The following is a 144,179-nucleotide window of genomic DNA, read 5'->3' as shown; positions in this document are numbered from 1 at the left end:
TTGTTAGCACTGAATTGTAAAGGTTGCTTTAATTTATCCCTAGAACTGTAATCAAAGTGCTTGTTAGCACTGAATTGTAAAGATTGCTTTAATTTATCCCTAGAACTGTAATCAAAGTGCTTGTTAGCACTGAATTGTAAAGATTGCTTTAATTTATCCTAGAACTGTAATCAAAGTGCTTGTTAGCACTGAATTGTAAAGATTGCTTTAATTTATCCCTAGAACTGTAATCAAAGTGCTTGTTAGCACTGAATTGTAAAGATTGCTTTAATTTATCCCTAGAACTGTAATCAAAGTGCTTGTTAGCACTGAATTGTAAAGATTGCTTTTATTTATCCCTAGAACTGTAATCAAAGTGCTTGTTAGCACTGAATTGTAAAGATTGCTTTAATTTATCCCTAGAACTGTAATCAAAGTGCTTGTTAGCACTGAATTGTAAAGATTGCTTTAATTTATCCCTAGAACTGTAATCAAAGTGCTTGTTAGCACTGAATTGTAAAGATTGCTTTAATTTAACCCTAGAACTGTAATCAAAGTGCTTGTTAGCACTGAATTGTAAAGATTGCTTTAATTTATCCCTAGAACTGTAATCAAAGTGCTTGTTAGCACTGAATTGTAAAGATTGCTTTAATTTATCCCTAGAACTGTAATCAAAGTGCTTGTTAGCACTGAATTGTAAAGATTGCTTTAATTTATCCCTAGAACTGTAATCAAAGTGCTTGTTAGCACTGAATTGTAAAGATTGCTTTAATTTATCCCTAGAACTGTAATCAAAGTGCTTGTTAGCACTGAATTGTAAAGATTGCTTTAATTTATCCCTAGAACTGTAATCAAAGTGCTTGTTAGCACTGAATTGTAAAGATTGCTTTAATTTATCCCTAGAACTGTAATCAAAGTGCTTGTTAGCACTGAATTGTAAAGATTGCTTTAATTTATCCCTAGAACAGTAATCAAAGTGCTTGTTAGCACTGAATTGTAAAGATTGCTTTAATTTATCCCTAGAACTGTAATCAAAGTGCTTGTTAGCACTGAATTGTAAAGATTGCTTTAATTTATCCCTAGAACAGTAATCAAAGTGCTTGTTAGCACTGAATTGTAAAGATTGCTTTAATTTATCCCTAGAACTGTAATCAAAGTGCTTGTTAGCACTGAATTGTAAAGATTGCTTTAATTTATCCCTAGAACTGTAATCAAAGTGCTTGTTAGCACTGAATTGTAAAGATTGCTTTAATTTATCCCTAGAACTGTAATCAAAGTGCTTGTTAGCACTGAATTGTAAAGATTGCTTTAATTTAACCCTAGAACTGTAATCAATGTGCTTGTTAGCACTGAATTGTAAAGATTGCTTTAATTTATCCCTAGAACTGTAATCAAAGTGCTTGTTAGCACTGAATTGTAAAGATTGCTTTAATTTATCCCTAGAACTGTAATCAAAGTGCTTGTTAGCACTGAATTGTAAAGATTGCTTTAATTTATCCCTAGAACTGTAATCAAAGTGCTTGTTAGCACTGAATTGTAAAGATTGCTTTAATTTAACCCTAGAACTGTAATCAAAGTGCTTGTTAGCACTGAATTGTAAAGATTGCTTTAATTTATCCCTAGAACTGTAATCAAAGTGCTTGTTAGCACTGAATTGTAAAGATTGCTTTAATTTATCCCTAGAACATTAATCAAAGTGCTTGTTAGCACTGAATTGTAAAGATTGCTTTAATTTAACCCTAGAACTGTAATCAAAGTGCTTGTTAGCACTGAATTGTAAAGATTGCTTTAATTTATCCCTAGAACTGTAATCAAAGTGCTTGTTAGCACTGAATTGTAAAGATTGCTTTAATTTATCCCTAGAACTGTAATCAAAGTGCTTGTTAGCACTGAATTGTAAAGATTGCTTTAATTTATCCCTAGAACTGTAATCAAAGTGCTTGTTAGCACTGAATTGTAAAGATTGCTTTAATTTATCCCTAGAACTGTAATCAAAGTGCTTGTTAGCACTGAATTGTAAAGATTGCTTTAATTTATCCCTAGAACAGTAATCAAAGTGCTTCTTAGCACTGAATGGTAAAGATTGCTTTAATTTATCCCTAGAACTGTAATCAAAGTGCTTCTTAGCACTGAATGGTAAAGATTGCTTTAATTTATCCCTAGAACTGTAATCAAAGTGCTTGTTAGCACTGAATGGTAAAGATTGCTTTAATTTATCCCTAGAACTGTAATCAAAGTGCTTGTTAGCACTGAATGGTAAAGATTGCTTTAATTTATCCCTAGAACTGTAATCAAAGTGCTTGTTAGCACTGAATGGTAAAGATTGCTTTAATTTATCCCTAGAACTGTAATCAAAGTGCTTGTTAGCACTGAATGGTAAAGATTGCTTTAATTTAACCCTAGAACTGTAATCAAAGTGCTTGTTAGCACTGAATTGTAAAGATTGCTTTAATTTATCCCTAGAACTGTAATCGAAGTGCTTGTTAGCACTGAATTGTAAAGATTGCTTTAATTTAACCCTAGAACTGTAATCAAAGTGCTTGTTAGCACTGAATTGTAAAGATTGCTTTAATTTAACCCTAGAACTGTAATCAAAGTGCTTGTTAGCACTGAATTGTAAAGATTGCTTTAATTTAACCCTAGAACTGTAATCAAAGTGCTTGTTAGCACTGAATTGTAAAGATTGCTTTAATTTAACCCTAGAACTGTAATCAAAGTGCTTGTTAGCACTGAATTGTAAAGATTGCTTTAATTTAACCCTAGAACTGTAATCAAAGTGCTTGTTAGCACTGAATTGTAAAGATTGCTTTAATTTATCCCTAGAACTGTAATCAAAGTGCTTGTTAGCACTGAATTGTAAAGATTGCTTTAATTTAACCCTAGAACTGTAATCAAAGTGCTTGTTAGCACTGAATTGTAAAGATTGCTTTAATTTATCCCTAGAACTGTAATCAAAGTGCTTGTTAGCACTGAATTGTAAAGATTGCTTTAATTTATCCCTAGAACTGTAATCAAAGTGCTTGTTAGCACTGAATTGTAAAGATTGCTTTAATTTATCCCTAGAACTGTAATCAAAGTGCTTGTTAGCACTGAATTGTAAAGATTGCTTTAATTTATCCCTAGAACTGTAATCAAAGTGCTTGTTAGCACTGAATTGTAAAGATTGCTTTAATTTATCCCTAGAACTGTAATCAAAGTGCTTGTTAGCACTGAATTGTAAAGATTGCTTTAATTTATCCCTAGAACTGTAATCAAAGTGCTTGTTAGCACTGAATTGTAAAGATTGCTTTAATTTAACCCTAGAACTGTAATCAAAGTGCTTGTTAGCACTGAATTGTAAAGATTGCTTTAATTTAACCCTAAAACTGTAATCAAAGTGCTTGAATTGTAAAGATTGCTTTAATTTATCCCTAGAACTGTAATCAAAGTGCTTGTTAGCACTGAATTGTAAAGATTGGTTTAATTTAACCCTAGAACTGTAATCAAAGTGCTTGTTAGCACTGAATTGTAAAGATTGCTTTAATTTAACCCTAGAACTGTAATCAAAGTGCTTGTTAGCACTGAATTGTAAAGATTGCTTTAATTTAACCCTAGAACTGTAATCAAAGTGCTTGTTAGCACTGAATTGTAAAGATTGCTTTAATTTAACCCTAGAACTGTAATCAAAGTGCTTGTTAGCACTGAATTGTAAAGATTGCTTTAATTTAACCCTAGAACTGTAATCAAAGTGCTTGTTAGCACTGAATTGTAAAGATTGCTTTAATTTAACCCTAGAACTGTAATCAAAGTGCTTGTTAGCACTGAATTGTAAAGATTGCTTTAATTTATCCCTAGAACTGTAATCAAAGTGCTTGTTAGCACTGAATTGTAAAGATTGCTTTAATTTAACCCTAGAACTGTAATCAAAGTGCTTGTTAGCACTGAATGGTAAAGATTGCTTTAATTTAACCCTAAAACTGTAATCAAAGTGCTTGAATTGTAAAGATTGCTTTAATTTATCCCTAGAACTGTAATCAAAGTGCTTGTTAGCACTGAATTGTAAAGATTGCTTTAATTTAACCCTAGAACTGTAATCAAAGTGCTTGTTAGCACTGAATTGTAAAGATTGCTTTAATTTATCCCTAGAACTGTAATCAAAGTGCTTGTTAGCACTGAATTGTAAAGATTGCTTTAATTTATCCCTAGAACTGTAATCAAAGTGCTTGTTAGCACTGAATTGTAAAGATTGCTTTAATTTAACCCTAGAACTGTAATCAAAGTGCTTGTTAGCACTGAATTGTAAAGATTGCTTTAATTTATCCCTAGAACTGTAATCAAAGTGCTTGTTAGCACTGAATTGTAAAGATTGCTTTAATTTATCTCTAGAACTGTAATCAAAGTGCTTGTTAGCACTGAATTGTAAAGATTGCTTTAATTTAACCCTAGAACTGTAATCAAAGTGCTTGTTAGCACTGATTTGTAAAGATTGCTTTAATTTAACCCTAGAACAGTAATCAAAGTGCTTGTTAGCACTGAATAGTAAAGATTGCTTTAATTTAACCCTAGAACTGTAATCAAAGTGCTTGTTAGCACTGAATTGTAAAGATTGCTTTAATTTATCCCTAGAACTGTAATCAAAGTGCTTGTTAGCACTGAATTGTAAAGATTGCTTTAATTTATCCCTAGAACTGTAATCAAAGTGCTTGTTAGCACTGAATTGTAAAGATTGCTTTAATTTATCCCTAGAACAGTAATCAAAGTGCTTGTTAGCACTGAATTGTAAAGATTGCTTTAATTTATCCGTAGAACTGTAATCAAAGTGCTTGTTAGCACTGAATTGTAAAGATTGCTTTAATTTATCCCTAGAACAGTAATCAAAGTGCTTGTTAGCACTGAATTGTAAAGATTGCTTTAATTTATCCCTAGAACTGTAATCAAAGTGCTTGTTAGCACTGAATTGTAAAGATTGCTTTAATTTATCCCTAGAACTGTAATCAAAGTGCTTGTTAGCACTGAATTGTAAAGATTGCTTTAATTTATCCCTAGAACTGTAATCAAAGTGCTTGTTAGCACTGAATTGTAAAGATTGCTTTAATTTAACCCTAGAACTGTAATCAAAGTGCTTGTTAGCACTGAATTGTAAAGATTGCTTTAATTTAACCCTAGAACAGTAATCAAAGTGCTTGTTAGCACTGAATAGTAAAGGTTGCTTTAATTTAACCCTAGAACTGTAATCAAAGTGCTTGTTAGCACTGAATTGTAAAGGTTGCTTTAATTTATCCCTAGAACTGTAATCAAAGTGCTTGTTAGCACTGAATTGTAAAGATTGCTTTAATTTATCCCTAGAACTGTAATCAAAGTGCTTGTTAGCACTGAATTGTAAAGATTGCTTTAATTTATCCCTAGAACTGTAATCAAAGTGCTTGTTAGCACTGAATTGTAAAGATTGCTTTTATTTATCCCTAGAACTGTAATCAAAGTGCTTGTTAGCACTGAATTGTAAAGATTGCTTTAATTTATCCCTAGAACTGTAATCAAAGTGCTTGTTAGCACTGAATTGTAAAGATTGCTTTAATTTATCCCTAGAACTGTAATCAAAGTGCTTGTTAGCACTGAATTGTAAAGATTGCTTTAATTTAACCCTAGAACTGTAATCAAAGTGCTTGTTAGCACTGAATTGTAAAGATTGCTTTAATTTATCCCTAGAACTGTAATCAAAGTGCTTGTTAGCACTGAATTGTAAAGATTGCTTTAATTTATCCCTAGAACTGTAATCAAAGTGCTTGTTAGCACTGAATTGTAAAGATTGCTTTAATTTATCCCTAGAACTGTAATCAAAGTGCTTGTTAGCACTGAATTGTAAAGATTGCTTTAATTTATCCCTAGAACTGTAATCAAAGTGCTTGTTAGCACTGAATTGTAAAGATTGCTTTAATTTATCCCTAGAACTGTAATCAAAGTGCTTGTTAGCACTGAATTGTAAAGATTGCTTTAATTTATCCCTAGAACTGTAATCAAAGTGCTTGTTAGCACTGAATTGTAAAGATTGCTTTAATTTATCCCTAGAACTGTAATCAAAGTGCTTGTTAGCACTGAATTGTAAAGATTGCTTTAATTTATCCCTAGAACAGTAATCAAAGTGCTTGTTAGCACTGAATTGTAAAGATTGCTTTAATTTATCCCTAGAACTGTAATCAAAGTGCTTGTTAGCACTGAATTGTAAAGATTGCTTTAATTTATCCCTAGAACAGTAATCAAAGTGCTTGTTAGCACTGAATTGTAAAGATTGCTTTAATTTATCCCTAGAACTGTAATCAAAGTGCTTGTTAGCACTGAATTGTAAAGATTGCTTTAATTTATCCCTAGAACTGTAATCAAAGTGCTTGTTAGCACTGAATTGTAAAGATTGCTTTAATTTATCCCTAGAACTGTAATCAAAGTGCTTGTTAGCACTGAATTGTAAAGATTGCTTTAATTTAACCCTAGAACTGTAATCAATGTGCTTGTTAGCACTGAATTGTAAAGATTGCTTTAATTTATCCCTAGAACTGTAATCAAAGTGCTTGTTAGCACTGAATTGTAAAGATTGCTTTAATTTATCCCTAGAACTGTAATCAAAGTGCTTGTTAGCACTGAATTGTAAAGATTGCTTTAATTTATCCCTAGAACTGTAATCAAAGTGCTTGTTAGCACTGAATTGTAAAGATTGCTTTAATTTAACCCTAGAACTGTAATCAAAGTGCTTGTTAGCACTGAATTGTAAAGATTGCTTTAATTTATCCCTAGAACTGTAATCAAAGTGCTTGTTAGCACTGAATTGTAAAGATTGCTTTAATTTATCCCTAGAACATTAATCAAAGTGCTTGTTAGCACTGAATTGTAAAGATTGCTTTAATTTAACCCTAGAACTGTAATCAAAGTGCTTGTTAGCACTGAATTGTAAAGATTGCTTTAATTTATCCCTAGAACTGTAATCAAAGTGCTTGTTAGCACTGAATTGTAAAGATTGCTTTAATTTATCCCTAGAACTGTAATCAAAGTGCTTGTTAGCACTGAATTGTAAAGATTGCTTTAATTTATCCCTAGAACTGTAATCAAAGTGCTTGTTAGCACTGAATTGTAAAGATTGCTTTAATTTATCCCTAGAACTGGGTCAACATTTTTAATTAATTCTCCATAGGCGACAATGGTAACGTTTTCCTCCATTGCTCAGTCCATATCGTTTACTTGAACATGTAGGATGGCTCATATCGAAGCTGATACATTTATACATGTTTGGTTAAATTTTCGGGGTGGCAAGTGAGATTACTTTTTTCGCAAATTGCTGGACCCCGGAAGATGGTGAAAAATGTCACTCTCCACATGAAATAATCCCAAAATTCTGATCATAAAACTCAATAAAAAAATTGTCCTTTCTAATAATTTATTTCAGGTCAAATCTACATATTTCTTTTCTCATCACATCAGCTCTATAAAACAGTTCTTATTGTTCATTTATGTCCATTTTTAAAATCACAGCATCCACAATTGTATCGCGGACTAATATTGTTTTTTAATTACGTCATCTGAGTTCCTCATCTCAAGGTCTATTAGGGACCCTGACCCATATTAGATCAGCAAATGTCAGATTCCATTTGTATTGCAGAATGAATTTCTTCGGTACACCTTTTCGAACAATTCTGTGAAGTTTTTTTCCGCATCTGAAATAAAATAAGTTAATTTTTAGTATTTTTAAGTAAGCATGCTTATTACTGTTCCTTATATCTTTTAGTAGAAAAAAAGCACAAAATCCATATGTTATCAATTCACAATTTAGACATTGATTAAGACTCTTCATAGCTTAAAGTGCCATTTAACAAACCTTCATTACCTAATTGACTTTATAAAAATCATCATGTTTAGATGATGAATCATGAAAATATTGTGTTTTTTACTGTAAATAAGGTAGATTTAAGGATTTTTTCACTCAGAAAATAATGTTTTTGATATTTATTTCTTTCATAGAAGGAATAGAACATTTTTATTTTTTAATAACTGTTAAGATCATTCACAGACAATTCTAAAACAGGTTTTAGTTTTAAAATCCATCAAGTAATAACCATTTTAGAGTTCTTTTTGTGTGAGTGTTCAAATAGGGAAAAATGGTGCTTTTCTTTAGTGAAGATAACATTGTGACGTCATCGCTTTTGTGACGTCATGACTTTATGATGTCATAATTTAGAATAATACAAACATAACAGAGTGTGTATTTATTCAATAATGAAAGGGAAAAGGAAAAGAAACCAATATAAGGTTGGTAACCAAGCCCATCTATTGCGTTGTGTATCCCTAACAACAGATCAAGGTTGTAGTGTTATTAATGGTGTTGCTCCATCTACAGCTCCATCTACACAGGTTTTAAAAAATTTATCTATGCAAGTTTTACTTGCACCACCTAAACTTAAATTTTCTAATTCCACTACAGATTTGACTCCTAAAAACACCACAGAATCTGTCTGGTTACCCCGCCTTACAGAAAAGGAATTTAAGCTGTACTCAAAAGAGAGTTACGATAAAAAATCTTATGTAGCTCCCCAAACTGAAAAATGTGCGACTACAGTCAAATTACTCAGACCGCATAAATTGTCAGATGATTATTTAGATGAATATTTAGAGGAGAAAAGTACTGAAAATAGAACAGTAGATAGAGATCTTAATATTTTAATGATCAATAGTCTTATAATATGTCATTTAAATAAAAGTCCAAAGTGTGTTGTTCCACATTTTGAACTGGTACAAGAGACTCAATGGGGTCTTGGTTGGATTTGGAAAATGAAGTGTACCAAGTGTAAATTTATTTCAGAAAAATATAAACTATTTAGAGAAATTGACACAGGACGTGCTGGTCGCAAGAGTGCTACAATTAACTATGGGTTTCAGACTGGCGTGATAAACTGTTATATTGGTAATGATAGCGCGCGACTACTTTTAACTAGTTCATGTATTCCTCCTATGTCAAAAGGAACAATGCAGAGAATAACAAATACTGTTTGTGACAAGGTTGTAAAACTTGCGGAAAATGAAACCGAACAAGTGGTTGAGAGTTTCAGAAAGAGAAATGAAACCTTAGGGTTAAATAAAAATAGTCCTGTAAAATTACAAATGGATGGTACCTATCAGAGTGTGCATATAAAAAGTAGGCATAAAATGGGACAAAATGCATCACAAGTCATTGGTATTGCCTGTGAAAATGAAACTGACAATCATGATATCATTGGTTTTCACCTTGTAAACAAACTTTGCTGGGTTGGTGCATGGTTACGCGGTAAAGGTTATGACATTGAATGTCCTAATCACGAGTACTGCACATCAAATACAAATAGGTATGATCCTTTGAGTGAGAAGGATCTTGGGTATGAAATAGGTAAAAAAATTGCTAAACTTGATTTACTTGTGGACTATTGTACTACTAATGGGGATGCAAAAAGTGTACAAGGTCTACAAGAAGCAATGCAGGAAATATTTGACCCTTTATGGTCAGTAAATAGACTGGCAGATACTATTCACCGGGGTCAAAGTCAGTTCCGTGAGGTATTGCGAGCAAAATTTAGTGTCGGTATGTTCCCTGGAGCTACAAAGGCCCAGAGGAATGATATTAAAATAGCTTTTGCCAATGATTTAAAATTACGTTCACATGGTATAATGAAATGTTTATTTGCAAAATATAATGGTGACCGACAACAAATTTCAAAATGTTTGCCACGCATTGTTAAGTTTGTTGTGAATTGTTATAGTGGTAATTGTAGCGATACGTGTAGATGGAGCATAACACTATGTAATGGTGGTATAAAAACTAGTTGGTGGTACAAATCTATTAACCTTAGCAGTCATGGTTTACAAAATGGGTCTTTGAAACCAAATAAGACTGACAAATTATTAATAGAATCATTGTTAGAAATGAAACTGTCTCAGACCGCATTAAATCAGATGCAATTTTTCAGCAATACAAATAAGTGTGAGTCCGTCAATAGGACAATTTCTACATACCTACCGAAGAATAAGAATTTTTCTCGCAATGCCTTAGGCCGTGCATCTGCAGCAGTCTTGAAAGTCAATAATAAACGGGATGTTGCATTGGCTAAGACCCTAAAAGCTGTAGGTTGTGGTCTGGGTAGAAAGTCTCGTGCTGTAGTGGCTCTGAAAAAAATACGTAAACGTGAAATATATGATTGTGCATATCAAAAAAGTTTACGTGTCAAATTAAACAGGTTAAAAGCTCGTAAAAAACAGGCTATCGATTTCTTGTTAAACAAGAGAGTGCGAAACAGGTTGATTAGTGGATATAAAAAACATCAGTTAGAACCAAAGCTATGTCAGAATTCAAGTCCGAAAGAATTCGTTCCACAGCCAGGTTGTAGTTCATGGCCAGATTAACATTTATATTAAAAGGTTACACAATATGGTTTTCTTTCAGCCTTTCAGGAAGCATATGTAGTTATTTATGTATTTACAGAGAATACTAAACATCTTATATTATATTAAAACAAACACTTTTCAGGAATATATGAGCATGATATGAGTTAGTTGTGGTTTTTTTTAAATTAAAAAGTTTGTTTATTTTAAGTTTGTTATGAAAATGGGATAATGGTCCAAGACACTGAAATAAACCTTGTATCAGACAAAAAGACCACTTCATATCTCCCAATGCATGCATGCATGCATGCATCCAGCCACAGTACATGCATTTATTGGAAAACACATACCTTGAAACAAAATTATAAACAAAATAAAACCATGTAAAATGAATGTTACAACATTAGGTCATTCACAGTTTGCCTTTGTAACTCGATGTCATATTTGGATTTTTTCCTTTCTGTAATTTTTTCTTTTGTTTTTTGTTAACTTATTTAATTAATGACTGTCATACTTTGTTCATTGATTTGTCTCTATGTTTCACTTTCATTAAGTTCTCTACCGCATGTTTACTTCCTGTGATCACCTGTTGATTGAATGACCCAGTTTTCTGACACAGTAATGAAACCATCAAGAGTTACTCCCCTTGCACTGTAAAAATTAGTAAACACTGGCGAAAAAACACATAAATGTTTGACTGAGCTTATAATCTTGCATAAACATGTTTGCCATGTTTGTTTCAGTGTCTTGGGGGTATGAGGGTGGGCTTTTTTCCCATTTTTGTTTTTTACTTGTGTTACAAACTTGTATTTTCAGAGATGATTAATGTGGAGGTAAAATGTGCAAGGTGCATATGTTTACTACAAAATCATAACAAACCACAATTTCAGATTCAGCATGCAGTTAGTATAGTTTGTGCCATGCACAATATGTGTGGTGCATTGGTGTGCAGCTACACATATTTTTCTTTCATTGTTAATCTCCCGAGGTTCTAAAACAATATGGTCTGTATTCACACACAATGCATTATGACAAAGGTGTGAAGCATCTAAATTTTTGGCTAAATCAGTAGATTTCAATTGCAAAATTTTTGCTAAACGTGCAACATTCATTTTAGTACGTTTGGCATTTGGGTATGTGACATTGATCATCCCTAGTATATAATTATTTCTCCTCTGAGTGGCCCCAGTCCAAATAATGCATGCCCCATTTTCTGCCTCTTCACTGTTTATAAGTATAAAATTGGTATATTTTTGATAAAAATCTAAATTATTGGTAGCCATTTTGTATTCTTTTTAATCAAATAGCACTAAAAGAGTGTAACTGACCTCGATTTCAGCAGCTCCCATCCGAAATTGTGATCATTGAACCATGAAACACTCCAACACCTTTGAAATAATAGTTCACAATTTGGGTCAACATTTTTAATTAATTCTCCATAGGCGACAATGGTAACGTTTTCCTCCATTGCTCAGTCCATATCGTTTACTTGAACATGTAGGATGGCTCATATCGAAGCTGATACATTTATACATGTTTGGTTAAATTTTCGGGGTGGCAAGTGAGATTACTTTTTTCGCAAATTGCTGGACCCCGGAAGATGGTGAAAAATGTCACTCTCCACATGAAATAATCCCAAAATTCTGATCATAAAACTCAATAAAAAAATTGTCCTTTCTAATAATTTATTTCAGGTCAAATCTACATATTTCTTTTCTCATCACATCAGCTCTATAAAACAGTTCTTATTGTTCAGTTATGTCCATTTTTAAAATCACAGCATCCACAATTGTATCGCGGACTAATATTGTTTTTTAATTACGTCATCTGAGTTCCTCATCTCAAGGTCTATTAGGGACCCTGACCCAACTGTAATCAAAGTGCTTGTTAGCACTGAATTGTAAAGATTGCTTTAATTTATCCCTAGAACTGTAATCAAAGTGCTTGTTAGCACTGAATTGTAAAGATTGCTTTAATTTATCCCTAGAACTGTAATCAAAGTGCTTGTTAGCACTGAATTGTAAAGATTGCTTTAATTTATCCCTAGAACTGTAATCAAAGTGCTTGTTAGCACTGAATTGTAAAGATTGCTTTAATTTATCCCTAGAACTGTAATCAAAGTGCTTGTTAGCACTGAATTGTAAAGATTGCTTTAATTTATCCCTAGAACTGGGTCAACATTTTTAATTAATTCTCCATAGGCGACAATGGTAACGTTTTCCTCCATTGCTCAGTCCATATCGTTTACTTGAACATGTAGGATGGCTCATATCGAAGCTGATACATTTATACATGTTTGGTTAAATTTTCGGGGTGGCAAGTGAGATTACTTTTTTCGCAAATTGCTGGACCCCGGAAGATGGTGAAAAATGTCACTCTCCACATGAAATAATCCCAAAATTCTGATCATAAAACTCAATAAAAAAATTGTCCTTTCTAATAATTTATTTCAGGTCAAATCTACATATTTCTTTTCTCATCACATCAGCTCTATAAAACAGTTCTTATTGTTCATTTATGTCCATTTTTAAAATCACAGCATCCACAATTGTATCGCGGACTAATATTGTTTTTTAATTACGTCATCTGAGTTCCTCATCTCAAGGTCTATTAGGGACCCTGACCCATATTAGATCAGCAAATGTCAGATTCCATTTGTATTGCAGAATGAATTTCTTCGGTACACCTTTTCGAACAATTCTGTGAAGTTTTTTTCCGCATCTGAAATAAAATAAGTTAATTTTTAGTATTTTTAAGTAAGCATGCTTATTACTGTTCCTTATATCTTTTAGTAGAAAAAAAGCACAAAATCCATATGTTATCAATTCACAATTTAGACATTGATTAAGACTCTTCATAGCTTAAAGTGCCATTTAACAAACCTTCATTACCTAATTGACTTTATAAAAATCATCATGTTTAGATGATGAATCATGAAAATATTGTGTTTTTTACTGTAAATAAGGTAGATTTAAGGATTTTTTCACTCAGAAAATAATGTTTTTGATATTTATTTCTTTCATAGAAGGAATAGAACATTTTTATTTTTTAATAACTGTTAAGATCATTCACAGACAATTCTAAAACAGGTTTTAGTTTTAAAATCCATCAAGTAATAACCATTTTAGAGTTCTTTTTGTGTGAGTGTTCAAATAGGGAAAAATGGTGCTTTTCTTTAGTGAAGATAACATTGTGACGTCATCGCTTTTGTGACGTCATGACTTTATGATGTCATAATTTAGAATAATACAAACATAACAGAGTGTGTATTTATTCAATAATGAAAGGGAAAAGGAAAAGAAACCAATATAAGGTTGGTAACCAAGCCCATCTATTGCGTTGTGTATCCCTAACAACAGATCAAGGTTGTAGTGTTATTAATGGTGTTGCTCCATCTACAGCTCCATCTACACAGGTTTTAAAAAATTTATCTATGCAAGTTTTACTTGCACCACCTAAACTTAAATTTTCTAATTCCACTACAGATTTGACTCCTAAAAACACCACAGAATCTGTCTGGTTACCCCGCCTTACAGAAAAGGAATTTAAGCTGTACTCAAAAGAGAGTTACGATAAAAAATCTTATGTAGCTCCCCAAACTGAAAAATGTGCGACTACAGTCAAATTACTCAGACCGCATAAATTGTCAGATGATTATTTAGATGAATATTTAGAGGAGAAAAGTACTGAAAATAGAACAGTAGATAGAGATCTTAATATTTTAATGATCAATAGTCTTATAATATGTCATTTAAATAAAAGTCCAAAGTGTGTTGTTCCACATTTTGAACTGGTACAAGAGACTCAATGGGGTCTTGGTTGGATTTGGAAAATGAAGTGTACCAAGTGTAAATTTATTTCAGAAAAATATAAACTATTTAGAGAAATTGACACAGGACGTGCTGGTCGCAAGAGTGCTACAATTAACTATGGGTTTCAGACTGGCGTGATAAACTGTTATATTGGTAATGATAGCGCGCGACTACTTTTAACTAGTTCATGTATTCCTCCTATGTCAAAAGGAACAATGCAGAGAATAACAAATACTGTTTGTGACAAGGTTGTAAAACTTGCGGAAAATGAAACCGAACAAGTGGTTGAGAGTTTCAGAAAGAGAAATGAAACCTTAGGGTTAAATAAAAATAGTCCTGTAAAATTACAAATGGATGGTACCTATCAGAGTGTGCATATAAAAAGTAGGCATAAAATGGGACAAAATGCATCACAAGTCATTGGTATTGCCTGTGAAAATGAAACTGACAATCATGATATCATTGGTTTTCACCTTGTAAACAAACTTTGCTGGGTTGGTGCATGGTTACGCGGTAAAGGTTATGACATTGAATGTCCTAATCACGAGTACTGCACATCAAATACAAATAGGTATGATCCTTTGAGTGAGAAGGATCTTGGGTATGAAATAGGTAAAAAAATTGCTAAACTTGATTTACTTGTGGACTATTGTACTACTAATGGGGATGCAAAAAGTGTACAAGGTCTACAAGAAGCAATGCAGGAAATATTTGACCCTTTATGGTCAGTAAATAGACTGGCAGATACTATTCACCGGGGTCAAAGTCAGTTCCGTGAGGTATTGCGAGCAAAATTTAGTGTCGGTATGTTCCCTGGAGCTACAAAGGCCCAGAGGAATGATATTAAAATAGCTTTTGCCAATGATTTAAAATTACGTTCACATGGTATAATGAAATGTTTATTTGCAAAATATAATGGTGACCGACAACAAATTTCAAAATGTTTGCCACGCATTGTTAAGTTTGTTGTGAATTGTTATAGTGGTAATTGTAGCGATACGTGTAGATGGAGCATAACACTATGTAATGGTGGTATAAAAACTAGTTGGTGGTACAAATCTATTAACCTTAGCAGTCATGGTTTACAAAATGGGTCTTTGAAACCAAATAAGACTGACAAATTATTAATAGAATCATTGTTAGAAATGAAACTGTCTCAGACCGCATTAAATCAGATGCAATTTTTCAGCAATACAAATAAGTGTGAGTCCGTCAATAGGACAATTTCTACATACCTACCGAAGAATAAGAATTTTTCTCGCAATGCCTTAGGCCGTGCATCTGCAGCAGTCTTGAAAGTCAATAATAAACGGGATGTTGCATTGGCTAAGACCCTAAAAGCTGTAGGTTGTGGTCTGGGTAGAAAGTCTCGTGCTGTAGTGGCTCTGAAAAAAATACGTAAACGTGAAATATATGATTGTGCATATCAAAAAAGTTTACGTGTCAAATTAAACAGGTTAAAAGCTCGTAAAAAACAGGCTATCGATTTCTTGTTAAACAAGAGAGTGCGAAACAGGTTGATTAGTGGATATAAAAAAACATCAGTTAGAACCAAAGCTATGTCAGAATTCAAGTCCGAAAGAATTCGTTCCACAGCCAGGTTGTAGTTCATGGCCAGATTAACATTTATATTAAAAGGTTACACAATATGGTTTTCTTTCAGCCTTTCAGGAAGCATATGTAGTTATTTATGTATTTACAGAGAATACTAAACATCTTATATTATATTAAAACAAACACTTTTCAGGAATATATGAGCATGATATGAGTTAGTTGTGGTTTTTTTTAAATTAAAAAGTTTGTTTATTTTAAGTTTGTTATGAAAATGGGATAATGGTCCAAGACACTGAAATAAACCTTGTATCAGACAAAAAGACCACTTCATATCTCCCAATGCATGCATGCATGCATGCATCCAGCCACAGTACATGCATTTATTGGAAAACACATACCTTGAAACAAAATTATAAACAAAATAAAACCATGTAAAATGAATGTTACAACATTAGGTCATTCACAGTTTGCCTTTGTAACTCGATGTCATATTTGGATTTTTTCCTTTCTGTAATTTTTTCTTTTGTTTTTTGTTAACTTATTTAATTAATGACTGTCATACTTTGTTCATTGATTTGTCTCTATGTTTCACTTTCATTAAGTTCTCTACCGCATGTTTACTTCCTGTGATCACCTGTTGATTGAATGACCCAGTTTTCTGACACAGTAATGAAACCATCAAGAGTTACTCCCCTTGCACTGTAAAAATTAGTAAACACTGGCGAAAAAACACATAAATGTTTGACTGAGCTTATAATCTTGCATAAACATGTTTGCCATGTTTGTTTCAGTGTCTTGGGGGTATGAGGGTGGGCTTTTTTCCCATTTTTGTTTTTTACTTGTGTTAAAAACTTGTATTTTCAGAGATGATTAATGTGGAGGTAAAATGTGCAAGGTGCATATGTTTACTACAAAATCATAACAAACCACAATTTCAGATTCAGCATGCAGTTAGTATAGTTTGTGCCATGCACAATATGTGTGGTGCATTGGTGTGCAGCTACACATATTTTTCTTTCATTGTTAATCTCCCGAGGTTCTAAAACAATATGGTCTGTATTCACACACAATGCATTATGACAAAGGTGTGAAGCATCTAAATTTTTGGCTAAATCAGTAGATTTCAATTGCAAAATTTTTGCTAAACGTGCAACATTCATTTTAGTACGTTTGGCATTTGGGTATGTGACATTGATCATCCCTAGTATATAATTATTTCTCCTCTGAGTGGCCCCAGTCCAAATAATGCATGCCCCATTTTCTGCCTCTTCACTGTTTATAAGTATAAAATTGGTATATTTTTGATAAAAATCTAAATTATTGGTAGCCATTTTGTATTCTTTTTAATCAAATAGCACTAAAAGAGTGTAACTGACCTCGATTTCAGCAGCTCCCATCCGAAATTGTGATCATTGAACCATGAAACACTCCAACACCTTTGAAATAATAGTTCACAATTTGGGTCAACATTTTTAATTAATTCTCCATAGGCGACAATGGTAACGTTTTCCGCCATTGCTCAGTCCATATCGTTTACTTGAACATGTAGGATGGCTCATATCGAAGCTGATACATTTATACATGTTTGGTTAAATTTTCGGGGTGGCAAGTGAGATTACTTTTTTCGCAAATTGCTGGACCCCGGAAGATGGTGAAAAATGTCACTCTCCACATGAAATAATCCCAAAATTCTGATCATAAAACTCAATAAAAAAATTGTCCTTTCTAATAATTTATTTCAGGTCAAATCTACATATTTCTTTTCTCATCACATCAGCTCTATAAAACAGTTCTTATTGTTCAGTTATGTCCATTTTTAAAATCACAGCATCCACAATTGTATCGCGGACTAATATTGTTTTTTAATTACGTCATCTGAGTTCCTCATCTCAAGGTCTATTAGGGACCCTGACCCAACTGTAATCAAAGTGCTTGTTAGCACTGAATTGTAAAGATTGCTTTAATTTATCCCTAGAACTGTAATCAAAGTGCTTGTTAGCACTGAATTGTAAAGATTGCTTTAATTTATCCCTAGAACTGTAATCAAAGTGCTTGTTAGCACTGAATTGTAAAGATTGCTTTAATTTATCCCTAGAACTGTAATCAAAGTGCTTGTTAGCACTGAATTGTAAAGATTGCTTTAATTTATCCCTAGAACTGTAACCAAAGTGCTTGTTAGCACTGAATTGTAAAGATTGCTTTAATTTATCCCTAGAACTGTAATCAAAGTGCTTGTTAGCACTGAATTGTAAAGATTGCTTTAATTTATCCCTAGAACTGTAATCAAAGTGCTTGTTAGCACTGAATTGTAAAGATTGCTTTAAAAGAGGGACGAAAGATACCAAAGGGACAGTCAAACTCATAAATCTAAAACAAACTGACAACGCCATGGCTAAAAATAAAAAAGACAAACAGAAAAACAATAGTACACACGACACAACATAATTTATCCCTAGAACTGGGTCAACATTTTTAATTAATTCTCCATAGGCGACAATGGTAACGTTTTCCTCCATTGCTCAGTCCATATCGTTTACTTGAACATGTAGGATGGCTCATATCGAAGCTGATACATTTATACATGTTTGGTTAAATTTTCGGGGTGGCAAGTGAGATTACTTTTTTCGCAAATTGCTGGACCCCGGAAGATGGTGAAAAATGTCACTCTCCACATGAAATAATCCCAAAATTCTGATCATAAAACTCAATAAAAAAATTGTCCTTTCTAATAATTTATTTCAGGTCAAATCTACATATTTCTTTTCTCATCACATCAGCTCTATAAAACAGTTCTTATTGTTCAGTTATGTCCATTTTTAAAATCACAGCATCCACAATTGTATCGCGGACTAATATTGTTTTTTAATTACGTCATCTGAGTTCCTCATCTCAAGGTCTATTAGGGACCCTGACCCAACTGTAATCAAAGTGCTTGTTAGCACTGAATTGTAAAGATTGCTTTAATTTATCCCTAGAACTGTAATCAAAGTGCTTGTTAGCACTGAATTGTAAAGATTGCTTTAATTTATCCCTAGAACTGTAATCAAAGTGCTTGTTAGCACTGAATTGTAAAGATTGCTTTAATTTATCCCTAGAACTGTAATCAAAGTGCTTGTTAGCACTGAATTGTAAAGATTGCTTTAATTTATCCCTAGAACTGTAACCAAAGTGCTTGTTAGCACTGAATTGTAAAGATTGCTTTAATTTATCCCTAGAACTGTAATCAAAGTGCTTGTTAGCACTGAATTGTAAAGATTGCTTTAATTTATCCCTAGAACTGTAATCAAAGTGCTTGTTAGCACTGAATTGTAAAGATTGCTTTAATTTATCCCTAGAACTGGGTCAACATTTTTAATTAATTCTCCATAGGCGACAATGGTAACGTTTTCCTCCATTGCTCAGTCCATATCGTTTACTTGAACATGTAGGATGGCTCATATCGAAGCTGATACATTTATACATGTTTGGTTAAATTTTCGGGGTGGCAAGTGAGATTACTTTTTTCGCAAATTGCTGGACCCCGGAAGATGGTGAAAAATGTCACTCTCCACATGAAATAATCCCAAAATTCTGATCATAAAACTCAATAAAAAAATTGTCCTTTCTAATAATTTATTTCAGGTCAAATCTACATATTTCTTTTCTCATCACATCAGCTCTATAAAACAGTTCTTATTGTTCATTTATGTCCATTTTTAAAATCACAGCATCCACAATTGTATCGCGGACTAATATTGTTTTTTAATTACGTCATCTGAGTTCCTCATCTCAAGGTCTATTAGGGACCCTGACCCATATTAGATCAGCAAATGTCAGATTCCATTTGTATTGCAGAATGAATTTCTTCGGTACACCTTTTCGAACAATTCTGTGAAGTTTTTTTCCGCATCTGAAATAAAATAAGTTAATTTTTAGTATTTTTAAGTAAGCATGCTTATTACTGTTCCTTATATCTTTTAGTAGAAAAAAAGCACAAAATCCATATGTTATCAATTCACAATTTAGACATTGATTAAGACTCTTCATAGCTTAAAGTGCCATTTAACAAACCTTCATTACCTAATTGACTTTATAAAAATCATCATGTTTAGATGATGAATCATGAAAATATTGTGTTTTTTACTGTAAATAAGGTAGATTTAAGGATTTTTTCACTCAGAAAATAATGTTTTTGATATTTATTTCTTTCATAGAAGGAATAGAACATTTTTATTTTTTAATAACTGTTAAGATCATTCACAGACAATTCTAAAACAGGTTTTAGTTTTAAAATCCATCAAGTAATAACCATTTTAGAGTTCTTTTTGTGTGAGTGTTCAAATAGGGAAAAATGGTGCTTTTCTTTAGTGAAGATAACATTGTGACGTCATCGCTTTTGTGACGTCATGACTTTATGATGTCATAATTTAGAATAATACAAACATAACAGAGTGTGTATTTATTCAATAATGAAAGGGAAAAGGAAAAGAAACCAATATAAGGTTGGTAACCAAGCCCATCTATTGCGTTGTGTATCCCTAACAACAGATCAAGGTTGTAGTGTTATTAATGGTGTTGCTCCATCTACAGCTCCATCTACACAGGTTTTAAAAAATTTATCTATGCAAGTTTTACTTGCACCACCTAAACTTAAATTTTCTAATTCCACTACAGATTTGACTCCTAAAAACACCACAGAATCTGTCTGGTTACCCCGCCTTACAGAAAAGGAATTTAAGCTGTACTCAAAAGAGAGTTACGATAAAAAATCTTATGTAGCTCCCCAAACTGAAAAATGTGCGACTACAGTCAAATTACTCAGACCGCATAAATTGTCAGATGATTATTTAGATGAATATTTAGAGGAGAAAAGTACTGAAAATAGAACAGTAGATAGAGATCTTAATATTTTAATGATCAATAGTCTTATAATATGTCATTTAAATAAAAGTCCAAAGTGTGTTGTTCCACATTTTGAACTGGTACAAGAGACTCAATGGGGTCTTGGTTGGATTTGGAAAATGAAGTGTACCAAGTGTAAATTTATTTCAGAAAAATATAAACTATTTAGAGAAATTGACACAGGACGTGCTGGTCGCAAGAGTGCTACAATTAACTATGGGTTTCAGACTGGCGTGATAAACTGTTATATTGGTAATGATAGCGCGCGACTACTTTTAACTAGTTCATGTATTCCTCCTATGTCAAAAGGAACAATGCAGAGAATAACAAATACTGTTTGTGACAAGGTTGTAAAACTTGCGGAAAATGAAACCGAACAAGTGGTTGAGAGTTTCAGAAAGAGAAATGAAACCTTAGGGTTAAATAAAAATAGTCCTGTAAAATTACAAATGGATGGTACCTATCAGAGTGTGCATATAAAAAGTAGGCATAAAATGGGACAAAATGCATCACAAGTCATTGGTATTGCCTGTGAAAATGAAACTGACAATCATGATATCATTGGTTTTCACCTTGTAAACAAACTTTGCTGGGTTGGTGCATGGTTACGCGGTAAAGGTTATGACATTGAATGTCCTAATCACGAGTACTGCACATCAAATACAAATAGGTATGATCCTTTGAGTGAGAAGGATCTTGGGTATGAAATAGGTAAAAAAATTGCTAAACTTGATTTACTTGTGGACTATTGTACTACTAATGGGGATGCAAAAAGTGTACAAGGTCTACAAGAAGCAATGCAGGAAATATTTGACCCTTTATGGTCAGTAAATAGACTGGCAGATACTATTCACCGGGGTCAAAGTCAGTTCCGTGAGGTATTGCGAGCAAAATTTAGTGTCGGTATGTTCCCTGGAGCTACAAAGGCCCAGAGGAATGATATCAAAATAGCTTTTGCCAATGATTTAAAATTACGTTCACATGGTATAATGAAATGTTTATTTGCAAAATATAATGGTGACCGACAACAAATTTCAAAATGTTTGCCACGCATTGTTAAGTTTGTTGTGAATTGTTATAGTGGTAATTGTAGCGATACGTGTAGATGGAGCATAACACTATGTAATGGTGGTATAAAAACTAGTTGGTGGTACAAATCTATTAACCTTAGCAGTCATGGTTTACAAAATGGGTCTTTGAAACCAAATAAGACTGACAAATTATTAATAGAATCATTGTTAGAAATGAAACTGTCTCAGACCGCATTAAATCAGATGCAATTTTTCAGCAATACAAATAAGTGTGAGTCCGTCAATAGGACAATTTCTACATACCTACCGAAGAATAAGAATTTTTCTCGCAATGCCTTAGGCCGTGCATCTGCAGCAGTCTTGAAAGTCAATAATAAACGGGATGTTGCATTGGCTAAGACCCTAAAAGCTGTAGGTTGTGGTCTGGGTAGAAAGTCTCGTGCTGTAGTGGCTCTGAAAAAAATACGTAAACGTGAAATATATGATTGTGCATATCAAAAAAGTTTACGTGTCAAATTAAACAGGTTAAAAGCTCGTAAAAAACAGGCTATCGATTTCTTGTTAAACAAGAGAGTGCGAAACAGGTTGATTAGTGGATATAAAAAACATCAGTTAGAACCAAAGCTATGTCAGAATTCAAGTCCGAAAGAATTCGTTCCACAGCCAGGTTGTAGTTCATGGCCAGATTAACATTTATATTAAAAGGTTACACAATATGGTTTTCTTTCAGCCTTTCAGGAAGCATATGTAGTTATTTATGTATTTACAGAGAATACTAAACATCTTATATTATATTAAAACAAACACTTTTCAGGAATATATGAGCATGATATGAGTTAGTTGTGGTTTTTTTTAAATTAAAAAGTTTGTTTATTTTAAGTTTGTTATGAAAATGGGATAATGGTCCAAGACACTGAAATAAACCTTGTATCAGACAAAAAGACCACTTCATATCTCCCAATGCATGCATGCATGCATGCATCCAGCCACAGTACATGCATTTATTGGAAAACACATACCTTGAAACAAAATTATAAACAAAATAAAACCATGTAAAATGAATGTTACAACATTAGGTCATTCACAGTTTGCCTTTGTAACTCGATGTCATATTTGGATTTTTTCCTTTCTGTAATTTTTTCTTTTGTTTTTTGTTAACTTATTTAATTAATGACTGTCATACTTTGTTCATTGATTTGTCTCTATGTTTCACTTTCATTAAGTTCTCTACCGCATGTTTACTTCCTGTGATCACCTGTTGATTGAATGACCCAGTTTTCTGACACAGTAATGAAACCATCAAGAGTTACTCCCCTTGCACTGTAAAAATTAGTAAACACTGGCGAAAAAACACATAAATGTTTGACTGAGCTTATAATCTTGCATAAACATGTTTGCCATGTTTGTTTCAGTGTCTTGGGGGTATGAGGGTGGGCTTTTTTCCCATTTTTGTTTTTTACTTGTGTTAAAAACTTGTATTTTCAGAGATGATTAATGTGGAGGTAAAATGTGCAAGGTGCATATGTTTACTACAAAATCATAACAAACCACAATTTCAGATTCAGCATGCAGTTAGTATAGTTTGTGCCATGCACAATATGTGTGGTGCATTGGTGTGCAGCTACACATATTTTTCTTTCATTGTTAATCTCCCGAGGTTCTAAAACAATATGGTCTGTATTCACACACAATGCATTATGACAAAGGTGTGAAGCATCTAAATTTTTGGCTAAATCAGTAGATTTCAATTGCAAAATTTTTGCTAAACGTGCAACATTCATTTTAGTACGTTTGGCATTTGGGTATGTGACATTGATCATCCCTAGTATATAATTATTTCTCCTCTGAGTGGCCCCAGTCCAAATAATGCATGCCCCATTTTCTGCCTCTTCACTGTTTATAAGTATAAAATTGGTATATTTTTGATAAAAATCTAAATTATTGGTAGCCATTTTGTATTCTTTTTAATCAAATAGCACTAAAAGAGTGTAACTGACCTCGATTTCAGCAGCTCCCATCCGAAATTGTGATCATTGAACCATGAAACACTCCAACACCTTTGAAATAATAGTTCACAATTTGGGTCAACATTTTTAATTAATTCTCCATAGGCGACAATGGTAACGTTTTCCTCCATTGCTCAGTCCATATCGTTTACTTGAACATGTAGGATGGCTCATATCGAAGCTGATACATTTATACATGTTTGGTTAAATTTTCGGGGTGGCAAGTGAGATTACTTTTTTCGCAAATTGCTGGACCCCGGAAGATGGTGAAAAATGTCACTCTCCACATGAAATAATCCCAAAATTCTGATCATAAAACTCAATAAAAAAATTGTCCTTTCTAATAATTTATTTCAGGTCAAATCTACATATTTCTTTTCTCATCACATCAGCTCTATAAAACAGTTCTTATTGTTCAGTTATGTCCATTTTTAAAATCACAGCATCCACAATTGTATCGCGGACTAATATTGTTTTTTAATTACGTCATCTGAGTTCCTCATCTCAAGGTCTATTAGGGACCCTGACCCAACTGTAATCAAAGTGCTTGTTAGCACTGAATTGTAAAGATTGCTTTAATTTATCCCTAGAACTGTAATCAAAGTGCTTGTTAGCACTGAATTGTAAAGATTGCTTTAATTTATCCCTAGAACTGTAATCAAAGTGCTTGTTAGCACTGAATTGTAAAGATTGCTTTAATTTATCCCTAGAACTGTAATCAAAGTGCTTGTTAGCACTGAATTGTAAAGATTGCTTTAATTTATCCCTAGAACTGTAATCAAAGTGCTTGTTAGCACTGAATTGTAAAGATTGCTTTAATTTATCCCTAGAACTGTAATCAAAGTGCTTGTTAGCACTGAATTGTAAAGATTGCTTTAATTTAACCCTAGAACTGTAATCAAAGTGCTTGTTAGCACTGAATTGTAAAGATTGCTTTAATTTATCCCTAGAACTGTAATCAAAGTGCTTGTTAGCCCTGAATTGTAAAGATTGCTTTAATTTATCCCTAGAACTGTAATCAAAGTGCTTGTTAGCACTGAATTGTAAAGATTGCTTTAATTTATCCCTAGAACTGTAATCAAAGTGCTTGTTAGCACTGAATTGTAAAGATTGCTTTAATTTATCCCTAGAACTGTAATCAAAGTGCTTGTTAGCACTGAATTGTAAAGATTGCTTTAATTTATCCCTAGAACTGTAATCAAAGTGCTTGTTAGCACTGAATTGTAAAGATTGCTTTAATTTAACCCTAGAACTGTAATCAAAGTGCTTGTTAGCACTGAATTGTAAAGATTGCTTTAACTTATCCCTAGAACTGTAATCAAAGTGCTTGTTAGCACTGAATTGTAAAGATTGCTTTAATTTATCCCTAGAACTGTAATCAAAGTGCTTGTTAGCACTGAATTGTAAAGATTGCTTTAATTTATCCCTAGAACTGTAATCAAAGTGCTTGTTAGCACTGAATTGTAAAGATTGCTTTAATTTAACCCTAGAACTGTAATCAAAGTGCTTGTTAGCACTGAATTGTAAAGATTGCTTTAATTTATCCCTAGAACTGTAATCAAAGTGCTTGTTAGCACTGAATTGTAAAGATTGCTTTAATTTATCCCTAGAACTGTAATCAAAGTGCTTGTTAGCACTGAATTGTAAAGATTGCTTTAATTTATCCCTAGAACTGTAATCAAAGTGCTTGTTAGCACTGAATTGTAAAGATTGCTTTAATTTATCCCTAGAACTGTAATCAAAGTGCTTGTTAGCACTGAATTGTAAAGATTGCTTTAATTTATCCCTAGAACTGTAATCAAAGTGCTTGTTAGCACTGAATTGTAAAGATTGCTTTAATTTATCCCTAGAACTGTAATCAAAGTGCTTGTTAGCACTGAATTGTAAAGATTGCTTTAATTTAACCCTAGAACTGTAATCAAAGTGCTTGTTAGCACTGAATTGTAAAGATTGCTTTAATTTATCCCTAGAACTGTAATCAAAGTGCTTGTTAGCACTGAATTGTAAAGATTGCTTTAATTTAACCCTAGAACTGTAATCAAAGTGCTTGTTAGCACTGAATTGTAAAGATTGCTTTAATTGATCCATAGAACTGTAATCAAAGTGCTTGTTAGCACTGAATTGTAAAGATTGCTTTAATTTATCCCTAGAACTGTAATCAAAGTGCTTGTTAGCACTGAATTGTAAAGATTGCTTTAATTGATCCATAGAACTGTAATCAAAGTGCTTGTTAGCACTGAATTGTAAAGATTGCTTTAATTTATCCCTAGAACTGTAATCAAAGTGCTTGTTTGCACTGAATTGTAAAGATTGCTTTAATTTATCAGTAGGAAGTAAAATTGAATATTGCATTGTATAAAGCATTGGTTTTAGTTGATTCAACTACCATTATGCACAAAGAAAGACCAACTCAAATTTTCAAAGAAGACTTAAAAATATTTTTAGAAATGAAGTGTTAATATTGCTTTAATTTATCAGTGGAAGGCAAAATTAAACATTGCATTGTATAAAGCATTGATTGTAATTGATTCAACTATAATCATGGATAAAGGATGATAACTCCAATTTTAAGAATTACTTGATATTTAGAAAAATTAGAGAACTGAAACTAAAAAAATTACATTGTTTTCCATTTATAAAGGGGCATAACTCGTGAATGGTAAAAATGGTCCCACCAAAATTTAAACTTGATCTGTATTTTGTGGTAATAAGCATTGTGTTTAAGTTTCATAACATTTGATTGAGGCAAACTTAAGTTAAAGAACGGAAACCAATTTACGTAAACTTAAAATTTGTCATTTTTCCATTGATAAAGGGGCATAACTCTAGAACGGTTAGAGCGACGCTATCAAAGTAAACTTGATCTGTATTTTGTGGTAATAAGCATTGTGTATAAGTTTTATAACATTTGGTTGAGGCAAACTTAAGTTAAAGAACGGAAACCAATTTACGTAAGGACGTACGTACAGACGGACAAGGGTAAAACTTAATGCCCCCTGCGCTACGGCGGGGGCGTAAACAATGTATACTGAGAGATTGTGTTGGACAACTCATAATGTATTTTCTGAGATATAGTCATGTTCTTTAATTCAAAGTGGTTTTTTTTTTATTAAAACATGGGGGAAGTTGCCCAAAGCTTACAAGACATTTTGTAACGGCCTTATGTAGGTTAAGATATACAGTAACGCTATATATATGTATGATCAAGGATATATAACTACTACAATGCAGTATACGTCCTTGGAATCATGCAGAGACTGGGTATGGAAAAACAGTCGACATGTCAGGGCCTTTTACATCTGACTATGTGGTATGGGTTTTTATCATTGTTGACAATAGTAACATGACCTATATATTTAAAAAAAGAAGATGCGATATGATTGCCAATGAGACAATTCTCCTCAAGACACATGGCCAAATGACACAGAAATTAACAACTATAGGTCACCGTACGGCCTTCAACAATGAGCGAAGCCCATACTGTATAGTCAGCTATAAAAGGCACCGAAATGACAAATGTAAAACAATTCAAACGAAAAAACTAACAGCCTAATTTATCATGTTTATGTTCAAAAAATGAACGAAAAACAAATATGTAACACATCAACAAACAACAACCAAAAAAAGGGGTAAAAACAAGCACTTTTGTAGTTTACAGACAATAACTTGTGTTTCAGTGTAAGGATCTCTCTTAAATTGTACTACAAGGTTCCATACTACCAAGAAAAAGGCTTGGATTGAGTTTGGGGTAATTTCTCCAAGGTGGGGGGGGGGGGGGGGGGGGGGGGGGTTATTATGTTTTATTCAAAAGTTTCAAAAAGAATTTTTTAAATGCACAGTATTGCACAATAGATTTTTTAGAACTTTGACCACATTTATTTTGTGTCAGAAACCTATATTATGTCAAAAATTTGATCACAATCAAAATTCAGACAGTATCAAGCTTGAATATCGTGTCCAAATTTGCCCCAACTAGTCCATGTATTCAGGGTACGACCTCTACGGTCGTATCAGCGAAGCATTTCATTATAGTATAGAATTAACATAGGCAAAAAACAGTTCAATTGATGCATATTTTTTGTAGTGGAGATTGGAGTTTCATTAGATAAGGGCAAATTATATTTCTTTACAAAGTAAAAATTACTAATCCTGAATCATCTGTGGTTTGAAAAACAAATGTATTTGTCTTATAAGCAGATGTATGAATAATTTTGATATGAACTAGGATTATTTTGACCATTTTTTATTTACTGACTTCTTTTATTTCATTCTTTAATTTTTCAGTAGTGCCTCAACGGTTCATGATGGTCACGGTGTCACAAAATCGATTGGAGGTGTTGCAGTAAATTATTATTTCAAAGTTTTATGCCATATCTATCCTATTAAACGAGAAGACCTCATTTTGTGTGTCGCTTCTCTTCCTTCCACAATAAATTAATCATCATGACTCTGTGTTGTTTAGGTAACATGCATAGTCGCATTTTTCATCCATTCTTATGATTATTCAGATTGAGTTATTTTGGGAGAAAAACGACAAAACAGGTGTCCGGATATTGTTTCCGTTATCAGACTGACTTTTAGTCATAGATAAGACTTCCGGTTTAAACATACACAAGAACAACCAATCGTAATTATGATAGATTACAAAAATAAAAAATAAATAAGCCAATCAGAGCGGTCTCCATATCATGGGTTTTAGATCACAAGAACCACAACTATCATACGTCCTTATAGTAGGGTGCCCAATCAACAAATTTTATCGATTTGCCTTCACGGAATAACACACGGCTATATTTTATATCGTTGGAAAGAGGAGAACAAGCCTCGTCGAAATAGCGTTGTCGTCGTTGTCTGCCGTGGTCACGTTTTTTTTTTAATCAGGATCAAAAGTCAAAGCAAAAAATCAAGAAAAATGCAGTCACATTTAGATAGCTTGTTTCTCCTACATATATGCGTTTTGAGCAAAATAAAAACAACCAATTTATAGAAAAATATCTTTTGTATCTACATTTAGAACTTATTTTATATTTTTATCGCCAAAAATGACTTAAGATTGACTTTTTTCATAGGGTGCAAATTTTTTATTTTCAAATAGCTGTTAAATAACAGTACTAGTGACCTTGACCTATTTCAATTTCTAAATTTGATTTTTTTGTATTGAGTTCGGTACAAGTACGATCTAAAGATGTTTTTAGATCTTAACTTTAATCATTTGTCGAAGAAAAAAAATGTGATTTTCACGTCTTTTGATAGTAAGGTGTTCGTCAATTTCTAGGTAAAAATCAAATTTCTGTTATTGGGTGTTAAAGATTATATATAAATGATTTGTTTCGAAATTAACATCGAATTTGGTTGAATTTAAAGAACTGTGTATAGCTTTGCTTTACAGAAGTAAAAATTACTGCAAACAGAGAAAAAGGGGGAGGGGTAAAAGTTTTGAAAACAAAACATGTATTAGAAACAGGTAAAACACCCTATCATACATATACAGATGACTAAATGAGCAACAATTGGCTATAATGATCACAAGTATTCCACAAATATAATAAGGGAGAGGGTTATTCTACAAGCAATTGCAAACAAAATAGGCGTGAGAAACCAAAGGCACATTATAAACTTATAAACTGAAGACAAGCAGACTTCAGCATGGCAAAAACACGAAAAAGAAAAACAAATGCAAATAGAAAATTATGATCGAGGCTAGTATTACCTACACTACATTCTATGGTCTCCTGTAGATCCCCGGCCAACGTCAAAGAACATATAGCAGGTTTATTTATTATTATTTTTTTACATATCTTTCCCCACTAGATAGATTATTACTTTATTTCCCACGATTTCAAAATTGAGTAGATGTTTTATTTATTGTTTAGAAAATATTATGGACTGCGTTATTTTCATTCGATAGCAAACAATGATTTATAAGACACATACAGAAAAATGAAATCTATATACATCGTCATCTTCGTCGTCATCAATGTTTCTAACTACAACCACACGAGTATTTACATTTTGACATATGTCATTTGCCTGACAAGGGCATACATCTATACATGATATATTTTGTTCGAAGCAAATGCAACCCTTTGAAAACACAGAATTCCACTTACAAGTAGAAACTAAATCTTGCAGAAATTCGGATGACATATGACTTTCGAGATAGAAAGGAACAAGTCATTGCCCATTCTGAAGAGGAGAATGTTAATGTAGTTCTTCTATATGGGAAGACATCAAATTTACGTCTGGAGTGAAACTCTTATTACATATTGTTTAAAAGTAGATTCACAAGGAGGAAGTTTGACAAGGGAGAAATTTAAATTGTAGCCAATTTTACGCTCACATTGTTTAGGTCACAGTGATCTGTTTTTAGTTTTGACTTGAGATCATTCAAACTGACAACAAGATCTCGATTTCCATCTATAGGTTCAGCGATGTCACAATTAGAAAGGTTTGACAAATCGGTAAAATCATCTGGGGTGTCCTTCAAGACTAAAAAACAGTGCGCTTACTGATCCTAAACATGTAACAGCATGGTAGAAAGTTACAGATGACAAACCCGAGACTTTTACATATTTCGTGGACAGGTATACAGTAGTTGTCGTTTGTTTATATAATTTATACGTGTTTCTTGTTCCTCGCTTTTTTATATCGATTATACCGTTGGTTTTAACGTTTGAATGGTTTTACACTAGTAATTTTGGGGCCCTTTATAGCTTGTTGTTCGGTGTGAGCCAAGGCTCCGTGTTTAAGGCCGTACATTGACCTATATTGGTTTACTTTTTTAAATTGTTATTTGGATGGAGAGTTGTCTCATTGGCACTCACACCACACCTTCCTACATCTATATAGATACGAAAATCTTGTATACAAGTTATAGTGTCTGTTTGAAACCATAGCTCATGTGTATGCTGCATGGAGTGGATGTTAGGAACGCATAAGATTAGAACATCTGTATCTTGTGACTTTGTTATTATCCTACCCTTGATTCCTTTCACACCTATATCTTTGTCTACATGAATAGCATGCATGTGTAAAATCATGCGAGTATCTACGTAATCGGGCGTACAAAATAATTCTTAAAACCTAAATACTCTTTCTGAGCTGATTTAGGGTCCTTGGAAGTTCTAGCTAGAATAATTATGACCTCCTCGTGTATCATAGTAACTGTTGATCTATCATGATGCTAAACAATCGATTCCCCAAGAAATCTGATTAAGGCCTGCTGGATCTCACTGACTCAAAGAAACTTTATCCAGACAGGAATTTGACGACCTTCTATATATGTCCTGAAACACTTTAACAGACGAAAAAGAACTTAAGTCAGCTTTAAAAAAAACTTCACTTGTGTCTGCTAATGTAAGATTTTTAGCAAGAACGATGCTTCAACATTTTGTAATCATCAGTTCGAAAATGGTCTAGGTCTGAAGCATCATTCAATAAATTCAAAATTGTCCGTGCTCCCATAGCCTCGATAAAGATTTTGTGTGTGCTTATTCCTCGCTTATTAATAAGCAATTCAGCAGAAAAACCCTGACATATAATAACACACTTATCCCATTGTATTTCATGCCTACTTCGTTTCGGGCTTGATGGGGCATAGTTTAATATGTGCCATATTCCGGGTCTGAAACGGGACCGACGGATTTGATTTGTATATTACAATTATAACAAAACTATAAATAAACAAGAACTATCTTTAAAAAAGATATCCGACGTATTTAAATTTGAGTATATGTTTAAAACTATCATTTCGATAAGCTTCAGAAGCACAAAGATACCATTTAAATAACGTTTTCTCTGTTTGTGTTCAGTATTCTCGGTCCTCGTATCTTTCTGTTTACATTCACCAAAACCCCGCGGAAATCTCACATGCGTAGGTGCGTTTTAAAAGTCATGTACGTTCGTACAACAAAGTTTACTTTAAAATTTATGTAATTGTCCCGAATAAACAGCTGTCACGGATGCAAAGAGCTATTGGAGAAACAATTATTTTAATAAAAATATAAATCTTTGTAAGATCTAGTTCAAATATTTATAGTTTTTCACTTGCTTTCGATCACGATATAATTAACAAGACGTTTTTTCAAATACAACCATATCACCCACCATGACAGCATTTTGTCCAATCACAGAAAGGATTTTCGAGCATGCGTATTCTGTTGCCATAGTTAAGCGTCCTTAAGTTCAAAGGGCACAAACCGAAACTATACGGACTACGTCGGAAAAAACCACAATTAAAGTTATAAAAACCAACAAAAAATATTTCCAATTACAAAACAACGATCTTCAAACTAACTGGACTATTCCAAATATACAATTTGACCATACAAAAAGCAAAAAATAGAAATGAAGTTAGTGACAATGGTCCTAGTGAATGACCTGGTACAGTGTAAGCTACAAAACGGTTAACGGCACGAGAAAAGGCGTGTTTGAAACAAGGCAGAATTATCACTAAATTTGTTTTAAATTGCTATTTTCTTCTCACCGATTAACATTTATTTACACAAAAGATATTTGGCACACATATGAACCATGTGTTATTGATGGAATCAGAGTAAAAATCCCGTGAGAGTAACAGGTAATAAATTTTCCTTTGTTCAAAATGTGGTAAATTTCAGCTAAAAAAATAGCCTTACTAAAATCATGAAATAGTTATACTTAAATTGTATAAATCTTTTCAGCTTTCGTTATATGATAAATTTGATTTTTAAGCCAAATGATAAGTATCATGTGAACAAATAAAACAGAAAGCAATAATTTTATTTTTCGTGTTGAAGATGGTCTGTATGATGAGGTATCTGTGGGTACCCTAAGAAACCACAAAATTTTGAAAAACGTGACCACGGGAGCATACGACGACATTAATGATTAAAAAATATATAATGATTTTCCAATCGTTTGCATATAAATATAGCCTGGGCACCCTACTATTAGAGACAATTATGTTTTCGATTAAAACTACGATTATACTACTATAATATACAGAAGATTTACTTGTTGTCGAGTATCGAGTTGCGAGTATCGAGTTGCAAGTTACAAAAGTCGAGTTGCGAGTTACGAAAGTCGAGTTGCGAGTTAAGAAAGTCGAGTTGCGAGTTACGAAAGTCGAGTTGCGAGTTAAGAAAGTCGAGTTGCGATTTACGAAAGTCGAGTTGCGAGTTACGAAAATCGAGTTGCCGAGCCTAGATATAATCGTTAGGGACCGCAAAATTTATTCTTTGGCAATGACACTCAAAATTGTGGACGTTAAAATTATATATGTCTAGATTGAATTGGCTAGAGATACAGGGGAAATGATGGGCGTGCATAAAACAAGTTTAAACCCGCTGCATTTTTGTGTCAGACCTAAGTCAGGAAACTTTAGCCTTTGTTGCTCTTGTATATTTTTTTATTTTGGTTCATCTTTATATTTAGGAGCATAGAATGGCGTAAATGTTCTTGATCTAACGATATATAACACTGTGTTTCGGGGCCTGCTCGGGGCTAGCTCCCTCTAGGTGTGTGATTTCTCGCTGTGTTGAAGACCAAATGGCCTTCGTTTGAATTGCATATTTTGGTTGGGTTGCTGTCTCTTTGACTCATTCCCCGATTTTATTCTTTAGTCTATACATGTAGCCGTCAAAGATACTATTGTAAAAACTACATTTGCGCCATTTTACAGGTAAGGTTTAATTGGAAAATTTAAAATGTTTAGTGCTACATCGTGAATAAGAATTTGTTTATAGTATTCCTCCTGGGTATTGGGTAACTTATAAAACTGAGTCACTTAGGTTTAAAATTATATAGTGTTCACACGTTTGAGATTGTCCATTATGAATTAATTAGTAAACCGGTTTCCGTTAGTTTTCTAGATTTTTTGTCGTGAAAGATCGATAAAAAAGTTGTCGTGGCACTGTCATGCAAAATCAAATGTCAAAAAAATATTTCGAGAGGTCACATCAGCTACGACATGTCTACGATTGTTCCACGATGGGTACAGTACAGGAAAAAAGAATTGTAATTTGTTTGTTTATAGTTGTTGGGTCTATTTTTCAGATTTTCATGTCATGGAAATATGCGTGTTACCGTCGTGTCACTGTCGTGCCACTGTCGTGCCACTGTCGAACGACTGTCGCACAACAGTCGTGTGTCACTCGTAGGTTTGACTCCGAACTGCTACATGTAGTATATAAAGAAGGCCCGATTTATCGCGTGCCATTTGCCATTTGCTTTCAATATTGTTCAGTGGCATCATAAGTTTGGTCCAAATAAACAACGTTATTCGTATTATATGAAAAAGAAGATGTGGTATGATTGCCAATGAGACAACTCTCCACAAGAGACCAAAACGACACAGAAATAGGTCACCGTACGGCCTTCATAAATGAGCAAAGCCCATACCGCATAGTCAGCTATAAAGGGCCCCGAAATTGCAAAGTAAAACAAATCAAACGAGAAAACTAACGGCCTTATTTATATAACAACAAAAAAAGAAAAGGAAAACAAATATGTAACACATAAACAGACGACCACCACTGAATTACAGGCTCCTGACTTGGGACAGGCACATACATACATAATGTGGCGGGGTTAAACATGTTAGCGGGATCCCAACCCTCTCCTTAACCTGGGACAGTGGTATAACAGTACAACATAAGAACGAACTATAAAAATCAGTTGATAAAGGTTTAACTTATCACATGGACAAAAATACAAATGGACGTGGCCTGGTACTTGTACATCCCGACAACAAAAAGACACTAGGAACAGATCTGAGAGTACTCGCAGTTATTTGACAGCTAGTTCAAAGCCACTAACAACTAATAAAAAAATCATGCATCTAAGTCTAAATTATCAATCCGTACACATCCAGCATCCAATGGATTTAGTGTAAAGACGTCATAAAAAGTCGGAGAAAACATGACCTTGTGCAATGCCAAGTTACAAGTATCGACAGATTGTAGATCCATGAATGTGTATACGTATATAACGTACTTAGTTTATATTATAATTGTTCAGCGAATTTTAACAAGGATGCCCCCGCAAAGAAAAAGTAACAAAAGAAATGTGGTGGCAGTTAACGTGGGTGATATTGTCCAGACGGAGTGGGTATCATTTGGGTCTAAGCGTGACGCGGGATTGCCGATTTTTTGTAAGCGTGACACGTGAAAGTCAAATTATTGTGTCGGGGAAAACGGGAAATGAAGTCTAGCGGGACCCGGGAAATGACAAAAAAATGAGAATTGCTTACGTACATAGTGTAAGCAGGATACGGGAATCGAACAAAACAGTAAGCAAGATCCGGGGTTGGAACCCCCAATGAGACCTCCGACGGAGGACCCGCTACCACAAGCTGAAACATATGACGATTCGGAAACTGCTGGAGACGACCCTGCTCATAATATCGTCACTGTGACGGGAGACATGGAATAGTCTACGGACATTCCCGCCCGATTGTATTTTTTCTAAATATATAAAACGAAAATATGTTGTCCGACGAACGTACTAGTGTCGTACGACAGACAATCAATGTTGTGCGAGCATCGTACGAAATTTTTTAATCTTGAGACAATCGTGCGACTGTATTACGAGTGTCTTGCGACAGTCGTGAGATTGTCGTACGACAGTCATGCGAAAGTCGTACAATTGTTTTTATTTTAATGGTTTTACTTTATTTTGGTAACCACGACAATGTGTTTATCGCTCGACAGTCGCACGGCTGTGGTAAGACACTCACACGACAGCCACAAGACAGTGACACGATAAAATATCGTAGAGCAAAACAGGTGCATGTTCAATTTTCGTCCCACGACATACGACAGCGCCACGATGCTGAAAATATCGTCCGACTGTCGTACGACGATCACAGATGACCCACGATTTGACCAAATTTCATGTCGTGTCGCTGCATATATGTGTCGTAGGCTCGTTGTGACCAGGGCTTATTGAGAGCATGATTAACGATGGATGTGGGACCCAGCTCCCGTTTTCACTTTCTGCTGAAAGACGATATTTTTCGGAGAAAACTTAGATAATCTAGTGACATTACTTAATATAAAAAAAGAAGACGTGGTATGATTGCCAATGAGACAACTATCCACAAAAGAACAAAATGACACAGACATTAACAACTATAGGTCACCGTACGGCCTTTAACAATGAGCAAAGCCCATACCGCATAGTCAGCTATAAAAGGCCCCGATAAGACAATGTAAAGCAATTCAAACGAGAAAACTAACGGCCTTATTTATGTAAAAAAAATGAACGAAAAAAACGAATATGTAACACATAAACAAACGACAACCGCTGAATTACCGGATCCTTTAGGTTATTGATAATGCCCGAAAGTCACTGGGGTAAAGCTGATGACCGTAACTGCATTCACGGTCATCCCAAGATGTCGGATGAAAAATTTGGTCAGTTTCTGTATTGTCTGTTAAAGTGTTTCTATATCATTTTCTTTACAAATCATACATTGAAATGATGTAAATTTATAAAAGAATCACTCGGAAATCACTAATTACTTCTGAGAAATGTGCATGAAACGGGAAATTCGATTTGAAAAAATCGCCAAGATGACCGTAAATCACAATCGAGATGACCGTAACAGAATCAGCGATTCATAACAAGGCTGACCGTAACTGCTTTTAAGATGACCGTAATTTGTAAATGATGACCGTAACTTTTAAAGGATGACCCTCAATTCTAAGAAATATCCGTAATTATACAACTATCATTTTGTATGAAATGATTGCCAAAAGACATGCAAATGAACAGGAAGGGAAAACATGCCACAAAAGCGCGATAAAATGACACCTTACAAGCATATTTAAAAAAAAAATGGGGTGCACAGCCTTCAACTGCTCGACAAAAGATTTTTGTTTGTTTCTGGGATTCCTTTTAATGACATATAATAAATACACATTTTTAAAAATGCCAAAAAATTGCATGTACACCCATTGATATTATATCGTCTTTCATTTTGTCGTGCAAATAAAATAACAGAAACATTTTGAAAATATCATTCGAATAAACTAGTGAAGGTGAGCTCCAGCAAAGTAGATCCTTAAAATAGTATTGTACGAAAAGCGTATCACAAGGCGGAACGTTGTCAATTTGTATATATGCAGAAATGTTATTCATACAGTCAGGATTCTACTTCTTCAAAATTATCTCCCCATTACGCCAGTTCATGCCCACAATCGTAGAAATGGAAGCCATTGTAGGGATGACGCTCTGCCAATTTTGCTCTTGAAAACTGATAAATTTATCCACATAGCACCATTACGATCGATCGTTATATGTCAGTTATATTTTAAAAGACAAATGTATCTACTAGCTAATGAGCATTAGTTAATGATCTTGTCTGCATTGATTCAACTTAAAAATATTGTCTGTTCGGATGTCAGATGGAATTTTTGAAAATTCTTAAGCATTTAAAATAATTCTAATTAAATATTTCGTGGAAGGGCAGACTAAACATTTTCAGTGGTTGAAGATTATAAACCCTAGTTATCACACACAAGAAAATCATATTTTTTCGAAGATATCCATTTTCATCATCCAAATTAAAAGACTGTCGTCAAGTACTTTTAGAAAAAATAGCTATTCGAACACACCTACTCTGTTTTTGTGATTTTTATTAGATAGGTATCTCACTTGATCCATATATTTCATCTTTTCGTACTGTCATTTTTAACCAGATTTTTGTGACAAAAATGTCGGTTATTGATTTGGGGATGGCCGGGCGGGCGGTCGGGCTGTCGGGCGGGCGGCAATCAAATGTTGTCCGTGCATTAACTCATGAACCGTTCAACCAAAGCTTTTAAAATTTTAATATGTTATTACTGACAACGACAGCAAACCGGATTTATTAACATTTATTTGTGTCCTGGCAATATCACAAGAACCATTACTGATGAATGGTGAAAGTGAAAATCGTCAATATCAAATTTGACCTCCATTTTGTCATCAGTATCAACATATTAAAATTTGAAAAGCTTAGATTGAATGGTTCATGAGTAAATGCAACAACATGAATGGAAACGCCATTTTACGATCTTTCAAGAACCATAACTCCTGAACGGTAAAAGTCAAAATCGTCATTATTGAACTTGACCTCTATTTTGTCATCAGTAACAACATATTAAAATTTGGGAAGCTTAGGTAGAACAGTGCATGAGTAAATGCACGGACACGACTGGAAACTCATTTTTCAATCTTTCAAGAACCATAACTCCTGAACGGTAAAAGTCAAAATCGCCATTAATGAACTTGACCTCCATTTAGTTGTTAGTAACAACATATTAAAATTTTAAAAGCTTTGGTTGAACGGTTCATGAGTTAATGCACGGACAACATTTGATTGCTGCCCGCCCGCCAGCCCGCCCGCCCGCCCGCCGTACATCCCCAAATCAATAACCGACATTTTTGCCACAAAAATCCGGTTAAAAAGAAATTTATGAAACATATTTATATCTGCTAACCGAGCCCTTATTGAGATCGACAAACTCAACAAAAAAGCTTTGAATACAATACTTAGAATTGATGGTCATCCTATAAAAGTTACGGTCGTCCTATATAAATTACAGTCAGTCTTTACAAATTACGGTCATCCTTTACAAGTTACGGTCATCTTTTTACCAATCACGGTCATCCTTGTTTTATGTTACGGTCATCTTGAAAATATTTTGATTATGATTTACGGTCATCTTAACGATTTTTTCAAATCGAATTTCCCGTTTCATGCACATTTCTCGGAAGTAATTAGTGATTTTCGAGTGATTCTTTTATAAATTTACATCGTTTAAATGTATGATTTGTAAAGAAAATGATATAGAAACACTTTAACAGACAATACAGAAACTGACCTAATTTTTCATCCGACATCTTGGGATGACCGTGAATGCAGTTACGGTCATCAGCTTTACTCCAGTGAAAGTGCTTGTTTATATACCTGAATTGTTTACCTTATACCACCTGAGCATCGGGGTATTTACAATACATAAACAATGAAATCAATATTTGAGTCGATTTGAGGCTCTATACGAGTGCGACAATGGATATTACAAACACAGTAGCGGTATTGAGGCTCTATACGAGTGCGACAATGGATATTACAAACACAGTAGCGGAATTGAGGCTCTACACGAGTGCGGCAATGGATATTACAAACACAGTAGCGGAATTGAGGCTCTACACGAGTGCGACAATGGATATTACAAACACAGTAGCGGAATTGAGGCACTACACGAGTGCGGCAATGGATATTACAAACACAGTAGCGGATTTGAGGCTCTACACGAGTGCGACAATGGATATTACAAACACAGTAGCGGAATTAGATTTGACTTATTTGACAATATTGAACAAAAACTGAAAAACAAAAACAAAAAAGGTCATTGAAATTCATTTCCTTATTTGATACATTGCTTAATGTTTCATCACTGTAAAAAATGAAAGATAGTACATGTAATAAGATTAAAACAATCTGGGCTGTGCATATTATCAATTTATTTACTTATAATGCATCTCTCTGAATTTGATTTAAATAATTTGAATTCATATTTGATTCAAAGTACTTTTTTTTATATATATAAGTCTATTTATTTTTGTTTGTGTGAACCCTTCTTAATTTGAAGATAACTGTATATTTATTGAAGGGAGATAACTCAAAAAAAATAATTACAAATCAAATGGAGATAACGAAAATCTTTTATTATTTTTACTTATCATGAATCTCTCAACTAAATATATATACTAATTAATACATTGTCTTTAGAAAACAACTATCTTTATATTGTAAATAATTAAATGCCATACTGTAAATGAAATTTTGTTGTACAAAAATGACTTTACAGGTATCTATGCCAAAGTATCATCTTATTGTTGAATGTGTGTATGATTGTATAAACTATGATTGTGTATTGGTTTTTAAGTTAGAATTTATCTGCTCAAGTTTGAAATATTGTTTTGTTTTATATGATAATGGATAATATTGTAACAGTGTTGTCTATGAATGTTAGGGGTCTTTTTTCTAATTCAAAAAAGAGAACAGATGTTTTTGATTGGGCGAAGGGCAAAAATGCTTCAGTAATTTGCTTTCAAGAAACCCATAGTAATAAAGATATTGAAAAAAAATGGGAAGAGGAATGGGGAAATACATGTTTTTTCAGTCATCATAGTAACAAAAGTGCAGGTGTCAGTATTATGTTCAAATTAGGTCTTGATTTTGAAGTGCATAATTCTATTATTGATATAGATGGTCGTTATATTATCTTAGATTTATCCTTGTCAAGTCAACGCATTACTTTTGTTTGTTTGTATGGATTTAATACTGATGAACCTTCATTTTTTAATGACATTTATAAGAAAATGGCATCATTTTCAAATACTAGCTTTTTATTATGTGGGGACTGGAAAGTTGTACAAGATACAAACATAGACACTTACAATATTATTCATAATAGAAACCCAAACTCACGAAAAAAGATTGAAGAAATAGTAGAAAGTCTTGAGTTATTAGATCCTTGGCGGACCTGTTATCCAAACGATAGAAAATATACATGGCGTCAATGCTCACCCATAAAACAAAGTCAGCTTGATTTTTTTCTAGACACAGAGGATCTGTTTTCACTCATGAAAAATACTAACATTATTCCTGGGTATAAGACAGATCATTCTGCTATAACTTTCACCTTTTCTGCCAGTTTAGCAAAGCGGGGAAAGGGATATTGGAAATTTAACTCCCAACTGTTGCGAGATTTAGACTATATCAAAAAAGTTAAAACATGTATAAATGAGAGTATTTTAGAATATTATGAATCAGGCAACATAGATGATCTGTTAAATGTTAAACTCTCATGCAATGATCAAGTATTTTTTGAAAATTAGATCTTTGTCTATTGGTTACAGTATTCAAAAAGCTAGAGAGGAAAAAGCTGCAAGACTTTTACTGGAAAATGACATTCAAAGTTTGGAAAATCATATGAACATATCTCCTGATGGTCAAATTCATGCAGCTTTAAACCAGAAAAAGTTAGAATTAGAAAATATAAGAGAAAGAAAAATTGAAGGTGTTTTTTTAAGATCCCACGCTAACTGGCAAGAGAATGGGGAAAAGTGTTCAGAGTTTTTTTGTAAATTGGAAAAGAAAAATTTTATTAAAAAAACGATAACTGAGCTCATAGATGAAAATGGAAAACATATATCAGATCAATCTAGAGTTTTACAAGAAGAAATGAATTTTTATAAAACATTATACTCAAGTAAAAATATGGAATGTGATGATGATTCCTTTTTCAAGCACAATGTTAAACTCACAGAAGAAGAGAAGGATTTGTGTGAGGGTAATATTTCTTTTAAAGAATGTGCAGAATCTCTAAAATCTATGTCAAATGGAAAGAGTCCAGGCTCAGATGGGTATACTGTAGAATTTTACAAAGTCTTTTGGCGAGATATTGGACCTTTTCTTTTTAGATCATTATATTTTGGCTATGAAAATGGGGAATTTTCTAAATTTCAGTATCAAAGTGTCATTATGTGTATTCCAAAAGAAGATAAAGATAGACGTTATCTAGCTAATTGGCGCCCAATTAGCCTTATGAATACTGACACCAAGATTGCTTCTGCCGTTATTGCTAATAGAATAAAACCTGTTTTACCATCTATTATCAGTGACTGTCAGAAAGGCTTTATTAAAGATAGATTTATGGGTGAGAATACACGTCTATTGTATGATTTGATGCACTATTTGGAAAAGCATAACAAAACTGGTCTTTTACTACTAGTAGATTTTGAAAAGGCTTTTGACTCTATTGAATGGTCTTTTTTGAAAAAAGCATTGAAGAGTTTCAATTTTGGGCCATCTATATGCAGATGGTTTGAAGTATTTTATTTGAAAGCATCAAGTTGTGTTATAAATAATGGCCATCTTTCAAGCTTCTTTAATTTGGAGAGAAGCTGTAGACAAGGTGACCCCCTCTCCCCTTATCTTTTTATTATAGGTGTTGAGTTACTTTCTATGAAAATAAGGTCAAACCCCAAAATAAAGGGAACTTTTGTTCATGAAAATGAATCCCTTTTGAGTCAATATGCTGATGACACTTTCCTTGTTTTGGATGGAACTGAAACATCTTTGAGGGAGACTTTAAATTGTTTCGACTCATTCCAAAAAGTATCTGGGTTAAAAATTAATTCTTCTAAAACTAAAGCTGTGTGGGTTGGGAATAAAAAGTATTCAGATCTGATTCTCTGTCCTGATTTAAAACTTCAGTGGTGCTATTCAAATTTTAAACTTTTGGGAATTGAATTCTCTTTAGATCTTGATAGTATGCCAGAAATTAATTTCTCCAAAAAGATAAAGGAAGTGTCAGGCATTCTTAAGAGTTGGCAACATAGAAAATTAACCCTAATGGGAAAGATTACTGTTATCAAGACTTTGGCACTTCCAAAATTAATTCACCTGTTGACTGCACTACCCAACTTGCCAGAATCAAAATTAAATGAGTTGAATACTTTATTCTTTCAATTCATATGGAATGGAAAACCTGATCGAATTAGACGAAGTACTTTAATCGGAGATATTCCACAAGGAGGTTTAAATATGATTAATATACATTATTTTAATATATACCTTAAGATTGGCTGGAAAAAGAGGTTTTCATCCAATTTATATGGTAGTTGGCAATCATTATTATTAAAAAACCTTGAACAGTATGGTGGAGAAAGGGTATTGCATTTTCAAAAGGAGAAACTCAGAGAAATCTCTGATAGTCTTAGCAATCCTTTTTGGAAGGATGTATTTTTTAGCTTTCATGTAGCAAGGCCTGCTACCAATATTTCTGTTCAAGATATTTTGTCATTAGATATTTTAAATTTTGCACCTCTAGTAGATTTTCCGTATTTTATTCAGTGGCATAGAAGGGGAGTGCAGTCTTTGTTTGACCTTATTAACTTAGAGACTAAGGACTTTTGTAATTTTGATCAGATAGGACCAAGACTTCAAACAAATAATTTTTTAAAGTATTATGGTCTCATTGCTAACATTCCAAAGTATATGAGAGAATATATTAAAGAAAAGATTGCTCATGTAAATTTTGAAACTTTTAACTGTATTGATATTTTTTTGGAAAGATTATTGTGTAACAAAAAGGCAAAGTTTGTATACAAAGATCTTGTTGACAGAAATGTGCAACTGCCAACAGAAAAGTTCTTACAATGGGAGGAATCACTAGGTATTGAAATTGCAGATTGGTCAGAATATTATGTTATTTTAAGAAAATCATGTAAAGACACTTATTTAAGAACTTTTCAATATAAATTTTTACATAGAATAATTGCAACTAACACTTTCTTATATAAAGTTAAACTTAAAGATTCAAAGCTTTGTACTTTTTGTAAGGTTTCTGATGAAACCATGGAGCATTTATTCTATGAATGTCCAATAACACATTCTATATGGCAAACTTTTTCACAAAAACTGAAAAGATATTTTGAGAACTTTACATTATCTAAGAAGCACATTTTTCTTGGTCTTCAAAATGCGAGTTTACTGTTGAATTTGATTATTATTATTGCAAAGAACTATATATACAAATGTAAATTGTATGAAAAGAAACCAAGTATTATAGGGTTATTAGCAAAAATAAGAAAATATCAGGAAAATGAACATTATATAGCAAAGAAAAATGGTACCACACCTTATTTTCAAAAATTCTGGGCCCCATTAGATTACATTTTTACTGATTAGTCACCATTACTTTTGATTCAAATCATATAAAATAAAAAATGAAACTTACAGTTCATAAAGAGCAGATCTTTACAAAGATAACATTTTTCTTTGCAATACACAAGTTGATTTATGTTATGTTAATGCAAGTGCGAGAGTGTGTGTATGTGTGTGTGATTGTTTCTTTTCCACTTTTTATTATAATGTTAATATTTAAATAATATATATTCACATTAGAAGAAAAAAATGTAGTCAATTTTTTGTTGTATATATATATATCAAACCTCTTAACACCATAGTCAGGTGGTGATGTAAAGGGATTGTAAAAGCCTGACTACTGAAAAAAAAAATAAAAAAAAAATAAAAAAAGTGTTTAAACACGGACTTCTGTTTACAAAACTTTGAATTTTTCGAAAAACTAAGGATTTTCTAACCCCAGGAGTAGATTACCTAGGCCGTATTTGGCACAACTTTTTGGAAATTTGGGTCCTCAATGCTCTTCAACTTTGTATCTGTTTGGCTTTTAAACTATTTTGATTTGAGTGTCACTGATGAGTCTTATGTAGACAAAACGCGCGTCTGGCGTATAAAATTATAATCCTGGTACTTTTGATAACTGTTTGGCTCTCAGTGCCGTTTTTATGTGTTCCTAGAGGCTAGGTCTCAAGTGTTTAAACACGGAAAGTATGCTATCAATTCCTTAACAACGTGTTCCGTGAGGGTATAAATTCATCTTTCCAGCTATCAATCAATCGATCAATCAATCAATCAACAAATTAACCAACCAACCAAACAACCAACCCACCAACCCACCAATTAAACAATCAATTAACAAATCACTATGCTCTCAATGCCTATTTTACGTGTTTTTAGAGGCTAGGTCTCAAGTGTTTAAACACGGACACTTGGCTCTCAATGCCGTTTTCACATGTTCCTATAGGCTAGGTCTCAAGTGTTTAAACATGGACACTTGGCTCTCAATGCCGTTTTCACGTGTTCCTAGAGGCTAGGTCTCAAGTGTTAAACACGGACACTTGGCTCTCAATGCCGTTTTCATGTGTTCCAAGAGGCAAGGTCTCAAGTGTTTAATCACGGACATATGGCTCTCAATGCCATTTTCACGTGTTCCTAGAGGCAAGGTCTCAAGTGTTTAAACACAGGCACTAGGCTTTCAATGCCTATTTTACGTGTCCCTGGAGGCTAGGTCTCAAGTGTTTAAACACGGGAAGCATGCTATTGATTCCTTTACAACGTGTTCCGTGAGGGTATAAATTTATCTTCCCGCTATCAATCAATCAATCAATCAACTAATTAACCAACCAACCAACCGACCCACCCACCCACCAATTAAACAACCAATTCATATATCAATAAAAATCAATCAATCATGTTTCAGAGGGGAAAGACCGTTAACAATTGTTTTTTAAAACAATTGATTTATATTTCATTTTCTTTTTTCAGAAGCAGTTCGAAAACAGTAGTGTTATCAACCATACTCATAATGGAGAACATGCATCATATAAAGTATGCTTTATTTCTCCCATTGTTTAATTGCAAGAAAATAGCACATATATATTCAGGTTTTCAGGTTTTAGGCTCCATTCTGGCAATATGTGTTGTAATGCATGTAATGTGGCTACTTTTATATGAAATGATCAGTTAAGAAAACTAGAGGCTCTAAAGAGCCTGTGTCGCTCACCTTGGTATATTTGCATATCAAACAAAGGACACTCTCCAACATTGTAGACGAGACTAGACTTCATTACAAAAATCTCAATTTTTGTTGATCTTGTATTACTGATAGTCTGTTTAGTTTCACTTTATCTTCTTTAATTTTTGCTCAAAACACAAAAGGAGGTAAAAAAATCATTATTTAAGGACAATCACTCCTATGAAGAGTGACAGTCTACTAACTATATCGGCAAAATTTGACTTTTTAATAGATCTTGCCTTGCTGATCATTTTTGTGATTTAAAGTGTTTATTTATCTATTATAATTTAAATCATATAAGGCATAACGAAAAAAAAAATGTTTCTCTCTAAATATCATAGTATTCATGATAATAGGCAAAAATAAAAAAAATGGTAAAATTTGTCATTAATATGGGCAATAACTCCTATAAGAATATGTCTAACAGTTTTGATGTATATGGACAATTGGTAGAGCTCATCATTCTGAACATTTTTTTTCCTTTAAGATTTTCTCTATTTATAACATTTAAAAAAATAATAGACAAAACTTGCATTTTACCCCTATGTTCTATTTTTAAGCCATGTCGGCCAATTTGGTTGGTAGGCGGGGTCATCGGACACATTTTTTAAACTAGATACCCTAATGATGATTGTGGCCAATTTTGGTTAAATTTGTCTCAGTTGTTTTAGAGGAGATTCTTGTAAAAAATTACAAAAATTTACAAAAAATTATTAAAAATTGACTATGAAGGGCAATAATTCCTTAGGGGGTCAATAGATCTTACTTTGCTGAACATTATGGCTGTTTACAGTTTATCTCTATCTATAATAATATTCAAGATAATAACCAAAAATGGCAAAATTTACTTAAAATTACCAATTCAGGGGCAGCAACCCAACTACGGGTTGTCTGATTTGTCTGAAAATTTCAGGGCAGATAGATCTTGACCTTATGAACAATTTTACCCCCATGTGAGATTTGCTCTAAACGTTTGGTTTCAGAGATGTAAGCCAGAATCTACATTTTACCCCTATGTTCTATTTTTACGCTGTGGCGGCCATCTTGATTGGACACATTTTTTAAACTAGATATCCCAATGATGATTGTGGCCAAGTTTGGTTAAATTTGGTCCAGTAGTTTCAGAGAAGATATTTGTAAAAGTTAACGACGGACGAAGACACCGGAAAACAGACGGCGGACGCGAAGTGATGAAATGTAATGTGGCTACCTTTATTTGAAATGAAATCTATACACAGGTTGACAGCATACTTAATATTTTGTAAAGACGTGCTTTTTGTTTTAATATAAGATTATTACATATTTGCATAAACATGTAAATCAACCTTTCCGCACAGAGGTATGCATTATATACACATAAAAGGAGATGATGTGATGTATATCCCTAGGAGATACCAAGCTGATGACACAAAAAATAAGAGACATCCAACAGATGAGAACACAGATTTTAAACATTTGTCTTTCACATATGCCAACATGTATATTAGGCAACAAGCTTGGAATTGTCAACTTACACTGTTAACTGATAACAAATACTACAATGACATTGAAAACTACAGGCAACCGTTTTATTGTAATTTCTTTGTACCAAATCTGTTTTGTCTCTTATAATCTGTGAATAGCTTTTAAAGTAAGACAAGACTATTTACCTTAAGGAAGTCCATCACTTCTTCCTTCTTCCTTTTTTCCTCTTCATCATCATAGCTTTCTATTTTTACCAGATCATAAGGAGTCTTACCCTGAAATACAATCAAATAATCTTTCATTAATTATACACATATATATCTTTTATTTCAAAAACTGTAAAACATTAAATAATAGGTAACTGTTGCATTAATTTTACCTATGCAATGCAGAATGTTGTCTTATTTATATATACTTGAAATAAAAACCAGTGAACCTAAACCAACAACAAATATGAAGTGTCAATATAAAGAGATCAATGAATAATATTTGAGATTTTGCTGTTAAAGAAATTATTGAATGATTGGTGTAGGGTGTGTTGGTGAAATGTGATAAGATCAGGGATGATTCCACTATATAGCTAGTTTAGGGCCGCTTAGCGGCCCTTAAATTGGTCAGCGGCCCCCGAAAAATTTATGTGAATATAAATTCCCAATTCAGGAAAATAAAATAAAAATTGGTATTGCCGGAAAAATTTCCGTCGCTGATTACGGCAACTATAATTTTCATAGTTTGTTGTCTAAACGTAGTAAAATCCGGATAACATAAAAATGTTGACTACAATCGCATTTTATTACCAACGATTTAATTATGTCAACATGAGGTAAATAATTTACGCAGCTGGTTTCAATTGATCAAAATATTATGGCAGTATTAGATCTCGTATAAGTAGATCGCTCAGCAGGTTGATCAAAAACATGCTTTTTGACAAACAGGTGTCAAAGCAGACATCGACAAAGATTCAAATTTTTGTATAGCATTGATGAATAAATTTTAATGGGCGCCGATCTCGTAAAAGCAGATCGCCCGTTATGTTTTTGTTGGAAAAAATGTTGATGATAGACCATTCATGAAATCAATTCTCTGCTATCCGCCATTTTGTCTTCTTTCCCCCGATTAATGAAATGATATGTCTATAAACCACAAAGAAACAGAACTACAGTAACCGATGTAGTCGTAATCTTGTCAATCGTACGGTTGTTTTATCCGACTAACTAACTTGATACGGAAAATATTCTTTAAATTACCATGGTCTGTTGTTTTTAAACTTGATATTGGAATTAGGTGAAAAGTCAAAGTTGAAATCATAAATAAGTGTACCGTGAAAATTGTTTTCGAAAATCTAATTTGTTCATAATTCTTTAAAGTAATAAACTGTTTTCAAATAAATTTTGATCTTCCCTCTTCTGATCACCAGCATGGCTAAAGGTATTACTTCCAAAGGTATTGTGAGGGGTGTCAGGTGACACATCCAGGTATTCAAGCGATTTCCTGTCTGGCTTGCAAGTTCACGCATCGTTTCACTTCTGCAGGTATTGATCAGTGCATGTACACGGCTGATAACTTTTAACTTCCCATTTTGAACTACCAGATGTATAATATACAACTCTGTCTTACTTGTCATTACCAAACTCATACGCTTGTTTATAAATAACATTTCTGGTGTAAAGAATATTATTCATAAAAATATAAATAATACCCAAAAAATAAGATTTGATGAAATTAAAATCTATTTAATTTTTTTTTCCAAGGGTGAATTTGGGAAAATGTAATATATTTGCTAAAATATAATGAACAACTGCAAAATTTCAAGAATTGGGTAAAAATATACTGATAACAGAAAACTGAGAACAATGTTCCGTCAGAATACAGTTATCAAGTTATTACAGAATAGCCATTATTGTTAAAGATAAAGAATAACGAGCGAAAAAAAATATAGAATACAGAAATGAACCGGGACTCCCCATCCACACCCTCATACATGTTATATAATGACACAGATAAGGCCAGTTAAAATTAATTGCTAGATTTTCATCCCCGCCCGCCCCTCTGAAATCGTCCCGCCCCGATTTTTTTTATTTAACAAAAATACGATTTCCGGATTTTGGTCATGTCCGTTACCAGGAACCATCGATAATTTCGTTTCATTCGAAACTTCCTGTTTCAAATTTCTTTTTTGTATTTCTTCGCCGGAGTAATCCCCTCGAAAATGATTAAGTCGAAATATTCTGCTGCTCTATGATGACAACATGATCTACCGAGAATAGAGATTGATAACGAGAAGGGCATGAAATATTCGAGTTACGAGTAAAACGCCTTGTCCTTGAACGCAAATTGCGGTAGTCACCGGTAGTCACAAGTGAATCGAAAATCATGTTTTTTTCTTTATTTATACAATGACTTTGTGTCAGGAAATTTGGACTGTGAATGGTATCCAAAGCGCAAGAATCGTAGAACAAATTCATGACTGGATTAAAGAAATTGACACAAGCACGAACTTGTTTGAATTATGACCGTATATTGGGAAAAAAATGTCAACAAACACGCATTTTAATTAAACAAGCCCTTTTATTCACCCATGGCTTTTGTTTTTGTTGATAAACAGCAAACACCCTCTGTTACTGTCCCTACCATCAATTTAGTCATTAAGCCACAACTAATTTTTTGGTTAACTTCATGTTTTACATCATAATTTCTTTCAACACTGAGTTTACATTTTATGCTGTACTCGTAATACTTGTGTTGCATACAATTGTACCAAAACATTTAATCGATTTTATGACGACTACAAACCATTGCTTATCAAGCAAAATACATGTGGTGTAGGTATACTAGTAGTCTAACTGAAGACTGAAGAGAGCATTTCTCTTCTTTTTGATGTCTACTATAAATAGGTTTCTACAGCGGCAATTGCATGTATAACAGTGGTTGCCAATCAGGGATTTTTATTTAAGAGTTTGAAAAATAGTGTAGGATTCCTTATACAGCATGTATATACATTATACAAGCTTGTTTCCCACTAGCATATACCCCGCGGTATGAAAAACTCATGACGAGGGTTTCATATGAAATAAAATTTAAAAAATAAAATCCTCCCACCCGCCCCATTTTTTTCAAAAATTTGGATGAAAATCTACTAATTAATTTTAGTTGGCCTAAACAAACCAAAAACTTTACAGTTACTTGACCAGGTCTCAGCACGGGCAAGTACATTATAAGGTCTGTATAAAAACAGTAAAAAACAATGTCACAAATCTAGGAAACTGTCCATGTCACAAAAATGTATAACTTTACGCTGTCACAGAAATATGTATCTTTACCCTGTCACAGAAATATGTAACTTTACGCTGTCACAGAAATATGAAACTTTACACTATCACAGAAATATGTAACTCTATCTGTCACAGAAATGTGTAACTTTACACTGTCACAGAAATATATCACTTTACCCTGTCACAGAAATATGTAACTCTAAACTGTCACAGAAATGTGTAACTTTACACTCATCTTTAAGTCTGTCACAGAAATATATAACTTTACCCTGTCACAGAAATATGTAACTTTACGCTGTCACAGAAATATGTAACTTTACGCTGTCACAGAAATATATAACTTTACCCTGTCACACAAATATGTAACTTTACGCTGTCACAGAAATTTGTAACTTTACGCTGTCTCAAAAATATGTAACTTTACGCTGTCACAGAAATATGTAACTTTATGCTGTCACAGAACTCAACCCTATCACGGAAATACTAAGTGCACCATGTCACAAACATATGTAGCTACTCTGTACAAAAAAAATTATCCAGCAATTCGCAAACAGTACTTGGTATACAAATAAGGATATGTGGTATGATTGCAAAGGAAAAAGATAAACAGTACTTGGTATACAAATAAGGAGATGTGGTATGATTGTCAATGAGACAGATAACAGTACTTGGTATACAAATAAGGAGATGTGGTATGATTGCCAATGAGACAGATATACAGTACTTAGTATACAAATAAGGAGATGTGGTATGATTGCCAATGATACAGATAAACAGTACTTGGTATAAAAATAAGGAGATGTGGTATGATTGTCAATGAGACAGATATACAGTACTTGGTATAACAATAAAGAAATGTGGTATAATTGTCATATGACGAACAAACAGTACTTGGTATACAAAAAAGGAGATGTGGTATGATTGTCAATGAGACAGATAAACAGTACTTGGTATACAAAAAAGGAGATGTGGTATGATTGCCAATGAGACAGATAAACAGTACTAAGTATAATAATAAGGAGATGTGGTATGAATGCCAATGAGACAGATACAGTACTTAGTATCAAAATAAAGAGATGTGAAATGATTGCCAATTTGACAGATAAACAGCACTTAGTATATAAATAAGGAGATGTGGTATGATTGCCAATGAGACAGATAAACAGTACTTAGTATAATAATACGGAGTTGTGGTATGATTGTCAATGAGACAGATAAACAGTACTTGGTATAAAAATAAGGAGATGTGGATGATTGTCAATGATCGAGACCGATACAGTACTTAATATAAAAAAAAAAGATGTGGTATAATTGCCAATGAGACAGATACACAGTACTTGGTGTACAAATGAGGATATGTGGTATAATTGTCAATGAGACAGATAAACAGTACTTGGTATAAAAATAAAGAGATGTGGTACGATTGTCAATGAGCCAGATAAACAGTTCTTAGTATTAAAATAAGGAGATGTGGTATGATTGTCGATGAGACAGATAAACAGTACTTGGTATAAAAATAACGAGATGTGTTATAATTGTCAATGAGACAGATAAACAGTACTTGGTATAAAAATAAGGAGATGTGGTATGATTGTCTATGAGACAGATAAACAGTACTTGGTATAAAAACAGTGACACATGTTAATTCAGAAAGTTAATTAGCAATGTTTTTTTGTAGAATAGTAGGAATTTTCACTTCCGAACACAACAGTCTTAACACTTTCTGATATGTCAAATCCTCTGTTTGCTAAGAATTTATCTCCTGGTAAAAGTTTCTTTAACAGTCGACAATTTTAAGTTATTTTCTGTTTACTAGATCGTCCACCCTCATGTTCATCCAACCTTTAGACAGACGGTATAAAGAGGGTGTGGATGGGGTATAAAGAATAGAGTAAAATGGGCAAAATAGAGAATAGAGAATAATGGGGTGCTTAAATATAATGAACAACTGCAAAATGTCAAGAATTGGGTAAAACTATACTGATTACAGAAAACTGAGAACAATGTTCCGTCAGAATACAGTTATGAAGTTATTACAGAATAGCCATTATTTTTAAAGATAAAAAATAACGAGCGAAAAAAAATATAGAATACAGAAATGAACCGGGACTCCCCATCCACACCCTCATACATGTTATATAATGACACAGATAAACAAACCAAAAACTTTACAGTTACTTGACCAGGTCTCAGCACGGGCAAGTACATTATAAGGTCTGTATAAAAACAGTAAAAAACAATGTCACAAATCTAGGAAACTGTCCATGTCACAAAAATGTATAACTTTACGCTGTCACAGAAATATGTATCTTTACCCTGTCACAGAAATATGTAACTTTACGCTGTCACAGAAATATGAAACTTTACACTATCACAGAAATATGTAACTCTATCTGTCACAGAAATGTGTAACTTTACACTGTCACAGAAATATATCACTTTACCCTGTCACAGAAATATGTAACTCTAAACTGTCACAGAAATGTGTAACTTTACACTGTCACAGAAATATATAACTTTACCCTGTCACAGAAATATGTAACTTTACGCTGTCACAGAAATATGTAACTTTACGCTGTCACAGAAATATATAACTTTACCCTGTCACACAAATATGTAACTTTACGCTGTCACAGAAATTTGTAACTTTACGCTGTCTCAAAAATATGTAACTTTATGCTGTCACAGAAATATGTAACTTTATGCTGTCACAGAACTCAACCCTATTACGGAAATATATAAGTGCACCATGTCACAAACATGTGTAGCTACTCTGTACAAAAAAAACTATCCAGCAATTCGCAAACAGTACTTGGTATACAAATAAGGATATGTGGTATGATTGCAAAGGAAAAAGATAAACAGTACTTGGTATACAAATAAGGAGATGTGGTATGATTGTCAATGAGACAGATAACAGTACTTGGTATACAAATAAGGAGATGTGGTATGATTGCAAATGAGACAGATATACAGTACTTAGTATACAAATAAGGAGATGTGGTATGATTGCCAATGATACAGATAAACAGTACTTGGTATAAAAATAAGGAGATGTGGTATGATTGTCAATGAGACAGATATACAGTACTTGGTATAACAATAAAGAAATGTGGTATAATTGTCATATGACGAACAAACAGTACTTGGTATACAAAAAAGGAGATGTGGTATGATTGCCAATGAGACAGATAAACAGTACTTGGTATACAAAAAAGGAGATGTGGTATGATTGTCAATGAGACAGATAAACAGTACTTAGTATAATAATACGGAGTTGTGGTATGAATGCCAATGAGACAGATACAGTACTTAGTATCAAAATAAAGAGATGTGAAATGATTGCCAATTTGACAGATAAACAGTACTTAGTATAAAATAAGGAGATGTGGTATGATTGCCAATGAGACAGATAAACAGTACTTAGTATAATAATACGGAGTTGTGGTATGATTGTCAATGAGACAGATAAACAGTACTTGGTATAAAAATAAGGAGATGTGGATGATTGACAATGAGACCGATACAGTACTTAATATAAAAAAAAAAGATGTGGTATAATTGCCAATGAGACAGATACACAGTACTTGGTGTACAAATGAGGATATGTGGTATAATTGTCAATGAGACAGATAAACAGTACTTGGTATAAAAATAAAGAGATGTGGTACGATTGTCAATGAGCCAGATAAACAGTTCTTAGTATTAAAATAAGGAGATGTGGTATGATTGTCGATGAGACAGATAAACAGTACTTGGTATAAAAATAACGAGATGTGTTATAATTGTCAATGAGACAGATAAACAGTACTTGGTATAAAAATAAGGAGATGTGGTATGATTGTCAATGAGACAGATAAACAGTACTTGGTATAAAAACAGTGACACATGTTAATTCAGAAAGTTAATTAGCAATGTTTTTTTGTAGAATAGTAGGAATTTTCACTTCCGCACACAAAAGTCTTAACACTTTCTGATATGTCAAATCCTCTGTTTGCTAAGAATTTATCTCCTGGTAAAAGTTTCGTTAACAGTCGACAATTTTAAGTTATTTTCTGTTTACTAGATCGTCCACCCTCATGTTCATCCAACCTTTAGACAGACAGTATACAAGAGGGTGTGGATGGGGTATAAAGAATAGAGTAAAATGGGCAAAATAGAGAATAGAGAATAATGGGGTGCTAAAATATAATGAACAACTGCAAAATGTCAAGAATTGGGTAAAACTATACTGATTACAGAAAACTGAGAACAATGTTCCGTCAGAATACAGTTATGAAGTTATTACAGAATAGCCATTATTTTTAAAGATAAAAAATAACGAGCGAAAAAAAATATAGAATACAGAAATGAACCGGGACTCCCCATCCACACCCTCATACATGTTATATAATGACACAGATAAACAAATCAAATGAACCGGGACTCCCCATCCACACCCTCATACATGTCATATAATGACACAGATAAACAAATCAAATGAACCGGGACTCCCCATCCACACCCTCATATATGTCATATAATGACACAGATAAACAAATCAAATGAACCGGGACTCCCCATCCACACCCTCATATATGTCATATAATGACACAGATAAACAAATCAAATGAACCGGGACTCCACATCCACACCCTCATATATGTCATATAATGACACAGATAAACAAATCAAATGAACCGGGACTCCCCATCCACACCCTCATATATGTCATATAATGACACAGATAAACAGATCAAATGAACCGGGACTCCCCATCCACACCCTCATATATGTCATATAATGACACAGATAAACAAATCAAATGAACCAGGACTCCCCATCCACACCCTCATACATGTCATATAATGACACAGATAAACAAATCAAATGAACCGAGACTCCCCATCCACACCCTCATACATGTCATATAATGACACAGATAAACTAATCAAATGAACCAGGACTCCCCATCCACACCCTCATATATGTCATATAATGACATAGATAAACAAATCAAATGAACCGGGACTCCCCATCCACACCCTCATATGTGTCATATAATGACACAGATAAACAAATCAAATGAACCGGGACTCCCCATCCACACCCTCATATATGTCATATAATGACACAGACAAACAAATCAAATGAACCGGGACTCCCCATCCACACTCTCATATATGTCATATAATGACACAGACAAACAAATCAAATGAACCGGGACTCCCCATCCACATCCTCATATATGTCATATAATGACACAGACAAACAAATCAAATGAACCGGGACTCCACATCCACACCCTCATATATGTCATATAATGACACAGACAAACAAATCAAATGAACCGGGACTCCCCATCCACACCCTCATATATGTCATATAATGACACAGATAAACAAATCAAAAACTTCACAGTTACTTGACCAGGTCTCAGCACGGGCAAGTACATTATAAGGTCTCTATAAAAACAGTAAAAAACAATGTCACAAATCTAGGAAACTTTCCATGTCACAAAAATATATAACTTTACCCTGTCACAGAAATATGTAACTTTACCCTGACACAGAAATGTGTAACTTTACCCTGACAAAGAAATATGTAACTTTACCCTGTCACAGAAATGTGTAACTTTACCCTGACAAAGAAATATGTAACTTTACCCTGACACAGAAATATGTAACTTTACCCTGCACAGAAATATGTAACTTTACCCTGACACAGAAATATGTAACTTTACCCTGACACAGAAATATGTAACTTTACCCTGACACAGAAATATGTAACTTTACCCTGACACAGAAATATGTAACTTTACCCTGACAAAGAAATATGTAACTTTACCCTAACACAGCAATATGTAATTTTACCCTGACACAGAAATATGTAACTTTACCCTGACACAGAAATATGTAACTTTACCCTGACACAGAAATATGTAACTTTACCCTGACACAGAAATATGTAACTTTACCCTGACACAGAAATATGTAACTTTACCCTGACACAGAAATATGTAACTTTACCCTGACACAGAAATATGTAACTTTACCCTGTCACAGAAATATGTAACTTTACCCTGTCACAGAAATATGTAACTTTACCCTGACACAGAAATGTGTAACTTTACCCTGACACAGAAATATGTAACTTTACCCTGTCACAGAAATATGTAACTTTACCCTGACACAGAAATATGTAACTTTACCCTGTCACAGAAATATGTAACTTTACCCTGTCACAGAAATATGTAACTTTACGCTGTCACAGAAATATATAACTTTACCCTGTCACAGAAATATGTAACTTTACGCTGTCACAGAAATATGTAACTTTACGCTGTCACAGAAATTTGTAACTTTACGCTGTCACAAAAATATGTAACTTTACGCTGTCACATAACTCAACCCTATCACAGAAATATATAAGTGCACCATGCCACAAACATATGTAGCTACTCTGTAAAAAAAAAACCTGTAAATTTACGCGGTCACAAAGATATGTAACTACATATGTATACCTTAACACAATATTACAACAATATGAAACTTGTCATGACTGCCATGTAACAAAAATATATAGCTTATCTTGATGACAACTGTCTGCACATTAGCCACTAGTCCGATGCCCTAGACTAGTCAAATCTTATTCAGAGTAGTAAGTATTTGCAAACAATTATTTACACATAAGCACAATGTCGGAAAATTGGTTTGTGGAGTAGTAGTTTGATAGGATTTTGGTGTATACAAATAACGAGATGTGGTATGATTGTCAATGAGAAAGATATACAGTACTTGGTATAAAAAACGAGATTTGGTATGATTGTCAATGAGACAGATAAACGGTACTTAATATAAAAATAAGGAGATGTGGTATGATTGTCAATGAGACAGATAAACGGTACTTGGTATACAAATAACGAGATGTGGTATGATTGTCAATGAGACAGATAAACAGTACTTAATATAAAAATAAGGAGATGTGGTATGATTGTCAATGAGACAGATAAACAGTACTTGGTATAAACATAAGGAGATGTGGTATGGTTGTCAATGAGACAGATAAACAGTACTTAATATAAAAAAACCGAGATTTGGTATGATTGTCAATGAGACAAATAAACAGTACTTGGTATAAAAATAAGGAGATGTGGTATGATTGTCAATGAGACAGATAAACAGTACTTAATATAAAAATAAGGAGATGTGGTATGATTGTCAATGAGACAGATAAACAGTACTTGGTATAAAAATAAGGAGATGTGGTATGGTTGTCAATGAGACAGATAAACAGTACTTAATATAAAAAAACCGAGATTTGGTATGATTGTCAATGAGACAAATAAACAGTACTTGGTATAAAAATAAGGAGATGTGGTATGATTGTCAATGAGACAGATAAACAGTACTTAATATAAAAATAAGGAGATGTGGTATGATTGCCAATGAGACAGATAAACAGTACTTGGTATAAAAATAAGGAGATGTGGTATGATTGCCAATGAGACAGATATACAGTCCTTGGTATACAAATAAGAAGATGTGGTATGATTGTCAATGAGACAGATAAACAGTACTTAATATAAAAATAAGGAGATGTGGTATGATTGCCAATGAGACATGTATACAGTACTTGGTATAAAAATAAGGAGATGTCACGTTGGTATGATTGTCAATGAGACAGATATACAGTACTTAATATAAAAATAAGGAGATGTGGTATGATTGTCAATGAGACAGATAAACAGTACTTGGTATAAAAATAAGGAGATGTGGTATGATTGTCAATGAGACAGATAAACAGTACTTGGTATAAAAATAAGGAGATGTGGTATGGTTGTCAATGAGACAGATAAACAGTACTTAATATAAAAAAACCGAGATTTGGTATGATTGTCAATGAGACAAATAAACAGTACTTGGTATAAAAATAAGGAGATGTGGTATGATTGTCAATGAGACAGATAAACAGTACTTAATATAAAAATAAGGAGATGTGGTATGATTGCCAATGAGACAGATAAACAGTACTTGGTATAAAAATAAGGAGATGTGGTATGATTGCCAATGAGACAGATATACAGTCCTTGGTATACAAATAAGAAGATGTGGTATGATTGTCAATGAGACAGATAAACAGTACTTAATATAAAAATAAGGAGATGTGGTATGATTGCCAATGAGACATGTATACAGTACTTGGTATAAAAATAAGGAGATGTCACGTTGGTATGATTGTCAATGAGACAGATATACAGTACTTAATATAAAAATAAGGAGATGTGGTATGATTGCCAATGAGACAGGTATACAGTACTTGGTATAAAAATAAGGAGATATGGTATGATTGCCAATGAGACAGGTATACAGTACTTGGTATAAAAATAAGAAGATGTGGTATGATTGTCAATGAGACAGATAAACAGTACTTAATATAAAAATGAGGAGATGTGGTATGATTGCTAATGAGACAGATAAACAGTACTTGGTATAAAAATAAGGAGATGTGGTATGATTGCCAATGAGACAGATAAACAGTACTTGGTATAAAAATAAGGAGATGTGGTATGATTGCCAATGAGACAGGTAAACAGTACTTGGTATAAAAATAGGGAGATGTGGAATGATTGTCAATGAGACAGATAAACCTTACTTGGTATACAAATAAGGAGATGTGTGTTAATGTCAATGAGACAGATAAACAGTATTTGGTTTGAAAATAACGAGATGTGGTAAGATTGCCAATGAGACAGATAAACAGTACTTGGTATACAAATAAGGAGATGTGTGTGATTGTCAATGAGACAGATACACAGTACTTGGTATAAAAATAAGGACATGTGGTATGATTGCCGATGAGACAGATAAACAGTACTTGGTATAAAAATAACGAGATGTGATATGATTGCCAATGAGACAGATAAACAGTACTTGGTATAAAAATAAGGAGATGTGGTATGATTGTCAATGAGACGGATAAACAGTACTTAGTATAAAAATAAGGAGATGTGGTATGATTGTCAATGAGACGGATATACAGTACTTGGTATAAAAATAAGGAGATGTGGTATGATTGTCAATGAGACGGATAAACAGTACTTAGTATAAAAATAAGGAGATGTGGTATGATTGTCAATGAGACAGATATACAGTACTTGGTATAAAAATAGGGAGATGTGGTATGATTGTCAATGAGACAGATAAACAGTACTTAGTATAAAAATAAGGAGATGTGGTATGATTGTCAATGAGACAGATATACAGTACTTGGTATAAAAATAAGGGGAAGTGGTATGATTGCCAATGAGACAGATAAACAGTACTTAGTATAAAAATAATGAGATGTGGTATTATTGCCAATGAGACAAACAAAGAGAACTTGGTATAAAAAAAGGAGATGTGGTATGATTGCCAATGAGACAGATACAGTACTTATCATAAAAATAAGGAGATGTGGTATGATTGTCAATGAGACAGATAAACAGTACTTAATATAAAAATAAGGAGATGTGGTATGATTGTCAATGAGACAGATAAACAGTACTTAGTATAAAAATAAGGAGATGTGGTATGATTGCCAATGAGACAGATAAACAGTACTTGGTATAAAAATAAGGAGATGTGGTATGATTGCCAATGAGACAGATAAACAGTACTTAATATAAAAATAAGGAGATGTGGTATGATTGCCAATGAGACAGATAAACAGTACTTGGTATAAAAATAAGGAGATGTGGTATAATTGTCAATGAGACAGATAAACAGTACTTAGTATAAAAATAAGGAGATATGGTATGATTGCCAATGAGACAGATAAACAGTACTTGGTATAAAAATAAGGAGATGTGGTATGATTGCCAATGAGACAGATATACAGTCCTTGGTATACAAATAAGAAGATGTGGTATGATTGTCAATGAGACAGATAAACAGTACTTAATATAAAAATAAGGAGATGTGGTATGATTGCCAATGAGACAGATAAACAGTACTTGGTATAAAAATAAGGAGATGTGGTATGATTGCCAATGAGACAGATATGCAGTCCTTGGTATACAAATAAGAAGATGTGGTATGATTGTCAATGAGACAGATAAACAGTACTTAATATAAAAAAAAGGAGATGTGGTATGATTGCCAATGAGACAGGTATACAGTACTTGGTATAAAAATAAGGAGATGTGGTATGATTGTCAATGAGACAGATATACAGTACTTAATATAAAAATAAGGAGATGTGGTATGATTGCCAATGAGACAGGTATACAGTACTTGGTATAAAAATAAGGAGATATGGTATGATTGCCAATGAGACAGGTATACAGTACTTGGTATAAAAATAAGAAGATGTGGTATGATTGTCAATGAGACAGATAAACAGTACTTAATATAAAAATGAGGAGATGTGGTATGATTGCTAATGAGACAGATAAACAGTACTTGGTATAAAAATAAGGAGATGTGGTATGATTGCCAATGAGACAGATAAACAGTACTTGGTATAACAATGAGGAGATGTGGTATGATTGCCAATGAGACAGGTAAACAGTACTTGGTATAAAAATAGGGAGATGTGGTATGATTGTCAATGAGACAGATAAACCTTACTTGGTATACAAATAAGGAGATGTGTGTTAATGTCAATGAGACAGATAAACAGTATTTGGTTTGAAAATAACGAGATGTGGTAAGATTGCCAATGAGACAGATAAACAGTACTTGGTATACAAATGAGGAGATGTGTGTGATTGTCAATGAGACAGATACACAGTACTTGGTATAAAAATAAGGACATGTGGTATGATTGCCGATGAGACAGATAAACAGTACTTGGTATAAAAATAAGGATATGTGGTATGATTGTCAATGAAACAGATATACAGTACTTGGTATAAAAATAAGGAGATGTGGTATGATTGTCAATGAGACGGATAAACAGTTCTTAGTATAAAAATAAGGAGATGTGGTATGATTGTCAATGAGACGGATAAACAGTACTTAGTATAAAAATAAGGAGATGTGGTATGATTGTCAATGAGACAGATATACAGAACTTGGTATAAAAATAGGGAGATGTGGTATGATTGCCAATGAGACAGATAAACAGTACTTAGTATAAAAATAATGAGATGTGGGATTATTGCCAATGAGACAAACAAAGAGAACTTGGTATAAAAAAAGGAGATGTGGTATGATTGCCAATGAGACAGATACAGTACTTATCATAAAAATAAGGAGATGTGGTATGATTGTCAATGAGACAGATAAACAGTACTTGGTATAAAAATAAGGAGATGTGGTATGATTGCCAATGAGACAGATACAGTACTTATCATAAAAATAAGGAGTTGTGGTATGATTGCCAATGAGACAGATAAACAGTACTTGGTATAAAAATAAGTAGATGTGGTATGATTGCCAATGAGACAGATATACAGTACTTGGTATAAAAATATGGAGATGTGGTATGATTGCCAATGAGACAGATAAACAGTACTTAGTATAAAAATAAGGAGATGTGGTATGATTGCCAATGAGACAGATAAACAGTACTTAGTATAAAAATATGGAGATGTGGTATGATTGCCAATGAGACAGATAAACAGTACTTGGTATAAAAATAAGGATATGTGGTATGATTGCCAATGAGACAGATATACAGTCCTTGGTATACAAATAAGAAGATGTGGTATGATTGTCAATGAGACAGATAAACAGTACTTAATATAAAAATAAGGAGATGTGGTATGATTGCCAATGAGACAGATAAACAGTACTTGGTATAAAAATAAGGAGATGTGGTATGATTGCCAATGAGACAGATATACAGTACTTGGTATAAAAATAAGGAGATGTGGTATGATTGCCAATGAGACAGATATACAGTCCTTGGTATACAAATAAGAAGATGTGGTATGATTGTCAATGAGACAGATAAACAGTACTTAATATAAAAATAAGGAGATGTGGTATGATTGCCAATGAGACAGGTATACAGTACTTAATATAAAAATAAGGAGATGTGGTATGATTGCCAATGAGACAGGTATACAGTACTTGGTATAAAAATAAGGAGATGTGGTATGATTGTCAATGAGACAGATATACAGTACTTAATATAAAAATAAGGAGATGTGGTATGATTGCCAATGAGACAGGTATACAGTACTTGGTATAAAAATAAGGAGATATGGTATGATTGCCAATGAGACAGGTATACAGTACTTGGTATAAAAATAAGAAGATGTGGTATGATTGTCAATGAGACAGATAAACAGTACTTAATATAAAAATGAGGAGATGTGGTATGATTGCTAATGAGACAGATAAACAGTACTTGGTATAAAAATAAGGAGATGTGGTATGATTGCCAATGAGACAGATAAACAGTACTTGGTATAAAAATGAGGAGATGTGGTATGATTGCCAATGAGACAGGTAAACAGTACTTGGTATAAAAATAGGGAGATGTGGTATGATTGTCAATGAGACTTATAAACCTTACTTGGTATACAAATAAGGAGATGTGTGTTAATGTCAATGAGACAGATAAACAGTATTTGGTTTGAAAATAACGAGATGTGGTAAGATTGCCAATGAGACAGATAAACAGTACTTGGTATACAAATAAGGAGATGTGTGTGATTGTCAATGAGACAGATACACAGTACTTGGTATAAAAATAAGGACATGTGGTATGATTGCCGATGAGACAGATAAACAGTACTTGATATAAAAATAAGGATATGTGGTATGATTGTCAATGAGACAGATAAACAGTACTTGGTATAAAAATAAGGAGATGTGGTATGATTGTCAATGAGACGGATAAACAGTTCTTAGTATAAAAATAAGGAGATGTGGTATGATTGTCAATGAGACAGATATACAGTACTTGGTATAAAAATAGGGAGATGTGGTATGATTGTCAATGAGACAGATAAACAGTACTTGGTATAAAAATAAGGAGATGTGGTATGATTGCCAATGAGACAGATAAACAGTTCTTGGTATAAAAATATGGAGATGTGGTATGATTGCCAATGAGACAGGTAAACAGTACTTGGTATAAAAATAGGGAGATGTGGTATGATTGTCAATGAGACAGATAAACCTTACTTGGTATACAAATAAGGAGATGTGTGTTAATGTCAATGAGACAGATAAACAGTATTTGGTTTGAAAAAAACGAGATGTGGTAAGATTGCCAATGAGACAGATAAACAGTACTTGGTATACAAATAAGGAGATGTGTGTGATTGTCAATGAGACAGATACACAGTACTTGGTATAAAAATAAGGACATGTGGTATGATTGCCGATGAGACAGATAAACAGCACTTGGTATAAAAATAAGGAGATGTGGTATGATTGTCAATGAGACAGATATACAGTACTTGGTATAAAAATAAGGAGATGTAGTATGATTGTCAATGAGACGGATAAACAGTACTTAGTATAAAAATAAGGAGATGTGGTATGATTGTCAATGAGACAGATATACAGTACTTGGTATAAAAATAGGGAGATGTGGTATGATTGTCAATGAGACAGATAAACAGTACTTAGTATAAAAATAAGGAGATGTGGTATGATTGTCAATGAGACAGATATACAGTACTTGGTATAAAAATAAGGGGAAGTGGTATGATTGCCAATGAGACAGATAAACAGTACTCAGTATAAAAATAATGAGATGTGGTATTATTGCCAATGAGACAAACAAAGAGAACTTGGTATAAAAAAGGAGATGGGGTATGATTGCCAATGAGACAGATACAGTACTTGGTATAAAAATAAGGAGATGTGGTATGATTTTCAATGGGACAGATACAGTACTTATCATAAAAATAAGGAGATGTGGTATGATTGTCAATGAGACAAATACAGTTCTTATAAAAATAAGAAGACGTGGTATGATTACCAATGTGACAGATTAACAGTACTAAGTATATAAATAAGGAGATGTGGTATGATTGTCAATGAGACAGATACACAGTACTTGGTATAAAAATAAGGAGATGTGGTATGATTGCCGATGAGTCAGATAAACAGAACTTAATATAAAAATAACAAGATTTGGTATGATTGCCGATTAGACAGATAAATAGTACTTGGTATAAAAATAAGGAGATGTGGTATGATTGCCGATGAGTCAGATAAACAGTACTTAATATAAAAATAACAAGATGTGGTATGATTGCCAATGAGACAGATAAACAGGACTTGGTATAAAAATAAGGAGATGTGGTACGATTGTCAATGAGACAGATTCACAGTACTTAGTATAAAAATAAGGAGATGCGGTATGATTGTCGATTAGACAGATAAACAGTACTTGGTATAAAAATAAGGAGATGTGGTATGATTGTCAATGAGACAGATAAATAGTACTTGGTATAAAAATAAGGAGATGTGGTATGATTGCCGATGAGTCAGATAAACAGTACTTAATATAAAAATAACAAGATGTGGTATGATTGCCAATGAGACAGATAAACAGTACTTGGTATAAAAATAATGAGATGTGGTATGATTGCCAATGAGACAGATAAACAGTACTTGGTATAAAAATAATGAGATGTGGTATGATTGTCAATGAGACAGATATACAGTACTTAGTGTAAAAATAAGGAGATGTGGTATGATATTCATGAGACAAATAAACAGTACTTAGTATAAAAATAAGGGGAAGTGGTATGATTGCCAATGTGACAGATTAACAGTACTAAGTATATAAATAAGGAGATGTGGTATGATTGCCAATGAGACAGATATACAGTACTTGGTATAAAAATAAGGAGATGTGGTATGAATGCCAATGAGACAGATACAGTACTTAGTATAAAAATAGGGAGATGTGGTATGATTGTCGATGAGACAGATAAACAGTACTTAGTATAAAAATAAGGAGATGTGGTATGATTGTCAATGCGACAGATAAACAGTACTTGGTATACAAATAAGGAGATGTGGTATGAATGCCAATGAGACAGATACAGTACTTAGTATAAAAATAGGGAGATGTGGTATGATTGTCGATGAGACAGATAAACAGTACTTAGTATAAAAATAAGGAGATGTGGTATGATTGTCAATGCGACAGATAAACAGTATTTGGTATAAAAATAAGGAGATGTGGTATTATTGTCGATGAGACAGATTAATCGTACTTTGTATAAAAATAAGGAGATGTGGTATGATTCCCAATGAGACAGATTAATCGTACTTAGTATAAAAATAAGGAGATGTGGTATGATTGTCGATGAGACAGATAAACAGAACTTAGTATAAAAAGGAGATGTGGTATGATTGCCAATGAAACAACTATCGACCCAAGTTCAAATGAAGTGTATTTAAGCAATTATAGGCAACCGTACGGCCTTCAAAAATGAGAAAAACACATACCGTATCTATAGTCGGCTATAAAAGGTCTAGACATAAAGAATGTGACTGAACAATTCAAACGAGCCTAATTTATAAAAATACCATTTAGAAAAACAAATACGAAAAACATGAACCAACGACAACCACCGAACTATGAATGTGGCGGGGTTAACCCGCCCCAACCTAATATATACAGCACTAATTGCATCGAAAACGCAACGATTACATCAGTCAAGTGTTTAGATTCAAATCAACACCGTGGGATCGTTTTTTTTTTTTTTTTTTTTTTTAAATCTGAGGGGTATATTTATATATTTGAACTTAAGCTTTCAAAATAACGATTTGTTTTGTTTTATAAATCAGTTATCTAAAACCCTAAAGAGACCTTATGTACATCTGACCCTAAAGAGACCGTATGTACATCTAACCCTAAAGAGACCTTATGTACAACTGACCCTAAAGAGACCTTATGTACATCTAACCGTAAAGAGACCTTATGTACATCTAACCCTAAAGAGACCTTATGTACATCTGACCCTAAAGAGACCTTACGTACATCCAACCCTAAAGAGACTTTATGTACATCTAACCCTAAAGAGACCTTATGTACATCTGACCCTAAAGAGACCTTATGTACATCTAAACCTAAAGAGACCTTATGTACATCTAACCCTAAAGAGACCTTATGTACATCTGACCCTAAAGAGACCTTATGTACATCTACCCTAAAGAGACCTTATGTACATCTGACCCTAAAGAGACCTTATGTACATCTGACCCTAAAGAGACCTTATGTACATATGACCCTAAAGAGACCTTATGTACATACGACCCTAAAGAGACCTTATGTACATCTGACCCTAAAGAGACCTTATGTACATCTGACCCTAAAGAGACCTTATGTACATCTGACCGTAAAGAGACCTTATGTACATCTGACCCTAAAGAGACCTTATGTACATCTGACCCTAAAGAGACCTTATGTACATCTAACCCTAAAGAGACCTTATGTACATCTAACCCTAAAGAGACCTTAAGTACATCTAACCCTAAAGAGACCTTATGTACATCTGACCGTAAAGAGACCTTATGTACATCTGACCCTAAAGAGACCTTATGTACATCTGACCCTAAAGAGACCTTATGTACATCTAACCCTAAAGAGACCTTATGTACATCTGACCCTAAAGAGACCTTATGTACATCTGACCCTAAAGAGACCTTATGTACATCTGACCCTAAAGAGACCTTATGTACATCTGACCGTAAAGAGACCTTATGTACATCTGACCCTAAAGAGACCTTATGTACATCTGACCCTAAAGAGACCTTATGTACATCTGACCCTAAAGAGACCTTAAGTACATCTAACCCTAAAGAGACCTTATGTACATCTGACCCTAAAGAGACCTTATGTACATCTGACCAATGAATATATAAAAATAAGGAGCTGTGATATGATTACCAATGAGACAATTATCCACTCAAGTTCAAATGAAGTGAATGTAAGCAATTATAGACAACCGTATGGCCTTCAACAATGAGAAAAACCTCATACCGTATAGTCGGTTATAAAAGGCCCCGACATGAAAACTCATACCGTATAGTCGGTTAAAATAGGCCCCGACATGACAAAATATGAAACAATGCAATATGTCAATTATGTCATGTATATATTTGACGATTTTAATCTGTCATGTAATCCGCAAATAGATTGTTGAAGGGCAGACTATAATAAGTAAGTCTTATAAATATGTTCCAACAATTAATTTTCAGACAGATGTTATACAAAATCCAATCAAACTGACCAAGATGCATGAGGTACTTAAAAATATTCAGATAAATGTTAAATTGAGCTTTAATCATGTACTTCGCTACATGACAATCAAATTAAAAATGATTATAGTGTTCTCTTTCTAGCCCAATTAATTTACAAATCCTTTTTTTTTATTATTAAAAACCACTTCCATGCACTACTTTATATCGTATTTTTGGGACATTTGTGACATTTTAATCCCCTTTTTTGCAATATTTTAGTATCTTTATTAGTACAACAAGACTCCATTTAAAACTAAAGTCAAAACCAGAAACAAGTTAAAATGACCACTATACAGAGCGTTTATGAATTTTGACGGTTGTATTCGATTAATACGTAGCTAGTTGACAATTTTATCCGACAGTAGATCATAACATTGTTCCAGAATATCACAACCAATACCAGACAATCTCAACCTGACATACTTTATAAAATATTCAGCTTAATAAAATTATATTGGTAAGAAATAGAAAAAATGAAATGTTATTATACATTTATATTGATTAAGAAGAACACTTACAGGTATATACATTATACCATTTGGTTGAAGAACACTTACAGGTATATACATTATACCATTTGGTTGAAAAACACTTACATGCATATACATTATACCATTTGGTTGAAGAACACTTACAGGTATATACATTATACCATTTGGTTGAGGAACACTTACAGGTATATACATTATACCATTTGGTTGAAGAATACTTACAGGTATATACATTATACCATTTGGTTGAAGAACACTTACAGGTATATACATTATACCATTTGGTTGAAGAACACTTACAGGTATATACATTATACCATTTGGTTGAAGAACACTTACAGGTATATACATTATACCATTTGGTTGAAGAACACTTACATGTATATACATTATACCATTTGGTTGAAGAACACTTACACGTATATACATTATACCATTTGGTTGAAGAACACTTACACGTATATACATTATACCATTTGGTTGAAGAACACTTACAGGTATATACATTATACCATTTGGTTGAAGAACACTTACATGTATATACATTATACCATTTGGTTGAAGAACACTTACAGGTATATACATTATACCATTTGGTTGAAGAACACTTACAGGTATATACATTATACCGTTTGGTTGAAGAACACTTACAGGTATATACATTATACCGTTTGGTTGAAGAACACTTACAGGTATATACATTATACCATTTGGTTGAAGAACACTTACAGGTATATACATTATACCGTTTGGTATACATTATACCATTTGGTTGAAGAACACTTACAGGTATATACATTATACCATTTGGTTGAAGAACACTTACAGGTGTATACATTATACCGTTTGGTTGAAGAACACTTACAGGTATATACATTATACCGTTTGGTTGAAGAACACTTACAGGTATATACATTATACCATTTGGTTGAAGAACACTTACAGGTATATACATTATACCGTTTGGTTGAAGAACACTTACATGTATATACATTATACCATTTGGTTGAAGAACACTTACAGGTATATACATTATACCATTTGGTTGAAGAACACTTACAGGTATATACATTATACCATTTGGTTGAAGAACACTTACAGGTGTATACATTATACCATTTGGTTGAAGAACACTTACAGGTATATACATTATACCATTTGGTTGAAGAACACTTACAGGTATATACATTATACCATTTGGTTGAAGAACACTTACAGGTATATACATTATACCATTTGGTTGAAGAACACTTACAGGTATATACATTATACCATTTGGTTGAAGAACACTTACAGGTATATACATTATACCATTTGGTTGAAGAACACTTACAGGTATATACATTATACCATTTGGTTGAAGAACACTTACAGGTATATACATTATACCGTTTGGTTGAAGAACACTTACAGGTATATACATTATACCGTTTGGTTGAAGAACACTTACAGGTATATACATTATACCGTTTGGTTGAAGAACACTTACAGGTATATACATTATACCATTTGGTTGAAGAACACTTACAGGTATATACATTATACCATTTGGTTGAAGAACACTTACAGGTATATACATTATACCGTTTGGTTGAAGAACACTTACAGGTATATACATTATACCGTTTGGTTGAAGAACACTTACAGGTATATACATTATACCATTTGGTTGAGATTTGATGGTTAACCAAGCGTGACTCCTGTAAACTTCAATGACAAATCGTATTCAACCTAAATGCAACATTTAATTCTTTAGGCTCAACTAATTTAGTCTTGAGAGGTGCACTCGAACCATGCATTGACGGATATATTTTAAAAGTTACTATATTATTCACCATTTGAAGTTCCGCTGATCGAGATTAAAAATTGGAGGATGTAATTTTTCAAGCACACAATATAACTGTCCTTGTGCCTGGTGGTCCGGTTGACTCTAGATGTCTTGATTGCTCTGTGTCGTTTGTTTGCTGTCTCAATCGGCATATGTATGTATGAAAGACTGTATGTTGACTAGATGTTTTGATGTTTTGATGTCTTGGTTTTTTCTGTGTCGTTGGTTTGCTGTCTCTTCAATGTATGCCTCGTGTAGCGAGAGTGTCACGTTCTCTTCAAGTCAAATAATATTTGTACAATTCTTTCAGGGGGTCTGTATGTGGCCTCGTGCAAAGTAAAATATCGGTCCCTTTCTAACATATCATTGCTTTCCATTGACTGTCATTAGATATAAGAAGATGTGGTATGAGTGCCAATGAGAAAACTCTCCACCCATTAGATATAAGAAGATGTGGTATGAGTGCCAATGAGACAACTCTTCAATCCATTAGATATATGAAGATGTGGTGTGAGTGCCAATGAGACAACTCTCCATCCATTAGATATAAGAAGATGTGGTGTGAGTGCCAATGAGACAACTCTCCATCCATTAGATATAAGAAGATGTGGTGTGAGTGCCAATGAGACAACTCTTCATCCATCAGATATAGGAAGATGTGGTGTGAGTGCCAATGAGACAACTCTCCATCCATTAGATATAAGAAGATGTGGCGTGAGTGCCAATGAGACACTCTCCATCCATCAGATATACGAAAATGTGGTATGAGTGCCAATGAGACAACTCTCCATTCATCAGATATAAGAAGATGTGGTATGAGTGCCAATGAGACAACTTTCCATCCACTAGATATAAGAAGATGTGGCGTTAGTGCCAATGAGACAACTCTCCGTCCACTAGATAAACGAAGATGTGGCGTGAGTGCCTATGAGACAACTCTCCATCCATTAGATATACATGTAAGAAGATTTGGTGTGAGCGCCAATGAGACTACTCTCCATCCATTAGATATAAGAAGATGTGGTGTGAGTGCCAATGAGACAACTCTCCATCCATTAGATATAAGAAGATGTGGTGTGAGTGCCAATGAGACAACTCTCCATCCATTAGATATAAGAAGATGTGGTGTGAGTGCCAATGAGACAACTCTCCATCCTTTAGATATAAGAAGATGTGGTGTGAGTGCCAATGAGACAACTCTCTATCCATTAGATATAAGAAGATGTGGTGTGAGTGCCAATGAGACAACTCTCCATCCATTAGATATAAGAAGATGTGGTGTGAGTGCCAATGAGACAACTCTCCATCTATTAGATATATTAAGAAGATGTGGTGTGAGTGCCAATGAGACAACTCTCCATCTATTAGATATATTAAGAAGATGTGGTGTGAGTGCCAATGAGACAACTCTCCATCCATTATATATAAAAAGATGTGGCGTGAGTGCCAATGAGACAACTCTCCATCCAAGTCACAATTTGTAAAAATAAACCATTATAGGTCAAAGTACGGCCTTCAACACGGAGCCCTGTCTCACACCGAACAGCAAACTATAAAGGGCCCCAGACAATGACTAGTGAAAAAATATTCAAACAGGAAAACCAACGGTCTAATCTATATAAAAAAAACGGGAAACGAAAAACACTTATGAACCACATCAGCAAACGACAACCACTGAACAACAAGTTTGCATCTGAATGCATATTTCCCACCCTTTATTGCACATTTCCCGCCCTTTACTCTGTCGTCCAATCTTGTAGAACCTAATTATTCAGTAGCGGATCCAGAAATCTTCATACATGTAAGAGGGACCACAGACTGCCTAAGAGGGGCACCCTGCCCCCCCCCCCCCCTAAATCCATCTCTGCTATTATATTGATTGTTAAAAAACTTGCATGGAATAATTGCCATTTGACGTTTAGAAAGAAACAATCAAGCAATCCTTGTCGGCCTAGCAATTAGTATAATCGTTAATTTGTTTTGTAACAGTTGCCACTGGACATTAATCAATTTATCAATAACACACCAATTACTGCAACAAAGAGGTTTAAGTGTGTAAAGTTTGAAACGACGATGTTTTTCTTCAATTTGTCAGCAATCTCTTTTCGCTTCGCTGTTTTTTCTGTTCCGTCTGTACACTTGTTCGTCATGTTTTTCCACAAAACTTAGGTAACACCAATACTTTGGGATACACTCGACAATTAAAAAAGAATGCAAAAGCGAGTCAACTGTTTGGTGTAAAACAATAGTAAATAGAGAAACCGTCAACAGCAAAATAATATGTACACACGAGATACATGTAATGATCGAAATAAGAAGATGGGTCCTGACAAGAGTTAATGCTATTCAATTACGATTTAGTCATCGAACTTCAAGTATCTGTGATTGCTGCAAAACCTATAGAAGACAGACTCTTAGAGAGAAACTCTAAACAGCAAAGACGAACAGCAAAACAACATCTGCTAATAAGTCAATGTGACCGAAATCGTGAGTCGGCTACTAAGGGTAGAATTGTCCTTCAATAACGATTTCACTCATTTTGCGTGTTTTGGCTATTATTATAAAATTAGTAACTTTAAACAGCAAAATAGATCAACTAGATCTATAAATGAGTCACATGGTAGAAATTGTCAGTCGCCTTTAATGAAGATTTTACCATTTATTTGCGTGTTTGGCTAATACAAAAAAGAAGGTGGGGGTATGATTGCCAATGAGACCACTCTTCACAAGAGACCAAATGACACAGAAATTAACAATTATAGGTCACCGTACGGCCTTCAACAATGAGCAAATCCCAAACCGCATAGTCAACTATAAAAGCCCCGAAATGACAAATGTAAAACAATTGGCTAAGACTGTTATTGCAGATAGAGAGAAACTTTAAACAGCCAAAATAGTCAGCAAGACAAGATCTACAAATAAGTAAAAGGCCCCAAAACGTCAGTTATAAATGCCTTAAAAAAAATGATCGCTCTTAAAGAAATTTTCTATCCCTAGTTATGCTTTTACGTATATGATAAATCATAAGAAACTTGAAATAGCAAATATAATCACCAGACTCAAGCTAGCGAACAACAAGCCAGCGAACAATAAGGTGCATCAAGCTAGCGAACAATAAGCCAGCGAACAATTATAAGAAATACGCGCCAAACTGATCACGCCTAAAAACCGAAGACTTATATTAACATGAAACGTCCCTGAAATCTGATGACAATTATTTCCAGTAGAAAGACGAAATGCTATATATTTTCACAAAGACAAAATTGATTTTTTATTTATATATTTATTTAAAAAAAACATAATTTTTCTTGACAGCCGAGCATCTCATATAGGATTTTCTCCCTTTTGTTTACCTTTGATTACAAACAGCTTGTCTCTATAATAATAAAAAAATAAAAGTAGACCATACTTATCTAGTGTAAAGATGAAATGAAATCCACATGCTGATACATACCGTTTTTGGAACGTCAAGTACAGAATTATAAGTAAAAGCTAATAAATATCAAGAGTTTTCGTTTTGGTACGATTGAAAATAAGCAATTTATTTCTTTATTTTCAAAAGGAAATGTGTTTTATGTGACAGTGACACACATGAAGCACGAGATATGAATTAATATGAAGATTTTAGCTAATTTAACCGACAAAATGTTCAAATCCAAGATTATTACAGCTTTTTAAAAAGGCAAGTCCTTTGCACTGATTCGAATTAACAAAAAGGATAGAATCACACCAATACGAACTATTTCAGTTTAACATTATAACGATAATAAGGGAACTGTTCAAAGATGGGGTATGGTGACCCACTAGGTACAAATGATAGGCAATTGCCTAAGGTTGCCTGGACCCAAAGACCCAGGTGGGTAAAGTTACAATACTTTTTTAATTGAGGTCCAAAGTTGGGGTATGGTGACCCAACCCCCTCCCTTCTTTTCATAAAAAAAGTGTCTACGGCAAAGCTTTTGTCCACACTAGGTACAAATGATAGGCAATTGACTAAGGTTGCCTGAACCAAAAGACCAAGGTGGGTAAAGTTACGGATCGTCCACAACTGAGGTCCAAAGTTGGGGTATTTCACTTTTCTACTTTAATTCATAAAAAAAGTTGCGCGCCCTACATTGACACATAAAATAGTTCTCAAGCATTTAACAAAAAGAATAACGATCTCCGCTTTTTCAAAAAGAAATCAATTTACTCAAACGCCTTTCTTTTGAAAGGTAAACATTTCGATAGGTTATACATTGTCTATACGTTTATCCTACTAAAAATGTTATTTTAGGAACTATTTGATGCCGAAAGTACGGAAAGCCATTTCACACAACACATAGCTTCTAGTTGAAAAGTTGAAAAGTTGATAAAATAACAGGGAATGCTGTTTACTCTTCGGATTATTTAACAAATTAGTAAAATTATCTGCAAAAACCAATAAAATATATAAACAGTTAACTCACGACGATAACTAATAAGTAGATCTTACTGAATGGATCATTTTTGATGAATTTTGTTTGTAAAAGTAAACAGATGATGACGGCGGACGACTACAGACTACAAACGACTGACTCCAAATGTTATAAAAAATTCATACTGACCCTTTGGGCCAGATTAGATATAATAGTTAATGCGTATTTTTTAATACACAATACTTCAAGTTAACCCTTACCCTTTCACACCGGTACCGGTACAGCTTACCGGTGAAGCAAATTTTAAGACATTTTTTGGCATTCAGTCTTGTTTGATCGTCATTCACTGACGTACAGAAGTGGTTAAGGGCTGAAATTAATCCTCAGAATACCAGTAATGTGATTTAATGTGCATCAAACTTCTATCATTATCTGTTTATAGTCGATTTGCCTATTACTGACATGCATTTTTCTTTAAAAACCATTTTTTTCTTCAAATTTTCACAGAATATTTTCACAAAGTAGTGCATAGAAAACTGTTCTTTTGGGGCGAATTATGACTTTTTTTAATAACTGTTTAAAATGTAATTTGTAGCGTACCAGCGCAATCACAAACTTGAAATGCGCTAAAATTTTGACATCATGTAAAGGAAAATTGCGCATAATATGAGACACACGTAATATGCACATGAAAAATTTAGCAGAGGGCACATAATATAAAGTCATTTGCACATCATATAATGTCAAATGGACATCACATAAAGGCGATTGTACATCGATATATTATTAAGTGAACATCACATAAAGGCGATTGTACATCGATATATTATTAAGTGAACATCACATAAAGGCGATTGTACATCGATATATTATTAAGTGAACATCACATAAAGACGATTGTACATCGATATAATATTAAGTGAACATCACATAAAGGCGATTGTACATCGATATAATATTAAGTGAACATCACATAAAGACGATTGTATATCGATATATTATTTTGTTTTCACACCATGTAAAGACAAAAGTACAAAACATAAGGGCAAAGTCTCATCATATGATGACAAAAGCACATCATATAATAAAATGGTGACATACTATAAAGGATATGTGCACGTCGTATAATGGCAAGTGGGCATCATTAAATTACAAGTGCACATCATCTAAAGTGTTTTCGTTTTTCGTTTTTGAAACTTTTAAAACCGAAAATAATTTAAAAAAAAACGTGATGACTAACGTCCAACAACCAATATTACACGTATATTCGTGACGATAATATTTTATGTTATATGATAAATTCCCAATAAACTCCGCTAGTTTACACTCTAAGTTGGTGTTCAGCGGACCATATTACTAGACCTTATTACTAGTCGCCAGTAAACTGCCCACAAGAAAATATGTAACCATGGCACATTATTATATCTGTCGCCCTACTTAATTAGATATAAAGAGATGTTGTATGATCGCCAATGAAACATCTATCACCAAAGGCTTATTTACTTGGAATAAAGCTATAGGTGATCGTACGACCTTCAACAATGATCAAAAGCCAAACCATTCCGTGAGCTTTAAAAAGCCCCGACTTGACGAAATGTTAAAAACATCCAACGAAAAAACCAACAGATTGATTTATCATAAAACAATAAACGAAAAACAAATATCACAGGCAGCCAACAACGACAACCATTGAGTTACAAGCCCCTTGCTTGGGACAGTCACTTATGTGACGGGGTAAAACATGTGTTATCACTCATTTTTATCAGAAACAAATGTCCCTTAGGATTATTTTTTTCTCCTTAGTGATTTATTTTGTCCTGTGTGATGTTTTCTCTCCCATAGGATAATTTTTCTCCCACCAGATTTTTTTCTCAAGCTTAGGATGAATTTTGTCCTGTAGGATTTTGTGTTCTCCCTTAGGATAAACTTTGTCCTATAGGATTTAGGATGATTTTTTTTCTCCCATAGGATAAAATTTGAATACGTTTTGTCATCTAAGATGGTTTTGTCAGTTTTTTTGGTATTTTTCAAAAGTTTACAATACTGTTATAATTGTCAATGCAAATAATTTGTGTGGTCCAGAATATGGAGCATCACAAATCAATAGCTAGGACAGATATTAAGGCAATAAAAACTATTTAGCTTGTATTGTTGGATTGCAGTCTCATCTATATCATAGCGATTCCGAAATGATTTACTTTTATCAAATCATTATTAATTAATTCTAATTGGTGAAGCGTACTAAACAAAAAGAATGACATTTCAATATTATATAAAGTTGTCGTTAATGCAATATATCAAATGGCTATTTTCGGTACTTTCCGTTTCATGCATAGACTTTGTTTTATTGATATTGCTGAACGTTTAGTGGCAAATATTTCAAGCATGTTATTGACGGTCTCGAAATCGTATAAAGACCAAACGAAAACATACCATTAAGTAAATATCCTCCAACAATTAAATATTTAAACAGATTGTAACACAACTTCTAATCAACCAGACCTTAATGCATAGGGTCCTTGAGAATATTCAGATAAATGTTCAATTTGGTTTTGATTATGTTCTTTGCCTATACTACGTGACATGCAAATGCAAAATAATAAATGTTCTCTGTCCAGTCCGATTGATTAATAAATATTATTATGTTTGTTTGTTTTAATTCAAAACAGTGCCTGTTAACGTTAATGAATAAAATCGTATTGAAAAGGCCTAAATGTAATATATTTAGAACCAAGTAATGTAGGTTTGAGTGGCTCTCTCAAAACTGGTATAGTTGAAATATTTTGGCAAGATTTACAATCGTTCTTAAATTGAAATACAATGTATTACATGAAAATAAATTTATTTTTTATTTTATTTTTTATTTTTGTCTTCCGTCATTTCCTTTACACGTCATAACTAAGCATCACCCCTTAAACATCTATTTTTACATTAGTGCGGTGACTGAGGGCAGTTTTTTTGGAATTTAATCTCCCCACCGAACACACACCTAAATAAATATCATTCGAAAGAGGAAACCTTGTACTATAATAATATGCCTGTCGTAAGAACCTGATATGGTCATATTGTTTTCAATTGAGGTCAAAGGTCATATTTACAAATGTGTAAAAATTTTGAAGGGTTTCAATTTTGACATTTTTTTCTATTTCTAATCTCCACCTAAATACAAACGGTACTGTTTTAGCTTTAGTAATGTTTGTTTGAATACATAAACCTCAACCATAAATATTTGTTCACAAAAAAATTCTTAAACGACATTTTGAAAACAAAACTTAAAAAATCCAGTTTTCAAACAATAAAATGTTTAGGTAATCTTAACCTTATAAATTATCTTAAATTCCGGCAAACACTCAAGTGTCATGAAGGACAATACTTCAAAAATTATTTGTTAAACTAGCATTTTGGGGGAGGTATCAAGCCAGAAGCAAAAGTACACTACATTCAAATATGACCTGAAATTGAATTTGCGGATACTTTTGTGTTTAAAGACTACTCGTTTCTTCAGGTTTTTTACACAATTATTGCTGCATCCATAGTATTATCTACTGTTGTGTATATAACGCTGGTTAATGTCTATTACATGATCCGTTATACACCCATGACCCCCCTTTTTCCCCTTGCAACGTACCACATACTTCAAAAGGTATTCAATAGTAAAGATAAGAAGATGTGGTATGATTACCAATGAGACATATCTACACCAGAGACCAACTGACAAAGAAATTAACATCTATAGGTCACCGTAAGAAAGCCATACCGCATAGTCATCTGGGAAAGTCCCCGAAATGACAAATGTAAAACAATTCAAACGAAAAATCTAATCGCCTGATTTACGTACAAAATAATGAACTAAAACAAATATGATATACAGAAACAAACGACAACCACTGAATTACCGGCTCCTGACTTGGGACAGGCACATACAGAATGTTTTTCCCCATAGAGTTGTTGGTCAAATGTCTGAATAGCATGATCTTGTCCAATAGACTTGGTCTTGTCAAAGCATTTTTTCATGTTGGTATATACTGTTGACATATAATTTGGCTTCAATTCAATAATGGGTGGGTATGAAACAACTGAAAATTTTGGTCTGACATCTGAAAGAGTGCTTTTGTTTCAAAAAAGGAAGTTGGGGAGTGTCAGATGCTTATGCAAAAGGTAATCCAAGAATACCTCTACATAAAGATCTCAGTAACAACTATTACATATTATGTGAATTTGTTCTTTCTGTAGCACAAAGTGATGTTTTTATGCCCAACCTAAGGGTATTATGTTTTTCAGTCTGTGCGTCCGTCCGTCTGTCCGTCCGTCCGTCTGTCCCGCTGCAGATTAAAGTTTTTGGTCAAGGTAGTTTTTGATGAAGTTGAAGTCTAACTTTTGATATACATGGAAATATTACGTTATAGCATTGTACAATATCTCGTCTTTGAAGTTGTATGATAAATGTTGTTTGTTTTACGTCCTGTGGCAAATATTTCATGTATGTTCATAAAGAGAACACATTACTAATAAATACAATAGGTAGGCCCTGCATAGCAAAAATAAAAGGTCGACTGTGAGGATGGACATGGAACTTGGAATTATATTATATTGGATAAAAACAGAAATTTAGCCTTGCAACAGCTGGCAATGTACAGTACGGATCCCTCAAATAATTGCTGCAAGATTTCTTAATGTGCAGAAAGCGTTCGTGCATGAAATCTACTCTGAAGTCGACAATCAATATTCAAGTGAAGTTTTCAATGATATCAATTGGTTAAATACTTTTTGTTGGCTTAAGTAAAAGGGAGAGTTCTATGAAATTGAACTATTTAATGCACTTTAGTTTTTTGGTATGATATTCTATTTTTCTGCTTCGGATTTCTCGTGGTAGTGTTTTTGCTTCTATTGCGGGAGGTCATGGGTTCGAACTCCGGCCGGGTCAAACCAAAGACGTCCACATTTGTACTTGTTGTACTCCGCTAAGCAAGTGGCATTAAGGATTAAAAACAAAGACTGGTATGCCCGGGTGGCTAACATGTCTTACTGCGGACTGTTATCTTGTGAACTAGCACGTTAAAAATCTATCTCAGCGTGTCGGTCTAGAACAGGTTTAATATTCATATAAAATTTACATGTTCTCGTCCGGTACATGCATGCATTTAATTTGCCGCTGGACGTTAAGCCATCATCCACCTTCATCATCTACTCTACCGTTGTATATAGTGAAGTATTTTTCTTGTACAGATTTTTATTACATGTACCTTTATTGATTTCCACAGATCGAGATTAAAAAATGGGATGGTTAAACTTTTCAACCACACAAAATATTTCTGTGCCTGTTGGGATATCGTCAACGATATGTAATACCGGTAATAAATAAGCTCCTTTATTTATACAAAGGGCGGTTATTAGCTTGATATTTTGTAAATGGGATCTCTCTATTATAAAAGACTCTGAATGTCTTGATTGTCTGTGTCGTTGGATTGTTGTCTCATCAACATTTACCCTTATCCCCTTTTATTCAAAACCAAAGGGTTGACTTGAGTAAAGAAATACTGTCATCTCTTGACTTTTCCCGCTCGACAGTAAACCGTGCTGAAAAGTGTCGTCCGTTTGGAGTAAGATTGATCTTTGGCAAGGATAAAAGGATAAAAGCCCCTGGAATAAAATTGAACCATGATTAAAACTTTACGGTAAGCTATTACCACCCTAACCTACCCCTTTTTTCAACAGTAGATGAATGCCCTCCCCCCCAAAAAAAACCCCAAATATGAGTAAACAGGCTATAACGGCCACTTTAAGTGAATGCTTTATTATTTTTTTTTAAATAAATGCCTATTGCAGCCAAATTTCCCGGTTTCGGACAGAATAAAAATAAGGAGATGTGGCTCGATTGTTCGATAATCAAACAGAGGCGCTTTAAATGTTTGAAATCATGATATTTTACTTGCCTGTTTTTTCCCGATCCTATTTTAGATCGCCTGCTTCTAAGCGGTACATGTGCCGACCGTGCGAGGGCTGTATAGCCAGTCAAGGTGATTAAAAACTTCCATCATCATCGCGGTACATCTGTTATTAGTCATGCACGATTAACTTTTGCTAAATAAGATGTCTACGTTGGGTAAATAAGTTCGAGGTACAATAAGTTAGCAAAAGATATTAAGGCTTATCATATACTTGTATAAAATATTACTAAAATTTTACAGTTCAATAACATTTGAAAATATCAAAAGGCTATGAAAGGATTACTGTGTTTATTGACCAGATTCCTAAGAATTGCCATAGCGGGCTGATAAAGGTACCTTTATTGACTGCTTCCGGAATGTTATCGCATGCCTTTCCGTTAATTTCCGTGACGTTTATCACATGCAACTTCGTGCATTTCCGGAAATTTGACTGAAAACGACAACAGAACGCGGAAAACGGCAAGTGATAAAATAGTTGAGGAGCAAAAATGAATTAAGTTAAACATGTTTTGAAAGACATATTAAATGAGGTGACAATATTATTGAAGAACATGATAATTGTTTTGACAAAACAAATAAAATGCTTGTTATATCAATAAAACTATTAAAGTAAAGAATTTGTTTTGGTTGTCTGAAATTGCAAAGACACTAAAATTAAATTTTAATAGGTCTTGTCTGTATATCTTTTGCTGAAGTATATGATAAAAAGATAATTACATGTCATTTTTCATATCAGACCCTTTATCGGCCCTCGTTCGTGATATCAGCCCTCGAGCCTGTGGCTCCTGGGCTGATATCACAACCTTGGGCCGATAAAGGGTTTGATATGAAAAATGCCATGTAATAATCTATACATATTGAATATTTTACGGAGGGAACCAACTTAGATTGAATAAGCCTTAAACGCGAAACATCGTATTTGTATTTATTTTCATAAAGTCAACATTGAGTTTTAATTTGAGAAAAAAAAAGTAACGACGGATTTTCTTACGTTGGTTTGCTAGAAAATAAGTAAGCAATTAGTTTACAATAGTGACTTTTGAACATGTATCAATAAATATAACACCATTACAGTTGGTATAGTCAATGTTGCACCCGGCCAATTGGACCTATAAGTTAATTTTTTGACAAATTTGGTAAGTTTATACAATATCACGGACTAAATATTAATTTAATATATCTCATTCAATTTCAAAATAAATTGAAATAAATTTTCAAATACCTAGATTGAATATGGAAATAATTTAAATGTTATGGGTCATACATCAACTGACGTCTTATAAGACACGCACGAACTATATATTTTGATTACAAAGATGAAACTTTAAAACGATTAAAAATATTTTCACGAGTCTAACAGGTGCTTTCTTTATCATGTTCTGTAACGCATGCAGGAACGTATTCTTAAAAATTTGATAGACACTAAAACGTAAAATACGAAATCATTTAGTATCAAATTAAACGAGAGACACAAATATAGTTCTTACTGAAAAACTTGATTTAAAAATTGATAATTTCTCGCCTTTTTGTTAAACTCAAACCAATCTGTATATGAATCTGGAATCATTCTAATTTTTTTATTCGCATGTCACTTCCTGATTTCATTTCCTTAAAAAATCGAAAGTAAACGTGATCTCTTCTCGATAAATTTAAATATAAAATCATTTTAATCGTTCCAAGTTTATAAACATGAATTCCAATTATCGAATTTATGTTTAAACAATGATAATTAAATTATTTATTCTTCTTGTCCAAGATAATAAAATAGCTACTGCAGGTAGAAACAGGTCTAAATACATTATTGTATTGAGTTCATTTTAAAAAATTGTTGCCTTCCAACATTCAAATTTCAGAACTCTCGCTTATCCGAAACACCCATTGACTTGAGCATATGGAAATTGGAAGCTGTTATATATAGTTCAACTGTTTTGTGTGTACCTGTATTTTGTTTGTTCTTTTAAAAGAGTTCAGTTATTTCTGAAATCTTTATTTATGTTACTGTGGTTCAATTTGTTTTCTTCTTATATGTGAAGTGATTCCCATGTTTTTAGTCTGTAACCCGGATTTCGTTCTCGTTTAGTCGATTTATGACTATTGAGCAGTGGTAAACTATACTGTTAATTTGTTATTATGATGAATTCTTCTAAAGCCTTTTGTGATTACAATTAATGGACATTAAAAAGTGAGTTGTTCCGATCTTAGAAAATTGAAAAACTAATGTATACCGATACGAGATGTAGTAAGATTACTTACGAAAAACAAATATGACAGATATGTACCAATGAAAACCACTGAAATACAGAACAACAGAAACAACGAATGTTTTTTTTTTCTTTTTTAGTACTACCATCATATTTTTAGTTTTTAAAGCTATTTTTGGCGGAGGGATTTTGCAGTATATGTTTTCTTATGTAATTTAACACTATTGTTACATTTTTAGAAGATTTAATGTCTATGTTTTCATTTATTTTAAGATTATCGCAGCACCAACGTGATATGGCTAAAAATGAAAAAGAAAAACAGACAAATAATAGTACACAAGATACACCGTCAAAAACTAAACACTTAGCAACAAGGACCTCATCAAAAGCTGGGTATGATATCAGGTGAAACGGAAGAATAGCAGATCCTGCGTCATATGTGACACCCGTCGTGGTGCACATGTACCACCAGAGATATAAGCATATTACATGGACATTTCTTTAATCGTATGACATGTTAAACTCAAGATTATAATTTCACTTACCAGTTGAAAGATATAAAGATAGTACGTGATGAAAACAAAGAGTCATGCGCAAGCAATGTTACAACAATCACCGAGAAAAGAACACGAAGTTATCGCAAATAACAAAGCAGACATAGATCTTGTGTCGAGATCCCGGATTTCTGAAGATTTATATAACAGATTTCAAAAAAACTCTCTTACCCCTGAACTAGTGATACAACAAAACATCACTCTTACCCCTGAACTAGTGATAAAACAAAACATCTCTCTTACCCCTGTACTAGTGATACAACAAAATTTTGTACTATCTCACACAAAAGACTACATAAATATTAACAGCTGTGTCATTCTGTAGTCTAATTCGTTACAGCAATGACGGTGTGAAAACGAGAACCATTAAGTTATTTTCGAATCCGTGGGGTGTATGTGAAGTTCAAAACAACACTGTTGCAATCAATTTTCCATCCCAAAGCACAATTCAGATCTTGGACATTTCTTCACCAAGAACAAAAGTTAAGACTTGCTTTCAAACAGAGAATATCTGCTCTGCAATTTCGTATGACTCTTCAAATCTTGTAACCGTCGTTCGGACCACTGGAATTCAAATTTATGACATATCAGGAAAACAATAACACAGTTAAGATAGATTTTAATGACATACGAGACATTGCAGTACATTCTTCAAAACTATACTAAACAGACTGGAAAAGAGATGAAATCGTTAATTGTGAAATGGAGGGAACAATTTGCTGGAGATTTGAACGACAAGATCTGAATTGTCCAAATGGCTTAACCGTAGATTATGATGGCAGTGTATTTGTTGTCGGAACATCCTGGGGAAATATTCTTAAAATCTCATCAGATGGATCATCAGCTAAGGAAATCTTAAGAACTGAAGACTTTTTCAAATCACCAACAGGCATTTACCTTCAAAATGAAAAACGGTTGCTTTTGATTTGTTTCCACGACAATCCATTTGCAGCAACCTACAAAGTAATGTAAACTTTTCTCATATAGTTGTTAATGTCTGCGTCAGTTAGTCTCTTTTTGGAGAGTTATCTCATTGGCAATCATACCACACCTTCTTCTTTTTTTATATAAACAAACAAAACATTGGTATTTTGTTTAGTTCATATGACTCTTTTAATGGAAGAAGCCAGAATATCAGAATAGAACCGCCGAACTTTGGTGTGAAATCTGTCAATACTAGTCAGTAAAGATTGGAATCGAACGCACTAACAGGTGATGGGTTCAAACTAATTACCTTAGTGTTGATGGTCTAGTGATTCAGCACATGGACTTCTCATTCTTCTTGGTTACCGAAACCCCTTGTATATGTTACATGTATAGATGTCTCGTCATGAAATTATTCATCATAACCCTTCCTGTTGTTTTCTTACTTTTATGCATTAAAAAGTTTCGTAATGTACACGACTCACTCCGCGCCTACTGTTTGAAATGGGTAAAACGGGAAAAAGCTGACAAAAAATCTTTGGACTCTTTTTTTAATTCAGTAATGAAGATAGTTGATATTCGAATACAACATTTTAAAGAACATTTTACCCTCAACAAAAACTATAAAAACCCTATTTCGCGTATCAAAAATAAACTAACAGAACTAGCCAAGGAATTTGTTTTTGTCCCGGCTGATAAAGCTGCTAATAATATCATTATTGTTTGACGTAAATTTTATATAGAGGTTCTGCAAAAGGAAATCACGAATTCACCAACATTCCAACTGACTTCATTTTCAGAAAACGACATCTGTAACAAACATAAACTTTTAGCTACTTCTTTACAAGCAGAACCAAACACAATGAAAGTTCCAACTATGTACTGGCTTCCGAAGCTGCACAAAAAACCTTACAAATATAGATTTATTTCATCTTCCAGCCATTGTTCAACTACTAAATTGTCTGTTTTACTTACTAGTACACTTGGTACAATAAAAAACCTGATAATAAATTGTTCAAATAAGGCCTTTGAAAATAGTGGAATTAATTACTTTTGGAGTGTCAAAAACTCGTTGGAAGTACTTGATAAATTGCATGCATATATTGGTGATTTTGAATCTGTTCAAAGTTTTGATTTTTCTACCCTATATACCACTTTGCCTCATATTCTTATTAAGAAAAAATTCACATCCCTAATTAACTGGGCATTTAAAAAGTCGGAATGCGAGTACATATGTTCAAACTCTTTTAGATCATTTTTTAGTAGCAATAAACAAAAGAACTATGTCAATTGGACATGCTTTGATACTATTTATGCACTTGAATTTTTACTTGATAACATTTTTGTTCGCTTTGGCGATTCCGTATATCGTCAAGTTATTGGAATTCCAATGGGGACTAACTGTGCACCACTTATTGCGGACCTGTTTTTGTATTGTTATGAGTTACAATTTATGACTAAAATTAGCAAAGACCCATCAAAACAACATTTGATACAAAAATTTAACAATACTTTTAGATATTTGGATGATATATTGGCTCTAAATAATGACGACTTCAGTATGTATACTAAAGAAATTTATCCTGTAGAACTTACTTTAAATAAAGCTAATGATAACAATGACCACTGCCCTTTCCTCGATCTTGATATCTATATCATAAACGGGAAGCTTAATACAAAAATTTATGATAAAAGAGATGATTTTTCATTTCCTATTGTTAATTATCCATTTTTAGATGGTGACGTTCCCTTGTCACCATCTTATGGTGTTTATATATCTCAACTTGTACGATTCGCTCGTGTATGTAACAATGTATTAGATTTTAGCGAGAGAAATTTATGTATTACTGAAAAATTATTACACCAGGGTTTTCGATATCACAAACTGGTCAAAACATTTACTAAATTTTATCACCGGTATAAGGAAATAATTCGTAAATATAACTCAACATGCAGACATCTTATACGTTCAGGTATTTCACATCCAAAATTTTATGGAAATATTCTTTATAAAGCACAAAAATGTCAGTATTCTCCTCAGAAACTAACAAAACCTTTAAATAGACTTATTAAAAGGGGATATAGTTACGATACTGTTGTCAGGTCATTAAAGATTGCATATTTTGGCTTTAACATTGATTCACTGATAGGGTCTTTGCATCGGAACTAAACACATTTATTTCTAAAAAAACAGTTGTTGGCATGACACGGGTTATGTTCTTCTCATATATTTTATGATAGTATGATACTAAACCCCTAACGGGAGGGATTGTACCTGATATTCATATGATGAAGACATAATCTTTCAATCAGTTTAATTGAGGTCTGGAGCTGGCATGTCAGTTAACTGCTAGTAGTCTGTTGTTATTTATGTATTATTGTCATTTTATTTATTTTCTTTTGTTACATCTTTTGACATCAGACTCGGACTTCTCTTGAACTGAATTTTAATGTGCGTATTGTTATTGTTTTACTTTTCTACATTGGCTAGAGGTATAGGGGGAGGGTTGAGATCTCATAAACATGTTTAACCCCGCCGCAATTTTGCGCCTGTCCCAAGTCAGGAGCCTCTGGCCTTTGTTAGTCTTGTATGATTTTAAATTTTAGTTTCTTGTGTATAATTCGGAGTTTAGTATGACGTCCATTATCACTGTACTATTATGCATATTTTAGGGGCCAGCTGAAGGACACCTACGGGTGCGGGAATTCTCGCTACATTGAAGACCCATTGGTTGCCTTCGGCTGTTGTTTGCTCTATGGTCGGGTGGTTGTCGCTTTGACATATTCACCATTTCCTTTCTCAATTTTATGATGTAAGTGTAGAAAATCGATCAAAGTGAAATCATCGTCCTCTTCTGATTTTTATGTCGGTAAGGAATTTGCAACGTTTTTGATATAATTAAACAATAATATGTTTGCGTGAGTGATTTTTAGTGTTTAACGCCACTTGTAGCGTTATTACCACGTGACTCATTAAACCATTATAACGTCCCTTTTTAACAAACAACATCAGGTGCAATTACTTAACATTTTCAATCAAATAAATATATGATAAAAATAGTATGTGTAAGTAAAAAAGAAAAATGAAATTTAGAAAAATACAAAATAATTATACAATTCGTGCCTCAGTGGTCTTCCTCATTTTCAAGTCTGATGTTGTTTTGTTTGCCTGTTGATAAAAACAAATATTCAAGGGTCGCAGATAAGTCATTTGTCGACGAAACGGGTAACTTGTGTGCAAAACTTCAAAGGTAATCATTGCATTTACTGTAGTTTGTTTTTGGTAAAATTTACTAGAACGAAATGTTGGATCGACTGCAACAACACAAAAATAAAAAAAAATAAATCTTGTTGGGCGTCTCACGCTTCGTTTTGAAGTAGAGTTTTCATTACAATGTATCTACTGCACACGGACTCGATAAATACTAACATACTTTGATCAAACAAACTATACATACAAGATAGGATGAACTTGTTGTAATTGTCTTATCAATATGTTGTTATTTATGTTGTGTGGATTTACTTGCTTCCATTTGTCTTTTGGTATGTAGCTTCATATGTCGGTATATACTGTGACTTTCCCGACTTTGAGTTTATATCCACCGAACCGGAAAGTCTGAGTCCTAAATTACACATATATTACCAATTGCCCCATTCTGAATAGGTATTTATCCAGTGCAGGTAATTGTTAAACATTTATACAATGCAGCAGTAAATTCCTTAAACTTTTATTGTTTCTTAAGACAATAACAATCAAAACCAAGGAGTCAACGAAGACTCACAACACCAAAGGACATTTACACCAACAGTTATAAATAATGAATAAGAAACAACACGAACTCCACTAAAAACCGGGAGTGAAATTAAGTGCTCCGGAAGGGTAAGCATTTCCTGCACCTGTACGGCACCCGTTTTTTTAATATGTTGAGTTATCCATTTAAAAGTTGCTTTTTTTTCGTTAAGAAATGGTTTTCAATACAAACTTTAAGATGTATGTAAGACATCTTTTAGATAAGAGAGAGAGAGAGAGAGATGTTGAACTTTGTGGATTCAATGAGAGAGAAGAAGTAAGATTTAAAAGCAAATCAAAACCATAATTATCTTGAAACATTACAAATTAATTAATAGAAATTCATACAATTAATCGAAAATCTATAAATGTGCTAAACTGTTTTGCCAACTTTATGTAGTTGTATCTACAAACATATTTTATGCAACATCAATAAATATGTTACACTTTTCCTCAAATCTCGTATAGATTTAGCTAGAAAATATTTTTTGTCATGCATCCGATTTCACAATGAGAGATGCACACGTCTGATTAAGCTTATTTGTTTATCTAAATATTGCATATTTCTTTTTAAAATCTAATGGAACTTTTTAATGTATTAAATAGCGTGTTTAAGTTATATTCTTAGACATTTATATCGGTATGTAGATATATATAAACAAGAAGATGTGGTATAATTGCCAAAAAGACAACTCTGCACAAGAGCCTAAATGACACAGAGATTAACAATTATAGGTCACCGTACGATCTTCAACAATAAGCAAAGCCCATTCCGCTTAGTCAGATATTAAGGACCCCAGAATGACAAATGTGAAACAATTCAAACGGGAAAACAAACGGCCTGATTTATTTACAAAAATGAACGAAAATCAAATATTCAACGCATCGAAAAACGCAAACCACTAAAGTACAGGCTCCTGACTTGGAACATGCACACACACACACACATAATGTGGCGGGGTTAAACATGTAAGGGGGATCTTAAATCACCACCTCTGCCTGTATGTAAATATGTTTGTGTATGTACATTTGTTTGTATGTAGATTTATGTTAGTTTGCATTTGTCTATCTTGTCTATTATGAGTACACTTTATATCTTTATCTCTAACGGGAAGCTAAAACTAAAATTCATGAGATAATTATTTCGTTTCATGTTGTTAATTTTTCGAATTTAGGTGTATATAAAAAAGAAGATGTGGTATGATTGCCAATGAGACAAATATCCACAAAAGACCAAAATGACACAAACATTAACAACTATAGGTCACCGTACGGCCTTCAACAATGAGCAAAGCCCATACCGCATAGTCAGCTATAAAAGGCCCCGATAAGACAATGTAAAACAATTCAAACGAAAAAACTGACGGCCTTATTTATGTAAAAAACCAAATATGTAACACATAAACAAACGACAATCACTGAATTACAGGCTCCTGACTTGGGACAGGCACATACATAAATAATGTGGCGGAGTTAAACATGTTAGCGGGATCCCAACCCTCCCCCTAACCTAGGCCAGTAGTATAACAGTACAACATAAGAACGAACTATACAAATCAGTTGAAAAAGGCTTAACTCATCAGATAGACAAAAAATACTAGTGGACGTGGCAGGGTACTTATACATCCCGACACAAAAAGACACAATGAACAGATTTGACAGTATGTCAATCTCTTAATCAAACTTTTTTCAATTTGCCCATGTGTATAACAATGTATTCGATTTTAACAAAATAACCGTCTGTGTCATAGACACAAATTAGCAATAGGGTTCGATATCGCAAACTTTAAAAAAACATTAATTTTATCTTATCATCGGTACATCATTCGCTAATATATATATATATATTTGTTAAATAATACGATTAAAACAGCCATAATATTACCAAAACGGCATGTTACAAACTGGTGACGTCGACCTAGTCATGTAAATCACATGATATATATTGCTTTTCAGCCCTGTCCAATATTTCCCATACGGACTGGCAACGAATCCAGAATTACATGTTAACATATATTGTGCATAAAATTCAGAATTCAATGCGTATTCACATCATTGCCGGTCCGTATTGGAAATATTGACCATGTAGTAACATCATTGCCGGTCCGTATTGGAAATATTGGCGCTGTATTCAGCATTCGTGAAGATTTACGTAAAAGTAAAAAGCTGTATTGATTTTTGTCGTTCTTCGTCATTACTCTGTTGAAGTACATCCCTTTTATTGAGAGCAATATACATGTACGATGTGAGTATGCACGTTTGTAAACAATCATTTAAGATATGTTAACGCATTATGATTCTATAGATTTTAGTTGGAAGTCACATATATATATATATATATATATATATATATATATAAAATGACTGAATAAATAGTCAACGATCAATCTTACAGGGCGATGGATCATGTAATATGATTCTGTACACTACAAAATATAATATATAACAAGTCAAAAAGGGTACAACATCACCATAAAATAACTATAAAATATACAATATTAGATATTTCGGATAACAGATATCCTTCTTCAATAATAGCACGATGTCAAATGAATCATGTCAATTCAAATTGAGACTCTATCAAAATCTTGATTTATACAATTTAAGCGAACGCTGGAACAATTTTAAAATTTCCAAACACACCGCAAAGACTACAGAAATATGCCAAAAATAAAAATAGTTATTTACGATGTGAAATGGCACAACTTTAGATTTCCAAAGGATGTGACAGTTGAGATGTAATAACTGCATTGAGGGCAGTCCTCAAACAAAAAAATCAAAAATGTCCTTACCGATCCAGGATGGTATAAATTAGACAACGGTAGGGCAATTACAACGGAAACTACATATTAAAGCCTTCCAAACGAATAGCAGTCTAATAGTGATTGAAAAAATAAGTTTTGTATATTGAGCTTAAATAATTGAACGTGGCAACGTACTTATACATCATCCCGAATCAATGAAAACCTGTAATTTAAACGGTAATTTTAAAAATAATTTCGAACTGTAAAGCCAGTACTAAATCCGGCGTTGTTTGAAACAGGTGGTCACAGGAAAATGAGGGACTCGTTCTATGTTTTTTCATTTATGCCCTCTGGGGAGACTGTCCGTAACTTTCTTATCCAAAATCTTTCCCGAGCGACTCTGTCGACCTTCGACCAACACTCGTTGTGGTCTATGATCGTGATGGTAAGGTTTTTGAGATCAGCTTGTGTGTGTCCATGTGATCTCAAATGACGACTTACGGGTAGGTCGGGCTTGCAAGTATAGTCACTTCGATGACCATTCGTGCGTTTGTTAAATGGCTGCTCTGTCTCGCCAACATACTGCATGCCACATCGACACTGAAGGAGGTATACAACATTCTGGGTTTTGCAAGTTACATTGCAATATATAGTGTACATATATATATCAGTCTAAAGATTTGCACAACGGTACTGATATAAGGTGTTATTAAACGAAAATGTTGTTATAAAATCGTGTTGACAAATATTTCGGCTCAACAAATGGCCTTCTTCTTGTGTCACAAGTTTTAACAATACTGATACATAATGTATAAGGTGTGAAAATAGATCAGTGATAATACAGGTAAGTTTTGGTCGATTGATTTTAATCCTGAATATCATAATTTAAACAAAACACTATAAATCAATATACGTGTATGTGTATATTAACAATAAAAATAAGTGAAAAACAAAACTGCTAGTATTTCTTATTGATGCCGTTTGGGTGATGTACATTAAGTTCCTTTATCCAAAAGCTTTCCCGAACCTGTCGCTGTGCATCACTCCAGTGAATGTTCTGTTCAATCACTAGAATTTTCATGCGGTTAAAGTCATCAAGTTTGTGATCCGACTGTCTGAAGTGCTGAGAGACTGGAAGAAGTGGCTTCTTAGAGATATCACTCCTATGGCCATTGAGGCGTTTGTAGAAAGGCTGCTTTGACTCACCAACATATTGGAGGCCACAAACCGAACATTCTAGTATGTAAATAACATTCATACTTTTGCAGGTAACATTGCAAAATATCTTATAGTTATTTTCGGTTGCCTTACTGTGAAATGTTGACGAATGCTGCATCTGTAAACAGCATTTGCAGCGTTTTCTCCACACGAACGACATTCTCCAGGAGTACTTCTATTATCAGACACTTCAGCCCGCACTAGTAGGTTCCGCAGACTACTAGGTTGCCTAAAAGCTATCATTGGAGGCTCAGGGAAAATCTTGGACAGTTTGGCATTCTTTTCAACTGATTTCCAATGCTCACTAATGACACCAAAGCTGTTTTTGAGAGATGGGTGATAAGTAAGAACACATGGAGTCCTTTTATTTTTCTTTTTAACTTTGTATTCCAATAGTTCACTCCTCGGAATTGACTTCGCTTTCTGAAAGCTTTTTTTTGATATTTCTGTGTTTGTAGCCCCTTTTCTTCAAGCGAGTTTCAAGTTTACGCAGTTGTCTTTTAGTTGTTTCTGTGTTGGAGCATATTCGCTTGACTCTAAGTGCCTGACTGTATGGAATGCTCTTGGTAAGATGAGCAGGATCGCAACTTTTAGGGGACAAATATTGATGAGTGTCAGTAGGCTTAGAATATAAATCTGTAGATATGATGCCCTCTGTGAGCGAACTTGAAGTATCGAGGAAGGCGATTTTGAATTTAGACTTCTCATGAGTAAATTTGATACTTGGATGTATGTTGTTAGCATGAGTGATAAAAGTGACTAAATCCTCGTCGCTTTTATTCCATTTCATATCCACATCATCTATAAATCTAAACCAGGAAAGCGGTTTTTCGATGGAAGTTTCAAGGAGTTGTTTCTCTAATTTGCCCATAAATATGTTGGCATATGACGGAGCCATTTTGGTGCCCATGGCAGTTCCATTTACTTGCAAATAATGATCTCCATCAAAAGTGAAGTTGTTTTTCTTAAGTACCAGCGTGAGCATTTTGACCAGGCATTCAGTAGGTGGATATTTCACTGGTCTGGAATTCCAAACTTCTTTGCATGCATCGATGCCATCTGCATGTGGAATAATATATATATATATATATATAGTGTCTAAAAATAGCAACAATCAACATTCAATCTATCTAGGTGTGGATCAGTTTATAAATAAACTGATGCAGTTACTAAATTAAATTATATAAGTGTCTAAGAATGTAACTTTAACACACTAATGAGTGTTATAAAATTAGGTGTTATATTTTATATATTATTCACGCAATATTTCGCTAAACAAATTAGCTTCATCGGGCGTGTGCATCTATCTAGATGAAATCGGATGCATGACAAAAAATATCTTTGTAGCTTGAGCTACACAAAAGTTTAACATATTGATTAATGATCTGTATAAAACAAATTTTTGCCGTTTATTGTACATAAACATTTTTTCAAAAATTAAAACAAATAGTTGTTTTAATTAAATAGAAGTAAAATTTATGAGTTATTCCTTTGGTTTCGGGTAGAACTGTTTTTCATCCCTCTCATTAAGTCCATCAGGTTCAAGAGTACGTAGCTGATGCATCCAGAACCTTTCTCTCTTTTTTCTCATTTCTGTGTCCCAATTTTGGTTTACCTCAATTATTTGAAAGGTGATATTTTCAAAAGTATGTCCTGTTCTTAAGAGGTGTCTCGTAATTGGACAGTTTCTTCCTTTAGTATAGAACGACCGATGATTGTTTAGTCTGATGTTGAATGTGGTTTCTGTTTCACCAACATACTGCAGCTTGCAAGTTCCACAAGTAAGAATATAAATACTATTTTCCGTTTTGCAATTAGATGTAACATAGATGTTGTATCGCTGCTTTGTTACTGTGCTGCTGAAAGAGTGGTCAGTGTTGGCGGCTTTACAGCACTTACAGATCCTTCTACCGCATTGTTTGTAACACCCAAATTTTGAAGTTTCTTGTTTCTTTACTTTTGATGTCACAAGTATGTCTTTGAGATTTTTGGGTCTGCGATAGGCAATAAGAGGAGGTGATGGGAAAATTTCTTTTAAGGAAGAGTCATTTTCGATTAGACTCCAGTGCTTTCGGATAGAAGATGAAATATTTGTCAAATCGGGATGGAAAGTTACAACAAACGGAATTCTATCTGCACGGGTCGCCTTATTTTTGTATTCCATGAGGCTAGCTCGATCTTTTTCTTTAGCTTTATCAAAAGCGTCTGTGATGTTTTTGGTTTTATATCCTCTTGATTTCAGCTGTGTTTTTAGTTGTCCCAAACGATAGTTAAGTTTGGATTCAGAGGAGCAAATTCGCTTTAGTCTGATGGCTTGACTGTAAGGTATACTCCTGGAGCAGTGTTTCGGGTGACAACTTTTTGGAGAAAGGAACTGGTGTTTATCAGTTTTCTTTGTGTGGAGGTCAGTTGTAATGACCCCGTTTTTTTACAAATGTGGTGGTGTCGAGAAAAGCAATTTTCTCGCTTGAAAATTCAGATGTAAATTTAATTGAGTGATGGAACTGATTACAATGATCTAAGAAATCTTGCAAATGTTCTGCAGTATCGTTCCATTTCATGTCAATATCATCAATAAAACGGAGCCATGACAAAGGTTTGTATGGCACACTCAAAAGGATGCGTTCTTCGAGATCCCCCATAAAAATGTTGGCAAAAGAAGGTGCCATTTTTGTTCCCATACTAGTTCCGTCAATCTGTAAAAAGTGCTTGTCGTTGAAAATAAAGTTGTTATTTTCAAGAACTAGCTTGAGCAATTGAACTAGACAGTCAGTTTGGGGATGTTTATCCTTTCGAGTATTCCATACTTTTTCACACGCGGCTATTCCTTCATCTTTTGGAATATTTGTGTATAAAGAACACACATCCATTGAAACCAAAATTGTGTTGTTGGGTAAAGGACTTAAGGAATTCATTTTCTTCAAATAGTCAGTCGTATCTTGAATATGAGATGGTAGTTGTTGAACATGTGGTCTGAGATGGTAATCAACAAATTCTGAAATTTTTTCGGTGGGGTGGCCATTCGCTGATACTATAGGTCTCCCTGGAATTCCTTCTTTGTGAAGTTTTGGAAGTAAATAAAATCGACCGGCTGTGCACGTTTCGTCTGGGCGTAGATAATCGTACGTATCGTCATCAATTTGTTTATCTTTATTCATTTCTGAGAGGGCGTCATTAATTTTTTTGCTGATTTCATTTGTTGGATCACATGTTAGTTCTTTATAAAATTTAGCGTTTGAGAGTTGACGATTTCCTTCTTCGATGTAGTCTGCCTTGTTAATCACTACAACGGCACTTCCTTTGTCAGCTTGTTTGATAACAATTTTGTCACGGTCTTTCAAGTTAATCATGGCTTGACTTTCTGACTTTGAAATATTTCTGACTTGTTTACCACTGATTGAAGATCTGACCTCAGCTTTGACTGATGTAATGAATGATTCCAAATTGTCGTTTTTGCTTTTAGGGGGATTCCATGTACTTTTCTTTTTAAATTTTGGGATGCATATGTCTCCTTCATCACTCTCATAATCAGATTCATTCCTTCCGGCTTCTTTTAAATTTTTCTTCTGTTGTCTATTGAAATGTTCTTTCAACCGAAGACGCCTGGCAAATGCTTCTACATCTGTCTCAAGTTGTAAATTGTTGACGGTTGCTGGAGCTGGACAGAAATTAAGGCCTTTACTCAATAGTTTTTCCTCAGAGGTAGTTAGTTCTATTGATGACAGATTTACAACTAACTTATCTTGAACTGCGTGTTTCTGTTTTTTAAAACGTCTTTTCCTCGGTTGTTTTGATTTACCCTCTTTTAACAAGTTTAAAATTGGATCTTCTTTAAGAACGGAACTTTGATGGTTTAAACAGTCTCGTTTGAATTTTTTATTTTGTTTAGCTTTGAAATTTTGTTTCTCTATCCTTTGAATGTCGAATAGTCGTCTTTGAATTACGTCCATATCTTCTGGAGTAACAGACAGAGATGTTTTAATAAAGGTTTCATTTATCTCCGAATTAATTTGTTTGTAGCCGTAGATCGAAAAGGAGAGTAAGAGTTGAAGAAGTCGGAATGAACAATTAAATAAAATATCGTCCCAACGTTTCATAAATCTGATGGACTTGACGCCCGGTGTCTGAGGCGTTAATTTGATATTTAAACCTTTTGGTATTGTGTTGTTATCTATGTACGATTTAAGATTAGAAGCATGATGTTCAAGCTGTATTTTCTTTTTCGTTAAACTTCTTAATTTATTGAAATATATTTTGTTTTCCATGATCTTGCAAGGAAATAGATATGAACAGATTACACAAAATAAGATGTGTAATGAGTGTTGCCTGTGAAAATAGTATATAGTGTCTAAAAATAACAACAATCAACATTCAATCTATCTAGGTGTGGATAAGTTTGTAAATAAACTGATGCAGTTACTAAATTAAATTATATAAGTGTCTAAGAATGTAACTTTAACACACTAATGAGTGTTATAAAATTAGGTGTTATATTTTATATATTATTCACGCAATATTTCGCTAAACAAATTAGCTTCATCGGGCGTGTATATATATATATATATATATCTTTCAATAGCAATACAGATATTTTTAAAATAGTGTCAGACCACGGTTCTACTATCGTCATAAAGTCAATCAGGAACATTTTAGATTTTAGACTATTAGAAACTTCGGAGTAAAACGAAATAACAAAGTGAATAACTTTTATTATCTTCTGTGTAATATAAGCCCATCGTCTTTTAAATATGCAATTGCGTTTTATACTGTAAAATACCAAAGTGATTTAAACTATTTCCGACCGAGTAATATAAGCCCACTGTGAATAATCAATCAATTGATGTGCTCCTAACCACAGGAGGATGTTGCAAAAAGAAGAAGAAGCAAGCAGAAAATCAAGACATTTTCGATACACTTTACCTAATTTCGAATTCACTGATACAAAAGAGATGGTTCATGAGGGTCAGGTGCAGATCAAGGATTTTTTAAAGGAGAGGGAGGTCATATATAGCCAACCTTTGGAGAATTACTTGTAAAATATCTATGCATGTGTCATATTTGTATCTCCAAAAGAGGAGAATAGAATACCTGTTATTTCTTGTATTGTAGCCGGGATATATCACTACCATGTTTCGTATTATCCTCAATTAATGTGAATTTATCAAAACTCCAGATGAATTCGATGATGGAAATTTTACTGATAAATATGATGTATGTTAGCTACTCAGGTAATTCTTGTCAATTATGTACTAGCTAAAGTACCTCTTTTCAAGCACCTTTTACTAAACCTTTCTAAATAAATGGGAAATGTGTCCATGGGACACAGATGATGCTCCCACTTGCATATCATATAACGTTATAAAGGATTATATCTGAAGAACGGCAAAAGTGACGGTCCCCAAATTTGTACTTGAACTGAGTTTTGTGGTAAACGTTATTGTGTATAAGTTTCAGAACATTCGGAGGCAAACTAAAGTTGGAGAACGGAAACCAAAAATATAGCATTTTTTCCATCTGTGAAGGAGGATAACTCTAGAACAGCAAAAGTGACGTAACCAAAATTCAAATTTGATCTGTATTTTATGGTAATAAACATTGTGTATAAGTTACATAACATTTGGTTGAAGCAAACTAAAGTTAGAGAACAGAAACGAGTAAACTGCTGCGTTAAGCGCAGCTGGATACGCCCACATAGGTCCAACCCTGAACAGTTGGGGCAAAAATGGACACAATATTCAAGCTTGATACAGGTCTGAATTTGCTGAATTTGGATTGTTATTAAATATTTGACATCTTATAGGTTTCTCAATATATATAGTCAAAGAACTTGAAACCGTAATTATTACTAAATTATAATCCTGGTAGCTCTGATAACTATTATATGAATTGAATTTATATTCAATTTAAGATTTCTGAGTACATTTGTTGTCAGACTTCAAACAAATCCAGTTTATAAAATCCTAAATTGAGCTTACATCAATAGATATCAACAATTCATCAAAGTTTCATGAGAACTGCTGACAGCATTTTTGAGTTATTGTCCGAAAACTGGGAAATCCCCCTTTTATATGAATAAAACCCCCGAAACTTTGAAACGTCAAATCTAAAATTTATAAAAATCAAAAGGGAGCTCATGTTAATAGATATACACAATTAATCAACATTTCTTGCAAGTTGGTAAAAGCATTCTTGAGTTATTGTCCGAAAACTGGAACATCCCCCATTTTTTAACGAATAAAACCCCATAACTCGGAAACGTAAAATCTTAAATTTATAAAAAACGAAAGGGAGCTCACGTCAATAGATATAAACAATTCACCAAAATTTTATGCAAATTGGTTAAAGCGTTTTTGAGTTAATGACCGACATGACATGTTGACGACGGACGGACAGAAGGTCAGACGGACAACGGTATACCATAATACGTCCCGTAAACGGGCGTATACAAATTCAGCAATTCTTCCATTTTTAAAGGGGTAAAACTCTAGAACCGTTTAAGTGACACCACAGAAATTCAAACATTGATCTGTGTTTTGTAGTAATAAGCATTGTGTATAAGTTTCATAACATTTGGTGAGGCAAACTAAAGTTAGAGAACGGAAACGAAAAACCCAGCAATTCTACCATTTTTAAAGGGGGATAACTCTAAAACGGTTTAACAAAAGAGGGACGAAAGATACCAAAGGGACAGTCACACTCATAAATCTAAAAACAAACTGACAACGCCATGGCTAAAAATGAAAAAGACAAACAGAAAAACAATAGTACACATGACACAACATAGAAAACTAAGGAATAAACAACACGAACCCCACCAAAAACAAGGGGTGATCTCAGGTGCTCCAGAAGGGTAACCAGATCCTGCTCCACATGTGGCACCCGTCGTGTTGCTTTTGTGATTACAAATCCGGTAAATAGTCTAATTCGGTAGGTCACATTCAAGAAAGGGAAGGGGATTGTAGTTACGACGTAAGGAACATATCCGATATCATTTGTGAAACGGTTATTCCATAATGGTCAATCAACTCGTGATGGCGTCCGCAAAATTTACGAAGAGATGATTTCAACTTTACCATTTTGAACTCTTGGTGTAATAGCTTCCTTGTGAGCAGCAACCCTCTATCAAGAAAATCATGATAGGAAATGCAAGCACGGGAATATCGCATCAATTGGGAGATATATACCCCGTATTTTGCTACTTAGAAATGGAAAGTTCACAATTGGAAAGCAAAAATCATCTCTTTTGTCGTAAAGTTTTGTTTTCAACCGACCCTCATTGTCAATTTCTAGATGTAAGTCAAGATATGAAGCCGACTTAATTTAAGCGACGCCACCGAAATTCAAACTTGATCTGTGTTGTGTGGTCATTAGCATTGTGTATAAGTTTCATAACATTTGGTTAAGGCAAACTAGAGTTGAAGAACGGAAACAAATATCAGCAATTCTTCCCTTTTTAAAGGGGTTTAACTCTAGAACGGTTAAAATGACGCCACCGAAATGCACCCTTGATCTGTGTTTAGTGGTAATGAGCATTGTGTATAAGTTTCATAACATTTGGTAGAGGCAAACTAAAGTAAGAGAAGGGAAACCAGCTTTGGGACGAACGAACGTACGGAGGTACAGATGGACAAGGGCAAAACTTAATGCCCACTCAGCTACGGCGGGGGCATAACAATGCAATTTAACCTTACATATAAAAAGAGAGATTTTCAATCAAAGTTCATTCCTTTCACTGTATTTGCTTTGTACTGCTCAGTCTTGTTTTCTATGTTGTGTTTTGTATTCTGTTGTTTGACTTTTTGTCATCTTTTTTTGGCCATGTCTTTGTCAGATTGTCTCTGACTTTATGAGTTTGGTTATGTCTTTGGTATCTTTCACCTATGTATTACTTGAAATCGATCATTTGCAAAAATAATGTTTTGTTTATTTCGTTTTTGACATCTTTTGTTTTTAAGGTGAATAAGAATATAACACATTGTTGACTGCTGTGCCCCTATTTTTGACATTTTTACCTATTATATCTGTTTGTTTTGTTCACACATTGTTGTCAATATAATGGAATGCTATGCGTAATTTAAACAAGTGAAAGGTTTAGCTAGCTATAAAGCCAGGTTCAATCCACCATTTTTACATATTAAGGAAATACATGAACCAAGTACGAATATATGACAGTTGTGTTCCATCGTTTTAAATGCCTGAGCTTTGAATTTTGCAATTTTATAAGGAACTTTCCGATCCGAATTTTCCTTTTAGTTCGGTATGTATGTTATTTTACTCATTATTTTATATGTACGAATATGCTGCTTTTTGTGCCGATGTTGCTATGATAGGTTGGCCTGTCAGGTTTAACGTGTCGATGTTGCTGTGATAGGTTGGCCTGTCAGGTCCAACGTGTCAATGTTGTTGTGATTGATTGGCCTGTCAGGTTCAACGTGTCGATGTTGCTGTGATAGGTTGGACTGTCAGCTTCAACGTGTCGATGTTGCTGTGATAGGTTGGCCTGTCAGGTTCAACGTGTCAATGTTGTTGTGATTGGTTGGCCTGTCAGGTTCAAATTGTCGATGTTGTTGTGATTGGTTGGCCTGTCAGGTTCAACGTGTCGATGTTGCTGTAATAGGTTGGCCTGTCAGGTTCAACATGTGTTGATGTTGCTTTGATTTTTCGGCAAATAAATTAGAACAAGAACATTTTTTTTTTTTTTTTTTACATAAGTACTCATCAAAAATACATACAGATATAAACAAGTAGGAGACACTACTTAGACAAATAGTGATAAAATAACAAAATAAAAAAAACACAATGGTACCATGACATGTTAAATTTGTAAATCTTAATTTTTCAAGATATGTACAAAGTCACTAAATTTTGCAAAGGACTTTTATTTACACGTTTGGAATGATTGAATACAAGAAAAAATATATTATGTATGAAATTATTATTATGGGATTATTGTAACTGTTGCAACACCTTTTCTGACAATATTATAGAATATATAAAACATATGTTCACACAGTACCAATAAAAATAGCTGATAAATGAATAAACGAATTAGTTGAAGAAAATGAATAACTATACAAATATTGATATTGCTGATGAAATGAAAAGTTACATGTTGTAGAACTGCCAAAAAATATTGCCATTTGAACTTACAACCTCGATTTCTCTTTAATAATTACATTAGATGTATGTTTCATTGTAATACTTTATTTTGATTGGCTAATTGCACATCACGTGTTATTCCGTAAGCAATTTTATCACTCAATAAAACTTGTTCATTCATGATAGCACGTGGTCCCACAATAAAGTGCACAGGTGAATAAAATACAAAATTTATAAAATTCGTGTTTTCATGATAATAGCTAAAAAATGTAATTATAAGTATTGCATGCTTCTTTTTGTAACTTTATAGGGTTGTAAAAGCGTAGACCGTGCGCACATTTTTAGTATGAAGCGCTTCCGAAATTTACAAAAAGAAGCATTTAATTCTTAAATAAAAAAACAGACGTGCAACACAGAAAAACAACTCATAAAAGATTCCAAGTCGTCTGACAGTTGTGACAATTGATAAAGCTTAACATTCTGAACAGTTCTTGTCAGATTTTCTCTTTTTATAACGGTATTCAAAGTAATAGTCAAAACTTGTATTTTACTTCCCATTAGACTAGTTTAGCCATTTTGGCCATCTTGGTTGACAAGCAGGGTCATCGGACACTTTTATTTTTTAAACAAGATTGCCGAATGATGGTTGTGGTTAGTAAATTTGGCTTATTTGGCCAGGTGAGCTAAAAGGCGGATTCAGACTTGATAATTTCGCGGAATTTCCACGTAGTCATTTAACAAGCAAAAAAAAGTTGGAGAGTCAACGATTTTAAACTTTATCGATCACGGCTAAGAATGCAATCTTATGATAATTATATAAATAAATATGAATAATGATCTTGTTTTTTGCAAAGTCTTCGTCTAGTATAGTGAAGTATAGTGGAATACATTGTTATTTTATTGTTCATAAATCATCTTACCAGTATCATACACACCTATACAGGTAATTTCCAGTGGCTGTCTAAATTTCATTGACCTTAATCCCTTAATCTATGTTTAGTTGAATAAATTATTATGTTATTGTTTGTAAACCATCTTTACCAGTATCATACACACCCTTACAGGTAAATTTCTCTGGCCTTAATCCCAGACGTCTTCTATTACAGGAGCTGTGGTTGTATTCATTGTTATTTTGTTAACGTCCTGAACATGAAACATTTGCCACCGTACGTTAAGCAATTAACAATCAATCATTCAATCAATCAAAATTGTGTCATTTCAACGCAAAGTATATTGAAATGACACAATTTTTATTGATTGATTGATTAATTATGTAAAACTGAAGTAAATATTAAGTAATTTGGTCAATATGTTAAGAATGTTGGACATTGAAAGTATTGCTTCAAATGGTGTCTAACTGGGATTATATCAGTACGCTCACCTTATGAAAATGACAAAACTAATTCTTTAATGAACTGTTCTAAAAATGTTACCTTGATTTCACAACTTCGACTTGAAGCTTTCTTTTAATGATAAATCATATTGATGATTTAGCTTTATGATTAACAACTATGTTTTAACTTATCTTGAAATACTTGTTAATATATCAAACACATTCTGCATTTGTATGCGCTTGTCCTAAGTCAGTAACTTATTGTTCGATGGATGTGGTTTGTTGGTTTGGTTCATATGTGTTTCTCTGTTATAAGACCTCGGTCGTCCTGTATGAATGGTTTTACGCTAGAATTTATAGTTTGCTGTTTGGTGTGCGCCACCCTTCGTACTTTGACCTATTGTTAACTTTTATTACATTGGAACTCGAATGGAGACTTTTCAAACCGCATCTTCTTGTTTATATTTATTGTTTACCATTGACTTTTTAGTCAATTTAATTAGTAAATTATAGTTTGAGTAGTTCATTTCATTTTTCTAATATGCAAATTTTTCACATATTCAATATTTATCCCATTGACTGCAAATGGTGTATACAAAAATGAATTAACAAATATCGTTCAAATCATCAGATACCACACTATCGGAAGACTGCATGAATCTTGTCCATCAATTCTGAAAAATTCAAAATAAATTATGTCAAAAAATCATTTGTAAAACGTGTTTGCATCCGATACTGAGATAATATAATGTACCTAATTAGAGCAACATTCGTTTACCTTAACATAAAGAATAACTTAGTTGTGTTCGCTTTATCCAGATGATTTGTTGTATGTATTATTATTCATTTTAAGTTAGAATTGATGATGCAGACTTGGTTAAAGTATTTGTTTGATTTTTCCAGATGTTGTCATATTTTATATGCATCTAAATGATGTTGAACTACAGTTAAATCGTATACATAATAAACATGTCTGAAGCATATTTATGTTGAAAGATACAATACAATAGTTCAAAATATGTGAAATAGATCAACAAGGTATAACACACAAGTCGTAAATATCGATTTGTTTTCACTTTGACATTTTAATGTAATGGACACTATCTACACATATTATACAAAACGTCACACAAATGACAAGCACATCATGCATACAAATGGTTAGGTGTTCTAAATTCGGGGTTGATATATTTGGTTTTGTATACTTGCATTCCTGTTTTTCTTTTCTGTATAAAAGCAAGCATTTTTCTAAGAGTTTTGGAAAAGTATTATATCATCTGACGAGACTTGTTAATTAAAAGTTGTAGTTTATCTACCTTTATTAACAAGAAATGTAAACAGGATAAACTTTTGTATTCACGTTTTCCGATCGTAATCGTCAATAGCCGAGAACAAAGGGGAACGTTTTTTTTATGGCTTCAAAGCATTGGTTTTAGTGTTTCGTGTAGTAATATTTTACTGTTGTACTCTTTTCCATCCATTTCTATTTGAGCGTGGTGCTATCTGTCTTTCAAGATTTAGGATTTGTTCCTGTAGTTCAAACATGAAAAAGATATCACTTAAGTTACCTGCTTTCATTCGTTCTTTTATCACTTCAAAACTCCTAGTCTCTAATTCCATTTTCCTGATTTCGTCTAATCGTTTTACGTAGGATTCACCTGCTGGATTGTTACGCTGATCAAATCTAGTTAGCATATCATGAACTATAGTGATTAGTGTTTGGTATCGTGTGTCATCTAATGCAAAGACAGAAGAATGCTGCATTTCATTTCTGATCACACGTATCCGTTGAATGTCGTCACCAATATTATCTTCAATGGTAGAAATCTCGTCAACCGTTTCTATTTTCCTAAAGCCTTGACTTGGAAAGTTTATTTTTAAAGCACAATATTTCTTACACATTTCTGTTATGTCCAACTTTTTACGATCAAGTATTTCTCCAGTCTTTGTATCTAAGAATAAGCGATCGTATAAAACGCCTGATAATACCTCTAGAACTATCTTTGACATTCTGACGTAATTCTGTTCCTCACTACTTAATCTAACGGGAGCCTATAATATCAATGAAATATGTAATGATACAAACTTATGCTATATAATTGCCATCTATTAACAGGTAGATAGACCTACAAATATGGTCAAGGCAGTAAATACACCGGGACAGTGAAAAAGGATAGAACACAGAATTAATGATAGACAGAAAATATGGTCAGGGCAGTAAATACACCGGTACAGTGAAAAAGGATAGAACCCAGAATTAATGATAGACATACAAATATGGTCAAGGCAGTAAATACACCGGGACAGTGAAAAATGATAGAACACAAAATTAATGATAGACAGACAAATATGGTCAAGGCAGTAAATACACCGGGACAGTGAAAAATGATAGAACACAGAATTAATGATAGACAGACAATTCATGTTGACCTCAGAACATTCAAAATCACGTCAAATTTTGTTGAATAATTAAAAAACTATAAAAAAAGATATACATATATATATCATTGCAAGCATGCGATATTTGTACAAAGCACAATGTTCTTAAAGATATACTAGAAGTATTTCCATTCAACAATTATTTTACAGTCGAGCATTTTTGTTTAAATGAGCTAGCTACGTAGTATGTTGTTCGACAAAGATAGATATTTAGGACATAGGGGCTATTCAAGCTGCTATGATATTCAACACAACCAAGTAAACATGGCGTTCTTTTACATTGATTGAAGATGCATTATTACATGCATTGCATTACTTCTGCCTTGAACATACATAAAACCACTCAGAATATAATAGCAACCGGTCAGTAACATTTCTTTATTTTTCATATAGCATAGTATGATACGATCATAAACAAGTAAAATAGGATGGATAATTTGCTTAAAAATCATATCAATATTTTCGTTATACAGCGTTTATCCTATAGACGATCACATTAATTTTAGGAAAGCACTTAAGATGCTTAAAAAGGAGGCACTTAAAACACATTGTCAGGTGTGGGCGTGGAGCCTGTAGGATGGCTGTAAATTATCTGAAAGTTCATTTCTGATTTCAAACATTTAAATAGATATAACTCAATTGTTTTACTTTCGCTTTACGTGACATTTTTCATGTCATGTTATTTGTTTTTCAACCCGGAACAGAAATATGAATCGATGAAGACCCTAGGGTAACCTGTATTTGTTTTCGCAAATTGTTCCTTGATATATGAAAAGCTATTCATATATTAACAATGCAACCTTTATTTTATATGAAGGTCCCACAAAAAATCTAAAAAGTTTGTATGTTTTTTAGCTTCTCTCATGCGATACCTTATTTGGTGACTTTTTAGGCACTGGCTACGGTTACATGGAAATGTAACAATAATAAAAATATTATTTTTCATTGGTGACTAAATGCCGGAATGCATGGGGTTGGGTAAGGACCTGTTTAATTACGAATGTAACAATAATTATTGAGACTACGGTTACATTGCGTTATTATTACATGACAAACAGCAATGTACGATGGGACAAGTAATATGTACTAAATAATAATACATTTATTTTATATTTACAATACATACATTTATTACATACAATTACTTTACTACAGTAAGTGGTTATTAAAGCATTTTAAACTCCGACACATTTTTGATGAACGACATTGCGTCCTCTATGGATACATGTACAAACAGAAGTTCCCAGAATTTAAGTTACAGTTATCAAACTTTGCCTTGCTGATGTAACAATTTGTTTTAGAACTGAATTTGTATAGCTGTATGACATTTGTGTCTTGATATAGTTTCAATTTCGTTTAAAACGCATCCCAAGTTTTAAATTTTCACCCTAAACAACATTGGTAATAGGAATATCTTCATACATTGTTCAAAGTATACTGACAGTAAAAAGAGTAGGTGTGCAGTCAAATACTTAAAAGTGAAACCATTGTACTATATTTTTCGTCTTTCGCCCTCCTAATCTGGAGAAGTAGCTTTAAGAACATCAAAACCATTAATACACAAAACTATTTAAACAACATTTGTTGAAAAATAATATTTATTATTTATCATTATTACAAGTATTATTTAGTACATATGAAAGAATCAAGCAATACAACTATAAGTTTAATAAATCTAGCGTACATTGCTGTTTTTCATGTAACAATAACCTCAGCGATAACGTAATGTAACCGTAGCCTCAATAATTATTGTTACATTCGGAATTAACCAGTTCCTTACCCAACTTTGCATTCCGGCAATTAGTCTCCAATGTTACAATAGTATTTTTATTATTGTTACATTTCCATGTAACCGTAGCCAGTGCGCACTTTTTATGTGTTGCGTCTGAATATGAATTATAACCCTCAATAGTAAATGAACAGGTGGAACAAATCCTTCTGAACAAACAAAAAAAGAAGCCACATAAGAACAACACAAGTCTTTTTAATATTCAAGTTTATTAACGAAAACTCTTTCTCTGATCGGATTACGGTAAGGTGAGCTTTAAATTATAAGTCATAGTGTGGATTACGCAAATGTTTGAAGTTAATCGGGTTTTGCGTACATTTCCTGTAAAACAAAAGTTTCGTTGTTTTCCTCTTAAAATTGATGTGTTAACCTCAGTTTTAGTTTGCAATACAGATCTGTTTTCTCTCAACAGATCTATGACTTTCCAACAGCGGTATACTACTGTTGCCTTTATTTGACTGACACATTTAAAAAGACTACGGATTTTCTTATCCCAGGCATGGATTACCTTAGTCATATTTGGCACAACTCTTTGGAAATTTGGATCATTTATGCTCTTTAACTTTGTACTTGTTTTGCTTTATAAATATTTTGACATGAGCGTTACTGATGAGTCTCAGGTAGACGAAACGCGCGTCTGGCGTACTAAATTATAATCCTGGTACTTTTGATAACTAATTAGACAAAGTCGATCTCAAAAACTTAACTATCTTTACTGATACAAGAAAAGTAAAAGATACACAATGACAAGCGTTTTATTAACAAAACAACACGTGCATGTCTGTGAAGAAAACAAAATCACGCGCGATTTTGTAAATGAAACTGATAGTTGATCCTTACGTGGTACAGTCGGGCATATCAATGGCGAATGGACCCAATACTTTTATCTTTATCACAACCGGTCCACACTGATACTGACATTAGCAACAAGTACACATCAAAGGAATAAATATACAAATTACCAATAATTGGATTTCATCGTGTCACAAATATATGCCCACTAAATGAAAATAATCTAAAACAAATAGAAACATTACCTTTGATTTCTCACCAGACCAATAGTCTTTATATTTATGAGTTGTCGCATGTTCTTCGCAATAATATTTTTTTCCATCATGTACTTGATCAAATTCATGGAATCCTGTGTCAAAGGAGAAACTGGTGGTCTCACACTTCCATTTTTTCTCGAAAGATACCGTTTTCAACTTGTATCGCGTGTTGATAATTCTGTTGATTTCTCTTTCGACAATTTTTAAAACAGCTTGGTTAACCTCTGTATCTACTTCATCCCATTGCCATACTTGCAGCTGAATCATATGACTACTCTTTGCTAATACAAATTTTGCACAGCCAGTTCTGTCAATATTGAATACACAACAATCCTTGAAGAGACCTATCTCGCCCTTTACCACTGCTAAAGGATACTCTCGTAGACAAGAGACAATCAGATTGCTGATTAGATACGGCGGTAAAAAACTAAAGACAAAACACAAACATGTAGATTTGCTAGCATTTGGAACGTTAAACAATACATCAATATCCTTAATTTTTAATGTTTGAAGCATGCATGGAACGTAAAAAACACTATGCTCCCTTTGTACATTTCCACTTTCCGTCAGTAGCAATGGATAGATGATAATGTCAAACTTTTCAATTACTTCCAGTATATGCTCTTTATGAATCCTCATGTCTGCTGATTGTTTATTGAATATTTCTTCCAATAGCTTAGGATCCATCTTTCCTGTTTGTTTGAAGTTGTTCCATTGTAAGTGTGGTAATTCCAGTTGAAACTGCTGGGCTGTAACAATGCATGTAAAGGCATTTGCTAACCATTGGGGATCAAGTATGATGTATGACGGAATGTCTTCAAAAAATATCACGTTACCAATTTCATGTTGATACCTGAGAAAGAGATGAAGCTCCTTGTCATCAGTTATCGGAAGGGGTATTTTATCACCTAGTTCTTTTAATCTTTCAAAAGAAATTATTTGTTTTCCGATCGTAAGTTCAGAGTTGATGGCTTTTTCCATCTGAATAAATTTAACAGGGTATTCTCGATTCCAATTTGTGCTACTCTTTGCTGTGGAAAATATATCATTCCTCAATTTTCCAAAAGCATCTTCTTCATCCTCTGTGTTGGATATCAGGTGAATTGATCTCAGGTGAAGCTTGGAATCTTTAAATATTTTATCAGTGTAGGATTCGAGACGTTTTCTGCATTGTTCTTCGTCCTTTCGCAAAAACAAAAACAGTATTATTGTATTATTTCATTATCATTTAACTTAAACAGTCTTAGATACATGAATTATTATGAAATGTTTTTGGCTGTCAGTAACTATTACTATTCTCATATCTGTACTTTTCTGTGTCTTTCTTCTAGAGCGGATGTATAAATACTCTGGCTTTCGTAAATTGTTATGATATAAGTTAGGCTGTTAGTTTTCACATTGAATTGTTTCATATGTTTCCAATCGGGATGTTTTTAAGCCGGCTATATGGTACGGGTTTTTCATCAGCATCTGTTAAACAACACAGGGCATCTGCCATTAATCCCCGCTTTTCAGAGGGGTTCATGTTGCCCAGTTTTAATTTTCCTATGAGCATTGTGTTCTGTATATTGTTGGGTTTTTAATGAAAGTTTTTATTTTCTATATTCATAAAGAATCGAACACTGGGGCAAAAAGTTTGTTACTTTTTAAGAACGGATGTTGACAAAAATTAAGAATGAGTGATAAAACACTACTTATTGAAATTAGCAGACACCAACACATGCAAAGAGAAAAAAGTGTATATAGTAATTATAAAAATCAAATTGATGGTGAACATTAATCCGTCTAGTGACTTGAATAATCATAATTTTGACAAATAAAGAAATGTTGATAAACCTGTCAATACCAAAAGAAACTATAATCGTGACATCCTTAAAAAATGTCTTTAAAATAAGGCAATGTTAGAGTAGAGACTAAAACTACTAATACAAAATTGATACAATTGTTTTTCATATTAAATGTCAATTTATTTGCAATATTATTGACTTGTAAAACACTGGTTTTCTTAATTTACTATGTGTCAATTTATAGGCAATTTTAGGCTAGTACTGCTAGCATCATCTCATTCACACTTCACTCAAAAAATGTCCTTGAGAACAACTTTAAAAACAAAAACGACAATCAGCATTGACGAGCATGACCGTCAGGACAGAAAAAGATATACATTATAATCAATATGACAAAGGTACATATTCGTACAGTAAAATGAAATAGATATTATACAATCCAGACTGAAACAATTTCGATAGTTTCTATTTAAACTGCGCTCTGAATCAGCGATTCGTAAACAGCCCGTTATATGTGTAAGACGTCTTGGCAAACTTGATCTAATCGTATCTTATAGATCCAATACATTGGTGAAGTATTTCCAATGTCCATAGTCTAAACTTAACTAGAATACCGTTTTTATACGAACACAAGTTAACATTACCTAAATATTTTCAAAGGGCCAAATTCAGTCGTCAAGTTTTTATAAACAGAGACTAAATTAAAATGTCTACTCCATTGTTACTTTGAGTTAAATACCTGAAATTTGTCCTTGTGTGTACCAATTGCAATAACTGGTGGATCTAGAAGGTTGTGAGCTCCTTCGAGCAATACAGCTTCAGTTTTGTCGTTTATGCTTCCATAACAATGTATTGTATCCATCCAGAAATTGAATGTGCCTGTGATGAAAGACAAATTAATATTTAAATATTTCAGTGGACGACTGCACTTGAAATGTGTCTGAAGAATATAATTACTTCATTCAATAAAAAAATATATAATGAGTTATCCTGCAGACCGTTATAATATTGCAAGTAAAAAATATAACTATTTAAATCAGTGTATAAAAAGAGGCGAAAGTTACACACGGGCGAATCAACATTCATCAGTCAAAAAGAAAGCGATAACGTTCGGGCAAATTAAAAAAAAACAAAAAAAATAGACAAACAAAAGAAAGCGATAACAAATGGGCAGATAAAAAACTCGAAAGAATAGACAACAAAAGAAAGCGATAACGATCGGGCAGATAAAAAAAAACAAAGAATAGACAACAAAAGAAAGCGATAACGATCGGGCAGATAAAAAAAAACCAAAGAATAGACAAACAAAAGTATGCACAACATTATATAGAACACAATCGAGAGAACCAAATTAACCTTGCATAAATCAGGGTTGAATCGAGGTGCTCAAGAATGGTACGCAGATCCTATATCACATTCCGCACCCGTCTTGTTGTTTGTATACATTCGGCGATGAGTCTCACTTGTACCTCAGAGTCGACGTAAATAGAACGATATTGTGGTAACTACAAATGGAACATGCCTATGTTAATCTGGTAATAAAGCCAATTTAATGATGGAGTGCATAAATTGTCCATGTACAGAAAGCAAAATGCTATACATTTATAAAACATATTGTGAGGCGCAGCTTGATACGAGCGGAGAGGTCGAACCCTAAACAGTTTTGGCGAAAATCGACGCTTCATTCATGCAAGCTTGATACAGATCTGAATTTCGATTCTGATAGAATATTTGACACATATATAAAGCTTTCTAAAAAATATTTTTTACAAAATTATAAACAAACCTACCATGCAGTTCTGCATAGTTAGATTCAGCATATGAAAAAAACACCATTGAATTCAAATGTTGTTAAAATCAAACTAAATTTAATTTGGACCCATAGGTCCTCAATGTGGATCAATTTAAAAACGGGGCAAAAATCCCAAATCTGAAGATACGGTTACATTTAGTATAATAAAGAACCCACCGTGTTCTAGCCTAATTTTGTTATTATCAAACTAAATTTAATTTGGACCCATAGGTCCTCAATGTAGATCAATTTAAACACGGGGCAAAAAATCCAAAATCTAAAGACACGGTTACATTTAGCATAATAAAGAACCCACCGTGTTTTAGACTTTGAATTAAATCCCATTGAATATGGTCAAGAAATGAACAATTGATACATTTGTATTAGAAAAGTTTTATTTTTGTTCCGTTTTTCATAACAGTTCAGACCATTGACCCAAAAATCAATCCCAACCTTCATTTTTTTATATGAAACCTTGTGGTAACATTTCATCAAGATCCAATCACTAATATGTAAGATATTTGCGGTCGTATAACAAAGGATGTTTGTATGAGATAAGAAGAAAACAACATTTGTGGTGATATCTTTGTAAGCACTATATAAAATAGGTTAGCTACACGTATATTACACGATTTTACGTGTAAAAGAGAGGGGAAAGATATAAAAGGAACATTTATAATCATAAGACGAAAATAAACTGACAAAGACATGACATAGAACGCCAAAGACTAAAACGACAATCAAAAATATTCAAAACACAACGTAGAGAACTTAAGACTAAGCAACAGAAAACCCAACCAAAAACCGGGGGTGATTTCATACACTCACGGAAGATTCTACTCTACATGTGCACCCGTGGTGTTGTTCGTGTATTTTAGAACCTGGTGATAAGTATAATTCGGTAGGTTACATACGAGACAAATAGTTATCAAAGGTACCAGGATTATAATTTAGTACGCCAGACGCGCGTTTCGTCTACATAAGACTCATCAGTGACGCTCATATCGAAATAGTTATAAACCAAACAAATACAAAGTTGAAGAGCATTAAGGATCCAAAATTCCAAAAAGTTGTGCCAAATACGGCTAAGGTAATCTATGAGTGGACGTGAATGTAGTAACGACTTTTGGAACATATCCGTCATCATCTTTAAAACAGATATTCAATGACGTTAAACCAAATATTGATGGCGTCTGTGATTTTTTAGAAGGAATAATTTCAACTGCACCTCTTTGACACTTGTCTTGATAATTTTTTTGTGAGCAGCAACCTTCTTATAAGGACACCATGATAGGAAATACAAGTCCTAGAATATCGTATCAATTTGGAGATATATACTTCATGGGAAGACACTGCTATAATGTTGCTACATAGAAAATGAAAGAACAATTGGGAAGCTGAAGTCATCTCTTTTGTCACAAACTTTTGTGTTCATCCAATCCTCATTGTCAATTTCTAGATGCAAGTCAAGATAGTAAATGGTTATATTAAATGAAACACGAAAAGTAGTGTCGTTTAGAGCAAATAATAAAAATCATTTAACAAAAAAGCCACGTATTAAAATTTGCTGTCTTAAATCTTTAGTGTCATTGTTTTTATATGAACTGAACATCAAGAATAATTTGTATCTACGTATAATATAATTATATCTTTAAATTTGATAAGGAAGCACAAATTGACTTTACAAACCGTAGGATACTGTGTCATCTGTGTCATGTAAATTTGCTAAGACAAGAAAAATTGCTTCTGAATTCAAAAACGTTTGATGTGTGTTGTAATACTCAATGTCACCAGCAAAATCCCACACTGTTAAATTTGCATAGCCGTCTTCGTCTTGTAAGTCTACAGCAGATCCAATTATGCTTAACAGCTCATCCTTTGCCAGTTTAGACAACGGCGATTCTGTAATTTCCTGATAAGCAAACTGATAATTCATTTCGGCTTGAGGTTCTTCGTCATGTTCAATATTTTTGGTGATTGTGACCTTATTATCATCTGTTGATATCTGATCTGATGAAGATATCTCCAATATGTCATGCTTTGGTTTTTCTTTATCTTGATGCATCTTTTTGACAATTGACTGCAATATTCTATTGTTGATACTTGTTTCTTTCACTAATCTTGTATCTACAAAAAAAATAGTAAAAAGTGTTCATAGTATAGAAGAAATATATGGAAGTTATGATTAAACTTCACCGATTTCATATGTTATACAATAAAGAAACAATAAAGAAAACCACGTCCACCCCTTTCTCAGAAACTAAACACATAAAACAATAATCTGTTAAGGCAACATTCATTATCAAGAAAAAAGTTAATTAACAAAAATACCCAACTCTGAGGAAAATTCAAAACGGAAATAATCAAATTACAGTAGACATAAAGTATTTGCTAAAGGATTAAATTGCCATATACAACACTCAAACCAGACATCCATCTGATTAGATATTTTCATTTAGTTTGTTTGCGCTAATTGGATTGCATTCTTGAGAACAGTGTTTAATAAGACGTTGAAGATCATATAAACATGAAATGCAGGCACTAAAAATTTATTAAAAAAAAATCCTATAAATTACACAGCTTTTTCAATATAAAAGAGTACACTGCAAAACAGTATAATTATAAAAATAACATTTTTACATATAATAAAACGGATGCGAGGATAAGTTTACATAAGCATAGTCGTTTTTGCGAATAAAAATATTTTGCGCTAATTTAGTAGAGATCATTAGTCTGTATTCTAGTTTAAATTACATCCAGCATGCCTATCTTTAATTCCATTAATTGAATATTGAATATTTATATTAGGTCTGCTACATATGGTTGATACTAGTTTCTAGCAAAAATGTCTTTCCAAGAATTGAAAAATAAAAAAAAAGAGTAAATACATAAAAACAGCATACACAGAACTTGAAAAAAACTTTAAAATTATGTTTACTATGTTTTAGTTTTTCTATGATAACTTTGCAATAAATAAAACATGCAAAACGAGAGTGAGAAAAAAATCGCATATTTACCTAACACTTTATTCCATTCCCAGTTACTTAGATTTATTCGACATCTCCGCCGATGAATTTCTATACCATTTGTGCTTTTTACGCTTTGTAACTCCTCCCCGAACAATCTTCGTACTAAGGAAGTCTTTCCAACAGATTTTTTTCCAACAATTATTAAATTTATATCCCGTCTTCTTTCTGAACCCGATTCAAGGGCGTTCAGATAAATGGCAATCGACTCATGATCCATCTTTTTTATTTGTTCGGGTATTTTGCTGTCTGAAATGTAAATAAATAAATGTTTATCCTAAAAAGTCTATAGTAAGAGGTCTTACTCGTCTACCGATTTATACATATTAGGTCTGAGACATACAGTTCATATTAGGGCCTTCTCAATCGATTTATGAATTTCGAACAGCGGTATCCTACTGTTGCCTTTATGATTATGGTGGCGTCACATGCCTTGTGACAGCAACTAGTAAGACTGATATTGACGTCACATGCATTGTGAGAGGAACTAGTAAGAATGATTATCCAAAATATATTCAGCACGTTGAGGAAAAAATAAATTAGATGAGAATGATTTTAAAGTTAATGTGATCATGGTGATATGTAATCAATCAATCTTCTTCAAAAGCCTACTTCTCTTTTCCCATCAATTTGTTGTTTTTTTTTCATAATTTTTCATTATAACATTATAAGCAGAAATCAAGGTTTCTGCATATTAGAAACAGGTAATTATAAATCATTTCAGCCGGTATCTGAATAATTAACATTAGATGATGACCTTCAACTACTGGTGCTGCAGGTTCCTGTAAATGGGTGTCAGGAGTTACTTCTGGGGATGCCTTTGACATGACAGTCTACAAAAAAAGAATATGCTATAAACTATCATGCCCCATGTGAAAACTTATCAAATAGTTTAATACATATACTTTAAAGGCCCATTTTTGTCAATGAGAATAATGATTTTTAGAAAAATTTCAAATTTGCCCATACTTTGCACATAATATTTGGAAAATGCATATAAAATCAAGAAATACATACGTCAGACACATTATTCTTTATAGAGAAGTTGGGAATACATATTTTCAAGTTGTTCGTTTGACCAGGCTGATGATACAACCCACACTAACTGGCACTTCAGTTGTGTGATGGTGACTTCTGTCATAAATCCTAATACCCAAATAATGGACGACAAACAATATTTTACTAATAATTTGTAATGTGATGTCCTTTTTCAAATATTTTTTTTTCTCAGGTGCAGTCATTGCCAAGTTCGAAAACAGTAGTGTTATCAATCAAACTCATAATGGAGAAAATACATCATTTCTTAAAGTATGTTTTATTTCTCCCATTGTTTAATTGCAAGAAAATAGCACATATTCAGGTTTTCAGGTTTTAGGCTTCAATCTGGCAATATGTGTTGAAATGCATGTAATGTGGCTACCTTCATTTGAAATGATCAGTTAAGAAAACAAGATCTAGAGGCTCTAAAGGGACTGTGTCGCTCACCTTGGTCTATGTGCACATCAAACAGAAGACACTCTCCAACGTTGTAGACGAGATAAGACTTCACGAGAAAAATCTCTATTTTTGTTGATCTTGCATGAAGAGTGACAGTCTACTATAAACTGTAGAGACAAAATTTGACTTTTAAATAGATCTTGCCTTGCTGATCATTTGTGTGATTTAAAGTATATATTATAATTTAAATCATATAAGGCATAACGAAAAAAAAATGTTTCTCTCTAAATATCATAGTTTTCATGATAATAGGCACAATTTTCTCAATTTTATTTACAAATGAAACAAAATGGTAAAATTTGTCATTTATGGGCAATAACTCCTATAAGAATATGTCTAACAGTTTTGATGTATATGAACAATTGGTAGAGCTCATCATTCTGAACATTTTTGTTCCTTTCAGATTTTCTCTATTTATAACATTTCAAAAAATAATAGACAAAACTTGCATTTTACCCCTATGTTCTATTTTTAGCCATGTCGGACAATTTGGTTGGTAGGCGAGGTCATCGGACACATCTTTTAAACTATATATCCTAATGATGATTGTGGCCAATTTTGGTTAAATTTGGTTCAGTAGTTTCAGAGTAGAAGATTTTTGTAAAAGTTAACGATGACGGACGACGACGGACGCCGAGTGATGAGAAAAGCTCACTCGGCTTTTTAGGCCAGGTGAGCTAAAAAATCATTGATATTATGTTGATAGTCCTAAATATAAAGCTTTATTACAACTGTCACATAAACTTAACATTAACCAAGAAAACTAAACATCAACCAATGAACCACGAAAATGAGGTCAAGGTCAGATGAATCATGCCAGGCAGGCATGTACAGCTATCAATTCTTTCATACAACAAATATAATTCACATATTGCTTTAGTTTAAGAAAAACAGACCAAAACACAAAAACTTAACACTGAGCAATGAACCGTGAAATTAGGTCAAGGTCGAATAAAACCTGTGCGACTGACATACAGGTCATAAAATATTTCCATACACCAAATATAGTTGACCTATTGCATATACATATAAAAAAACATGAAATTGAGATCAAGGTCAGATGACACCTGCCAGCTAGACATGTCACCTTACAATCATTCCATACATCAAATAAAGTAGACCTATTGCATACAGTATAAGAAAAACAGACAAAAAAACACGAAAACTTAACTATAACCACTGAACCATGAAAATGCGGTCAAGGTCAGATGGCACCTGCCAGTTGGACATGGACACCTTACAGTCCATTCATACACCGAATATACTAGACCTATTGCTTATAGTATCTGAGATATGGACTTGACCACCAAAACTTTGTTGCGAATAGTACGCAATTATAAAGACATTGGACTTTTATTTGACACTGTTTATGTAACTAATATTACATTGTTATTTTAATTATAGTAAATGAATCTTGCTAGAATATTCTAGATGGATAGTGAAAGTAATTGTGTCTTCCACCTTCTAAAATATAAAGCTTTAAAGAAGTACAAAAGTCGCAGGCTTGACAAAAATGGTTTAAATTACACTTTCACTAAAAGTTTCATTTCTGCAAATTTTTGTGGTTAGTATAAGTAAACAATGACATCAAAAGCACTATATATTTTTTAGGGAAGGACTACTTTAATATAGAACTTTACATTATAAATTGGAGTGAGTGAATTGGTGGTCTGACATCTTTACCACTATGCCATATCTAATCTACACTGCTTATTTAATGATGATTTGTTTTGTATGTAATTAAAAAAGGTTGTGCAGGACAGTTAACGTTACTGAGTTTACTAATTTCATAGAGGTTTTATCTATGTAGGTGGCTTTGTCTCCCCGATGTGATGTATATACCTAGGAAATAGCGAGCTGATGACACATACAAGGACATGATGTGATATATATACCTAGGAGATACCAAGCTGATGACACATACAAGGAGATGATGTGGTGTATATACCTAGGAGATACCACGCTGATGACACATACAAGGAGATGATGTGGTGTATATACCTAGGAGATACCAAGCTGATGACACATATAAGGAGATGATGTGATGTATATACCTAGGAGATACCACGCTGATGACACATACAAGGACATGATGTGATATATATACCTAGGAGATACCAAGCTGATGACACATATAAGGAGATGATGTGATGTATATACCTAGGAGATACCAAGCTGATGACACATACAAGGACATGATGTGTTGTATATACCTAGGAGATACCAAGCTGATGACACATAAAAGGAGATGATGTGATGTATATACCTAGGAGATACCACACTGATGACACATACAAGGAGATGATGTGATGTATATACCTAGGAGATACCACACTGATGACACATACAAGGACATGATGTGATGTATAAACCTAGGAGATACCAAGCTGATGACACTAACAAGGAGATGATATGATGTATATACACAGGAGATACCAAGCTGATGACACATAAAAGGAGATGATGTGATGTATATACCTAGGAGATACCACACTGATGACACATACAAGGACATGATGTGATGTATATACCTAGGAGATACCAAGCTGATGACACATACAAGGAGATGATGTGATGTATATACCTAGGAGATACCAAGCTGATGACACATACAAGGACATGATGTGATGTATATACCTAGGAGATACCAAGCTGATGACACATACAAGGACATGATGTGATGTATATACCTAGGAGATACCAAGCTGATGACATTTACAAGGACATGATGTGTTGTATATACCTAGGAGATACCACACTGATAACACATAAAAGGAGATAATGTGATGTATATACCTAGGACAGTTTAGGAGATAGCAAGCTGATGACACAAAAAAGGAGATGATGTGATATATATACCTAGGAGATACCAAGCTGATGACACATACAAGGACATGATGTGATGTATATACCTAGGAGATGTCAAGCTGATGACACATACACGGAGATGATGTGATATATATACCTAGGAGATGTCAAGCTGATGACACATACACGGAGATGATGTGATGTATATACCTAGGAGATGTCAAGCTGATGACACATACAAGGAGATGATGTGATGTATATATACCTAGGAGATAGCAAGCTGATGACACATACAAGGACATGATGTGATGTATATACCTAGGAGATACCAAGCTGATGACACATACAAGGAGATGATGTGATGTATATACCTAGGAGATACCAAGCTGATGACACATACAAGGACATGATGTGATGTATATACCTAGGAGATGTCAAGCTGATGACACATACACGGAGATGATGTGATGTATATACCTAGGAGATGTCAAGCTGATGACACATACAAGGACATGATGTGATGTATATACCTAGGAGACAGCAAGCTGATGACACATAAAAGGACATGATGTGATATATATACCTAGGAGATACCAAGCTGATGACACATACAAGGACATGATGTGATGTATATACCTAGGAGATACCAAGCTGATGACACATACAAGGACATGATGTGATGTATATACCTAGGAGATGTCAAGCTGATGACACATACAAGGAGATGATGTGATGTATATACCTAGGAGATACCAAGCTGATGACACATACAAGGACATGATGTGATGTATATACCTAGGAAATACCAAGCTGATGACACATAAAAGGAGATGATGTGATATATATACCTAGAAGATAGCAAGCTGATGACACATACAAGGACATGATGTGATGTATATATCTAGGAGATAGCGAGCTGATGACACATACAAGGAGATGATGTGATGTATATACCTAGGAGACAGCAAGCTGATGACACAAAACAGGAGATGATGTGATGTATATACCTAGGAGATACCAAGCTGATGACACATACAAGGACATGATGTGATATATATACCTAGGAGATACCACGCTGATGACACATAAAAGGAGATGATGTGACGTATATACCTAGGAGACAGCAAGCTGATGACACATACAAGGAGATGATGTGATGTATATACCTAGGAGATACCAAGCTGATGACACATACAAGGACATGATGTGTTGTATATACCTAGGAGATACCACACTGATAACACATAAAAGGAGATAATGTGATGTATATACCTAGGACAGTTTAGGAGATAGCAAGCTGATGACACAAAAAAGGAGATGATGTGATATATATACCTAGGAGATACCAAGCTGATGACACATACAAGGACATGATGTGATGTATATACCTAGGAGATGTCAAGCTGATGACACATACACGGAGATGATGTGATGTATATACCTAGGAGATGTCAAGCTGATGACACATACAAGGAGATGATGTGATGTATATATACCTAGGAGATAGCAAGCTGATGACACATACAAGGACATGATGTGATGTATATACCTAGGAGATACCAAGCTGATGACACATACAAGGAGATGATGTGATGTATATACCTAGGAGATACCAAGCTGATGACACATACAAGGACATGATGTGATGTATATACCTAGGAGATGTCAAGCTGATGACACATACACGGAGATGATGTGATGTATATACCTAGGAGATACCAAACTGATGACTCATACAAGGACATGATGTGATGTATATACCTAGGAGATACCAAGCTGATGACACATACAAGGACATGATGTGATGTATATACCCAGGAAATACCAAGCTGATGACACATACAAGGACATGATGTGATGTATATACCTAGGAGATAGCAAGCTGATGACACATACAAGGAGATGATGTGATGTATATACCTAGGAGATACCAAGCTGATGACACATACAAGGACATGATGTGATGTATATACCTAGGAGATAGCAAGCTGATGACACATACAAGGAGATGATGTGATGTATATACCTAGGAGATACCAAGCTGATGACACATACAAGGACATGATGTGATGTATATACCTAGGAAATACCAAGCTGATGACACATAAAAGGAGATGATGTGATATATATACCTAGAAGATAGCAAGCTGATGACACATACAAGGACATGATGTGATGTATATACCTAGGAGACAGCAAGCTGATGACACAAAACAGGAGATGATGTGATGTATATACCTAGGAGATACCAAGCTGATGACACATACAAGGACATGATGTGATATATATACCTAGGAGATACCACGCTGATGACACATAAAAGGAGATGATGTGACGTATATACCTAGGAGACAGCAAGCTGATGACACATACAAGGAGATGATGTGATGTATATACCTAGGAGATACCAAGCTGATGACACATACAAGGACATGATGTGATGTATATACCTAGGAGATGTCAAGCTGATGACACATACAAGGAGATGATGTGATGTATATACCTAGGAGATACCAAGCTGATGACACATGCAAGGACATGATGTGATGTATATACCTAGGAGATGTCAAGCTGATGACACATACAAGGAGATGATGTGATGTATATACCTAGGAGATACCAAGCCGATGACACATACAAGGACATGATGTGATACCTAGAAGATGTCAAGCTGATGACACATACAAGGAGATGATGTGATGTATATACCTAGAAGATACCAAGCTGATAACACATACAAGGACATGATGTGATGTATATACCTAGGAAATACCAAGCTGATGACACATAAAAGGAGATGATGTGATATATATACCTAGGAGATACCAAGCCGATGACACATACAAGGACATGATGTGATGTATATACCTAGGAGATGTCAAGCTGATGACACATACAAGGAGATGATGTGATGTATATACCTAGGAGATAGCAAGCTGATGACACATACAAGGACATGATGTGATGTATATACCTAGGAGATGTCAAGCTGATGACACATACAAGGAGATGATGTGATGTATATACCTAGGAGATACAAATCTGATGACACATACAAGGAGATGATGTGATGTATAAACCTAGGAGATACCAAGCTGATGACACATACAAGGAGATGATGTGATGTATATACCTAGGAGATACCAAGCTGATGACACATACAAGGAGATGATGTGATGTATATACCTAGGAAATACCAAGCTGATGACACATAAAAGGAGATGATGTGATATATATATACCTAGGAAATACCAAGCTGATGACACATAAAAGGAGAAGATGTGATGTATATACTTAGGAGATACCTAGCTAATGACACATAAAAGGAGATGATGTGTCAATGTATATACCTAGGAGATACCAAGCTGATGACACATAAAATAAGAGACATCCAACAGATGAGAACACAGATTTCAAACATTTGTCTTTCACATATATATGCCAACATGTATATAAGGCAACAAGCTTGGAATTGTCAACTTACATTGTTAACTGACAACAAATACTACAATGACATTGAAAACTACAGGCAACTACTTTATTGTAATTTCTCTGTACCAAGTTTGTTTTGTCTCTTAAAATCTGTGAATATCTTTTAAAGTAAGACAATACTATTTACCTTAAGGAAGTCCATCACTTCTTTCTTCTTCTCTTTAGAACAATATATTGATATTGGTACCAGATCATAAGGAGTCTTACCCTGAAATACAATCATATAATCTTTCATTAATTATACACATATATATCTTTAATTTCAATAACTGTAAAACATTAAATAAAAGGTAACTGTTGCATTAATTTTACCTATGCATTGCAGAATGTTGTCTTATTTATATATACTTGAAATAAAAACCAGCGAACCTAAACCAACAACACATATGAAGTGTCATTATAAAGAGATCAATGAATAATATTTGAGATTTTGCTGTTAAAGACATTATTGAATGATTGGTGTAGGGTGTGTGGGTGAAATGTGATAAGATGGTAGTTATATGTGTTGCTGGAGTATAATTAAATGTTAGTTTTGTTAATAGTGTATGATTAGTGTAAGATGTGTTGCCGGAGTATGCTTAGATGGTAGTTTTGATAAAAGTGTATAATTGGTGTGGGGTGTGTTGGTGGAATGTGATTAGATGGTAGTTTTGTAAACAGTGTATGATTGGTGTAAGATCTGTTGGTGAAATGTGATTAGATGGTAGTAAAGTGTGTTGTTGGAGTATGATTAGATGGTAGTTTTGTTAAATAGTGTATGATTGGTGTGAGGTGCATTAGTGGAATGTGATAAGATGGAAGTAAGATGTGTTGCTGGAGTATGATTAGATGGTAGTTTTGTAAGTAGTCTAGCATTCGTGTTAGGTGTGTTGGTGGAGTATGATGACATGGCAGTTGTGTCAGTAATGTAGGATTGGTGTTAGGTGTGTCAATAGTGTATAATTGGTGTTAGCTGTGTTGGTGGAGTATGATGAGATGGTTGTTGTGTCAATAGTGTATAATTGGTGTTAGCTGTGTTGGTGGAGTATGATGAGATGGTAGTTGTGTCAGTAGTGTAGGATTGGTGTTAGGTGTGTTGGTGGAGAATATGAGATGGTTGTTGTGTCAGTAGTGTATGATTGGTGTTAGGTGTGTTGGTGGAGTATGATGAGATGGTAGTTGTGTCAGTAATGTAGGATTGGTGTTAGGTGTGTTGGTGAAGTATGATGAGATGGTAGTTGTGCCAGTAATGTAGGATTGGTTTTAGGTGTGTTGGTGGAGTATGATGAGATGGTAGTTGTATCAGTAGTGTAGGATTGGTGTAGGGTGTGTTGATAGAGTATGATGAGATGGTAGTTGTGTCAGTAATGTAGGATTGGTGTTAGGTGTGTTGGTGAAGTATGATGAGATGGTAGTTGTGCCAGTAATTTAGGATTGGTGTTAGGTGTGTTGGTGGAGTATGATTAGATGGTAGTTGTGCCAGTAATGTAGGATTGGTGTTAGGTGTGTTGGTGGAGTATGATACGATGGTTGTTGTATCAGTAGTGTAGGGTGTGTTGATAGAGTATGATGAGATGGTAGTTGTGTCAGTAGCGTAGGATTGGTGTTAGGTGTGTTGGTGGAGTATGATGAGATGGTAGTTGTGTCAGTAATGTAGGATTGGTGTTAGGTGTGTTGGTGAAGTATGATGAGATGGTAGTTGTGCCAGTAATGTAGGATTGGTGTTAGGTGTGTTGGTGGAGTATGATGAGATGGTAGTTGTATCAGTAATGTAGGATTGGTGTTAGGTGTGTTGGTGGAGTATGATGAGATGGTAGTTGTGCCAGTAATGTAGGATTGGTGTTAGGTGTGTTGGTGGAGTATGATGAGATGGTAGTGGTGTCAGTAATGTAGGATTGGTGTTAAGTGTGTTGGTGGAGTATGATGAGAGGGTAGTTGTGTCAGTAGTGTAGGATTGGTGTAGTGTGTGTTGATAGAGTATGATGAGATGGTAGTTGTGTCAGTAATGTAGGATTGGTGTTAGGTGTGTTGGTGAAGTATGATGAGATGGTAGTTGTGTCAGTAGCGTAGGATTAGTGTTAGGTGTGTTGGTGGAGTATGATGGGATGGTAGTTGTGTCAGTAATGTAGGATTAGTGTTAGGTGTGTTGGTGGAGTATGATGAGATGGTAGTTGTGTCAGTAATGTAGGATTGGTGTTAGGTGTGTTGGTGAAGTATGATGAGATGGTAGTTGTGCCAGTAATTTAGGATTGGTGTTAGGTGTGTTGGTGGAGTATGATGAGATGGTAGTTGTGCCAGTAATGTAGGATTGGTGTTAGGTGTGTTGGTGGAGTATGATAAGATGGTTGTTGTATCAGTAGTGTAGGATTGGTGTAGGGTGTGTTGATAGAGTATGATGAGATGGTAGTTGTGTCAGTAGCGTAGGATTGGTGTTAGGTGTGTTGGTGGAGTATGGTGAGATTGTTGTGTTGTCAGTAGTGTAAGATTAGTGTTAGGTGTGTTGGTGGAGTATGATGAGATGGTAGATGTGTCAGTTATGTAGCATTGGTGTTAGGTGTGTTGGTGGAGTATGATGAGATGGTAGTTGTGTCAGTAGTGTAGGATTGGTGTAAGGTGTGTTGGTGGAGTATGATGAGATGGTAGTTGTGTCAGTAGTGTAAGATTGGTGTTAGTTGTGTTGGTGGAGTATGATGAGATGGTAGTTGTGTCAGTAGTGTAGGATTGGTGTTAGGTGTGTTGGTGGAGAATATGAGATGGTAGTTGTGTCAGTAGTGTATGATTGGTGTTAGGTGTGTTGGTGGAGTATGATGAGATGGTAGTTGTGTCAGTAATGTAGGATTGGTGTTAGGTGTGTTGGTGAAGTATGATGAGATGGTAGTTGTGCCAGTAATGTAGGATTGGTGTTAGGTGTGTTGGTGGAGTATGATGAGATGGTAGTTGTATCAGTAGTGTAGGATTGGTGTAGGGTGTGTTGATAGAGTATGATGAGATGGTAGTTGTGTCAGTAATGTAGGATTGGTGTTAGGTGTGTTGGTGAAGTATGATGAGATGGTAGTTGTGTCAGTAGCGTAGGATTAGTGTTAGGTGTGTTGGTGGAGTATGATGGGATGGTAGTTGTGTCAGTAATGCAGGATTAGTGTTAGGTGTGTTGGTGGAGTATGATGAGATGGTAGTTGTGTCAGTAATGTAGGATTGGTGTTAGGTGTGTTGGTGAAGTATGATGAGATGGTAGTTGTGCCAGTAATGTAGGATTGGTGTTAGGTGTGTTGGTGGAGTATGATGAGATGGTAGTTGTATCAGTAATGTAGGATTGGTGTTAGGTGTGTTGGTGGAGTATGATGAGATGGTAGTTGTGCCAGTAATGTAGGATTGGTGTTAGGTGTGTTGGTGGAGTATGATGAGATGGTAGTGGTGTCAGTAATGTAGGATTGGTGTTAAGTGTGTTGGTGGAGTATGATGAGAGGGTAGTTGTGTCAGTAGTGTAGGATTGGTGTAGTGTGTGTTGATAGAGTATGATGAGATGGTAGTTGTGTCAGTAATGTAGGATTGGTGTTAGGTGTGTTGGTGAAGTATGATGAGATGGTAGTTGTGTCAGTAGCGTAGGATTAGTGTTAGGTGTGTTGGTGGAGTATGATGGGATGGTAGTTGTGTCAGTAATGTAGGATTAGTGTTAGGTGTGTTGGTGGAGTATGATGAGATGGTAGTTGTGTCAGTAATGTAGGATTGGTGTTAGGTGTGTTGGTGAAGTATGATGAGATGGTAGTTGTGCCAGTAATTTAGGATTGGTGTTAGGTGTGTTGGTGGAGTATGATGAGATGGTAGTTGTGCCAGTAATGTAGGATTGGTGTTAGGTGTGTTGGTGGAGTATGATAAGATGGTTGTTGTATCAGTAGTGTAGGATTGGTGTAGGGTGTGTTGATAGAGTATGATGAGATGGTAGTTGTGTCAGTAGCGTAGGATTGGTGTTAGGTGTGTTGGTGGAGTATGGTGAGATTGTTGTGTTGTCAGTAGTGTAAGATTAGTGTTAGGTGTGTTGGTGGAGTATGATGAGATGGTAGATGTGTCAGTTATGTAGCATTGGTGTTAGGTGTGTTGGTGGAGTATGATGAGATGGTAGTTGTGTCAGTAGTGTAGGATTGGTGTAAGGTGTGTTGGTGGAGTATGATGAGATGGTAGTTGTGTCAGTAGTGTAAGATTGGTGTTAGTTGTGTTGGTGGAGTATGATGAGATGGTTGTTGTGTCAATAGTGTATAATTGGTGTTAGCTGTGTTGGTGGAGTATGATGAGATGGTAGTTGTGTCAGTAGTGTAGGATTGGTGTAGGGTGTGTTGGTAGAGTATGATGAGTTGGTTGTAGTGTCAGTAATGTAGGATTGGTGTTAAATGTGTTGGTGATGTATGATGAGATGGTAGTTGTGTCAGTAGTGTAGGATTGGTGTTAGGTGTGTTGGTGGAGAATATGAGATGGTAGTTGTGTCAGTAGTGTATGATTGGTGTTAGGTGTGTTGGTGGAGTATGATGAGATGGTAGTTGTGTCAGTAATGTAGGATTGGTGTTAGGTGTGTTGGTGAAGTATGATGAGATGGTAGTTGTGCCAGTAATGTAGGATTGGTGTTAGGTGTGTTGGTGGAGTATGATGAGATGGTAGTTGTATCAGTAGTGTAGGATTGGTGTAGGGTGTGTTGATAGAGTATGATAAGATGGTAGTTGTGTCAGTAATGTAGGATTGGTGTTAGGTGTGTTGGTGAAGTATGATGAGATGGTAGTTGTGCCAGTAATTTAGGATTGGTCTTAGGTGTGTTGATGGAGTATGATGAGATGGTAGTTGTATCAGTAGTGTAGGATTGGTGTAGGGTGTGTTGATAGAGTATGATGAGATGGTAGTTGTGTCAGTAGCGTAGGATTGGTGTTAGGTGTGTTGGTGGAGTATGATGAGATGGTTGTGTTGTCAGTAGTGTAAGATTAGTGTTAGGTGTGTTGATGGAGTATGATGAGATGGTAGTTGTGTCAGTTATGTAGGATTAGTGTTAGGTGTGTTGGTGGAGTATGATGAGATGGTAGTTGTGTCAGTAGCGTAGGATTGGTGTTAGGTGTGTTGGTGGAGTATTATGAGATGGTTGTGTTGTAAGTAGTGTAAGATTAGTGTTAAGTGTGTTGGTGGAGTATGATGAGATGGTAGTTGTGTCAGTAATGTAGGATTAGTGTTAGGTGTGTTGGTGGAGTATGATGAGATGGTAGTTGTGTCAGTAATGTAGGATTGGTGTTAGGTGTGTCAATAGTGTATAATTGGTGTTAGCTGTGTTGGTGGCGTATGATGAGATGGTTGTTGTGTCAATAGTGTATAATTGGTGTTAGCTGTGTTGGTGGAGTATGATGAGATGGTTGTTGTGTCAATAGTGTATAATTGGTGTTAGCTGTGTTGGTGGAGTATGATGAGATGGTAGTTGTGTCAGTAGTGTAGGATTGGTGTAGGGTGTGTTGGTAGAGTATGATTAGTTGGTTGTAGTGTCAGTAATGTAGGATTGGTGTTAAATGTGTTGGTGATGTATGATGAGATGGTAGTTGTGTCAGTAGTGTATGATTGGTGTTAAGTGTGTTGGTGATGTATGATGAGATGGTTGTTGTATCAGTAGTGTAGGATTGGTGTAGGGTGTGTTGGTAGAGTATGATGAGATGGAAGTTGTGTCAGTAATGTAGGATTGGTGTTAGATGTGTTGGTGGAGTATGATGAGATGGTAGTTGTGTCAGTAATAAAGGATTGGTGTTAGGTGTGTTGCTAGAGTATGATGAGATGGTAGTTGTGTCAGTAATGTAGGATTGGTGTAGGGTGTGTTGGTGGAGTATGATGAGATGGTTGTTGTGTCAATAGTGTATAATTGGTGTTGGCTGTGTTGGTGGAGTATGATGAGATGGTTGTTGTGTCAATAGTGTATAATTGGTGTTAGCTGTGTTGGTGGAGTATGATGAGATGGTAGTTGTGTCAGTAGTGTAGGATTGGTGTAGGGTGTGTTGGTAGAGTATGACGAGTTGGTTGTAGTGTCAGTAATGTAGGATTGGTGTTGTGTGTTGGTGGAGTATGATGAGATGATAGTTGTGTCAGTAGTATATGATTGATGTAGGGTGTGTTGGTAGAGTATCATGAGATGGTTGTTGTGTCAGTAGTGTAGGATTGGTGTTAGTTGTGTTGGTGGAGTAGGATGAGATGATAGTGGTGTCAGTTATGTAGGATTGATGTTAGGTGTGTTGATGGAGTATAATGAGATGGTAGTTGTGTCAGTAATGTAGAATTTGTGTTAGGTGTGTTGGCGGAGTATGATGAGATGGTAGTTGTATCAGTAGTGTAGGATTGGTGTTAGGTGTTTTGGTGGAGTATGATGAGATGGTAGTTGTGTCAGTAATGTAGGATTGGTGTTAAGTGTGTTGGTGATGTATGATGAGATGGTTGTTGTATCAGTAGTGTAGGATTGGTGTAGGGTGTGTTGGTAGAGTATGATGAGATGGTTGTTGTGTCAGTAATGTAGGATTGGTGTTAGGTGTGTTGGTAGGTTGAGGTCAAGTGAAAACTGTCTGACGGGCATGAGGACCTTCCAAATATAGTTATACTTTTACTTATAAAAGATAATTTAACATTACAAACATTTTTTTTTTTCAAGTAGTCACTGAACCATGAAACTGAGGTCAAGGACATTGGACATGTGACTGGCGGAATCTTCGTAACATGAGGCATCCATCTACAAAGTATTAAGCATCAAGGTCTTCCTCCTTCTAAAATATAAAGCTTTTAAGAAGTTAGCTAACGCCTCCACCACTGCTTGATCACTATCCCTATGCCGAGCTTTCTGAGATTAAAGTCGCAGGCTGGACAAAAAAAAATCAGTTTTAAGGGGGCTTGCCGGTCTAAATAATTTTTTTAATTTAAAAGTGTCGATCACCTTGGTCTATGTCCATATTAAACAAAGGACACAAATGGATTCATGACAAAATTGTATTTTGGTGATGGTGATGTGTTTGAAGTTCTTACTTTACTGAACGATTTTGCTTCTTACAATTATATTTATAATGAACTTTGCCCATTAGTAACAGAGAACTATATTTGGTTAAAATTTACATAAATTTACCAAATTAATGAAAATTGATAAAAATTGACTATAAAGGGCAATAACTCCTTAAGGGGTCAATTGACCATTTAGGTCATTTTGACTTATTTGTAGATTGTACTTTGCTGAACATTATTGCTGTTTACAGTTTATCGCTATCTATAATAGTATTCAAGATAACTAAAAACGGCAAAATTTCTTTAAAAATTACCAATTGGAGGGCAGCAGCCCAACAACCAGTTGTCCAATTCATCTGAAAAATTCAGGGCAGATAGATATTGACTTTATTAACAATTTAACTTCTTGTCAGATTTGCTCTAAATGCTTTGGTTTCATAGTTATAAGCCAAAACAGGCCTCTACATTATCATTTTTTCTTACTTGTCCCTTCGGACAAGTTGCAAGAAAATCAACTTGTCCGAACTCATAACTCACTTGTCCGAATTTATAATTGAAAATTCTCCATATTGATTATACATGTTATATGCAATAATAACACTTGCCCTTTGATTGTACCTAATAAAGACCAATAAAGGGAGCATTTTGTTATGTTATATGAATACTACATCAAAATTCATTTTATTATTTCAGACTGTCAGAAGGCTTATTTGCAAGACTGAGCTCTCTAACACATTGTCACTATCATGTGTCGTTCATTAAATCATATCTCTTCCCATACCGATAGGTTCTCCTATTCATGGACCTATATTCATTCTGAAGTGGTGGTATGGTTTGAATATTCCTGTTACCTTGTTTGCAAATAAACCTTTTTAATTTATTGATGGTGCCAAACAAGATTTTACAATTTGTCTTGATTTTTACATACATTGATATATGATCATGAAGTACATAAAACATTTTAGTAAAAAAATCTGCCTTTTTAGATTTTATCTAATTTTTCCATCTTACAATGTAACTTATTATTTTAACTTATAGATCTTATTATATAATACCTTTTTTAATTTAATATTATGCCTAAAAGCAAAATCAAATGATACTAACTTTAATTTAAAATTTTAAAGTTAAGGTAAAACTCCATATCATGCATATGGAGGTGCTCCTAATTCAAGAGGCTTATACTAAGAAGAAACATTTACATTTGGTTTCCATCCCCTTACTTATTTCCCCCTGGTCAATGGCTGCCAGCATGTTCAAATACGTTCAATCAGAGACATAATATACAAGTTTATATGTCTCTGGTTCAATCAATGAATATTTATTTCATTTTGTATGATCAATAAAACAATCATTCATATTTTTAGGAATGTATAAGTCTTGAATTTGATCTATTAACTTCTGACATCGATTTTTTCACTTGTCCCATCGGACAAGTAGTATGATGAATCTACTTGCCCGACACCTATTTCCACTTGTCCCGGACAATCGAACAAACGGTAATGTCGAGCCCTGCAAAAACTGCATTTTACCCCTATGTTCTATTTTCAGCCGTGGCGGCCATCTTGGTTAAATGGCCAGGTCATCGGACACATTTTTCAAACTAGATACCCCAAAGATGATTGTGGCCTAGTAGTTTCAGTAGAGATTTTGTAAAAGATTACTTAGATTTATGAAAAATGGTTAAAAATTGACTATAAAGGGGAATAACTCCTAAAGGGGTCAACTGACCATTTCAATCATGTTGACTTATTTGTAAATCTAACTTTGCTGAACATTATTGATGTTTACTGTTTATCTCTATCTATAATAATATTCAAGATAATCACAAAAAACAGCAAAATTTCCTCAAAATTACCAATTCAGGGGCAGCAACCCAACAACAGGTTGACTGATTCATCTTAAAATTTCAGAGCAGATAGATCTTGACCTGAAAAACATTTCTATCCCATGTCAGATTTCCTCAAAATGCTTTGGTTTTTGAGTTATAAGCCAAAAACAGCATTTTACCCCTATGTTCTATTTTTAGCCGTGGCAGCCATCTTGGTTGGTTGACCAGGTCACGCCACACATTTTTTAAACAAGATACCCCAGAGATGATTGTGGCCAAGTTTGGTTTAATTTGGCCCAGTAGTTTCAGAGGAGAAGATTTTTGTAAAAGATTACTTTAATTTACGAAAAATGGATAAAAATTGACTAAAAAGGGCAATAACTCCTAAACGGATCAACTGACCATTTCGGTCATTTGACTTATTTGTAGATCTTACTTTGCTGAACATTATTGCTGTTTACAGTTTATCTCTATCTATAATAATATTCAAGATAATAACCAAAAACAGCAAAATTTCCTCAAAATTACCAATTCAGGGGCAGCAACCCAACAACGGATTGACCGATTCATCTGAAAATTTCAGGGCAGATAGATCTTGACCTGATAAACATGTCAGATTTGCTCTAAATGCTTTGGTTTTTGAGTTATAAGCCAAAAACTGCATTTTACCCCTATGTTCTATTTTTAGCCATGGCGGCCATCTTGTTTGGTTTGGCGGGTCACGCCACACATTTTTTAAACTAGTAACCCAATGATGATTGTGGCCAAGTTTGGTTTCATTTGGTTCAGTAGTTTCAGAGGAGAAGATTTTTGTAAAAGTTAACGACAACGGACGACGATGACGACGGACACCGGACGCCAAGTGATGGGAAAAGCTCACTTGGCCCTTCGGGCCAGGTGAGCTAAAAAATGGGGTCACCATTCATTTATGCTCACAATCTGCCTTCTAAAGAAATATACATTTTAGTTAATGTCCTTTTTTCTGTTGACCTAATAGGGGAAATATTTGTAATATCGAAATAAAAAAAGAACTAAATTACAGAAATCGCTTAAATTTTACAGTTATTTAGTTTATGTACAGCTTTTTCGAAAACAACAATAAACAAGAGGCTCTCAAGAGCCTGAATCGCTCACCTTAATTCTTTTGGTTAAATCTCTCATCAATGAAATATTTTGGCTTTCAACTTATTTAAATGTTTTTTTGGATCGTCCTATTTTCTTCAAAAGCCAAAAAAAATAATCATTTTCTCCTATGTTCTATTTTAGCCATAGGAGCTATGTTTCTTGACATACAAGGAAATAAAATATAAAATTTATACTAGATACTCTGAAACTCATTTAGCCTAAGTTTGGCTGAAATTGATACAGCAGTTTCAAAGGAGGAGATTTTTTAAAGTAAGTCAACATGATGAACAAATTGTGAAAAAAGTCTTTGTCTTTAAAGGGCAATAACTCCTTAAGGGGTCAATTGACAATTTTGGTCAAATTGACTTAATTGAACATCTTACTTTGCTGAACATTATTGCTGTTTACAGTTTATTTCTATCTATAATTATATTCAAGATAATAAACAAAAACAGCAAAATTTCCTTAAAATTATCAATTCAGGGGCAGCAACCCAACAACAGGTTTTCTGATTCATCTGAAAATTTCAGGGCAGATAGATCTTGACCTTATAAACAATGTTACCCAATGTCAGATTTGCTCTAAATGCTTTGGTTTTTGAGTTATAAGCCAAAAACTGCATTTGACCCCTATGTTCTATTTTTAGCAATGGTGACCATGTTTGTTGATAGATCATAACTTCAGATACAATTTACAAACTAGATACCCTAAGGAACATTCAGTTAAAGTTTGGAAGTATTTGGTCCAGTAGTTTCAGAGGAGAAGATTTTTGTAAAAGATTACTAAGATTTACGAAAAATGGTTAAAAATTGACTATAAAGGGCAATTACTCCTAAAGGGATCAACTGACCATTTCCGTCATGTTGACTTATTTGTAAATCTTACTTTGCTGAACATTATTCCTGTTTACAGTTTATCTTTATCTATAATAATATTCAAGATAATAACCAAAAACAGCAAAATTTCCTTAAAATTACCAATTCAGGGGCAGCAACCCAACAACAGGTTGTCTGATTCATCTGAAAATTTCAGGGCAGATAGATCTTGACCTGATTAACAATGTAACCCCATGTCAGATTTGCTCTAAATGCTTTGGTTTTTGAGTTATAAGCCAAAAACTGCATTTGACCCCTATGTTCTATTTTTAGCAATGGCGACCATGTTTGTTGATAGAGCATAACTTCGGATACTATTTACAAACTAGATACCCTAAGGAACATTCAATTAAAGTTTGGAAGTATTTGGCCCAGTAGTTTCAGAGGAGAAGATTCTTGAAATAGTTTACGACGACAGACGATGACAGACGACGACAGATGACGGACGACAGACGACGGACGACGACGGGCGCCAAGTGATGGCATAAGCTCACTTGTCCCTTCGGGACAGGTGAGCTAAAAATATAGGTCACCAATGAGTAAATTTTAGATATTTCTATTTTAATGCCAAACAAGAGGCTGTCACAACGACAGCAAACCACATTTATTATCATTTATTTGTGTCCTGGCAATATCACAAGAACCATTACTCCTGAACGGTAAAAGTCAAAATCGTCATTATTGAACTTGACCTATATTTTGTCATCAGTATAAACAAGATATAAAAATTTCAAAAGCTTTGGTTGAATGGTTCATGAGAAAATGCACGGACATGACTGGAAACTCCATTTTTCAATCTTTCAAGAACCATAACTCCTGAACGGTAAAAGTCAAAATCGTCATTATTGAACTTGACCTTCATTTAGTTGTCAGTAACAACATATTAAAATTTTAAAAGCTTTGGTTGAACGGTTCATGAGTTAATGCACGGACAACATTTGATTACCGCCCTCACGCCCGCCTGACTGCCCGACCGCCGTACATCCCCAAATCAATAACCGACATTTTTGTCACAAAAATCCGATTAAAAATGGCATGTTTGCACCAAAGGCAGATAATTTGGAGCTTTTTCAATGATATCTACATTTTAAAAGTCACCTAAGGTTAACAAGAATTGATTTTTTGGAATGATTCTTGTACCATAATGATAAAGTAATAACTACTTAAGGTAATAAAATGAAATTTGTAATGAAAAATTATTAATTTTTTTCTGAAAATCTTATACCTGTGAGCCTCCTTAAGAAAACTGTGTTCATTCATTAAGTGTAATAACAAAAAGGTTTGTCCCTCCATGTAAAAGTTACGCACAGACTGATTTCTTCATATTTAGTTTAACCTGTTTATTATACAGGTATTTCATCATAAAGTTGTACTTTATTATATATTATCTGCATCTGTTTACCCTCAACTATTGTATTTGTATTCATATTAAAATTGCATTTTCTGTGTTGACTTGTATTTAGTTTTTAGAGAATAAAATATCTATCTCTCTAATAAGATTGAAACTGAATATTACCTGTTTTGTTTTCACCCAAGGACTGCATCCTTGATCTAGTAACCATTTTGTTACATCAGTATTTCCATACTTAGCAGCAAGATGTAAAGCTGTTTGTCCAAACTATAACAATATAAAAATATAAACATGTTAATGGTGTGTGATAACAAAATCATGAGAGGAGTCAAACAATTTACCAAATGTAAGAAATATAACATTGGGTAAGAAAATATCCAATTATATTTGTGTATAAACTATTAAATGGTAGATTAAGATATATAAATTCAATGCATATTTTCTGATTCAGTGAAACAAAACAGGTAAAAAAATAGTAAACTCTTAATTATATAAGTGTAACAAGTCAAATAATAGCAACCCTCACTTTATATTATAAGTCAAACAAGTATTTATTGTCCATTTAACATGTATGATTAACAACATGATTTTATGTTGATTCAGTAAAATGATCAAAGTTGAAAAAAAAAACTTTTTTCAAGAAACATTCAAACGAGTAATATTTTCTGATTCAGTGCGAAGAGACAAGAAAAATAAGACCCCACTTTATATAATTCTGTCAAGTATTTGTTATTTTTAAAAGATGTTTAACATTAGATCTGTAGAGTTAACATTATCTGACTAAAGATGTTAACACAACTTGTTCTCATCAACTTCTCATTAAAATCAGATGTTTACAAAATAATTTTTCATCAGGAAACAAAATAAAACCTTTACTTTCTGATTCAGTTCTGTGTTACGAATAAAATGAGACCCCACTTTATATAATTCTAACAAATATTTGTTGTCCATTAAACCTGTCTGATTAACAACATGATTTTGTGTAGATTCTGTATAAAATGGTGTGTAGTCAGAGTAAGGTGATTATTTCTATCATTACCGTGGTGTCTGTAGTGTCTAACTGACTTCCGTGAGTGACCAGGTAAGTCACCACCTCCAGGTGTCCGTAAACAGCCGCCCACATTAATGGTGTCCATCCTCCCTGTAATATTAACATATATAAGTCATCAAAACTTGTGTCATAAACTGGACAATGTTGTGTAATAAATATAAACAAAATATATATCACATGAATCAGTGGTCAAAACTGAATAAAATGACCAGTCATACTTTTATTTATATTCTACATAAACAACAAATAAACAACATGTTTTATTGTGAGATGTCAGAACTTCCATCAGAACTGTCAGATTAAAAACAAACTTTTTTTCTAGAACATAAACAATAGTTATATCAATGGACTCAGCTGGACAAGACAATTAAAATGAGACCCCACTTTATATAATTCTGTCAAGTATTTGTTGTCCATTAAATCTGTCTGATTAACAATGATTATGTAGAATGATCAAAGTTAAAAAAAAAAAAAATTCAAGAAACATTAAAACGAGTTATATTTTCTGATTCAGTGCGAAGAGACAAGAAAAATAAGACCGCACTTTATATAATTCTGTCAAGTATTTGTAATTTTAAAAGACATTTTACATTAAATCTGAAGAATTAACATTATCTGACTAAAGATGTTAACACAACTCGTTCTCTATAACTTCTCATTAAAATCAGATGTTTACAAAATAATTTTTTGTCAAGAAACAAAATAAAACCTTTACTATCTGATTCAGTTCTGTGTTACGAATAAAATGAGATCCCACTTTATATAATTCTAACAAATATTTGTTGTCCATTAAACATGTCTGATTAACAGTATTTTGTGTCTTTTCAAAATAATGATCAAATCTTAGAAAATATCAAGTGGTATTTCCGTGTAAAATGTTGGGTGTCTACCAGTTGGGTGTATGTTTGTGGTGAGTATAAGGGTGATATAGCAATGGGGTATGTTTGTGGTGAGTATAAGGGTAATATAGCAATAGTGTATGTTTGTGGTGAGTATAAGGGTGATATAGCAATGGTGTATGTTTGTGGTGAGTATAAGGGTTATATAGCAATGGTGTATGTTTGTGGTGAGTATAAGGGTAATATAGCAATAGTGGATGTTTGTGGTGAGTATAAGGGTAATATAGCAATGGTGTATGTTTGTGGTGAGTATAAGGATAATATAGCAATGGTGAATGTTTGTGGTGAGTATAAGGGTAATATAGCAATGGTGTATGTTTGTGGTGAGTATAAGGGCAATATAGCAATGGTGTATGTTTGTGGTGAGTATAAGGGTAATATAGCAATGGTGTATGTTTGTGGTGTGTATAAGGGTAATATAGCAATGGTGTATGTTTGTGGTGAGTATAAGGGTAATATAGCAATGGTGTATGTTTGTGGTGAGTATAAGGGTAATATAGCAATGGTGTATGTTTGTGGTGAGTATAAGGGTAATATAGCAATGGTGTATGTTTGTGGTGAGTATAAGGGTAATATAGCAATGGTGAATGTATGTGGTGAGTATAAGGGTGATATAGCAATGGTGTATGTTTGTGGTGAGTATAAGGGTAATATAGCAATGGTGAATGTATGTGGTGAGTATAAGGGTTATATAGCAATGGTGTATGTTTGTGGTGAGTATAAGGGTTATATAGCAATGGTGTATGTTTGTGGTGAGTATAAGGGTAATATAGCAATGGTGTATGTTTGTGGTGAGTATAAGGGTGATATAGCAATGGTGTATGTTTGTGATGAGTATAAGGGTGATATAGCAATGGTGTATGTTTGTGATGAGTATAAGGGTGATATAGCAATGGTGTATGTTTGTGGTGAGTATAAGGGTAATATAGCAATGTGTATGTTTGTGGTGTGTATAAGGGTAATATAGCAATGGTGTATGTTTGTGGTGTGTATAAGGGTAATATAGCAATGGTGTATGTTTGTGGTGAGTATAAGGGTAATATAGCAATGGTGTATGTTTGTGGTGAGTATAAGGGTAATATAGCAATGGTGTATGTTTGTGGTGAGTATAGGGGTAATATAGCAATGGTGTATGTTTGTTGTGAGTATAGGGGTAATATAGCAATGGTGTATGTTTGTGGTGAGTATAAGTAAAGAACTGCAATAAGCCATGTTTATTTTTTTCAAGTTTGCATTGCCTATAAGTGTGATCTGTAACTTGTTTGTGATGAGTGTAATAATGTCATTGCTATGTCACATGTTGCTGTTGAGTATAGGAGTGCAAATGCAACGTCACATGTTGGTGTTGAGTATAAGAGTGTCATTGCTACGTCACATTCATATGTGTGTTGAGTATAAGAGTGTCATTGCTACGTCACATTCATATGTGTGTTGAGTATAAGAGTGTCATTGCTATGTCACATGTTAGTGTTGAGGTAAAGGGTGTCAGTGATATGTCACATGCTGGTGTTGAGTTAAAGAGTGTCATTGTTATGTCATATGTTGGTGTTGAGGTTAAGAGTCTCATTGCTATGTCACATGTTGGTGTTGACTATAAGAATGTCATTGCTATGCCACATGTTGGTGTTGAGATAAAGAGTCTTATTGCTATGCCACATGTTGGTATTGAGTATAAGAATGTCATTGCTATGCCACATGTTGGTGTTGAGTATAAGAGTGTCATTGCTATGTCACATGTTGGTGTTGAGTATAAGAATGTCATTGCTATGTCACAGGTTTGTGTTGAGGTAAAGAGTGTCATTGCTATGTCACATGTTGGTGTTGAGTATAAGAATGTCATGGCTATGTCACATGTTGGTGTTGAGGTAAAGAGTCTCATTGCTATGTCACATGTTGGTGTTGACTATAAGAATGTCATTGCTATGCCACGTGTTGGTGTTGAGGTAAAGAGTCGTATTGCTATGCCACATGTTGGTATTGAGTATAAGAATGTCATTGCTATGCCACATGTTGGTGTTGAGTATAAGAGTGTCATTGCTATGTCACATGTTGGTGTTGAGTATAAGAATGTCATTGCTATGTCACATGTTGGTGTTGAGGTAAAGAGTGTCATTGATATGTCACATGTTGGTGTTGACTATAAGAGTGTCATTGTTATGTCACATGTTGGTGTTGAGGTAAATAGTGTCATTGCTATTTCACATGTTGGTGTTGACTATAAGAGGGTCATTGCCATGTCATATGTTGGTGTTGAGGTAAAGAGTGTCATTGCTATGTCACATGTTGGTGTTATCTATAACAGTGTCATTGCGATGTCACATGTTAGTGTTGAATATAAGAGTGTCACTGCTATGTCATATAATGGTGTTGAGTATCAAAATGTCATTGCTATGTCACATGTTGGTGTTGACTATAAGAGTGTCATTGTTATGTCATATGTTGGTGTTGAGGTAAAGAGTGTCATTGCTATGTCACATGTTGGTGTTGAGTATAAGAATGTCATTGCTTTGTCACATGTTGGTGTTGAGGTAAAGAGTGTCATTGCTAAGTGACATGGTGGCGTTGAGTATAAGAGTGTCATTGCTATGTCACATGTTGGTGTTGAGTTTAAGAGTGACATTATGTAGGTGTCACATGTCATGTTCAGTACAGGAGTGGTAAATGAATGTTGTATGATCAGGTGTCATATGTCATGTTCAGTACAAGAGTGGTAAATGAAAGTTGTATGATCAGATTGCACAAGTCATGTTCAGTACAAGAGTGGTAAATGCAGGTATATGATCAGGTGTCACATGTCATGTTTAGTACAGGAGAGGTAAATACATGGTGTATGATCAGGGGTCACATGTCATGTTCAGTAGAGGAGTGGTAAATGAATGTTGTATGATCGGGTGTCACTTGTCATGTTCAGTACAGGAGTGGTACATGAATGTTGTATGATTGGGTGTCACATGTCATATTCAGTGCAGGAGTGGTTAATGAATGTTGTATAATCAGGTGTTACATATCATGTTTAGTACTGTAGTGATGAATGTATGTGTTATGATCTGGTGTTACATATCATGTTTAGTACTGGAGTGGTAAATGCATAGTGTATGATCAGGTGTCACATGTCATTTTCTGTACAGGAGTGGTAAATGCATGTTGTATAATCAGGTGTCACAGGTCATGTTCAGTACTGGAGTGGTTAATGTATGCTGTATAATCAGGTGTCACATGACATGTTCAGTACAATAGTGGTAAATGCATGTTGTATGATCAGGTGTCACATGTCATAGATATAGGAAGATGTGGTGTGAGTGCCAATGAGACAACTCTCCATCCAAATAACAATTTAAAAATTAAACCATTATAGGTTAAACGTCATGTTCAGTTTTGAAGTGGTAAATGCATGTTGTATGATCAGGTTACACATGTCATGTTCAGTACAGGAGTGGTAAATGAATGTTGTATAATCAGGTGTTACATGTCATGTTCAGTACAATAGTGGTACATGCATGTTGTATGATCAGGTTTCACATGTCATGTTTAGTACTGGAGTGGTAAATGAATGTTGTATAATCAGGTGTCACATGTCATGTTCAGTACAGGAGTGGTAAATGAATGTTGTATGATCAGGTGTCACATGTCATGTTCAGTACAAGATTGGTAAATGAAAGTTGTATAATCAGGTGGCACATGTCATGTTTAGTACAGGAGTGGTAAATGCAGGTTGTATGATCAGGTGTCACATGTCATATTCGGTACAGGAGAGGTAAATGTATGTGGTTTGATCAGGGGTCACATGTCATGTTCAGTTCAAGCGTGGTAAATGCAGGTTTTATGATAAGTTGTCACATGTAATGTTCAGTACGGAAGTGGTTAATGAATGTTGTACAATCAGGGGTAACATGTCATGTTTAGAACAGGAGTGGTCAATGAAAGTTGTATGGTCAGGTTTCATGTCTCAAGTCATGGTCATGCAAGATTTTTTTGGAACCAAAGTAATGTTTTTTGTGTAGATCTATGTTACGTGTAATAAAGTAAATCAATATTTCAATTGTATACAGTTAAGAAGTATCAAACATCAACTCTTTGACATACAAACTGGAGTGATATTCATCAGTGTAATAAAGTTAATCACAATATATCATAATACTATGTTTCTTAATATTTTGAAGACAAGAGTATTTGAAATAAATAGATTGTACACTGAATCACTAACACTAACAAGGGCAGTGTTTAACTGATCCACATTATGTGTACTTTATATATAATAAATATCTGTAAATGTGTCAAACATTTTACTTTACTTACAGAATCTCTACATTCCAAGTTAGCTCTGTTCTTTACACATATTTCTACCTCTTTTATATTCCCCTCCTTTGCAGCTGTAAGAAGTTTCTATAAGCAAAACAAAGCTTTTACATTTTCCTCTAGAACATACAAATGTATTATAAATGTAATAATTGAATTTAACAACTACAATTTTACAGTTTCAACAGTTTATACCAAATACAGTGATTACCAAGAAGGAGTGAAATTGTTGTCTATAATTTCAGAGTTTTTTTTTAGAAAAGTCTGTAGACAATTGTATTATGCATCAGTTTTGAGATCAGCCTAAGTTTTTGTTGAGATTTGTGTTGCTCGGTCTTTAGTTTTCTATGTAATGTTTTGAATATAAAAAGAAGACGTGGTATGATTGCCAATGAGACAATTCTACAAAATAGACAAAATGACACAGAAAATAACAACTATAGGTCACTGAACAGCCTTCAACAATGATCAAAGCCCATATGGCATAGTCAGCTATAAACAGTCAGAGCTCAGACATAAATAAGTCTGAATCTGCTTTTGACTCATAGAGGTCTAAATTTGTAAGTTTTAGGATTTGTCTCCCTTTAATGTAAGACAAAATATGACTTGAATAAGTCAAATATTGTTAAGCAAGAAATAATTGACCAGAATCAAAAAGTTCCAAATATTGACTCCTACAAGTCGATAAGTTATCAAAATTGGTTAACTTCAAGACCCACGCATTTTTATAAAAAGGTCATGCATTTAAATCAAATAAAGACAACATTGAAAGACAATGCTTTGTCTTCTTAAGAAAAATATGAATGCGAGTCTAAAAAATCAGAGATAATGTTAATTAACCTTACAATGCAACCACCTGGAATCACACTTAATGAGGTAAAACATCTGTTTTTAGTAAGGATGGTCAATTAGATAATTAAATATAGATAACTCAAGTCGTTGTGAACTCTCATACTGGTTTTTGCTGTCATGGGTGGTGTAATTTGGTCACAAAGTAACATTAAGTTTTTTCACCAACATAAATAGACCTAAACAAGTCTGTCGTTTTCTGACTTAGATAAGTCTAAAATTGAACTACATTTTTGTAATAAATACATGTTTCAACTTATTTTTTAGTCAAAAACAAAAATTGACTTGTTTATGTCTGAGCTCTGACTGATAAATGGCACTGAAATGACTAATGTAGACCGTTGAATTTTGATTGTTTTTCATTTTGTTCCATGTCGTTGTCAGATTTTCTTCGACTTAAAGAGTTGTGAATGTCCTACAATATCTTACGTTTCTTTTTTTTTGTCTCCTGGAATTTTGTATATTGAAATTCTGTTCACTGTAGTCATTTTGATTTCTCCTGTTCTCCCCCTGAGAAAACTGCACGCCTGTATCTTTATATATAACATAGGTCACATGACATTAGTCACATGACACTGACTGACTCTGAGAATATTACACACCTGTATCTTAACGTATATTTTATAGACAACATAAGTCACATGACATAGGTCACATGACACTGACTGACTCTGAGAATACTGCACGCCTGTATTGTATCTTTATGTACATTTTATAGACAACATAAGTCACATGACATAGGTCACATGACACTGACTGACTCTGAGAATACTGCACACCTGTATCTTTATGTACAGTTTGTAGACAACATAGATCACATGACATACATTTTATAGGTCACATGACACTGACTGACTCTGAGAATACTACACACCTGTATCTTTATGTACAGTTTATAGACAACATGGGACACATGACATAGGTCACATGACAATGACTTTTAAGAAGAAAAACTTACCTCATCCCAACTTGCCATTATATCCTGTAAAAGAAAATGAAATCATTGTATATTTATTAAAATAAGGAGATATGATTACCAATGAGACAACTATCCACTTAAGTTCAAATGAAGTGGATGTAAGCAATTTTAGGCAATGGTACGGCCTTCAACAATAAGAACAAGAGGCTGTCAAGTGACAGCAAACTGGATTTTCCTGCATACAATGTAGGTCAAACCCTGAATAGTTGAACAAGTATGGACACAACATTTAAGCTTAAAACAGCTCTGAATTTGGATTCTGATTGAATATTTATAATAGATTATTTTCTAATTAAGAGGGAATGCCACGAACCATCAAGCTTCCTCCCTAAAATTTATTGAAAGTACATTTTTAATTAATAATGAAAATGATATTTGCAAATCTGAAACACAAACAGGATCATGTAAAAAAATAAACATTAACACACACAGCAAAAATGAATTACCACATAACAACTGTGACATCTACTTTAAAAAAAAGTCAAAAAGAAATTTTGATGTTATCATTACTCAGGTCAGGAACACTACCTTATATGGAAATGCATGAATTAGCATACTTATGTTCTCGCACATGTAATTGTTTATTTACGTGTGACGCAATTTATTGTTACCTGGTTTTTTTACCAATCCACTAAATGAGCAACAATGCATTATGGACTACTACAATGTACGTGTTTCCAATCAACCAAGAACACGTGCTACTTACTTAAATACAACACATTTTGTCGTGCAATGTGGGATTAACAATTTCGCTTAGTTTTTCATTTTTTGTATCCACATTTATAGTTCTTGATATAAAGTATTCGTTACATGCTCAGATTAATGAAGAGTTCTTTCTATGCGAAGAAAAAGTGTTTGATTTACCAGATATATAGCTATTCACGTGTTTGATGATGACATGCAGAATTCATGTATTTGTCCACCAGACAGCAACGAAACAACAGTGAAAAACACAATTACACATCAGACAAACATACAAGTGTAAAGTTAGCCGTCGATTACAGCCATGACAGCCGATGCTTATATTCATGTGTGCAGAAACTTTCGTATACATAGTTAAAGAGAAATGTGTGATCCATGAATTTTGAGTTCATACAAAAGACGAAGACTAAGAGTTTGTCAAGGATCTGATCACGCTGATGGGGTCACTAAACTTTTTGAGTTTAAAAATATATATTGCACCTACTTTTATGTTTAAAAAGTAATTTACATCGAGGACATAATGTGTTTATATATTTGTCTTTAAGAGACAATAGCGTATAATCATCAATCGTGGCCATTAATAGCCGACTTATAATACGGTATGGGGTTTTCTCATTGTTGAAAGCGTTACAGTTGCCTATCATTACTTACATCCACTTTATTTGTGCTTAAGTGGATAGTTGTCCCATTTGGCAATCATACCCCATCTCCTTATTTTTGTATATAAACCTCCCTCAGAAGTTCCGGTTTCCATTATAAAGTATTTACATACATCACAGTGTTTACTAAAAAGTATTGATTTTTGACATATTTCAGTATTTGGAACTTTCAAACTGTTCCCTTTGCTCTGACGGTAGTGGAAAACAACTGTTGTTTCATATGGTTTTCGTCTTTGCTAAGATTTTTTTTCAAATGGAGATATAAGATTTTTTTTTAATTTTTAACGGACTCCGACTCGGACATTTGTCAATCTTAATAAAATCATTAATGATGTTATCCATGTTTATGTTCGACAACGTTGGAAATTTGATATGTTTTGTGAAAATTGCACCTTTACACCTAAACCTACTATATTTCTTTTATGCATTGGATATAAAAATTTCTATTTTTCTATATAAAATAAGGCCGTTTTTTTTATGTTATTTTACACAAATAATTTTTGGTCACTTTATACCTTACTTTTCAGTTTTCAGCAACGAACCTACGATTGATTACTTTACTAGATTGTGCATTGAATGGAAAGATATCTCAATTGGCACTCATACATCATCGTCGTATTTCTAACTTAATCATGTTAATAGGTAATATTGCACCCACTATGATCCAGAGGATTTATATAATCAGAGATATTGCACAGGACAGCAGCCGAACGATAAAAATACCTATGACGGACTCTGCTGTTGTCTGTTTTATAGTCGGGTTGTTGTTTCTTTGACACGTTCCCAATTTCCATTCTCAATTTTATGCATCGAGTGATGAAACTATACAAAATATGTTAAGCTATTTACCGTCCAAGCATGTTTAATAACACTTATTTTTAGCATACTCAATATTATGATGTTCAGATCCTGATAAAAAGTTTACACATCCAGACTCCAGTACATATAGAAGTGTTTCTGTGCCAGTTTTTGTGTTTTTCGAGGCAGAAATGTTTTTGGAATGACATTATATATGTTTTAAAGAGATTACAAAATTTTCATACTTGACAGTAATCACTTCCTACGAAATTTCACGTTTTCACGTTGTGAAATTATTGCACAGGTACAATGCATAACAATGGAAAAAAACCTGTTTAACTACTTTTACAAGGCAAGAAAGAAAGTCGAACAGTGAAGCTTGTAAGCAATACTTTTTCAATCTGAGCATGCAAACTGAAGATTATGTGATTTTAAAGAAACGTGTTAAAGTAAAGTCCCTTACTTATTACAATACAATTAAATACCCAAAGTGAAATCTGTTGGTACGATTTCTACAACCGTCAATATGGGATTACATGTGGGTCTTCGTCAAACTGTTATTGCAACTTCAGCATGTTATTGTTAAGTCTGTCTGCAAGGCCTTAATGCCACTT

At 33.9% G+C, this 144,179-nt stretch overlaps 6 protein-coding genes and 1 long non-coding RNA gene across 7 annotated transcripts in view; 1 reads left to right on the top strand and 6 right to left on the bottom strand.

Moving 5' to 3' along the window:
• Positions 1-7,364: 7,364 nt before the first annotated feature.
• Positions 7,365-12,224, bottom strand: LOC139495034 (uncharacterized). The gene is made up of 3 exons (XM_071283185.1): positions 11,679-12,224; positions 9,989-10,134; positions 7,365-7,658 (listed from the first exon to the last, which is right to left on the bottom strand). The coding sequence occupies exons 1-3, from the start codon at positions 11,816-11,818 to the stop codon at positions 7,582-7,584; spliced, it is 363 nt and encodes a 120-aa protein (XP_071139286.1). The 5' UTR covers positions 11,819-12,224; the 3' UTR covers positions 7,365-7,581.
• A 553-nt stretch (positions 12,225-12,777) lies between these two features.
• On the bottom strand, positions 12,778-17,638 carry LOC139495033 (uncharacterized). The gene is made up of 3 exons (XM_071283183.1): positions 17,093-17,638; positions 15,402-15,547; positions 12,778-13,071 (listed from the first exon to the last, which is right to left on the bottom strand). Exons 1-3 carry the CDS (start codon positions 17,230-17,232, stop codon positions 12,995-12,997), a joined length of 363 nt encoding a protein of 120 aa, XP_071139284.1. The 5' UTR covers positions 17,233-17,638; the 3' UTR covers positions 12,778-12,994.
• A 1,673-nt stretch (positions 17,639-19,311) lies between these two features.
• LOC139493898 (uncharacterized) lies at positions 19,312-24,171 on the bottom strand. Its single transcript, XM_071282064.1, has 3 exons — positions 23,626-24,171; positions 21,936-22,081; positions 19,312-19,605 (listed from the first exon to the last, which is right to left on the bottom strand). The coding sequence occupies exons 1-3, from the start codon at positions 23,763-23,765 to the stop codon at positions 19,529-19,531; spliced, it is 363 nt and encodes a 120-aa protein (XP_071138165.1). The 5' UTR covers positions 23,766-24,171; the 3' UTR covers positions 19,312-19,528.
• A 41,698-nt stretch (positions 24,172-65,869) lies between these two features.
• On the top strand, positions 65,870-66,589 carry LOC139495372 (putative uncharacterized protein ENSP00000383309). The gene has a single exon (XM_071283679.1). The coding sequence runs from the start codon at positions 65,870-65,872 to the stop codon at positions 66,587-66,589; it is 720 nt and encodes a 239-aa protein (XP_071139780.1).
• A 24,878-nt stretch (positions 66,590-91,467) lies between these two features.
• On the bottom strand, positions 91,468-95,020 carry LOC139495371 (uncharacterized). Its single transcript, XM_071283678.1, has 2 exons — positions 93,583-95,020; positions 91,468-92,168 (listed from the first exon to the last, which is right to left on the bottom strand). Exons 1-2 carry the CDS (start codon positions 95,018-95,020, stop codon positions 91,468-91,470), a joined length of 2,139 nt encoding a protein of 712 aa, XP_071139779.1.
• Positions 95,021-101,651: 6,631 nt separating this feature from the next.
• Positions 101,652-135,173, bottom strand: LOC139495370 (uncharacterized). The gene is made up of 11 exons (XM_071283676.1): positions 135,099-135,173; positions 134,372-134,473; positions 133,498-133,599; positions 121,309-121,389; positions 114,142-114,217; positions 113,376-113,633; positions 112,048-112,485; positions 109,306-109,445; positions 106,768-107,961; positions 103,071-103,554; positions 101,652-102,176 (listed from the first exon to the last, which is right to left on the bottom strand). The coding sequence occupies exons 1-11, from the start codon at positions 135,171-135,173 to the stop codon at positions 102,142-102,144; spliced, it is 2,985 nt and encodes a 994-aa protein (XP_071139777.1). The 3' UTR covers positions 101,652-102,141.
• Positions 135,174-139,582: 4,409 nt separating this feature from the next.
• The window catches only part of LOC139495032 (uncharacterized), a 44,392-nt gene continuing 39,795 nt past the window's right edge, over positions 139,583-144,179 (bottom strand). The window contains exons 2-4 of the long non-coding RNA XR_011657238.1: positions 144,051-144,179; positions 141,386-141,409; positions 139,583-139,665 (exon numbers count right to left, since the gene is read on the bottom strand). The exon at positions 144,051-144,179 is cut by the window's right edge and continues 37 nt beyond it. This is a non-coding gene — a long non-coding RNA (uncharacterized lncRNA). The remainder of the gene's footprint in view (positions 139,666-141,385; positions 141,410-144,050) is intronic.

This window comes from Mytilus edulis, chromosome 11, assembly GCF_963676685.1.
Source record: "Mytilus edulis chromosome 11, xbMytEdul2.2, whole genome shotgun sequence".
Lineage (NCBI taxonomy): Eukaryota > Metazoa > Mollusca > Bivalvia > Mytilida > Mytilidae > Mytilus > Mytilus edulis.
This window is presented reverse-complemented; position numbering and strand designations above follow the sequence as displayed.

Bases quoted from the DNA above. Each gene is read 5' to 3' on its own strand.
- LOC139495372 (XM_071283679.1), top strand. From the start codon at position 65,870: ATGTACATCTACCCTAAAGAGACCTTATGTACATCTGACCCTAAAGAG.
- LOC139493898 (XM_071282064.1), bottom strand. From the start codon at position 23,765: ATGGAGGAAAACGTTACCATTGTCGCCTATGGAGAATTAATTAAAAAT. The intron at 22,082-23,625 runs GTCAGTTACACT...TATTTTTTTCAG, and splicing joins TGGGAGCTGCTGAAATCGAG to AGCCACTACAGCACGAGACT. The intron at 19,606-21,935 runs GTAGGTATGTAG...ATTTTATTTCAG, and splicing joins AGAAAAATTCTTATTCTTCG to ATGCGGAAAAAAACTTCACA.
- LOC139495033 (XM_071283183.1), bottom strand. From the start codon at position 17,232: ATGGCGGAAAACGTTACCATTGTCGCCTATGGAGAATTAATTAAAAAT. The intron at 15,548-17,092 runs GTCAGTTACACT...TATTTTTTTCAG, and splicing joins TGGGAGCTGCTGAAATCGAG to AGCCACTACAGCACGAGACT. The intron at 13,072-15,401 runs GTAGGTATGTAG...ATTTTATTTCAG, and splicing joins AGAAAAATTCTTATTCTTCG to ATGCGGAAAAAAACTTCACA.
- LOC139495370 (XM_071283676.1), bottom strand. From the start codon at position 135,173: ATGGACAACAAATATTTGTTAGAATTATATAAAGTGGGATCTCATTTT. The intron at 133,600-134,371 runs GTAATGATAGAA...ATATTGTTATAG, and splicing joins TAGACACTACAGACACCACG to TTTGGACAAACAGCTTTACA. The intron at 112,486-113,375 runs GTAAATATGCGA...TTTTTTTTGTAG, and splicing joins GGAATGGAATAAAGTGTTAG to ATACAAGATTAGTGAAAGAA.
- LOC139495034 (XM_071283185.1), bottom strand. From the start codon at position 11,818: ATGGAGGAAAACGTTACCATTGTCGCCTATGGAGAATTAATTAAAAAT. The intron at 10,135-11,678 runs GTCAGTTACACT...TATTTTTTTCAG, and splicing joins TGGGAGCTGCTGAAATCGAG to AGCCACTACAGCACGAGACT. The intron at 7,659-9,988 runs GTAGGTATGTAG...ATTTTATTTCAG, and splicing joins AGAAAAATTCTTATTCTTCG to ATGCGGAAAAAAACTTCACA.
- LOC139495371 (XM_071283678.1), bottom strand. From the start codon at position 95,020: ATGGACGTAATTCAAAGACGACTATTCGACATTCAAAGGATAGAGAAA. The intron at 92,169-93,582 runs GTAATCAGTTCC...TGCTATTTTTAG, and splicing joins GCAAGATTTCTTAGATCATT to ACACTATATATATATATATA.